The following is a 144,179-nucleotide window of genomic DNA, read 5'->3' as shown; positions in this document are numbered from 1 at the left end:
CCAAGAACAGACAAAAAGGAGGGGGGGGTGAATTATAAAACAAATGTTAGCAAGGAAACTATAGCAACATATCTCAAAGATTATACATTAATACCAGGTGCAATTTATACTGCTTATATTAGGCAAATTATAAGCATAATTGCCCCTATGATTGTTTCAGTAGATGTAGAAAAAGCTTTTTATAAGCTACAACATCCATTCCTGTTAAAAACACTAGAAAACAAAGTAATAAATTAATTTTTCCTGAAAATGATAAGTAATATCTACCTAAAACCAAAAGCCAACATTATTTGCAATGGGATTTTTCCAATAAAGATCATAAAAGCAAGGAGGTAAAGCAAGGATGTCCATTACTATTTTTTGTGGTGCTAGAAATGACATCTATAGCAATAATATAGAAAGAAACTGAGGGAAGAAGCACAAACAAAGAAGAAAATAACCGCTTTTTACAGATGATATGTTGGCTTACTTAGAGAACACTGAAGAGTTTATTAAAAACTAATTGAATCAATATCCTTGGAAAAGTTGCAGGATATAAAATGATGGCTACAAATAACCAGCATTGGTGCACTTTAGAAAAAAAAATCCAGCAGGAACAGATAGAAAGATAAAGTCAATTTAAAGCAACTACAGAAGGGTCACATGATCAACAAGATGGAGGATGATCGACCATAAATAAAAATTTATTATGTACCTATTACGTACCAAACATTGTGCTAAGTGCTGAGGATAGGAAATGAAGCAGAAGACAGTGCTTGCCCTCAGGGAACTTAAAATCTAATGGTGGAGACAATATGTAAACAAATGTATGCAAAGCAAACTATATGCAGGATAAATAGGAAATAGTTAACAGAGAGAAGTTTACTAGAGTTAGTAGGAGTGACATGGGTGAAGGTCCAGCAAAGGTGACTAAGAAAGATACCAGATGGGTAAGAGAATCAAGAGAAATGTCAGGAAATTCCAGGGAGGGGAAAGTATTGAGGAGGTCATTAATACTGTCAAAAGCTGCACTGGGTTCAAGGAGAAAAGACTGTATAATTAAATTGAAACCAATAAGCGTGTATTAAGAACTTATTATGCACAGGGACTAGAAAGCCAAAAAAAAAAAAAAAAGAAAAAGAAGAAAAAGAATAACAGTCTCTATCTTTGTCTCTGTCTTTCTGTCTCTGTCTTTGTCTGATTGTCTGCCTGATTGTCTTTCTGTCTGTGTCTGTGTCTGTCTCTCTGTCTCTGTGTGTGTGCATTTCTCTCTCTCTTTTTTTAAAATTTATTTATTTAACATATTTAGTTTTCAGCATTGATTTTCACAAGAGTTTGAATTACAAATTTTCTCCCCATTTCTACCCTCCCCCCACTCCAAGATGGCATATATTCTGGTTGCCCTGTTCCCCATATTATCTTATGATCCTATTGTAAGATCCCCTCCCAGCTAATTCCCTAACTCCTATTTTCACTGGCATACCTCCAGAAGGCAGCTCACTACTTCCCCTCAGGGTTCTAAGGATAATCCTAAGGGCTGTTTTCTTGTACTGTCACTGAGGAGTCCCCATCTGGTTGTGCTCTCCAAAACTTATCAGTCAGTTGATATAGTTAGCTTTTAGAAAAGGGATATTTACTGAAAAAGTACAAGCGCAACAATTACAAAACATTTTCCCCAAACCAGGGATATATAGCCTTATACTCACAAAATCTCTGAGTAGAGTAGTCTTAAACTTAGAGAAGACATTTGGTTAAAGGGCAAACTCATAGCTCCTGCTTAGTGGAACTCTTTTTCTTGCTTTATAGAGTCCTCAAGAAGGTCCTGTTAGATGTTGCTCTCTGCTCAGCTCTGAGGATTGGTGTCATTGTAGAGTCCTGATGTTGCCTTTCTTTGTATATATAGTTTCTTTTTGGGTATGTGCCCTGGTGGATACTGCTGCCCATGCTGATGAGAACTCCAGATTCTCTGACTTCTCAAAATTCATCACTTGATCAATGAAGAGGGGGCTTAAAGTCCTCACTCCCTTGTTGCTTTCTTGTATAGGCACAAGAGTCTGCATCCTCAATGTGCTCCTGAGCCTAGAGGCTCCCAGAGCTGGATTGCTTCACTGCTAGACTTTGGATTTCCAAACTGACTTGCCTCTTACATAACCTCATAGTGCATGACAGATTCTCTTTAACCAATCAGAAAAAAATTCCCTGTGTGGAGTCATTGGTTTTCTCCTAATGATCAAAGCATGTTATTCCATTCAGATTGATTAAGGATGTGCTTGAACCTGTTTTACATCTTTAATTGATTGATCGATTGAATAAATCCATAACTCTGGGCCTTCTGGGATTACATTAATTAGAGTGGGGATTTGTATCCCTACCCTTACCTTATGATCCCTCTGCTTATTCCTGGCCCCATAGTTTTATTAGGTCTCCTGGAATTCACATCTGAATACTAGTAATAACAACTGACATTTGTATAGAACTTATTCACAAAGTATCTTACAAGTATTACATCATTTTATTCTCACAACAACAGTGGAAGGTCAGTGTTATTATTTCCATTTTTACATATGAGCAGACTGAGACAGATGTGACTTGCCCAGGGTTACACAGCTAGAAAATTTTTGAGGCTAGATTTGAACTCATGTCTTCCAGACTCAAAGTTCAACACTCTCTCTACTGTGCCACTTAGCTGCTTCTGTTTGACTCTTCTCTTGTGCATTTGGCCCTACCTGCCTTCACCACACTGCTGTCTGATTTCCCGAGAATAGATCTGTCTCTCTCTGCCTGTACATTCTTACCCCAGAACAATCTGGAATTCTCTAATTCCATTTTCTTATGACTACCTTGTAAATGACCCATGACTCCTTTTGTTATCCCTATTTCCAGTTTGAGGTTGTAGATATACTTTTCAGCCCAATCCAATCTAATCCAATAAATATTTTTTTTAATTTTTTTAAATTTAGTTTTCAGCATTGATTTTCACAAGAGTTTGAATTACAAATTTTCTCCCCATTTCTACCCTCCCCCCCACTCCAAGATGGCATATATTCTGGCTGCCCTGTTCCCCAGTCAGCTCTCCCCTCTATCACCCCCCTCCCCTCTCATCCCCTTTTCCCTTCCTTTCTTATAGGGCAAGATAAATTTCTACACCCCATTGCCTGTGTATCTTATTTTCTAGTTGCATGCAAAAACTTTTTTTTGTTTTTGAACATCTGTTTTTAAAACTTTGAGTTCCAAATTCTCTCCCCTCTTCCCTTCCCACCTACTCTCCTTAAGAAGTCAAGCAATTCAACATAGGCCACATGGGTATCATTATGTATAACCCTTCCACAATACTCATGTTGTGAAAGACTCACTATATTTTGCTCCTTCCTAACCTATCCCCCTTTATTGAATTTTCTCCCTTGACCCTGTCCCCTTTTGAAAGTGTTTGTTTTTGATTACCTCCACCCCCATCTGCCCTCCCTTTTATCATTCCCCCTTTTTTTATCTTCTTCTTCTTCCTTTTTTCCTGTGCGGTAAGTTACCCAAATGAGTATGTATGATATTTCCTCCTCCGGCCAAATCTGATGACAGCAAGATTCACTCATTCCCCCCTCACCTGCCCTCTCCCCTCCTCCCACATAACTGCTTCCTCTTGCCACCTTTATGCGAGATAATCCACCCTGTTCTATCTCTCCCTATCTCCCTCTCTCAATATATTCCTCTGTCATCCCTTAATTTGATTTTATTTCTTTCAGATATCTTCCCTTCATCTTCAACTCACCCTGTGTCCGTTCTCTCTCTCTTTATACACACACACACACACACACACACACACATACATACACATTCATATATATACATATATATGTATATTCCCTTCAGCTACCCTAATACTGAGGTCTCATGAATCATACACATCATTTTTCCATGTAGGAATGTAAACAAAACAGTTCAACTTTAGTGAGTCCCTTGCAATTTCTTTTTCTTGATTACCTTTTCATGCTTCTCTTGATTCTTGTGTTTGAAAGTCAAATTTTCTATTCAGCTCTGGTCTTTTCACTAAGAAATCTTGAAAGTCCTCTATTTTATTAAAAATCCATATTTTGCCTTGGAGCATGATACTCAGTTTTGCTGGGTAGGCGATTCTTGGTTTTAATCATAGCTCCATTGACCTCTGGAATATCGTATTCCAAGTCCTTCGATCTCTTAATGTAGAAGCTGCTAGATCTTGGGTTATTCTGATCGTGTTTCCACAATACTCAAATTATTTCTTTCTGGCTGCTTACAGTATTTTCTCCTTGATCTGGGAGCTCTGGAATTTGGTGACAATATTCCTTGGACATTTCTTTTTGGGATGTATTGGAGGAGGCAATCGGTGGATTCTTTCAATTTCTATTTTGCCCTTTGGTTCTAGAATATCAGGGCAGTTCTCCTTGATAATTTCTTGAAAGATGATATCTAGGCTCTTTTTTTGATCATGGTTTTCAGGTAGTACAATAATTTTTAAATTATCTCTCCTGGATCTAGTTTCCAGGACAGTGGTTTTTCCAATGAAATATTTCACATTGTCTTCCATTTTTTCATTCCTTTGGTTTTGATTTATAATATCTTGATTTCTCATCAAGTCACTAGCTTCCACTTGCTCCAATCTAATTTTTTTTTCTTTGAATGAAATGCACTTATTTTATGAAAAACTAATGATTGTAATACCTCTAAGGAACTTCTTTTTTTTAAATTAATTTATTTATTTTTAGTTTACCACACATGGTTCTACATAGTTTTGAGTTCCAGATTTTCTCCCTGCCCTCCCCCCTCCCTCCCCAAGACGGCATGGAATCTCATATAACTGTCATGTATAACTTCGCATTGAATTAATTTAAGCACTAGTCAAGTTGTGGAGAAGAATTTTGACCAATGGAATGAATCATGAGAAAGAAGAAACAGAACCAAAAAAAAAACAACCCAAAAACAAAAGAGAAGCAAAAAAAGGCGAGCATGTAGTGCGCCTCGATCTGTATTCAAACTTCACAGTTCTTTCTCTGGATGAAGATAGCATTCTCCATCGGGAGTCCCCTGGAGTTCTCCTTGCCCCTCAGGTTGCTGAGAAGAGCGCAGTATGTCAGGGTTGGTCCTCACAGAATGCATATATCTGTGGCTGTGCACAACGTTCTCCTGGCTCTGCTCCGCTCACTCAGCATTATGTCGTGTATGTTTTTCCAGGTTGTCTCGAAGTCTGCATCATCCCCATTTCTTATGGCAAAATAGTATTCCATCACCTTCATATACCACAGCTGGTTCAGCCATTCCCCAATTGATGGGCATCCCTTTGATTTCCAATTCTTGGCTACCACAAAAAGAGCTGCTATAAATATTTTTGTACATATGGGTCCTTTTCCCGCTTGTGTGATTTCTTTGGGATACAACCCTAGAAGTGGTATTGCTGGGTCAAAGGGTATGAACATTTCTATAGCCCTTTGGGCGTAATTCCAAACTGCTCTCCAAAATGGCTGGATCAGCTCACAACTCCACCAGCAATGCAACAATGTTCCAATTTCCCCACATCCTTTCCAGCATTTATCATTTTCCTGTTTTGTTATTTTAGCCAATCTGACAGGAGAGATGTGGTATCTAAGAGTTGTTTTGATTTGCATTTCTCTAATCAGTAGTGATCCACAGCATTTTTTCATATGCCTATAGATAGCTTTAATTTCTTCCCCTGAAAACTGCTGTTCATATCCTTTGACCATTTCTCAATTGGTGAATGGCTTGTATTCCTATATATTTGGCTCAGTTCCCTGTATATTTTAGAAATGAGGCCTTTATCAGAGATACTAGTTGCAAAGATTTTCTCCCAATTTTCTGCTTCCCTCCTAATTCTTGTTGCATTGGCTTTTTTTTTTGTACAAAAACATTTCAATTTGACATAATCAAAATTATCCATTTTGCATTTTGTAATGCTCTCTATCTCTTGTTGGGTCATGAATTCTTTACTTTTCCACAAATCTGATAAGTAAACTATTCCTTGCTTTCCCAAATTACTTATAGTATCAGCTTTTACTCCAAAATCATGAACCCATTTTGACTTTATTTTGGTATATGGTGTAAGATATTGGTCTATGCCCAGTTTTTGCCCTACCATTTTCCAATTTTCCCAACAGTTTTTGTGAAATAGTGAATTATTAGCCCAGAAGCTGGCCTCTTTGGGTTTATCAAAGAGTAGATTGCTAAACTTATTGATTTCTCCTACTTGTGTACCTATCCTATTCCACTGATCCACACCCCTGTTTCTTAACCAGTACCAGGCAGTTTTGATGACTGCTGCTGTGTAGTACAGTTTAATATCTGGTGTGGCTAGGCCACCTTCTCTAGTGTGTCTTTTCATTAATATCCTAGATACTCTAGACCTCTTGTTTTTCCAAATGAATTTTGTAATTATTTTGTCCAGCTCAGTAAAAAAAAATTTTGGTAGTTTGATTGGTATGGCACTGAATAGATTAATTTAGGTAAAATTGTCATTTTTATTATATTAGCTCGGCCTAACCCTGAGCAACTGATATTTTTCCATTTATTTAGATCTGATTTAATTCGCGTGAAAAGTGTTTCATAGTTATGTTCATATAGGCCCTGGGTTTGTCTTGGCAAATAGATTCCCAAATATTTTATAGTGCCTTCAGTAACTTTGAATGGAATTTCTCTTTCTATCTCTTGGTGTTGGGCTTTGTCAGTAATGTATAGGAATGCTGAGGATTTATGTGGGTTTATTTTATATCCTGCAACTTTGCTAAAGTTGTTTATTATTTCAAGTATTTTTTACTTGATTCTCTAGGATTCTCTAGATAAATCATCATATCATCTGCAAAAAGTGATAATTTAGTTTCTTCTTTTCCTATTCTAACTCCTTCAATTTCTTTTTCTTCTCTTATTGCTACAGCTAATGTTTCTAGTACCAAATTGAATAATAGGGGTGATAATGGACATCCTTGTTTCACCCCTGATCTTATTGGGAATGAATCTAGTTTATCCCCATTACAAATAATGCTTGTCGTTGGTTTTAGGTAGATGCTATTTATAATTTTGAGGAAGGTTCCACTTATTTCTATGCTTTCTAGTGTTTTTAATAGGAATGGGTGTTGTATTTTGTCAAAGGCTTTTTCTGCGTCTATTGAGATGATCGTATGGTTTCTGCTAGTTTTGTTGTTGATATGGTCAATTATGCTAATAGTTTTCCTAATATTGAATCCAATCTAATTTTTAAGGTAGTATTTTTTTCAGTGGTCTTTTGGACCTCCTTTTCCATTTGGCTAATATTGCCTTTCAAGGCATTCTTCTTCTCATTGGCTTTTTGGAGCTCTTTTGCCATTTGAGTTAGTCTAGTTTTTAAGGTGTTGTTTTCTTCAGTACATTTTTCAGTATTTTTTTGGGGTCTCCTTTAGCAAGTCATTGACTTGTTTTTCACGGTTTTCTTGCATCCTTCTCATTTCTCTTCCCAATTTTTCCTCTACTTCTTAAACTTGTTTTCCAAATCCTTTTTGAGCTGTTCCATGGCCTGAGACCAGTTCATGTTTTCCTTGGAGGCTTTTGTTGTAGGCTTTTTGATTTTGTTGACTTCTTCAGGCTGTATGTTTTGGTCTTCTTTGTCACCAAAGAAAGATTCCAAAGTCTGAGACTGAATCTGGGTGCGTTTTCACTGCCTGGCCATATTCTCAACCAACTAACTTGACCCTTGAGTTTTTCAGTGGGGTATGACTGCTTGTAGAGTTAAGAGAACTATGTTCCACGCCTGGGGGGATGCGCCAGCTCTGCCACACCAGCACTCCTCCTTCCCGAAGAACCCCCAACCCGGACTGGAATTAGATCTTCAGCAGGCTCTTCACTCCTGCTCTGATCCACCACTTAATTCCTCCCACCAGGTGGGCCTGGGGCTGGAGGCAACTGCAGCTGTAGCTGCCCCACCTCTGCTGCCCCAGGGCGGTGGCCAAAGTGGGAACTCCTTCCATAGCTTTTCCCACTAACCTTCTCAGCTGTCTTTGGTGTTTGTGGGTTGAGAAGTCTGGTAACTGTCACAGCCCACTGATTCAGGGCGCTAGGGCCCGCTCCGCCAAGCTCATGGTCTGGTTGGTCCGCGCTGCTCTTGCTGGGCTCTGCTCCACTCCGCTCCCAGCTCCCAGCTCCGTGTGGGATAGACCTCATCCAGAGACCATCCAGGCAGTCCTGGGCTGGAGCCATGCTTCCCTCTGCTGTTTTGTGGGTTCTGCAGTTCTAGAATTGGTTCAGAGCCAGTTTTTGTAGGTTTTTGGAGGGACTCGGTGGGGAGCTCACTCTAGTCCCTGCCTTCCAGCCGCCATCTTGGCTCCACCCCCTGCATTTCACTCTGTTAAGCACACATATACACAGAGACACACAGACATATACAGAGAAACCTTGCACCATCAGGGGATAATGAAAGTGAATCTTCATTTACTGGGGCAATAACTTCGGGGATTCTACCCCGTTCATGGCTCCTTTCTAACAGAGGTTGTTTTATTCATTATATTTGTATCCTCAGTACATTGCTTGGCAAGTAGTAGGTGCTTAATAAATCCTCATTGATTGATTGGTATCAAATGTGGTAACCCTCAGAGATATGCAGACTAGAGCATCTAAATAAACAGATCATTTCTGCTCCATGGGAATATTGATGTCGCTAGTTGTCTAGAGCAAGAGGATATCTTAGCTGATTTCAGGTAAGCTAACCTCGAAAACAGGCTGTCTGTCTGTTAGGGTGATTAATGATTTATCCCAGGCAATTAGAGAAGGTTGCAGGGGATTCAGGGGAGGGTATCTCCTTGCAGCAGGAAGTTTATAAGGGGCCAGAAATTTTGCAGCTCCTTTATAAAGATCAGGTAGCTCATAGTTGAAATCTTCGATTATACACAACTAGCGTCAAAAGAAACATTAACACTTTAATATGAGAAGATTGATTATCCCAGAATCCCAGATAATCCTCCCTTGGTAATGTCCAATGGAAATTCACATGAACATACATGTGCTATACAAAGTATCTCTTGACAAAGTGCTTCAGCAACTAAATGTTTCAATGATAAAAGCACATGCATATTCATCGAACACAAGAGATAACCATAAACAGCGCCCCCCAAATCTAGCTAGCCATCAAAATATCAATAGACTCATAAAAAACAATTATAATATAATCAAATCTTCTATGCAAATAGAGAACAAATAGAACAGCACGTAGCTGACATGTTATACTACAAGCATAACACAGTATGGAAACAAATGAGCATCCTAATAATAAAACAGAAACGTAACTCAATCGTGCAGTAATTATCATACGCATCAATAAACATACGCATCAACCTATGAAAGACTTTGTGGGAAACCCTCGTGTTGCCACCTGTCTATATGTGTAACTACTTCTCGTTCACCTGTAACATCCCAAGTTAGTCTGGTCACAGGTCCAGTGAGTCAGCTGCTTTTGTGACCTGCTAACCTCTCTGCCCTATATCTGAGCTGGTTGGTGGTATAGGCTGATCATCCTTATCATCATAGCTATAGGCTTACTTTCCTAAACCTGAACCAGATTGGGTATCAGTATATTCATGACCTGTGAGTTATCTTAGTATTTTAACAGTACCTCTAATAGCAGCTCTAAGTCAAATTTTAGGCAAAAAAGAATTACTTCCAGGGTTTGTTTAAGGCAAGATTGTCAGGTGTATGAAGCCCTGAAAATGTCATGTGCAGTATCCATTTCAGACATTCTTAGTATAACTGGTGTACGATCTCTTTTGGTCAGAGTTCATTTAGGTAAATGTCTTACTTCTTTCCACTTGCTCATTAGAAAGTGGAAGTAACCGTTGTATAGACAATAAGTGATTATGATGAATTGTCTTAATTGGGTCCTCCCTACCCTCTGGAGCTATTTTGTAAACAGAAATGTTCCCTAATATCTCAACAAGTTTGTGAGGGTCAACTTGTGTGTTCCTTAAATGCCAAAGTTTCTTATTAGAATTCTATCTCTCTGTTGCTTTTGAAAATGGACTTGGGCATCACGTATCTGCTGGGAAATTAATTTCTGTTGATCATCATGTTCTTGGTATAGGACAGCGTTAAGCCTTCCAGGCTTGCCTCTGTGTGCAGGACAAAAGGCTTACTTGGATCTGCAAAGGCCAACACCACCTGCAAGTGTCATACTGTTGACTATGTTTTTGAGCACTTGTTCACAGCTGTCTATCAATTTCCAAATAACTTTGTAGGCTTTAAGACAATTTGACACTTCTTTAAAAAAAATTTTAAGTTTTGAACTAGAAAATCATCAACAAACACGAATATTTTCCTATCAACAAGGCTAGAAATTAGGAATTTTATATGAAGTTGTGAATCTATTGCAGATAACTTTTCTTTTAAGATATATTAAATTTAACACAGTAGTATGAACTGAATGTGTATTCCCTTTTGTTTTTTTTTCTGTTTTAAAATATTTCATTGTTACTATTTTCTTTCTTCTTTTCATTTCATTACTATCACTACCACCAACTATTTTTTTATTCTTCCCTCCAATATAACCTCTCTCCTGTAACAAAAGTACACTGAAGTAAAACAAGTTTGCATCTGAAAATGTATATGTACAATTCTGAATCTACACTGTGAGAAACAACCCTTTGAGCCCAAATAGACGCGATAAATTAGACAGACTCAGGATGAGTGAAGCAGTTGGAAGTTTAATATATCCTGCGCGGTGGGTGTGGGACCCAAGATGAGCTCCCCCACACCCTACAGAAAGGTGAATAGGCCTTTTGTACATGTATTCCACAAATCACATTCCTCTAAGAAAATTGCACTTAAATTCTTTTCCCCAAGCTGAAGATGTTTCTGATTTAGTTTCAGTAACAGCTAGGTCCTTCAGTCAATTGTATCAATACCCAAATATTCTCACATCATTTTGAAGCATGTAAGGACCATACTCCATACAGATACACTTTCATTACAATAACTTTAAATGTATCCCAGCCATAGTCCATGGGATAATGATTCAACCTTGTGTTTGTGTCTTTTCTCTTTCTTTTATATAATTGTTCCCATAACATTCAGAAAGAATGTTCTATTCCAGGGATTTTATTCTTTCACACGACTATGACTACCAATTTGAAAGTTGACTTCAATTTTGTTGTATACACTTTATGTAGAAAATCACCATCTCATGTAGGAAGCAAGTTTACCCAAGTTTTGAGACAGGTTGGTTTCTAACTTTGTGCTGCTTGGGTAATGCTCTCAGACTTTCTAGCCCCAGGGGCCCAGGGTCATTACCTGTGGGGCCCTCACTGTAGCTGTTGCCCCTTTCCCCTCCTTTCTTTTGCCAGGTGGGGAAAGGTAAAGCTCTCTCTTCTGAATCTGATCTGGGATAAATAGAAAAACCCCAGGACTGTTTGCATTACACTTGACTAAAGAGGAGGGAGTGGGGGAAGGGAATGATAAGACTCTAAAGACGCTGTTTCAAAATTCCTTATTCAATCTCAAAACTTCCAGAGAATGCTAAGAGGTCTTTACCCATCTCAACTCTTTCACCTCTACTCAAAAATTTAGAAGGGGGAGTTTAATGAGCTTGAAATACCATAGAACTTCCCACTTACCGTGGATCATAAAATTCCTGCTTTCCCTTCTTTTGTGTCTCCTATCCTGTCATCCATCTTCAATCCCCATAAAGCATAACTCCCCAAATATTGGGGTCTCAACCAGAAGCTCAGAAAATTCACAGTAGGTTTCTATATAATTGTCATCAGTATCAAATTACTACAACAAATTAGCTTACAGATAGAAATTTAGTAGGGATTCTAAAAATCATACAAAAGATTTGGCAAAACATTTCTTCATAAAAATATTTTCCTTTCTTAAAAACAGTTTATGATTTATCCTGATATTATTATTCCTAACTACCACAGAATTCCTAAATTGTCTGGTCACAAAACCTCTCGCACATAATTCACAATACTTATAAGAGGAGATTTCACAAAGTCTAATTACAAAGCTTCCTTTCACAAACATACTTTTGTAAATACTTCATTTAAAAAATAATTACAAATAACTTAGTTAACCATCTCACAAATTTCATAAATGATAGCAAAACAATTTTAACTGAAAATTCCTTCTAAGTAAAGACAAAACTTGGAAGTTTGTGATTTCTTAAATTATAATACTTCAAAATATTATAACAATGGTCAGAATGCCCTATTCACCATTTTTCTGTTCCTCAGACAGTACAATTCTTAGTCTAACAACATTTTGGTTATAGGAGAAATTGCTTTTCTAATGACACAGATGACACAATTGTTTACGAAATTACACAATAAAAGAAAATTTAGAAATATAATAATACCACAAACAATTATCATGTATTTAAACTTGAAACCCAAACCAATTAATTGCCAATTTGGTGATCTCAATTTAATCAGATGTGTTTCCAAATTGCTTTAGACAGAAAATCATTCATATTATCACCATTGGCATAAACTTAACATCTAAGAAAACCCACATAAAGTTAACAAATATGAAGCAATTGTAGTTAACTTAAACAGTTTACATTCAAATAGCATTCATTTTATGCCAAGCATTGTGCCAAGCATTCTACAATCATGGGATCCCCACAACGTCACTGGAAAGTAAATCACACCACCATCCCTTTACAGAACAGTAAACTAAGTAAAATAGAACTTTCTTGGGGCCATATTAGTTGATAAATTCCTTAATGACAAATAACAATATATAAACATTCTAATTATATAAATACATATTTTAAAGTCCAATACCCTTGGCCTTTTTAAAAAAGAAATATTATCCACAAATTCATATATTCCCTCAGCATTTCAGTTCCCCATTCATGCTCACATTTTCCTGGGAAAGTTTTGCAAACAGTTTGAAAACGCCTATTAAAATCAGATCAGTTTAAAACGTGCTGGGCCAACACTTTTAACTGCTTCTTTTGGCCCAGGCAAAAAGGAAGCCTAAGGAATTTGAATCAATGCTGACAAGGTATGGTCAGCTTCCCCTCCAGGCAGACACCTCTGGAGCTTGATAATTAATTGAACAGTAATAATCACAAATCATAATAACCAATATAGCCAATACCCATATTTTTGCTCAAGTTTTTATTTTTCTCTCTCCTACTCTTTCAAACTCAGACTGCCTCCACTTTCCTTTACATTCTGTATTTAGAAAAACCCATACTCACCCTAATTTTGTTCTGCTTTTCAGCACTTTTTAGTCTCGTCTCTCTCTCCTGTGCTAGAAATACCTGGGTGATGCTCAAGCCTCCCTCTGGCGGACTTTGATTAAAGCCCCTTGCAGTTTTAAAGGGCGTATGGGACCTTTAGCACCCTGAATATGTGAGCTGCGGCAGTTACCAGACCCCTGGACCCACAAACACCAAAGACTGCAGAGAAGGTTAGTGGGAAAAGCTGCAGGAGTGGAAGGAGTTCGTGGTTCGGCTTCCAGCCCCGGGGGCAGCGGAGGTGGGGCAGCTACAGTTGCTGCTGCTTCTGGCCCCAGGCCCACCTGGTGGGAGGAATTAAGTGGCGGATCAGAGCAGGAGTGCAGAGCCTGCTGAAGATCTAAGCCCAGCCCAGGCTGGGGGTTCTTGGGGAAGGAGTAGTGCGGGTCTGACAGAGCTGGCACCTCCCCCCCAAACGTGGAACATAGAACTCGTTAGTCTACAGGCAGTCATACCCCACTGAAAAACTCAAGGGTCAAGTTAGTTGGTTGGGAATATGGCCAGGCAGCGAAAACGCGCCCAGATTCAGTCTCAGACTTTGGAATCTTTCTTTGGTGACAAAGAAGACCAAAACATACAGCCTAAAGAAGACAACAAAATCATAGAGCCTACAACAAAAGCCTCCAAGAAAAACATGAACTGGCTCCAGGCCATAGAAGAACTCAAAAAGGAGTTGGAAAAGCAAGTTAGAGAAGTAGAGGAAAAATTGGGAAGAGAAATGAGAAGGATGTCAGAAAACCATGAAAAACAAGTCAATGACTTGCTAAAGGAGACCCAAAAAAAATACTGAAAAATACACTGAAGAAAACAACACCTTAAAAAACAGACTAACTCAAATGGCAAAAGAGCTCCAAAAAGCCAATGAGGAGAAGAATGCCTTGAAAGGCAGAATTAGCCAAATGGAAAAGGAGGTCCAAAAGACCACTGAAGAAAATACTACTTTAAAAATTAGATTGGAGCAAGCGGAAGCTAGTGACTTTATGAGACATCAGGATATTATAAAACAGAACCAAAGGAATGAAAAAATGGAAGACAATGTGAAATATCTCCTTGGAAAAACCACTGACCTGGAAAATAGATCCAGGAGAGATAATTTAAAAATTATAGGACTACCTGAAAGCCATGATCAAAAAAAGAGCCTAGATACCATCTTTCAAGAAATTATCAAGGAGAACTGCCCTGATATTCTAGAGCCACAGGGCAAAATAGAAATTGAAAGAATCCATCGATCGCCTCCTCAAATAGATCCCAAAAAGAAATCTCCTAGGAATATTGTCGCCAAATTCCAGAGCTCCCAGATCAAGGAGAAAATACTGCAAGCAGCCAGAAAGAAACAATTTGAGTATTGTGAAAACCCAATCAGAATAACCCAAGATCTGGCAGCTTCTACATTAAGAGATCAAAGGGCTTGGAATGCGATATTCCAGAGGTCAATGGAGCTAGGATTAAAACCTAGAATCACCTACCCAGCAAAACTGAGTATCATGTTCCAAGGCAAAATATGGATTTTCAATAAAATAGAGGACTTTCAAGCTTTCTCAGTGAAAAGACCAAAACTGAATAGAAAATTTGACTTTCAAACACAAGAATCAAGAGAAGCATGAAAAGGTAATCAAGAAACAGAAATTGCAAGGGACTAACTAAAGTTGAACTGTTTTGTTTACATTCCTACATGGAAAGATGATGTGTATGATTCATGAGACCTCAATATTAGGGTAGTTGAAGGGAATATGCATATATATATATATATATGTTTAGATATATATATATAATTGAATGTGTATGTATGTATATATCTATGTGTATATGTATGTACGTGTATGTATGTGTATATATGTGTGTTTATATGTGTGTGTGTATATATATATATATATGTATATATATATATATATATATATATATACATATGTAAAAGAGAGAGAGCAGACACAGGGTGAGTTGAAGATGAAGGGAAGATATCTAAAAGAAATAAAATGAAATTAAGGGATGAGAGAGCAACATACTGAGAGAGGGAGACAGGGAGAGATAGAATGGGGTGGATTATCTCGCATAAAGGTGGCAAGAGGAAGCAGTTCTGTGGGAGGAGGGGAGAGGACAGGTGAGGAGGGAATGAGTTAACCTTGCTCTCATCAGATTTGGCCTGAGGGGGAATACCATACATACTCAGTTGGGTATCTTACCCCACAGGAAAGAAGAGGGAGGAAGATTAAAAAAAATAAAAGTTGGGGGGATGATGGAGGGGAGGGCAGATGGGGGTGGAGGTAATCAAAACAAACACTTTGGAAAGGGGACAGGGTCATGGGAGAAATTCAATAAAGCGGGATAGGTTGGGAAGGAGCAAAATGTAGTTAGTCTTTCACAACATGAGTATTGTGGAAGGGTTATACATAATGATACACGTGTGGCCTAGGTTGAATTGCTTGACTTCTTAGGGAGGGTGGGTGGGAAGGGAAGAGGGGAGAGAATTTGGAACTCAAAGTATTAAAATCAGATGTTCAAAAAAAAAAGTTTTTGCATGCAACTAAAAAATAAGATACACAGGCAATGGGGCATAGAAATTTATCTTGCCCTATAAGAAAGGAAGGGAAAAGGGGATGAGAGGGGAGGGGGGTGATAGAGGGGAGGGCTGACTGGGGATTGGGGCAACCAGAATATATTCCATCTTGGAGTCGGGGGGAGGGTAGAAATGGGTAGAAAATTTGTAATTCAAACTGTTGTGAAAATCAATGCTGAAAACCAAATATGTTAAATGAATAAATTTAAATTAAAAAAAATTAAAAAAAAACTGCACATGCCTTATTTCTTCTTTATTCTGACCTGACACTTCTCCTACCCTCTTCAACTGCCTCTACCCATGATATAATCTAAATAGTAAAGTATTTTTGTCTCTCTTTTTCTGTCCCATCCACCCACTGCTCTGATGCTGCTGCCAGGGAGGGAGGGAAAGGGGGAGACAAAAAGATAGCAAAATTCCAAGAAAAGTCCAACTGCAGCTTTTGCTACTCTTGCTGACTGGCTGCATTTTAAACCTTACACCATAAACATGAAAAATGTTACAAACACACAGAGACAGTGGAGAAGACATAACGTGCCTGAATTTTTCTTTTTATTCATACCCTGGGTAGAGTCTCTGTCTTCCCAATATCTTAACATCCTCCTTAATGGGGTATTCAGAGGAATCTCTGGAGGACTTGAACCTCCTTTCTAAAATACCTGCTTCAGGGGACTCAAACCTCTCTTATTTCCTTTAATTACCATCCCTCTGGACTACTGCTTCTGGGGACTTGAACCCTGCCTCATCTGGTACGGGATCACTTACAAGGCAATACTTAGATCCTGACTTTCTTACCTAGCTCTGTGCACAGATTTGCGTAGAGGCAGCCATTTCAGTTTCACTTTCTTGTATAATCACTGGTTCACTCAATTTCTTGAAATGTCGAACACTTAGACCTCAGCAATTGGAGAGGACAGGCACATTTAAGGAAGCTGCCAAAGCTCGGCGGGGGCTCCAGTTCATTCTCTGGTGGTGGTCAATTCTCAATCCAATGTCATCACTCCAGAGAAGCTGCCAATTGTGAGAAATAACCCCTCATGCTCAAGTAGATTCAGTAAATTAGACAGACTCAGGTTGAGTGAAGCAGTTAGAACTTTAATACATCCCGCAGGGCAGGTGTGGGACCCAAGATAAGCTCCCCCACATCCTACAGAAAGGAGAGTAGGCCTTTTTTACCTGTTCCTGACCATCGGTCCCTTCCAGCTGACTCTGTTTGGTGAGAGTCAGCATAGTTCACAGACTTCCTGGAATACCTTCTACATATTCCCCTTTATATGTTCCCCCTCCCATCTCAGGTGATGAATAGTCACAAAATGGCCCTAATCCCTCCTTAGGAGTGTGTAAGTTAATATTATTAAGCAGGCACAGTGCTACTTTTGTCCTCTGGAGACCCCAGGCTGTTTTCTGATACTCTCTTCCCCTGAGATACCTTCCTTTTATGGCCTGTATTGGGAGTCAAGATGGGCTTTTACCACTTATTCAACCAAGTGCCCTGGAAGAGTTTGGCCTTTGTTTCCTTGATTAAATTAGGAGTCCTTGATGACCTCCTTGCCTCAAGGTAAAGTCTAGTTCACATGGGTTTGAGTGACATGTTTGTGACATCAGAGGCTTTTAGACCACATGGGTTTAAGTCTCATTTTTGTGACAATTTTAGGTCACATGGGTGAGTCACATGTGTGATGCACCTTTGACCCTGAATAAGGTATATAAAGGCAGAGGCAGGCTTTCTCTTTTGTAGCTGTGAGCCACAGCAGGAGTGGTATGTGACTCTAGGCCAGCCGTTGTTATTAACTTCCCGGCTTTGATGTTGATGCTTCTCTGGTAACTGTATATTTTGATTTTGTCAGACAGAAATCTGTCTGTTGATTTGTGTTTATTTGCTCTGTGTGTATTTGTTCTGAAGTTCAGGGTGCTGGCTTTTCCTCCTGAGCTGAGTGAATGATATTTGCATGTTGGATTAAAGTAACATTATTAACCCCTTAACGTTGCTTTCCTTAGTAAAGCAGATCAAAAGAGCCTGGGCTTGTAGCATTCTTGTTGTTGGGCTTATGTTGGTTTTTCACCCCCACAGCAGCTGCTAGCCAAATTGTTGAAACATGGCCCCATCTCCTAATAAGGAAACATAGCTGTTAGCCTAACAGGGCGTGTAGACTGCATTCTTTGTTGAGATAATTTTTTGGAAATACAACTCATCCTATTAACTCTTGTAGCAACTCTTGTAATAATGTACATCATTATTCTGGTCAAAGTTCTTAAGTCTTTCAAAAGTTGTTATCCTTTATAATGTTGTGGTTAAGGTATAAATAGTTCTCTTGGTTTTGCTCACTTCACTGTGCATCAGTTCATACAACTCTTCCCAGGTTTCTCTGAAGCTATCACTTTCATAATAATATTCTATTTCATTCATATGCCATGATTTGTTCAACCATTCCCCAAAAGATCAATCAAGAAATAAATAGGCATTAGGTGCTTAATTTGTACCAGGAACTGTATTAAATACTGAGGATATGTTGGATTTTATCTCTAGAGAAAGGGCTGTTCATATCCTTTGACCATTTTTCAATTGCAGAATAGCTCTAATTCTTACATATTTAAATTAATTCCCAATTTTAAACAGTTAATTGGTTCCATTCTATTGTTGTTGATCATTGTTTGTTTTCTAAGAGGACCAATGACGTAACAGGTGATGTCTTGACTTGTACATGAATTGGATTTAAGTGAGGCAGAGTTGCCAGTTTTCCTAGAGGATTTTGTCAAAAAAAAAGTCATTATCTCAGAAGTTCTGGCTTTATCAAACATTAGGCTACTCTTTTCATTTGCTTCTCTAGACTGTGTACTAATCTGTTGTGCTGATTGACTTTTCTATTTTTTTGAACCATTATCAAATTGTTTTGATGTTTACTGTTTTGTACTATCGTTTGGGGTCTAGTACTGGTAGGCCCTACTTATTTTTTTTTTCAGAATTTTCAAATTTTCTTGACTTTTTTTCCTTTCTGATGAATTTTGTTTTTATTTTTTAAGCTCTACAAAATAATCCTTTGGTAGATTGATTGGTGTGGCACAGAATAAACAAATTAATTTGGGTAGCATTGCCATTTTGGCATGACCCAATCAAGAGCAATGGCTATCTCTCCATTTATTTAGGTCTGTATTTCTGTAAATAAAATTTATAGTTATAGTCATATAGTCTCTGTGTATCTTGATAGCTAGACTCCTATATATTTTATACATTCTGTAATTTGAATGAGCAATTCCGTTTTGTTTTAAGCTTTCATTTTGTGGTTTTAGTTGTTATGCAAACTGTTTTTCTACATCAAGGTAAGCACTTGAGTGCAATATTGAGCACAATATTTGGTAGGTAACTCATACTCAGCATGTCCAGAACAGAAGTGATTATGTTTCTTCTACCCTACCCATCCTCCAACCCACCTTTCTTCTGAACTTCCCTATTAATGTTGAGTGCACTGTCATCCTTCTATTCACCTAGGTTCGTAACCTTGGTATAGACCTTTTCTTAATTTCCCTCACTCCACATTTCCAAATAGTTGTTCTTTTTACTTTCTCAAAATCTTTGGCATCTATCCCCTTCTCTACTTATATAGCCACTGACTCTAGTTTAGGCCCTTACCTCTTCTTTCCTGGATTATTTCAGTAGCCTTCCAGTTGGTCTCCCTGATTTAAACCTCTCCCTAATTCAATCCTTCTCTCAAATAGCTGGCAAAATGATTTTCTTAAAGGGCAGTTCTGACCAAGTCAACTCCTTTTCAGCAATCTCCAGTGGTTCTCTGTTACTTCTAAGAACAAACATAATTATTAGTACAGTAGTACATATGATGGAATCCTAATAAAGCTGCCCCAAACCCCAATATTCTAACTTCCTTATGGGCCCCACTGAACAGCACTCACTGCACCTACCTACCCACTCCCCTGCAACACACTTAATATCCTAACTTCTTTATTATATACTTTACTGCTGACTAGTACAACAGGTGTGTCCATGACCTCATGTTTCTCAAAGAACACTAGATGTGTCCGTGTGATGGGATCCCAGCCACTGTCTCTAGCTAGCCACTGCCCCCAGATCCCTTCTTTATATTTCTCACAAAAACAACAGGTGTGTCCATGCACTCAACCACAACCACATGCATCTAGTCTCAGACAGGACCACAATACTCAGCCAATCAGAAATCAGCACCACCAGGATGGCTGAGCAGGATGTGAACCCCAAAGCAATAGAAAGGACTACCCCTAAGTAGGCACCTGTGCAGTAATAGTAAAGAACTGACCTAGAGTGAACTTATGATGTAGAGAGGCTTATTATAATATCATTATCATATATATACATATCCCCCCAAAAATAGGTTTTTATGTACACACTATGGGTAATCTCACATGCAGTTTCACTGAGGCAGGGACCCCTCCCCTATTACTTAATCCCTTAACAAGCCCCTCCTGCCTTTTTAATATTCATAATTTCTGTTATGTAATTACATATTTACCCTATAAACATCCATCTTGCTTTCTCTGAAGTTGCTGGTTCCTCTTGGAACTTAGCCAGCTCCCTGAGAGATGTCGGTCTCAGTAAATGCCTATACTTGGATTAGAGGTGGTCTGACTCTGAATTCTTTGAGATGGTTCCACCACAACACATCATGAAACCCCAACAATTTTTGGCATCCCTAGGTGGGCAGAGATTAAACCTCAACAGTTTTTGGTGTCCCTGGGTGGGCAGAGCATAAACCTCAACACATATATAATTTATAATTAAGCTAAAATTCTCTCTCTAAGGGGGCATATTCAATGCTTTTTTTCATAAATAAGGGTGTACTGTGTGATTAAAAATGTGTGAAACATTTCCCACTCCCGCCCCCGCCACTGCACTGCTCTTGGTCCCTTAGTTCTCCCCTTAGTCTCCTTAGTTCTGGCCTTTGGCACTGAAATAGAACTTATATGCTTCACATCCTTGCAACTACACCTTAGGGCATCAGGAAGTTGACCCCTGATAGTGATGCATTATTAGTAGCCAGTACCAAAAGGGCCATTCCTATAGGAAGCACAGTCAGAGCCCTGACTTGGGTACCCCATCTCTGCTTTGTGTTGCACATCACAGCTTGGCTTCTCATCTTTAGTATCCCTCTTGGTTTTTGACTTTCCTGAGCTCATGGGCCTTAAACAAGTCTATTGTCATGTGTGGGAGCTGGGAGAACTGGGGCTCTGAAATCCCCTCAGGTACTGAGACTCTTTGAGTACTTGAGACACCCTTTGTGTATGTGGAGTTCATGACAGTGTTTTGGGCTGTGTCCCAACTGGGCCTTGACTGAATCCTCTTGGCTGCCCTGTTCACCCTCCACCTGGGCCTTGCATATGGGCCAGACCAGCAAGACTTGTGCTACCTCCACACTCAGCTTCAAAGAAAACTTTAATTATTTGCTGGGCCCCATGTTGGAGATGCTGAGTGACATCTAACCCCTGGGGTGAAACTACTGTCCCTAGGCTCTAAAGTCCTGTCTGCCCCTTCCCAGCCTATTCCAAGTTCTGTTCCCTGAAATCCAAGAGCTGTCCTAGAAAACCTTCTGCTCTGCTCCTGAACTTGAGGGTTCCACATCTGTTTCAATTTAAGGATCTACTCCTAGAAGCTTGAGGCTGCATCCTTCTGGGTCCTAGACATCCCCCACCCCAAATGCTATCTCTTCTGTATTCTAGGCTATATTTCCTAGATTCCAAACTTCCCTCCCTGTGGAGGTTCTCAGGAATGGTTCTCAGGATATGGTATACAGTTTCCTGGCTTGGGGCCCACACCAAGACTCAAGATTTAGCATACCTTAATCCAGGATTTCACTCCTCTAACTAAGGACCCTTCAATTCAATCTAGAGAAAGGATTGAGACCCTGGGGGAGGCATCAGGCCTGTCCAAACAATAGGCCCTTTTCTGCCTATTTTCCTCTCCAAATGCTAGGCTAAGAGGTTGGTCCTCATCAGTCCCCTACCACTTATCTCCAACCCCATATTCAGAGCCCTCTCATTTTCCTTTATATTTTTTATTTATCTATTAACTAGCTTATTAATTAATTTTTTTTCCAGTGGCTGAGTATGACAGTTTTAATGATATTCCACCCTAGTAGTTTCTCTCCACCCTGCAGTGAAGAGAGATTTTTCACCATAAATTCTCCAGAACCACTGTATGAAGCCCTTTTTTGATGTATTTTATATTCAGTAGAAATGCTTCCATCGTAGCCAATATTAACTCATGGTTTCAAATTTGTTTTATGGTTTTATTTTTTTAAATTTATTTAATATATTTAGTTTTCAGCATTGATTTTCACAAGAGTTTGAATTACAAATTTTCTCCCCATTTCCACCCTCCCGCCCACTCCAAGGTGGCGTGTATTCTGGTTGCCCCGTTCCCCAGTCAGCCCTCCCTTCTGTCACCCTACTCCCCTCAAATCCCCTTTTCCCTTCATTTCTTGTAGGGCAAGATAAATTTCTACACCCCATTGCCTGTGTATCTTATTTCCTAGTTACATGCAAAAACTTTTTTGTTTGTTTGTTTTTGAACATCTGTTTTTAAAACTTTGAGTTCCAAATTCTCTCCCTTCTTCCCTCCCCACCTACCCTCCCTAAGAAGTCAAGCAATTCAGCATAGGCCACATGGGTATCATTATGTAAAACCCTTCCACAATACTCATGTTGTGAAAGACTAACTATATATTGCTCCTTCCTAGCCTATGCCCTTTATTGAATTTTGTCCTTTAACCCTGTCCCATTTCGAAAGGGTTTGTTTTTGATTACCTTCTCCCCCTATCTGCCCTCCCTTCTATGATCCCCCTTTTTATCTTCTTCCTCCTTCTTTTCTGTGGGGTAAGGTACCCAATTGAGTGTGTATGGTATTCCCTCCTCAGGTCAAATCCTATGAGAACAATATTCACTCATTCCCCCTCACCTGCCGCATCTTCCCTTCCTACAGAACTGCTTTTTCTTGCCACTTGTATAAGAGATAATTTACCCCATTCTATCTCTCTCTTTCTCCCTCCCAGTATATTCCTCTCATATCCCTTAATTTGATTTTTTTTTTAGATATCATCCCTTCCTATTCAACTCACCCTGTGCCCTCTGTCTCTCTGTCTCTCTCTCTCTCTTCATATATATATATATATACACATACACACACACACATATATATACATACACATAATACACATACATATATACATGCATACACACACACATATATACATACCCATATACACATATACATATACACACACCTATATACATATACATACGTACATATGCAAATTCCCTTCAGCTACCCTAATACTGAGGTCTCATGAATCATACATGTCATCTTTCCAAAAGGAATGTAAACAAAACAGTTCAACTTGAGTAAGTCCCTTATGATTTCTCTTTCTTGTTTACCTTTTCATGCTTCTTTTGATTCTTGTGTTTGAAAGTCAAATTTTCTGTTTAGCTCTGGTCTTTTCACTGAGAAAGCTTGAAAGTCCTCTATTTTGTTGAAAATCCATATTTTGCCTTGGTGCGTGATACTCAGCTTTGCTGGGTAGATGATTCTTGGTTTTAATCCTAGCTCCATTGAACTCTGGATTATCATATTCCAAGCCCTTTGATCCCTTAAGGTAGAAGCCGCTAGATCTGGGATTATTCTGATTATGATTTCACAATACTCAAATTGTTTCTTTCTGGATGCTTGCAGTATTTTCTCCTTGATCTGGGAACTCTGGAATTTGGCAACAATATTCCTAGGAGTTTTCTTTTTGGGATCTTTTTGAGGAGGTGATCTGTGGATTCTTTCAATTTCTATTTCACCCTCTGGCTCTAGAATATCAGAGCAGCTCTCCTTGATAATTTCTTGAAAGATGATTTCAAGGCTATTTTTTTGATCATGGCTTTCAGGTAGTCCAATAATTTTAAAACTATCTCTCCTGGATCTATTTTTCCAGGTCAGTGGTTTTTCCAATGAAATATTTCACATTGTCTTCCACTTTTTCATTCCTTTGGTTCTGTTTTATACCATCTTGATTTCTCATCAAGTCACTAGCTTCCACTTGCTCCAATCTAATTTTTAAGGTAATATTTTCTTCAGTGGTCTTTTGGACCTCCTTTTCCATTTCCTAATTCTGCCTTTCAAGGCATTCTTCTCCTCATTGGATTTTTGGAGCTCTTTTGCCATTTGAGTTAGTCTATTTTTTAAGTTGTTGTTTCCTTCAGTATTTTTTTGGTTCTCCTTTAGCAAGTCATTGACTTGTTTTTCATGGTTTTCTTGCATCATTTGCATTTCTCTTCCCAATTTTTCCTCTACTTCTCTAACTTGCTTTCCCAAATCCTTTTTGAGCTGTTCCATGGCCTGAGACCAGTTCATGTTTTTCTTGGAGGCTGTTGATGTAGGATCTTTGACTTTGTTGACTTCTTCTGGCTGTATGTTTTGATCTTCTTTGGCAGCAAAGAAAGATTCCAAAGTCTGAGACTGAATCTGAGTTCATTTTCACTGCCTAACCATGTTCCCAGCCAACTTACTTGACCCTTGATTTTTTTTGTCAGGGCATGACCGCTTGAAGAGCAGAGAGCACTCTGTTCCAAGCTTGAGGGGATGCACTGCTGCCCTCAGAGTCATCTCTATACAGCCAGCTCTGCTGCACCAGCACTCCTCCCTCCCCAAGAACCGCCAACCTGAACCTGAGGAAAATCTTAAGCAGGCTCTGCAGTCCTGCTTCAATCTGCCACCTAACTCCTCCCAGCAGGTGGGCCCGGAACCAGCAGCAACCGCAACTGCAGCTCTGTAGCTGCACTTCCCCCGCTGTTCCCAGGGTGGCTGCTGAACTGCAAACACCTTCCACTCTGTTCCCGCAGCTCCCCCCACCAACCTTCTCTGCTGTCCTTGGTGTCTGTGGTCTGAGAAGTCTGGCAACCACCACAGCCCACCAATTCAGGGCGCTAGGGCCTGCTCTGCCCGGCTCCCATTCTGGCTGGTCCTGCTGCCGCCCATGCTGAGCTCTGCTCCCCTCTCTCCCCTCTGCTCCCAGCTCCGTGCACAATAGACCTCACCCAGCAACCATCCAGGCTGTCCCAGGCTGGAGCCCTGCCTCCCTCCACTACCCCGTGGGCTCTGCAGTTCCAAAACCTGCCCAGAGCCATATCTCATAGGTCCTTGGAGGGACCTGGGTGGGAGCCCATGCAAGTCCCTGCTCTCCGGCTGCCATCCTGGCTCCGCCCTGACCTCAAAAGTCACTAATTAATTAATTAATTGAATAATTTTAAATTTCAACATTGATTTCCTCAAGATTTTGAGTTACAAATTTTCTCTCCATTTCTACCCTCCCCCCATTCCAAGATGCCATATATTCTCATTGCCCCATTCCCCAGTCTGTCTTTCCTTCTATCACCCCACACCCCCAATTACCCCCTTTCATCCTTACTTTCTTGTAGGGCAAGATAAATTTCTATACCCCATTGTCTATATATCCATTTCCCAATCGCATGTAAAAACAACTTTTTTAAACATTTGTTTTTAGAACTTTGAGTTCCAAATTCTCTCCCTTCCTCCATCCCCATCCACCCTCCTTGAGAAGGCAAGCAATTCAACATAGGCCACATACATATCATTATGCAAAACACTTCCATTATAGTCATGTTGTGAAAGACTATATTTCCCTCCATCCTGTCCTGTCCCCCTTTATTCAATTTTCTCCTTTGACTCTGTCCCTTTACAAAAGTGCTTGCTTTTGACTACCTCCTCCTCAAATCTGCCCTCCCTTCTATCATCCCTCCCTCTTATCACCTTCCCCCATTTTCCTGTAGGGTAAGATACCCACTTGAGTGTGTATGTTATTTCCTCCTTAAGCCAAATTTGATGAAAACAAGATTCACTCATTCCCTTTTACTTGCCCCCTTTTCCCTTCCAACACAACTGCTTTTTCTTGCCACTTTTATGTGAGATAATTTACCCCATTCTATCTCTCCCTTCCTCCTTCTCCCAATATCTTCCTCTCTCACCACTTAATTTTTTAAAAAATATTTTTAACCTGAAAGTTTGGTTAAAGAAGGCAAACAGAGACAGGTGATAGAAAAACCCATATTGTTTATTCCCTTAAAGCTAGCATAGCAAGCTTACTTGTACATACAAGGAGCCAGAGCATAAGTTCTGACTGTATGAACAAAGGAATGAGAAAGCTTATGTACATTATTTTCAGCAGACTTAGCAAGCCTGTGTTACTTCACTTTTATGATCCTCATGTATGTTTAATCATGATACAAGAAGAGGATTTGGGGTGGCTTGGTGGTGCAGTGAGTAGAGCACCAGCCCTGGAGTCAGGAGGACCTGAGTTCAAATTCAGCCTCAGACACTTGACACAGGTACTAGCTGTGTGACCTTGGGCAAGTCACTTAACCCCAATTGCCCTACTGAAAAAAAGCAAAAAACAAACAAACAAACAAAAAGAGGATTTTCCTTAATGAAATAGGTTGTACATAGAATAAGTCAGGATAGTTGACAAAGTGTCAATTGAAATTACAACCCAGGATCTCTGTGTTTAATTTACCATTAACATTTCATAACATAGTATATGCCCATAAAATATTAAGATAAGAAAAAGTCACATAATTCAAGATAATTCCTCAGGGCTAAAGGTCTCATCCTTAATGGCCATGGACAGAGGAAAGAATGCTCCACCTGGGCTTGTTGACATAAGATAGAGGTATTCTGAATTCACTCAGACAACAAAGAGACTGTTAGGATCAGGCTTTTCTTCTGGTTAATCAGTTCAGACTCTGAGTCTATATTGAGATTACAAAAATGATATAAAATGGTATAAAATGTTCCACAATCTCATCCTTTCATATTCAACTCACCCTGTGCCCTCTGTCTATATATATGCATATTCCCTTCAGCTATCCTAATACTGAGAAAGGTCTCATGAGTTATGAATATCATCTTTCCATGTAGGAATGTGAGCAAAACTGTTCAACTTTAGTAAGTTCCTTATGATTTTTATTTCCTGTATACCTTTTCATGCTTCTCTTGATTCTTGTATTTGAAAGTCAAATTTTCTACTTAGCTCTGGTTTTGTCATCAAGAATACTTGAAAGTCCTCTATTTTATTGAAAAACCCTATTTTGCCCTGGAGCATTATACTCAGTTTTGCTGAGTAGGTGATTCTTGCTTGTAATCCTAGCTCCTTTGACCTCCAGAATATCATATTCCGAGTCCTTCGATCCCTTAATGTGTAAGCTGTTAGATCTTGTACTATCCTGACTGTGTTTCCACAATACTCAAGTTGTTTCATTCTGGCTGCTTGCAGTATTTTCTCCTTGACCTGGGAAGTCTGGAATTTGGTGACAATGTTCCTAGGAGTTTTCTCTTTAGGATCTTTTTCAGGAGGTGATCGGTGGATTCTTTCAATTTCTATTTTACTTTCTGGTTCTAGAATATCAGGGAAGTTTTCCTTTATAATTTCTTATAAGATGTTGTCTAGGCTCTTTTTTGATCATGGCTTTCAGGTAGTCCAATAATTTTTAAATTATCTCTCCTAGATTTATTCTTCAGGTCAGTGGTTTTTCCAATGAGATATTTACATTGTCTTCCATTTTTTCATTCCTTTGGTTCTGTTTTATACTTTCTTAATTTCTCATAAAGTCACTAGCTTCTGCTTCCTCCATTCTATTTTTTAAGGCAGTTTTTTTCAGTGCTCTTTGGACCTCCATTTCCATTTGGCTAATTCTGCCTTTTAAGGCATTCTTCTCCTCATTGTCTTTTTGGAGCGCTTTTGTCATTTTGGTTAGTCTACTTTTTTAAGTCTATTTTCTTCAGTACTTTTGGGGTCATGTTTATCAAATTGTTGACTTGTTTGTCATGGTTTTCTTGCATTGCTCTCATTTCTCTTCCCAATTTTTCCTCTATTTCTCTTATTTGCTTTTGCAAATCTCTTTTGAGCTCTTCCATGGCCTGAGACTAGTTCATGTTTTTCTTGGAGGCTCTTGATGTAGGTTCTGACTTTGTTGACTTCTTCTGGCTGCATGTTTTGATCTTCTTTGTCACCAAAGAAAGATTCTATAGTCTGAGTTCTTTTACAATGCTGGCTCATTTTCCCAGACAATTACTTGACTTTTGAGCTTTTTGTCAGGGTATGACTGCTTTCAGAGTGTAGAGTGCTTTGCTCCCACTTTCAAGGGTTTTGTGCTAATGTTTTCAGACTACTTCTATTCTGAAATGGTATGATTCTCCTTTCCTGGATTGTGCTCTTGTCTGTGAGTGTAGGTACTCCTTTCTGCCATGTAACCCTCAGGCAGACTCCTTCTCTGGAAATCATATTCTGAGCCTTTCAATCCCTTAATGTAGAAGCCACCACAAATCTCTGCAACCCCTGCACTCCTCCTCCCCCAAGGACTACCAACCAGGACCACACCCAGATCCAAGAAGGGCAAAATAAGAGAACCTTGCCTCAGCACCAAAAAGGGACCTCTGTACTCCCACTGTGGTCAGCTGCTTGATTTCTCCTATCCAGCCTGGGACTCTGGAAGCAGCTTCCACTGCTGGTGCTGCTGTTGCTGCTGCTGCACTGCCACAACTGCTGTAGCTGCTGTCATTTCTGCCATCCTGGGAATGTGGCCAGACAACTCACTTCTGTCACCCAGATCCAGAAGTTTTCCCACTGACCTGCTCTGTTGTCTTTGGAGTTTGTGTGGGAAGCCTGGTAACTGCCATAATCCAGTGATTCAGTGCCCTGAGGCCTGCTCCAGCCAGTATACTCTAGCCTGGTCTCCATCCCTTTTACCACTAAACTAAAGGTGATTACAAATCTAAGCTGCTACCAAAAAAAAAATAATGGGCTGTAATATCAATTAAGTTGGGTGTCTTTGATTGAGCCTTACTAGGTGTTAAACCCCAGGCCCCAAACCCCTATCTATTATGTGCTAAGCCTATGTGGGTGTGAATTGGTAACTAAGGTGGGGCTCCAAGTGGGGCCAATGAAGGGAGGTGCTAACTCCAGAGCCAATAGTAAGAGCCTAAGTTCTGGTCGCTCAGATGACGGTTGATGATATCTGAAACTGTATAAAAGAGAGAGAACAGAGTTATTTGCTTAAGTCTCTCACTCCTGGAAGCTCTGGGCAGCTGTTCTAAGAGCCTTTCAGCTGAACTCAGATGTTGATGGTTCTCTTGGTAACTATGAATTGTATTTGGTCTGTTTGTAATGTGTTTGTATTTCCTCTGAATTCAGGGTGCTGACTTTTTCCCCTGAACTTAGTGAATGATATTTGTATGCTGGATTAAAGTAAGATTGTTAACCCCTTAACACTGTTTTCCTTTGTGAAGCAGATCCAAAGAACCTGGGCTTGCAGCATTTGGTGAGCTGGCTGTTGTTGGTTTTACACCACCACAGCAGCTTAGCCAGATTGTTGAAACATGGGGGCAGCTAGGTGACATAGTAAGTAGAGCATAGGCCCTGGAGTCAGGAGGACCTGAGTTCAAATCAGGCCTCAGACCCTTGACACACTTACGAGCTATGTGACCTTGGGCAAGTCACTTAACCCCAATTGCCCTACCTTACCCACTCCAAAAAAAAAATAATAATGAACAGGCAAATGAGAAAGAATCCAACCATAGAGAGTCACTATGGGAATAGAGAAAACAAGGGTTTATATTCAGAGGAAGACAATGAAGCAAAGAAAACCCTCTCTACTGAAAAGAGTAACATCAAACAGAAGAGAATTCTCAAAATAAATTCATAGAAGAACTTTAAAAAGACTTTAAAAATCAAATGAGAGACTGAGGAAAAAGTTTCAAAAAATAAGAACAATCCAAGGAAACAAAAGATCATGAAAAGAAAATCAACTAATTAGAACAGGAGATCCAGAATATTAAGGAAGAAAACATTTCCTTGAAAATCAGAATTGGGCAAGGGGAAGCCAGTGAAGAAGAGGTCAAGAAATAATAAAATAAAATATAAAAAATGAAAAAATAGAAGAGAATATGAAACATCTCATAATAAAAACACCTGATCTGGAGAAGAGTTCAAGAAGAGAAAACATAAGAATAACCAGACTACCTGAAAGCTATGATCAAAAAAGAATATTGATACAATAATACAAGAACATTAAAATTAAACTAACAATTAAAGAAAATTGTTCTGAAGCTTTATAACAAGAAAGGAAAATAGAAAAAAACCCACTAATCACCACCTGAAAGGGATCCTACACTGAAAACCCACAGGAATATTCCAATCAAATTCTGAAACCCTAAGCTCAAGGATCAAACATTATGAACAACAAGAAAAAAACAGAATCATGTCAGACCTAGCAGGGGTGACACCAAAAAAGACCACAGGTGTTGGAACACTATATATCAAAGAACAAAAGAACTGGTGTTCCAGCTGAAAATATCATACCCAGCAAAGCTAAGGACAATCCTGGATGTAAAAACAAGGTCATTTAATGAATTTTCAGTCTTTCAGGATTTCATTAAAAAAACCCCAGAACTTAGTCAAAGATTTGACATACTAGAGCCAAGAGAAATTCTAGATACACACCAAAGACTAATTACAAGGGACTCAATAAGGACAGACTGTTTACCTTTTATGTACGTAAAATGCATGTCTAAGATTGTTATTAGTAATTGTGTAGTTCATAAGAAAGATTGGGGTAAATCTGAGTCTGATAAAATTTCAAAAAGTAAAACCATTTAGGAACACCTAAAAAGAGGAATTATCTTATACAAATGAGGTGTCAGAGGAAGAACTGCCACAGAGGGATTATGATGTGTATATGTGCATGTATGTATCGATATATAAATATATTTGTGCTTAATTGTAGCCTTCTGGGAGGTGGGAAGGATGGGGGGTAAAAAGGACAAAGTAAAAAGTGCACAGCAGAGAACAAAAGACAACTTACAAGGGAACAAAGAAAAGATGAACAGTTTGTAATACAATGCATAGTAATTATTACATAGGCTTTCTTGAAATGGAGATTTATTGCTATATATTTTGAATCCTCTGTCACATTCTGCTCATGTACATGGCAATGCTTTTTTTCTTATTTTGTATTATTTAGTTTTAGTATATAAGTTTGTTTCATTTTTCTTTAAGTTGAAAATAAAATATATACAAAAAAAAGAAATTGGGAATTTACTATGGTGGTATTTTTGGTAGAAAACGTCCCTTCCTGATGTGGAAAAATTAGGTACACTAATGCACTGCTGGTGGGGTTGTGAACTGGCCCAACTATTCTGGAGAATGACTTGGAACTATGCCAAACTACTTCCAACCCACTGTTGACATATATACTCAAGGTAAGTGACATTCTTGGTTCATGGCTACCTTCCTGATGTTATTAGATCACTGGGAACTCTTCTATTTTCATAGAATTTGAAATGCTAACCTCTTTCATTCTTTTCCCCAGCAGCTAAATTAGAACCATTCACTCGATCTAAAGGCTCCCTGTATGAGCTCCTGTATTTTGTGGCAAAAAGCAGCCCTTTAAGTGATTATGTGGTAAATGCACTAGGGAGGTGAATGCTTTGGTAACTAAGATGGGACTTTCTTACTGTTTTAAAATGATTAATTAAGTGTCTTTGATTGAGCCTTACTTGGTGCAAAGCCCCATGCCCAAACCCTAGCTACTAGGTGCTAAGCCAATGTGGGCGTGAAGCCCTCAGGGTCCTAAGGGGAGTTGCTAAGACAGGAGCCAATAGTAGGAGGCTGAGTTCTGGTCACTCAGATGAGGTTTGATGACAGCTAAAGAGTGTATAAAAAGAGAGAACAGAGTTATTTGCTTGGGGCTCTCACTTTTGGAGGTATGTCGATGTGGAGATGCTGGGCAGCTTTAGTTAAAAGCCCTGCAGCTTGTAAACCTGGATGTTGGGACTTTGTTAAACCCTAGTAACTGTGCATTGAGATGTGACTCAGACAAGGTCTCTCTGTTGATGTTTGTAATTTGTGTGTATTGGCTCTGAAGTTCAGGGTGCTGGCTTTTTCCCCTGAACTAAGTGAATGATATTTGTACGTTGGATTGAAATAAGATTGTTAACCCCTTACTGTTACTTTCCTTAGTAAAGCAGATCAAAAGAACCTGTGTTGGCAGCTTTCTGTGTGCTAGTTGTGGGTGGGTCTTACACCCTTACAGCAGCTGCTAGCAGATTGTTCCTACAGTGGAAAAGGAGAAAACTGGCACATGAGACTTACATGTCCCAAAGAGATTTGTAAAAGAATATCTGTACAGCTGACCAAAGCTTCAAGAGGCTTGGAGATGGGACAGGGATGCTGCAGTCTTCCCAGCCTGCATCTAGATGAGGATAATGTAGCAGCCTCAAAGATGGCATCCCACCTTTATATTCTTGAACAGGAAAAGTGCTATCTCTGCCATGTGTTGGAAATGGTCCTTCCTTTTTAGACATTCCAACATGGTGATTGGTGAGGAATAAGCTTCCAGAAATATGCTTTGGGATCTTTGAGTACAATGATTAGTTGGAGGGGTGGGAGTGGTGTTAAAAGATGGGAATAGAATGATTCCAAATTTACTCAATGTTGGCTAATAAAGGGAATGTGGAGGCTCTTAGGTATCATCCCAGGAGGATGTTTAAGCCCAAGTAGACACTTATCTATTAAGGTTATAGTTGGGGAAACAGATGGCAAACTTCTTGACTGGTTTCAAGAAATGAAAGAAAAAGAAATCAATAAGTAATTAAAACTACATAAGTGAACAGGATAGTAACCAATAATCTGAACATTTGTCATTCCAGAAATTTTTGACTAGCCAGTGCTAGGAGAATGATCTTGGGTTATTCTCTCAAGTGAGGATAAAAGGAACATTTATGAAGTTCTATATAGTTTTTCCCCTTAGGAGTCTACATATGAATGACAACAGATTCTATACTGGGCTGGGAATAAACTTCTAGTCACAATGACCCTAAGAAGGCAAGAAAAGTATTAATACATAGCTATATCTAAATGTGTGTGTGTGCACTTATATTTTTTCTTGTAAGGAATATTCTTTATGTTCCCTAGAACAAGAAGCATTTGAAGTAACGACCTGAGGGCTGGTGTTAAAGCCAGGAGGGCCTAGGTTCAGCCTCCACCTCTGACATATACTAGCTGTGACCCTGAAAAGACAACTCACCTATTGATGCTCCAGACAAATGTCTGGTTCTGTCAGTAGCAGAGAAAGCACCAACCTGCATTATTTGGAAGCAGAAAGGAATGAAGACATCACTTTGGAAGGGAGAGGAGGGAAAAGGGAGAGCACCTCAGACTCACTCTTTATCTTTGTTGCCTCCTCTCTCCTTGGCCAGAAGAGGGGTTTGGGAACTTCAGAGGATTAGAGGATATGGATTTTTCAATAGCATATTCTAGCAGTATCCCTAGGACAACTCCTGATAGAGGTATCTGCAAAGGGAGTCCGGACAGACTAGATGTGATGAAGAAAGACGGATTCACAGTTCTCCAAGAAGCCCAGCAGATAAGTTACAACATAACCTGAGGGAAACATTTGCATAATTCCAACACAAAGATTTCTAGGGCTTATATTACCCCTCTTCCACATGCACATGTGCTCTCCAATTTTGAACCTCCTTGCCCTTATTTACCAGTGGGAGACTATTATAGAAACAGGAGGGATGTTTCAACATTCATTTTTTTCCTTTATATTTTTTTGTTTCATATTTTATTATTTGATTTGCAACATTGATTTGCACAAGATTTTGAGTTACAGATTTTCTCCCCATTCCTACCCTCCCCCGACACCAGGATGGCATATATTTTGATTCCCCGTTCCTCAGTCAGCCCTCCCTTCTGTCACCCCACTCCACCCCCCAACCCTTTTCCCCTTACGTTCTTGTAGAGGAGGATAGATTTCTATGCCCCATTCCTTATATATCATATTTCCCAGTTGCATGCATCTCCTTTTAAAACTTTAAATTACACATTCTCTCCCCTCTTTCCTACCCACCCACCCTCCCTAAGAAGGCAAGCAATTCAACATAAGCCACATATGTATCATAATGCAAAACACTTCCACAATAATCATATTGTATCATTATGTAAAGCACTTCCACAACACTCATGTTGTGAAAGGCTAACTGCATTTCCTTCCATCTTATCCCATCTCACTTTATTCAATTTTCTCCCTTGACCCTGTCCCTTTTCAAAAGCATTTGCTTTTGATTACCTCCTCCCCCTATCTGCCCTCCCTTCTGTCATCCCTGTTTTTTATCACCTTCCCCTTACTTTCCTGTGGAGTAAGATACCCAATTAAGTGTGTATGTTCTTCCCTCCTCAAGTCAAATCTGATGAGAGCAAGATTCACTCTTTCCCCCTCACCTGCCCCCTTTTCCCTTCCAACAGAACTGCTTTTACTGGCCACTTTTTGTGAGGTATGATTGCTTGTAGAGTAGGGAGTATTTTGTCCCAAGCTTTAGGGTTCAAGTGCTGCTGTTTTCAGAGCTGCTGTTTTCAGAGCTAGTTCTACTCCACTATCAACCCAGGCTCTGTCCCAGCAGTGCTCTTCCTCCCCCAAGAACTGCCAACCAGGACCACAATCCAGATCCAAGCAGGGCACAGCAAGAGAAACCTCTTCTGTGCCCACAAAGCACTCCTTGCAATCCCACTCTGATACACTGCTAGATTCCTCCCACCCTGTAAGCCAGGGAAGCTGGAGCTCTGGAAGCAGCCTCAGGAGCTTCCTGATGCTGCCATCACCACCACTGTACCACCTCTGCCACCACTAGGAATGGGGTCAGACTGCTCTAAACTCAATCCTGCAGTTTCCCACTAACTTTCTTTTTGGCGTTTGTGGGTTGAGAAGTCTGGTAACTGCCACAGCTCAATGATTCATGGTCTTAAGGCCTATTCTGGCCTGCTGACTCCTGGTCTGGTCTGTCCTGGTGCGCGGCCCATGCTGGGCTCCCAGCACCATGTGATAGACCCTTTGCAGTGACCATCCTGGCTCTCCTGGGCTGGAGACTTGTTTCCCTCTGGTATTTAGTGGGTTCCTCAGCTCTGGAATTTGTTCAGAGCCATTTTTTACAGGTGTTTGGAGGGATTTGGGGGAGAGCTTAAGCAAGTCCCTGCTTTCCAGCTGCCATCTTGGCTCTACCCCCATTATGATACAATTTAAAAAAATTCTTTATCGTTGCAAATAACAAAATTAGAGAAACTGTTATATAATTTGGTGGCAAAACCCAGAGCACTTATCTTGTGCATTTGACAAAGTTTCCAAAACTGTGTTTGTAAATCTAGAGATACTTGGAAAATGCATTTGATGTAACTCTGTTTGCTGTACAACCAATATGAACAAAAGAGGTAAACTGCACGAAAAGTATGAGTTCTGTAAGGATGTAATAAGTCAGCACTGGTGCTCACTGCACAGGAAGTGACATGATCAAATCCACTCTTTAGAAAAATCATCTTGGTAGCAAGTGAAACATGAATTGGAGGGCAAAGAGAATTGAAGCAGGGAGACTCATTAGAAGGTAATCACAGTAGTCCAGGATGGACGTGATAAGAGCCTGAACTAGGGGCGCAATTGTATGACTGAAAGTAAGGGGATATACATTTTGTTGTTGACTGAAGTCCTTTTAGTCATGTCTGACTCTTCATGACCCCAGTTTGGGAGTTTTTTGGCAGAGATACTGGAGTGGTTTGCATTTCTTTCTCCAACTCATTTTGTAGATGAGGAACTGAGGCAAACAGGGTTAAGTGACTTGCCCAGGGTCACACAGCTTGTAATTGTCTGAGGATGGATTACGACTCAGAAAGATGAATCTTCCTGATACCAATCCTGGTGCTTTATCCATTGAGCCATTTAGCTGCCATAGGGGGACATACATATATAAGAAATATTTTGAAGGTAGAAACAACAAGATTTGGCAAGAGACTGGAAATGTGTCATGAATGATGAGTCAATGTGGAGTCAAGAATGCCATTGAAGGTGAGAGCTAGGGGGACTGGGAGGATGGTGGTGTCCTTGACAGCAATGGGAAAGTTTGGGAGGGAAGAGTGCTTCTGAGAAATGATAATAAGATATTAATAATTTTCAGTCTTCTTTCCATTTTCTCATATATGACAATTAAGCTGTACTCCTCAACATGTCATTTCATCATTCCAGGCATGGGGAATAGTCCATATGAAAAGTCTTATAGATAAGAGAAAGAATACCTTCCATAGGGAACAGCACTAAATAGTAAGATACAAGAAGGGGGAGCAATCTGTAATGTCCATGAAATTGGGTTGGGGTCAGATTGTGGAGGGCCTTAAACACCACTGAGCACTTTGTATTTTATCCTAGAGGTAGTTGAAAACTTAAATTTGACAACTCTGTGGAAGATGGATTGGAAAGAGAATAGATGTGATACAAGGAAATCAATTAGGAGAGTAATGAAATAGTCCAGGCAAGAGCTGTGTTAAGGATACAAACAAAGGTGGTAATTATGTTAGTGAAGATGAGGAGACTGACAGTGGAGACATAGTGGAAGTGGAGTTGAAAAGATTGGCAACTGATTGGATATGAGGTGTGAGGAACAGTGAAGAGGCAGATGACTCTGATACAGTTATTTGGACTACATGTGACACTTGGGAAACTGTGTATGGACTCTGCAAAGCAAACTTTCTAGATCAGTTTACTGGCTGCTTTTCTTAAGTTTAAAGAAAAGTAATATGGCACTGTGATAATTATTCTACTTTAAGGAATTGTGATATTGAATGTGTCCACCAGGTGGCAGCCCACTCAAGCCACAGATCCAGGTAGTTGAGTAGTTTAAAATCCCTGCCGACCAGGTGCTGAAATTCAAGTGGGAGATGGTATTAAGTATTGCCTCTCTACTCCCTGTGAAAACATCCCTCTACATTCACAGGACAAAGGCAATCAAGCCATGTAGTCAGCATTATCACCAATGATATTATTGAATACTCAAAGCGACAATAAATACAATTAATGTCAGGAAGCATGGAAAGACACAGATGAACAGACATAAAGTGAAGCGAGCATTGTCAAGAAAACAATATACACAATGACTACAACAAAATTAATGGAAAAACAATAATAACAAAACAATAGAAAATGAATGTTGTGAAATTATAAAGAGCAAGTTTGTTGAATGGAAGAGAAATGAGAAGATACCACCTTCCACTGCTTTGCACAGATGGAAGATGAGAGGGGCAATGGATATGGAACATCGTGTACTTAAAAAAATTATTGAGCAGTTTTGTTTCTTTTTTTCTCTTCATTTTTCTTTTCTTAAAAAAACAAAATCAAAAACTTTTTCATATGGGAGGGCTCCCTAAGAGGAAAGAGAAGAAAGGACAGGTGGAGAAATTTAGGTGATGGGAAACCCAAATTTATAATAAAGATTTATTTTTTAAAAGCCAAACCAACATATCAAAAAAGTCTGACATCATATGTAGTGGTCTTCACCTCTAATCTCCCACCTCTACAAAGAAGCAGGAAGAAGTGCCTTCTCATGTCTTTTTGGGGCCAAGTTTCACCATTATAATTTTGCAATACTCAGTTTTGATCATTTTGCAGTTCTTTCCATCTACATTGTTGTAGCTATCGTGCACTACTCAAATATTTAAATAGATCTGTGATTTCATTGTTGTAGTATTACTGCCATTTATGCAGATCATCCTGTATAATGTTTGTTCCTGTCTTCCTATAAATTCAACATGGGGATCCACCCAATGTGCCAGAGGTGTCCCTCACTTTTTCTTTTTGGATTTCTTTTTTTTTAATTTTTAAAAATTTATTTAATATATTTAGTTTTCAGCATTGATTTCCACAAGATTTTGAATTACAAATTTTCTCCCCATTTCTACCCTCCCACTCACTCCAAGATGGCATATATTCTGATTGCCCCATTCTCCAGTCAGCCCTCCCTTCTGTCACCACACTGCCTCCCATCCTCTTTTCCCTTCCTTTCTTATAGGGCAAGATAGATCTCTATGCCCCATTCCCTATATATCTTGTTTCCTAGTTGCATGCAAAACCCCCCTTTTTTTTTGAACATTTGCTTTTAAAACTTTGAGTTCCAAATTCTCTCCCCACTTCCCTTCCCACCTACCCTCCCTAAGAAGGCAAGCAATTGAACATAGATCACACATGCATCATTATGCAAAACCCTTCCACAATACTCATGTTGTGAAAGATTAACTATATTTTGCTCCCTCCTATCCAGTCCCTCTTTATTCAATTTTCTCCCTTGACCATGTCCCTTTTTTAAAGTGTTTGCTTTTGATTACCTCCTCCCTCATCTGCCCTCCTTTCTATCATCCTCCCTTTTTTTCCCCTTCCTCCTTCTTTCCTGTGGGGTAAGATACCCAATTGAGTGTGTATGGTATTCCCTCTTCAGGTCAAATCCTATGAGAGCAAGATTCACTCATTCCCCTTCACCTGCCCCCTCTTCTCTTACAGCAGAACTACTTTTTCTTGCCACTTTTATGTGAGATAATTTACCCTCTCTATCTCTCCCTTTTTCCCTCTCTCAATATATTCCTCTCTCACCCCTTATATTTATTTCATTTTTTTAAGATATCACCCCTTCATATGTAACTCATCCTGTGCCCTCTGTCTATATTCCCTTTAACTCCCCTAATACTGAGAAAGGTCTCCTGAATTACACACATCATCTTTCCATGTAGGAATGTAAACAAAACAGTTCAACTTTAGTAAGTTCCTTATGATTTTTCTTTCTTGCCTACCTTTTCGTGCTTCTCTTGATTTTTTTGTTTGAAAGTCAAATTTTCTATTCAGCTCTGGTCTTTTCACTGAGAAAGCTTGAAAGTCCTCTGTTTTATTGAAAATCCATGTTTTTCCTTGGACCATTATACTCAGTTTTGCTGGGTAGGTGATTCTTGGTTTTAATCCTAGCTCCTTTCACCTCAGGAATATCATATCCCAAGCCCTTCGATCCCTTAAAGTAGAAACTTCTAGATCTTGTATTACTCTGATTGTGTTTCCACAATATTCAAATTGTTTCTTTCTGACTGTTTGCAGTATTTTCTCATTGACCTGGAAACTGTGGAATTTGGTGAAAATATTCCTAGGAGTTTTCTTTTTGGGATCTTCTTCAGGAGGTGATCGGTGGATTCTTTCAATTTCTATTCTACCCTCTGATTTAAGAAAATCAGTACACTTTTCCTTGATAATTTCTTGAAAGATGGTGTCTGGGCTCTTTTTTTTATCATGGCTTTCAGGTAGTCCAATAATTTTTAAATTATCTCTCCTGGATCTATTCTCTAGGTCATGGTTTTTCCAATGAGATAGTTCACATTGTCTTCCATTTCTTCATTCCTTTGGTTCTGTTTTATAATATTTTGACTTCTCATCAAGTCACTAGCTTCCACTTGCTCCAATCTAATTTTTAAGGTCATCACTCTCATTTCTCTTCCCAGTTTTTCCTCTACTTCTGTTACTTGCTTTCCCAAATGCTTTTTGAGCTTTTCCATGGCCTGAGCCCAATTCAAATCTTTCTTGGAGGCTTTTGTTGTAGGCTCTTTGTCTTTGTTGGCTTCTTCTGGCTGTATGTTTAGATCCTCTTTGTCACCAAAAAGGAATCTAGAGTTTGAATTTGAGTTTGAGTCTGAGTTTGTTTTCACTGCCTGTTCATGTTCCCAGCCAACTACTTGACCCTTAAGCTTTTTGTTAGGATATGACTGCTTGTAGAGTAGAGAGTACTTTGTTCCAAGCACTGCTGTTTTCAGACCTACTTCTACTCCACAATCACCCCAGGCTCTGTCACAGCAGCACTCCTCCTCCCCCACTGCCAACCGAGACTGCAATTGAGATCCAAGCAGGGCACAGCAAGAGAATCTGCCTTTTTGCCCACAAAGCACTCCTTGAATTCCTGCTCTGATCTGCTGCTAGATTCCTCCCACCTTGTGAGCCAGGGACTCGGGAAGCTGCTGATGCTGGCACTCTGGAGGCAGCCTCAGGAGCTTCCTGCTACTGCCACTGCTGCACAACCTCCTCCACCCCTAGAGCTGGCAGCCTGATGGCTCTGCACTTGATCCCACAGTTTCCCCCTAACCTGGTCTTTGGCGTTTGTGGGTTGAGAAGTCTGGTAACTGCCACAGTTCACTGGTTCATGGATCCAAGGCCTGTTCTGGCTGGCTGATTCTGGGTCTGGTCTGTCCCGGAGTGGCTCTTAAATGCACTCTGCTCTCAGCACTGTATGATAGACCCTTCCCGGTGACCATCCAGGCTGTCCTGGGCTGGAGACCTGTTTTCCTCTGGTATTTCACTGGTTCTGCAGCTCTAGAATTTGTTCAGAGCCATTTTTATAGCTGTTTGGAGTGACCTGGTGGGAGCTTAAGCAAGTCCCTGCTTTCCAGCCACCATCTTGGTTCCACTCCCCTGGATTTCTTTTTAAAAATTAATATTCAATTTTTTCCCATTGCATGTAACAACAATATTAACATTAGTTTTTAAAAATTTTGAGTTCCAAATTCTCTCCCTCTTTCCTTCCCCCCTCATTGACAAGGCAAAACATAGTTACATATTAGTCATGTTGTGAAAGAAAATGCACACCTAACCCCAAAAAACACCAAGAAATATAAAGAAAGTTTAAAAACTATGCTTTGATCTGCACTCATTCTCCATAAGTTCTTTTTCTGCAGGGGGATAGCAGTTTACATCATGAGTCATTTGGAATTGTCTTAAATCACTGTATTGCTGAGAATAGCTAAATCATACACAGTTGATCATCATATGATATTACTGATACTGTGTACAATATTCTTCTGATTCTGCTCACTTCAATTTGCATCAGTTTATGTAAGTCTTTCCAGATTTTTCTGAAAGCATGCTGCTCATCATTTCTTATTACACAATACTGTTCCACATTTCCCCATTGATGGGTTCCCCTCAATTTCTAATTTTTTGCCACCACAAAAAAAGTTTCCATAAATATTTTTGTACATATAGATCCTTTTACTTTTTTTTTAAAATCTCTTTGGGATACAGACCTAGTAGTGGTACTGCTGGGTCAAAGAAAATGCACTATTTTAAAGCCTTTTGCGCATAGTTCCAACATGCTCTTCAGAATGGCTGAATAAGTTCACAACTCCACCAACAATATACTAGTGTCCCAATTTTCTCACATTCCCTCCAGCATCTGTCATTTTTGAGAGGTGTGAGGTGATACCTCAGAATTGTTTGAATTTGCATTTCTCTTCTTATTAGTGATTTAGAGAGGCAGAGGATTCTGGGAAAATGGAAGAGCAGATCAGGAAATTCTAAGCTCTCCAGATTTTCCCCCTAAATAAGACAAAATATTGCTTCAGAGCAAACATAGAGCAGTAATAATAAACAAGAATTGGGGCAGAACAGTGGTCCTCACAGGATGAACATAGAAGAATGGAAGAAAAATCCTAAGGAATGCGGTTTGGTGTGTGTGATGTCTGAACACCTCCAGGCTAGTTCTACTGGAACAGCATGCAGTGAACCCTAGGAGTAGCTGGTTTGGGAGGTAGCCTTGGCCCCAGCCACAGGAACTTTCACCTCCTGGACAGTGTGGAGAATCTGGCATCTGAGCAGGGGAAGACTGAGGGGGCTTCTGCTGATAAGGGGACACCAGGCTCAGCTGTAAGTGAAAAGGAACCAGCACATGCCCAGTGAGTGCAGAAGCAATAGGGTGAGAGCTTATAAGAGAGTGGAGTACTTGGCTTCAGTTCCTGGCCAGGAGGGAAAACTGAAGGAGAAGCTGAGGCCAGAGACACCATCCCCTATACCCTAGGATTAGAGGTGATTGCGATAAGTTGCTATAAAAAAAATTGGGGGGAAGCTAAGTGGCACAGTGAATATAACACTGGCCCTGGAGTCAGGAGAACCTGAGTTCAAATGTGACCTCAGACATTTGACACTTACTAGCTGTGTGACCTTGAGCAAGTCACTTAATCCTGATTGCCTTGCCTCCCCCCTCCAAAAAATATATTTTTTTAAATGAGCAGGCAGAGGAGAAAGAACCCAGCCATAGAACATTACTATGGGAATAGAGAAGACGAGGGTTTGTCTTCAGAGGAGGATACTAAAGCAAAAAAAAAAAAGCTTCTCTTACTCCAAAAAGCAATGTCAAATCATCACATTACTAAAAAGAATTCATAGAAGAACTTAAAAAAGATTTTAAAAATCAAATGAGACAGATTGAGGAAATTTTTTTAAAAAACTAACAATCTAAGAAAAACAAGAGGATTATGAAAAGAAAGTTATATGACTGGAAAAGGAGAACCAGAATCTTAAGGAAGAAAAAATTAGAATTGGGCAAGGGGAAGCCAGCAAAGTTATAAAGGACCAAGAAATAATAAAACAACATATAAAGAATGAAAAAATAGGAGAGAATGTGAAACATCTCATAAGAAAAAATAATTGATCTGGAAAACAAATCAAGAGGAAAAAACATAAGAATAATCAGACTACCTGAAAGCTATGATCAAAAAAAGAATCTTGATACAATAATAAAAGAAATAATTAAAGAAAATTGTCCTGAAGTGTTAGAACAAGAGGGGAAAATAAAAATAGAAAAAAATCTACTGATCATCACCTGAAAGAGATCCTTTGAAGGAAACCTGCAGCAATGCCATAGCTAAATTCTGAAACCCCCAGCTCAAGAAACAAGGAAAAAAAACTTCAAATACGTCAGAGCTACAATTAGAATCACACAAGACCTAACAGTGGGGACATAAAAAACCACAGATCTTAGGACACTATAATCGAAGAGCAAAAGAACTGGGGTTGCAGCTAAAAATATTATATCCAGCAAAGTTAAGTATAAGCCTGGATGAAAGTAAATGGATATTCGATGATTTACCAGACTTTTAGGATTTTATTGCAAAAAGACCCAAACTTAATAGAAAAATTGACATACAAGATCCAAGAGAAATATAAGGTAAACATCAAAGACTAATTACAAGGGACTCAATGAGGACGGACTGCTTACTTTTTATATGAGGAAATGTAAACTGTATGTCTAAGATTGATTAGTAATTGGGTAGTTTGAAAGAAAGATCAGATTAGACCTGAGTATGATGTGATTCTAAAAAGTAAAACTGTTGAGGAAAAGCTAAAAAGAGTAGTTATCTTATACAAGTGAGGTGTGAGAGGAAGAACTGGAGCAAAGGAATTAGATGGGAGAAGAAGGTAGGCAGTTCTGGAACTCTACTCTCATCTGGAATGGGTTAAAGAGGGAATTATACACACACATATGTATGTATGTATAAAAGTCTTCTTAATTCAGAAAGAAATAAAAAGCTAAGGGGTAAGGTGTGGGGGAAAGGATTTTTAAAGGGAACCCTATTCACATCTGATCTGGGTTAAAGAGAGAACAATATATACATTTAGAAGGGAACAACAGCTTTCTAAATTTATAAAGAAACAAGAGGGTGAGGGAATAGGATAAAGAGGGGTATAGAAGGGTGTCTAGATTAATGGGAATAGCATAAAGAGGGACAATATATTTGGAAGGCTATAAAAGTCTTCTAAATTCAGATAGAAACAAGAGGGCAAGAGGAAAGGGGGGCGGTGGGAGAGGATAAGGAAGGGATCCTTGGAGAGGGAATAGGTTAAGTAATAAGAGGGCAAGGTAGTGGGTAGAAGTGAAGTAGAGGAGTCAGGAGGGATAGGAAATAAGAGAGACCCATAAATGTAAAATAAAGATAAGGAGTAGAATTTATTAAGGAAAAAAAGCAGGAGTAGCAATCATGGTCTCAAACGTAAAGCTAAAATAGATTTAATCAAAAGAGAAAAATAGAGTATATTATATGTCAGCCATATTAATCAATATTGTTTTAGACTATTTAAAATAACTAGACAGATAAGGTTGGAATATTATTATGGTGTAGTAAATGTTGAATTGGTGGATTTAGAAAAATATGGAAAGAATTGGACTTATGAAGGAAGATGTTATCCACCTTCAGAGAAACAGCACAGACAAGTATAGTAAAGTCTTACATAGATGCATATGAATGTATATGTGTATATATGTGTATGATCATAGATATCTATGTATATGTAAGTGTACATATATATTTGTGCTTATGTGTATATATGTGTGTGTGTGTGTGTGTGTGTGTGTGTGTGTGCGCGCGTACATATCCCTGCTTAATTGTAGCCTTCTTGGGAGATGGGCAGAGAGGAAGGGAGAAGTAAAGAACAAAGTAAAATATGCACAGCAGAGAACAAAAGAAAACATATAAGGAAGTAAAGATGGTCAGCTCTGAACACAATGCGGAATATTTATTATATAGGTTTTCTTGAAATGGTAATTGATTGCTTTATATTTTGAATCCTCTCATGTTCTGTTTGCACAGTGTTTTTCTTTTCTTATTGTATATTTAAGTTTTAGTATTTAAGTTTGTTTCTTTTTTCTTTTCTTATTTTGTGTTAAGTTTAAAATAAAAAAAAATTACCAAAAGATAGTGATTTAGAGCATTTTCTTCATCATTATAAATAGCTTTGATTTCTTCTTCTAAAAACTGTGTGTTCATGTTTTTTGACCATTTATCAATTGAGGAATTACATTATAAATTTGTATTATATTATAACAATATGACATTTGCACATTATAAATTATATTATAAATTTGATTTTGGCCTCTATAAATTTGAGAAAAGAGGCTTTTATCAGAGTAACTTGCTGTAAAATTTTTTTCACAGTTATGATTACTGTTTATTTCCCTCCATCCTTTCCATCTCTCCTTTCAACCTGTCCCCCTTCAAAAGTGTTTTGCTTCTGACCTCCACTTTCACCAATCCACCCTCCTTTCTATCAGCTACTGCTTGCCCCTTCTCTCATCCCCTTACCTTCCTACTTCCCTTTAGAGTAAAATAGATTTATCTACGCAACTGAGTATATGTTATCCCTTTTTTGAGCCAATTGCAATGACAGTAAGGTTCCTGTTGTCCGCTCTCCACTCAGCCACCTTCCCTTCTACTGTAAAAGCTTTTTCTCACCTCTTTTCTGTGAGATAATTTCCTTTGCTTTTTCTTGGTCACTCCATACAATCAGCCTAGGTTTTTTTTTGTCATTCAAATCTATGGTGATGTTCTTTACTCTAAATCTTCTTTGTAATTCCTTAATTTCTGTCTTTCCATTGCCCTCCCCCATGATACCTAGTATAGTAGCTGAGCAGAGAATAAGCCTCCATAGATATTTGTCAATTTTTCTAGGGCTAGGTCTAGATAGCTCTGCTATCTGTGTAACTTGGAGCAAGTCAGTTTGCCTCTTTGAGCCAATGGTTTTTCATCTGTAAAGTGGGGCTAATCATGCTAGCACTTTATACTTCACAGGGTTGTTGTGAAGAAAATGTTTTGTAAACCTTGAAATGTTATGAACATGTTTATTATGGAGTGAAGTTTCTTCTTGGTTTATTCCACTAGGTGGCACTGCTGCGGCATCGAAAGTAAAGGCCGAGTTCGACCAGCAAGTAAAGCCTGTCCTATTTTGTCCTATGCTTTTCTATATTAGGAGGTGATGCTGGCTTTGTAAGAATAATTTTGATGATCCTTTTTACAGTGAATCAGTCTTGAATGCTGGAGGTGGAGGAGTGAAAGAGGGAGAAGGAAATTGTGAAAATTCAAACTTGGGCAGAATAAATAAAGCCAAAGAGGTGATTTAAGGAGCATGTTGGCTCTTTATGCTTTCAGCCAAAACAAGGGAAAGAATTTTTGTCCCAAGAAGCAAAACAAACAAACAAAAAAAAACAGGAAGCAATGTTACTGCTTTTCAGTTGAATTGACAGAAATAAAAGTATTTGGATGATTTTCTTTCCTCCAAAAAAGCAACAGAGTTGAACTCAGCATCTTTAGTTACCCAGTCAAGGACACAGATTTTTTATTTGTTTTCCTTTCCCTGACTCATTTCTATTTAACTCTACAACTCATTTCCCTTTGGATTACTTCAAGAAGCAGTATCCTTGAATTTCCCTTATCAAGCAACATGGATTTAAATGGCCATGTACTTCCATTGTAAGATAATTATTGATGGTGGAGGAGGTAAAATGGAAAGCCCTTCCCCTTAGCTCATATGTGCACACTTTGCTGGAGGAGCAAGCAAATCCTCAAGAATTAACTTCTTCCTCTATAGGTGGTTCTCTTCTTGACTCTTTCCTTAGAACTCACTTAGAATGGGGCCAACCCGTCTTTTGAAGGCCACCATGAGGTGTAGTTGATTCTCGGCTAGTCACTTTCATCTAATGGCCAATACCTTGTAATGTTATTAGAAATAATAATACCTAGCATTTATATAGCACTTTAAGGTTTGAAAAGCCCTTTAAATATATCTCATTTTATCCTCACAACAACCCTAGGAGGTAGGTACTATTATTATCTCCTCGAAGAAGACAGAGTTAAGGGGTAAATGTCTTAAGCTAGATTTTAACTCAGGTCTTCCTGATTCGAGGTCCAGAAGTCTATCCCTTACACAACCTAGCTGGATGTTTACACCCTATTTGGGTAACATTTATACCAGGTTATGAGACTGTTTAGAAAAACTTCTTCATTCGATCAGAAGTTGCCTTGTCTACCTCCCTTATATTTATATTAATTGCATTAGTCATTCAGCACTATATTTTTATGAGCTCTCTAGGGTTTGGCTAAGGTTTATCAGTTTCAGAACTTCATTTTTAAAAATTGGTTCCATCATTCGCTGGTCATGACAGGAGATCATGCTATTAGGGCTTGCCTCCTCATTCCTACCCCACTTGTTGTGCCTGGTTTACATTTTTACAGATGTAGTGACATTGGGGGCTCCTACAAACTATACTCCATTGTTAGTGCCTATCTTTGTATTAAAGACAGGCTTGTAGTGTGGTGCTTTGGGAGCTACCACTAAAAGTCATTAATGGGCAAGGTATTTTACCTTTTGAATAGAACCTGAGAAACAGAACCAGTGGAATCTTTGAACTTGGAGTCAAATCCTTTTGGGATAAAGGAGTACCATGAAGAAGAAGACAGAGCAGCTAAGATACCTCTGCAGTGCTGGAGATAGCAGTAAAGATGATTATTCCTATTCATTTTTCTCCCTTCTTATATACATAAGAACAAGCATGGGCTTTCAATAAAGCTGTCATGATTTTAATAACTGGTGATCAATAATTTGGCATCTCTCATTCCCCTAATATTTTTCACTTTATTAGTCTTCTCTTTCCTGTTGACCCCATGTGAAACCCTTGACTTAGGAAAGGTGAAATGAATGAATGGTGATCTCCTTAATAACCATCAAGGTATATAGAATGTGCTGATCTCCAGGTCATGTAAAAAGGGAAAGAGTTTAGAATCAAAGATCATTAGAGCTGGAAGGGTCCTTGGAGAGGATTAGTTACAACCTTTTTATTTTATAAACGAGGAAAACAGGGCTGGGAGAGGTTTAGTATCTTTCCTGGTCATACAGTTCATTAGTTGTGGGGAGCCAGCGATATCCTGGTTACTGTTTAGGCCTCATTAGACCTCTGCAAAGCAGCCTCTTAGATCTCTGCATGGCAGGATCACTCGAGGATAGGTCTATGCATGGCAAAGTTCATTTTTAGGGTAAGAAGATGTGGCAAAGAAAACCCGCCTTTGTAGCTGATTATCCACATGGGAAAGAACAGAAATGTGACAATACGGTTATCTACATGGGAAAGAACAGAAATGTTTGAATTTGGTTAGCCTGCGGGAGACTGGCGTCTCATTCCCAGGAACAAGAAGATAAAAATATTAACCAATGCTCCATTGTACACTTCTGAGAAGTCAGGATGACTCAGCAATTAATCCGTATAAAATACTGTCAGTAACTCCATTAAAATCAGTCTATAGCCCGACTATACGACTTGCCTAGCCCCATGTTTGTGTCTTTTTGTGTCAATTACTTCATCATATACTCACAGTTAGTGGCAGATTCAAGATGGTGTTCAGAATCCTCATCCATCACTCTTTGTGGCTCAACATATTGCCTGCCTCTACATTTTATGAGACAGTAAGTCAGAGGGCTCCTGGGATTCTAAGATTTTAGAAAATCAAGTCCTCTCTGTTTTGCAATGAGGATAGGAAGAGTCACCAGGAAGCTGAGATAATATTAGTAAAGACCTTAGTACAGTGCCTGGCTCCTAGTAGGTGCTGTATAAATCCTAGCTAATTGTTGTTGCTGCTGTTATTATCCTAACATCTTTTCTCCCTGTGATATAAGCAATTCCATGTGAATACCAGCTTGAAGAGTCTAGCAAGGTAGACATTTCTTTTTCTGTTACCCTCATAGAGTTCCCATGGTAGATAAAATAGAAACAGAGCTTGTCATTCATTGGAGCTCTCCCATCTTTCTGTCCCCTTCTTCTCTCTTTCAGGAACCATCTAACTCTATTTCATATTGCTGCTTTTCTTTTATCCTAGAGAAAAGTGAGGCATTAAATTAGTCAGGGTTTAGGTTTTAGGGATAGTCTTTCTTCCCGAATGCTTGCTATTTGCAAAACACTAGTGGGAATATAAAAATCTGTAAACTATAGCTCTTGCCTTCAAGGGAGAATAAGACATGTTCCATGAGTTCCCTAACTAGGTTTTTTTTTTTTCTTTTAAAATACCAGATCTCAAACTGTATTACAAAATGTAATCATTCAAACGATTTGGTATTAGTTTAAAAGGAGGGAGAGGTCCATCAGTGGAATAGATCAGATAATCAACGTATAGAGGCAACCAAACACACTAGCACAGTGTTCAATAAAACCGAAATAACCTTGTTATTGGGGGAAGGACTCATTATTTGACAAAACATACTGGGAAAACTGTATAGTAGTGAAGTAGAAATTAGGCCAATACCCTGTACCATATATTACAATTAGGTTCAAATGGATACACAACATATATAAAAAACCACATCATAAACAAATTAGAGGAGCAAGGAAATCACCTTTTGGTTCTATGGATAGCGGAAGAATTCAGGATTGTTGAAGGAAAGCTTTGAGGAAGAGATGGGCTATAAACTAGGATTGGAAGGAAGGACAGAAATCACAGAGACAGAGGAGAGAAGGAGGATATTCTAGGCAGTGGGAAAACCATGACCATAGGAGTGGAGGTAGGAAGAAACAATATGTTTTCCAGGGTTAGTGAGAAGAGGGTGAGTCTTCCTGACTCCACTGCACCCCCTTGCTGCTCCACTCTTCTGAACGAGTGCATCAGATTGTGTGTGATTCACCTCAATATTTGCCCAGCTTTTTATTGTTTGCAATTATGTTTCTGTTGTTTCGCTTACTAGACTGTGAACTCCTTGAGGTATGTGACCCTGACCTTATCTCTGCCTCAGAAGGTCTCTTTCTTCCTTGAAATTTCAGCTCAAGTGCCATCTTCTGCATGAAGCCTTTCCTGATTCCCCTCAACTACCAGTGCCTTTCCTCCCAAACTACCTGGTTTTGTGTATGCGTGTATATATACACATATGTATGTATGCATTATACAAATACGTATAAACTTATATGTATTTATATATAAATGTAAATATCTTTATATTTGTGCTGTATTTTTATGTGTATTTCTTGTAAACCCCTTGGGAGGAGGGATTCTTTTATACTTTATACTTGGATCCACAGTGCCTATCACAGTACATAGGACATTTTATAGATATTTATTGATTTTAATTCTGTGTATTTTCCTTCATTAAGTCTTATTGATGTACCTATAGATTTTATTTTTCACCTATTCACTGATCTCTGGAACTAAACCTTAAAAGGGCATGACTAGGGTGGGAAATCTCATGAATACAGTGGAATTATTTTTATTTTTCTCATGCTGCAGTCTTCTCCAAATCAAGTGACTGAAGCAATAAAGATTGCCATAGACATGGGTTATGCCACTTTGACTGTGCCTTTTTTATCACAATGAAAAGGAGGTAGGAGAAGGTATCCAGCAAAAGATCAAGGAGGGCAGTGTGAAACAAGAGGACCTTTTCATCATTTCCAAGGTATGTCTTCTCTGCTGGGAAAATAACCCCTGGATTCACATCTGGTAGAATTGGCAGAAGGGTTTTTTAGAGTTCAGAAGGATATATTGACTGATTGATCATGCTTGTTGCTCAGAGACTTCTTTTCTATAGTGTGTTCCACTGGCCCAACACCATGCAAAGTAACATAACCAAAGACTTAAATACCAAAAGAAATTACAGCAAGACTAATGTAATTGAGGAAAGCTGTCTAGAAAAATTCATGAAAATTGGAAATATCACTTACCAGTGATGGTTATCAACCATATTACTTCTCTAATGTCCTAAGAGTGAAATACCGTGGAGCAAATCCTTACGTGCTATTTACCTTCATTGAAGGCCCCATTCCCAGAACTATAGCTCATGAACTCTCACTGATGTATTTACCTTTCAGAAGTCAATCAGATGACAGTTAGCTCAAGAAAAAGGCACATAATAGAACAGCATGGTAAGAAGACTTGTAATAAGACATTCCTCTTCCCTTCCCTTTGCCCCTCCTCAATCACCCCTCAGGCTCTCCACACCCATTGGGGCAGCTGGGTGAGAAGTAGGCATAGCTGTACCCAACAGTTGGATGAGCAAGGAGTCACAAACCGTAAACTTTTCATTGAGACTGAGGACCTCCAAGCATTACCATCTGCCCTACCACTGTGTCCTGAAGTCTTTTTGGCCTTCCTGTTTGCCTGCAAATTTGCTGTCCCCCTACAGCTGAACTCTGTTACATGTGTTGTCTCCACAATTAGAGATGAGCCCCTTGAGGACAGGGACTGTCCTATTTTTTAGCTTGTATCTCCAGCATTTAGCACAGTGTTTGGCATACCATAAATGCTTTTTCATTCATTGATTCCCCGGAATCCACCCAAATTCCCACCAACAGATCAGTATGAAGGGATCACACTTCAAGAACAAGCATGGATGGGTAACTTACAAGTCCAATGCTGAAAGACCCCTTCTCTTATGATATCCCCACACCAGCCTTCACTGGGTGAGATGGATAGTCTGGGCTTGCTGCTCAGCTGGACTCATTAAGCCTGATTTCTGTAGAGGATATCTCTTCACTAGTTAGGCTATAATCTCTACAGCCTCCAGCTTCTGGCTCAGCTGACATCCTTGGCTAAGGCATCACCAGGTGCTTTCCTACAGAACTAGAACCTTTATCAGAAGACTAGTAGGAAGCTCCCTCAGCGAATTGGCTCTGTGGCCTGCCATCTCCTGAGCCAGCAGGATTCTTGCCGTAGGTGCCAAGCTCTCTCCTTGAACTTCTCTATGCAGAAGGCTGGCATTCAGGAAACAATGTTCTTGAATTCCCCTCTCAGGCATATACCTCCTACAGCCATATGTATGTTGCTGCTGCAAGGTAGAGGTAGAGAAGAGAAATCAAGATGAGGAAGAGAAATTACCACCTCCCCCTACCACCTTGCAGCAAGGGCAGAGCTAACCTAAAGTTCATTGTCTTTTCAAGTCTCTTAGAATGGGACTAGATCATTTATTAGATTTTAATCCAAGTCTCAAGGAGTATGGCTGAGCCTCTCAGCCCATCATTAGAAGTTCCCTTTGCCCTATCAGTTGCCTTCATCCAATGGCCAGTGCTCCATAATCCCATCAGATTGATTAAGGACTCCATTTAGGACTTTGAGTCCATTTCCTATCTTTATGATATCTTTAACCTGGCTAAAAGACAAACACAAAAACCAGTTTGTGTGCCAGAAAATAAAAAACACCCAGCCCTTATCAGAGTGATCCCAGTCAATAAAAGGAGCTCTGGAACATTCTTCACAATGAAATATGGGCTTGCTCAAAGGCTGAGCCCATAATGGAGCAAGAGTCATGGCATTAAACCTGTCAGACAGATGAGTTGGGAATGTGGAAAAAGGTACAGTGGCACCTAGTCCCTCTCCCTGGTACTGGATTGTTCAAGGCTTCCCCTACTTCTACGCCTTAAAAACTACTGATGAAACAGAGCAGGCCAGAGACAAAGGGCCAGTAATCAAGGAGCTGTTTAATTAAGTAGTTTCATTATGAGGAACAGATTTGCAAATCAGGGTCTCTGCTGATCAGAATTCCACCTTTCTGTAGTGAAGGCAAAGATTATACACATTAGTCACAAGTGGGAAGGGAGAGGGGAAGGTGGATTACAAACAATTGTTTCCAGGGCCTGAGGTGTGTCCCATAACAAGCACAAGAGTCCACAGTCCAGGTGTTCTGTAGTCCTGTGGGAACACTATTGTTTCAGGTCCTTGGGGGTCATTATTTGGTGGGTCACAGGACCACAATTCTGTGAAGGTTACAGGTTCTACACTCTTTGATTTGCTTCACTTAAGGTAAATAGACACAAAAATGCAGTGACTGTGAGAGCATTATCAAGGGTTTGAGTGATTATTTCAAGCTGCATTATAAGATTCTGACTCACAAACCAGAAGAGACAATTCTGGGAAATCTAAACTATTAGTATATTCAATACACATATCATATCAAATAATAAAAAAATCATAATTCCTTTTGTAGCCCTAAGATGAAGGAGGACTGGGAAAGGATTCCTTTTTTTTTAAATAAAACAAGAATTTATTAAAAACCAATTGCACATAAGACATAGAGCTAGATCCGGAAAATAAAAAGACCAAACTTAGAAATGTCAAAATGAATGAATGGTGATCTCCTTAATAACCATCAAGGTATATAGAATATGCTGATCTCAAGGTCATGTAATAAGGGAAAGAGTTTAGAATCAAAGATCTTTATAGCTGGAAGGGTCCTTGGAGAGGATTAGTTACAACCTTTTTATTTTATAAACGAGGGAAACAGGGTTGGGAGAGGTTTAGTATCTTTCCTGGTCATACAATTCATTAGTCGTGGGGAGCCAGCGATATCCTGGTTACTGTTTAGGCCTCATTAGACCTCTGCAAAGCAGCCTCTTAGATCTCTGCATGGCAGGATCACTCGAGGATAGGTCTATGCATGGCAAAGTTCATTTTTAGGGTAAGAAGATGTGGCAAAGAAAACCTGCCTTTGAAGCTGATTATCCACATGGGAAAGAACAGAAATGTGACAATACGGTTATCTACATGGGAAAGAACAGAAATGTTTGAATTTGGTTAGCTTGCAGGAGACTGGCGTCTCATTCCCAGGAACAAGGAGATAAAAATATTAACCAATGCTCCATTGTACTCTTCTGAGAAGTCAGGATGACTCAGCAATTAGTCCGTATAAAATGCTGTCAGCAATTCCATTAAAATCACTCTATAGCCCGACTATACGACTTGCCTAGCCCCATGTTTGTGTCTTTTTGTGTCAATTACTTCATCATATACTCACAGTTAGTGGCAGATTCAAGATGGTGTTCAGAATCCTCATCCATCACTCTTTGTGGCTCAACATATTGCCTGCCTCTACATTTTATGAGACAGTAAGTCAGAGAGCTCCTGGGATTCTAAGATTTTAGAAAATCAAGTCCTCTCTGTTTTACAATGAGGATAGGAAGAGTCACCAGGAAGCTGAGATAATATTAGTAAAGACCTTAGTACAGTGCCTGGCTCCTAGTAGGTGCTGTATAAATCCTAGCTAATTGTTGTTGCTGCTGTTATTATCCTAACATCTTTTCTCCCTGTGATATAAGCAATTCCATGTGAATACCAGCTTGAAGAGTCTAGCAAGGTAGACATTTCTTTTTCTGTTACCCTCATGGAGTTCCCATGGTAGATAAAACAGAAACAGAGCTTGTCATTCATTGGAGCTCTCCCATCTTTCTGTCCCCTTCTTCTCTCTTTCAGGAACCATCTAACTCTCTTTCAAATTGCTGCTTTTCTTTTATCCTAGAGAAAAGTGAGGCGTTAAATTAGTCAGGGTTTAGGTTTTAGGGATAGTCTTTCTTCCCGAATGCTTGCTATTTGCAAAACACCAGTGGGAATATAAAAATCTGTAAAATATAGCTCTTGCCTTCAAGGGAGAATAAGACATGTTCCATGAGTTCCCTAACTAGGTTTTTTTTTTCTTTTAAAATACCAGATCTCAAACTGTATTACAAAATGTAATCATTCAAATGATTTGGTATTAGTTTAAAAGGAGGGAGAGGTCCATCAGTGGAATAGATCAGATAATCAACGTATAGAGGCAACCAAACACACTAGCACAGTGTTCGATAAAACCAAAATAACCTTGTTATTGGTGGAAGGACTCATTATTTGACAAAACATACTGGGAAAACTGTATAGTAGTGAAGTAGAAATTAGGCCAATACCCTATACCATATATTACAATTAGGTTGAAATGGATACACAACATATATAAAAAACCACATCATAAACAAATTAGAGGAGCAAGGAAATCACCTTTTGGTTCTATGGATAGCGGAAGAATTCAGGATTGTTGAAGGAAAGCTTTGAGGAAGAGATGGGCTATAAACTAGGATTGGAAGGAAGGACAGAAATCACAGAGACAGAGGAGAGAAGGAGGATATTCTAGGCAGTGGGAAAACCATGAGCATAGGAGTGGAGGTAGGAAGAAACAATATGTTTTCCAGGGATAGTGAGAAGAGGGTGAGTCTTCCTGACTCCACTGCACCACCTTGCTGCTCCGCTCTTCTGAATGAGTGCATCAGATTGTGTGTGATTCACCTCAATATTTGCACTGCTATTTATTGTTTGTAACTATGTTTCTGTTGTTTCACTTACTAGACTGTGAACTCCTTGAGGTATGTGACCCTGACCTTATCTCTGCCTCAGAAGGTCTCTTTCTTCCTTGAAATTTCAGCTCAAGTGCCATCTTCTGCATGAAGCCTTTCCTGATTCCCCTCAACTACCAGTGCCTTTCCTCCCAAACTACCTGGTTTTGTGTATGCGTGTATAGATACATATATGTATGTATGCATTATACAAATACATATAAACTTCTATGTATTTATATATAAATGTAAATATCTTTATATTTGTGCTGTAAGTATTTTTATGTGTATTTCTTGTAAACCCCTTGGGAGGAGGGATTCTTTTATACTTTATACTTGAATCCACAGTGCCTATCACAGTACATAGGACATTTTATAGATATTTGTTGATTTTAATTCTGTGTATTTTCCTTCATTAAGTCTTATTGATGTACCTATAGATTTAATTTTTCACCTATTCACTGATCTCTAGAACTAAAGCTAAAAGGGCATGACTAGGGTGGGAAATCTCATGAATACACTGCAGTTATTTTTATTTTTCTCATGCTGCAGTCTTCTCCAAATCAAGTGACTGAAGCAATAAAGGTTGCCATAGACGTGGGTTACCACCACTTTGACTGCGCCTCTTTTTCTTATTTTTTTTAGTATTTTTTATTTTTTTCTCTCTTTTTTTATTTAATATATTTAGTTTTCAGCATTGATTTTCACAAGAGTTTGAATTATGAATTTTCTCCCAATTTCTACCCTCCCCTCCACTTCAAGATGGCGTATATTCTGGTTGCCCTGTTCCCCAGTCAGTCCTCCCTTCTGTCACCCCACTCCCCTCCCATCCCCTTTTCCCTTCCTTTCCTGTAGGGCAACATAGATTTCTATACCCCATTGCCTGTGTATCTTATTTTCTAGTTGCATGCAAAAACTTTTTTTTTGTTTTTGAACATCTGTTTTTAAAACTTTGAGTGCCAAATTCTCTCCTCTCTTCCCTTCCCACCCCCCTCTCCTTAAGAAGTCAAGCAATTCAACATAGGCCACATGCGTATCATTATGTATAACCCTTCCACAATACTCATGTTGTGAAAGACTCACTATATTTTGCTCCTTCCTAACCTATCCCCCTTTATCCAGTTTTCTCCCTTGACCCTGCCCTCTTTTGAAAGTCTTTGTTTTTGATTACCTTTACCCCCATCTGCCCTCCCTTCTATCATGCCACCTTTTTTTACCTTCTTCCTCCTTTTTTCCTGTGGGGTAAGATACCCAATTGAGTATGTATGGTATTCCTTCCTCAGGTCAAATCTGTTGAGAGCAAGATTCACTCATTCCCCCTCACCTGCCTTCTCTTCACTTCCTACAGAACTGCTTTTTCTTGCTACTTTTATGTGAGATAATTTACCCCATTTTATCTCTCCCTATCTCAATATATTCTTCTCTCATCCCTTAATTTGATTTTGTTTCTTTTTGATATCTTCCCTTCATCTTCAACTCACCCTGTGCCCGCTTTCTCTCTCTCTCTCTCTCTCTCTCTCTCTCTCTCTCTCTCTCTCTATATATATATATATATATATATATATGCATACATATATACATACACACTCACACACATATATATATATATGTAAATGCATATTCCATTCAGGTACCCCAATACTGAGGTCTCATGAATAATACCCATCATCTTTCCATGTAGGAATGTAAATGTAAACAAAACAGTTCAACTTTAGTAAGCCCCTTGCAATTTCTTTTTCTTGTTCTTTTTTCTTGATTACCTTTTCATGCTTCTTTTGATTCTTATGTTTGAAAGTCAAATTTTCTATTCAGCTCTGGTCTTTTCACTGAGAAAGCTTGAAAGTCCTCTATTATATTGAAAATCCATATTTTGCCTTGGAGCATGATACTCAGTTTTTCTGGGTAGGTGATTCTTGGTTTTAATCCTAGCTCCATTGACTTCCAGAATATTGTATTCCAAGCCCTTCGATCTCCTAATGTAGAAGCTGCTAGACCTTGGATTATTCTCATTATGTTTCCACAATACTCAAATTGTTTCTTTCTGGCTGCTTGCAGTATTTTCTCCTTGATCTGGCAGCTCTGGAATTTGGTGACAACATTCCTAGGAGATTTCTTTTTGGCATCTATTTGAGGAGGCAATCGATGGATTCTTTCAATTTCTACTTTGCCCTGTGGCTCTAGAATATCAGGGCAGTTCTCCTTGATAATTTCTTGAAAGATAATATCTAGGCTCTTTTTTTCATCATGGCTTTCAGGTAGTCCAATAATTTTTAAATTATCTCTCCTGGATCTATTTTCCAGGTCAGTGGTTTTTCCAATGGGATTTTTCACATTGTCTTCCAGTTTTTCATTCCTTTGGTTCTGTTTTAGAATATCTTGATTTCTCATAAAGTCACTTGCTTCTACTTGCTCCAACCTAATTTTTAAGGTAGTATTTTCTTCAGTGGTCTTTTGGACCTCCTTTTCCATTTGGCTATTTCTGCCTTTCAAGGCATTCTTCTCCTTATTGGCTTTTTGGAGCTCTTTTGCCATTTGTGTTAGTCTATTTTTTAAGGTGTTGCTTTCTTCAGTATATTTTTCACTATTTTTGGGGGTCTCCTTTAGTAAGTCATTGACTTGTTTTTCATGGCTTTCTCACATCCTTCTCATTTCTCTTCCTAATTTTTCCTCTACTTCTCTAACTTGCTTTTCCAAATCCTTTTTTGAGCTCTTCCATGGCCTGAGACCAGTTCGTGTTTTTCTTTGAGGCTTTTGTTGTAAGCTCTTTGACTTTGTTAACTTCTTCTGGCTGTATGTTTTGGTCTTCTTTGTCACCAAAGAAAGATTCCAAAGTCTGAGACTGCATCTGGGTGCATTTTCGCTGCCTGGCCATATTCCCAGCCAACTAACTTGACCCTTGAGTTTTTCAGCGGGGTATGTGTGTTGGTAACCAAAAATAGGCTCCTTAGCACTTAGTCAACAAGTGCCCTTGAAAAATTTGGCTTTTTCTCCTGAACTAACTGAATGCTGTTTGTAAGTTGGATTGGAGTAAGCTTGTTGGCCCCTTCACCTTGCTTCTCTTGCTTAAGCTGATGGAAAGAACCTGTGCTTTCCTGGTCAACCCCTTCACCTTGCTTAAGCAGATGGAAAGAACCTGTGCTTTCCCCAGCATACCTTATACCCCCACAGAAGCCGGATGGTTAAAAACAGCTTCTGTTGGAGCCAGAGGCTGCTACAGCTGCAGCCACAGTCGAAGCTGAAGCAGGAGCTGCCGGTAGCAGAGCTGACCTACGGGAGGAAGCTGAACAAGGACTTGAGGCCAGTGGGTAATCTTTTCACCATAGAGGGGGAAGCATGATTTTGTTTTACACCATCATGCTTCTCTGTGGCCTCCTGATTACTCTTTGAGGCAGACTTATTGGGCCCGGAAGCTTTTGATCAATATATCAAAATGGGGATGCTGGTTCATGGGTTGGTTATTGTGGAGCCTAAATATATGCTTTAATTTTTCTGCCTCTTATCTTGAGAATTTCTTACATCCGGCGGTTCCAAACCTTTCAGACATATATATGATCCTCTTTGAAATTATAAACTCTGCCCTCCTAATGCATTTGGCGATGAGGATGGGATTGCTAGGTATAAGATCTCTATTTAGAAGCAGAAAAACTTCAGAGGAAGAGATGAATATCCCAGGGTGGGAGGATCCATTTTATTCCTCCCTAGGAAAAGAATTGGCTAAAAAATCTTGACCCTGTGAAAACTGAGAACCAAGGCTACAGAGAGGAGATCCTAGGGATTTGGAAAGGTGTTTATAAGAGGTTGGGATTCAGTCACGGGCATCAGTATCTAGGCAAAGCTGGATAGTGTTATCACCCTACTGGCTAGTATATGAAAGATTGAGATTAAGTGAAAGAGATGGGGGCACTCCTACCCCACGGCAAGAAGGGGAATCTCAGATAGCAGGAGAACAAACTGACTCAAATGATAACTTTTCTATTAATGTAGCTAGGAGCAACAGGGGACCAAATAAGCCAAGAGTGCATTCCAACCCAGCCCAGGCTGAGCGTGAGTGCCTGCTTTGTCCTTGCCATGGTGGCAGGGGAAGTGAGTGGGGGGAAAATGAGACAACATTAGGGGCTCAGGCACAAAACACTACTAGGGTTCAGGATGTCCCTTGCATAGAGAATGGGAGATGGTTAAATGATCAGACAAGGGCTCGACCCATACAAAGGAGGAAGACAGAAACCCGAGGTGATGACTCAGTTACAAGGGAAATTCAGGAAGATTTCTCACCACAAGAGGTCACAGATATTTTGAGTAGATTCAGCCAAAGAGTAGGAGAACCATTAATATCTTGGATGGTAAGACTCAGTGATCAAGGTGCCGGTGGAATATTAGTAGATAAGAGGGACTGTATGAGATTCATAGGTATCAGCCATGATCCTCTAGTTCAACAACCTTTTAGAGAACATTGTCAGGCAGGAGATGGTGATGGCAGGACTACTCTGTTGGCGTTAGCTGCTGCGGGATGCAATAAGAGATATGCTACTGAATCTAAGTGGCCCACTGAGCACAGACCCTGGTATTCACTTAGAGATTGTATCATGAGACTAAAGGAGGAGGTAATGAAGACTGCTATCATGATAGGAACTGCAGACAAATAATACAATGATCCCATGGGAGTCCCTCATAGGAATTTAATAATTAGGACAGCTCCCCCTGCTTATAAACAACTAATTTTGAATTTGTTACTTGGGGAATTAGGGAGCCGTCTTACAACGGTGATAAATAAGATTTTACAGTTACATGACTTAGGAGACTGGGGAAGGGATAGATCTCTTCAAGAGAGAAGGGTGAATAACCAGCAAACTTGGCGCCAAAATAGAGTAACAAGAAAAGAAATGTTTACTGCTCAATTGAGAGCAGGGGTAGGTTTTGAAATGATAGATGGCATTCCAACCAATGAATTGTACAGAATGTACCGAGATAAAGGACTTGATAAGAGAAGAAATAGGGAAATAAGAACTGCTCCTGCAAACCCACAAGCCACTCAGAGGGATGGTGACCTTGTGTGATTAACGGATGAAAACTTGTACATCTGGGGAAAGGCTGGGAGGACAATCCTAGTCTCTACCTAGTATGGGATCCTCTTAGTTTAGTTTTCCCATTATGTTTCCTTGTACATCTGGGGAAAGGCTGAGAGGACAATCTTAGTCTCTATCTAGTGTGGGATCCTCTTGGCTTCCTCATTACGTTCCTTTTGAAAAGAAACATTTCCTACCTGAGTTTGGCTCTGATATTGGATCTTTGCATAACTGAAATCTCAACCAAACTGGAGATGATTTTATTTGAAGGACAATAACCCATACTTGCCTACTCTTTTTGTTCTTTATTTTGGCTAACCTTGTTGCTAGTTCTGTCTCCTTTAGGCTTAAGCACCCTGTACTTTCCGGTGACTGCCTAAGCACATAGCATTCTAGGAATTCCTGCCAGCTCGTTAAAGAACTGACCTCTGGAATTGGAGTTTTTGGGGCAGGGACACCTCTACATCCAATTTCATAAAGAAGAAGCTATGGAAAATGAGACTTTCACCCCTTACCCCAAGATTTTGAGCCCCAATTGTTCGGGGCGGGGGGAAGGAATGATGACAGTGTTCTGTGTACTTATTTTGTGTTTTCCTTGCTATGTTGTTTTATTGTTATGATATTATTGATCCTATGTAATGGATACAAGGATCTAGGGGTGGACATTTGAATTATTAATAATTATTTTGGGGATGATCGATTGAAGAGATTATCTTGCTGGGACCTAGGGGTGGATCACATTTGAATCATAAACCAATATTTGGGAATGTCACTGAATGATATGTTTTGCTTTTTTATGAATGATATGTTTTCGTTTCCTTTGTAATTGGATCACAATGTATGTTCTAAGATACATGGGTAATTATGTATCCTAGAACAAGGGGTGGAGTGTGTTGGTAACCAAAAATGGGCTCCTTAGCACTTAGTCAACAAGTGCCCTTGAATATTTTGGCTTTTTCCCCTGAACTAACTAAATGCTGTTTGTATGTTGGATTGGAGTAAGCTTGTCAGCCCCTTCACCCGTGCTTTCCCCGGTGTACCTTACACCCCCGCAGAAGCCAGATGGTTAAAAACAGCTTCCGTTGGAGCCAGAGGCTGCTACAGGTACAGCCACAGCTGAAGCTGAAGCAGGAGCTGCCGGTAGCAGAGCTGACCTACGGGAGGAAGCTGAACAAGGACTTGAGGCCAGTGGGTAATATTTTACTGTAGAGGGGAAGCATGTATATGATTTTACTTTACACCATCATGCTTCTCTGTGGCCTCCTGGTTACTCTTGTGAGGCAGACTTAGTGGGCTTGGAAGCTTTTGATCAATATATCAAAATAGGGATGCTGGTTCATGGGTTGGTTACTGTGGTGCCTAAATATATGCTTTGATTCTTCTGCCTCTTATCTTGAGAATTTCTTATATCCGGCAGTTCCGAACCTTTCAGACATATATATGATCCTCTTTGAAATTATAAACTCTGCCCTCCTAATTCAGTATGACCGCTTGTAGAGTTAAGACAACTATGTTCCAAGCTTGGGGCAAAGCGCCAGCTCTGCCACACCAGTACTCCTCGTTTCCCAAGAACCCCCAACCCGGACTGGACTTAGATCTTCAGCAGGCTCTTCACTCTTGCTTTGATCTGCAACTTAAGTCCTCCCACCAGGTGGGCCTGGGGCCAGAAGCAACTGCAGCTGTAATTCTGTAGCTGCCCCACCTCCACTGCCCCCAGGGTGGTAGCCAAACCTCGAACTCCTTCCACTCCTGCAGCTTTTCCCACTAACCTCCTCTATTGTCTTTGGTGTTTGTGAATTGAGAAGTCTGGTAACTGCTGCAGCTCAATGATTCAGGGCACCAGGGCATGCCCCACCTAGCTCCTGGTCTGGTCGGTCTGCGGCCATCCACGCTGGGCTCCGCTCCGCTCCACTCCCCTCCACTCCCAGCTCTGTTCAGGATAGACCTCACTCAGGGACCATCCAGGCTGTCCTTGACTGGAGCCCTGCTTCCCTCTGCTATTTTCTGGCTTCTGCAGTTCTAGAATTGGTTCAGTTCCATTTTTTATAGGTTTTTGGAGGGACTCGGTGGGGAACTCATGCTAGTCCTTGCTTTCCAGCCGCCATCTTGGCTCCACCCCCTGTGCCTTTTTTTTTATCACAATGAAAAGGAGGTAGGAGAAGGTATCCAGCAAAAGATTAAGGAGAGCAGTGTGAAACAAGAGGACCTTTTCATCATTTCCAAGGTATGTCTTCTCTGCTGGGAAAATAACCCCTGGATTCACATCTGGTAGAATTGGCAGAAGGGTTTTTTAGAGTCCAGAAGGGTATATTGACTGATTGATCATGCTTGTTGCTCAGAGACTTCTTTTCTATAGTGTGTTCCACTGGCCCAACACCATGCAAAGTAACATAACCAAAGACTTAAATACTAAAAGAAATTATAGCAAGACTAATGTAATTGAGGAAAGCTGTGTAGAAAAATTCATGAAAATTGGAAATATCACTTACCAGTGATGGTTATCAACCATATTACTTCTCTAATGTCCTAAGAGTGAAATACTGTGGAGCAAATTCTTACGTGCTATTTACCTTCATTGAAGGCCCCATTCCCAAAACTATAGCTCGTGAACTCTTACTGATGTATTTACCTTTCAGAAGTCAATCAGATGACAGTTAGCTCAAGAAAAAGGCACATAATAGAACAGCATGGTAAGAAGACTTGTAATAAGACATTCCTCTTCCCTTCCCTTTGCCCCTCCCCAAGCACCCCTCAGGCTCTCCATACCCATTGGGGCAGCTGGGTGAGAAGTAGGCATGGCTGTACCCAACAGCTGGATGAGCAAGGAGTCACACACTGTAAACTTTTCATTGAGACTGAGGACCTCCAAGCATTACCATCTGCCCTACCACTGTGTCCTGAAGTCTTCTTGGCCTTCTGTTTACATGCAAATTTGCCATCCCCCTGCAGCTGAACCCTGTTACATGTGTTGTCTCCACAATTAGAGATGAGCCCCTTGAGGACAGGGACTGTCCTATTTTTTAGCTTGTATCTCCAGCATTTAGCACAGTGTTTGGCATACGATAAATGCTTTTTCATTCATTCATTCCCCCGAATACACCCAAATTTCCACCAACAGTTCAATATGAAGGGATCACACTTAAAGAACAAGCATAGATGGGTAACTTACAAGTCCAAGGTTGAAAGACCCCTGATGGCCTTTTATGATATCCCCACACTATTCTTCACTGGGTGAGATGGATAGTCTGGGCTTGCTGCTCAGCTGGACTCATTAAGCCTGATTTCTGTAGAGGATATCCCTTCACTAGTTAGGCTATAATCTCTACAGCCTCCAGCTTCTGGCTCAGCTGACATCCTTGGCTAAGGCATCACCAGGTGCTTTCCTACAGAACTAGAACCTTTACCAGAGGACTAGTAGGAAGCTCCCTCAGTGAATTGGCTCTGTGGCCTGGTATTTCCTGAGCCAGCAGGATTCTTGCTGTAAGTGCCAAGCTGTCTCCTTGAACTTCTCTATGCAGAAGACTGGGGTTCAGGAAACAATGTTCTTGAATTCCCCCCTCAGGCATATACTTCCTACAGCCATATGTATGTTGCTGCTGCAAGGTAGAGGTAGGGAAGAGGAATGGAGATGAGGAAGAGAAATTACCACCTCCCCCTACCACCTAACAGCAAGGGCAGAGCTAACCTAAAGTTCATTGTCTTTTCAAGTCTCTTAGAATGGGACTAGATTGTATATTTGATTTTAATCCAAGTCTCAAGGAGTATGGCTGCGCCCCTCAGCCTATCATTAAAAGTTCCCTTTGCCTTATCAGTTGCCTTCATCCAATGGCCAGTGCTCCACAATCCCATCAGATTGATTAAGGATTCCATTTAGGACTTTGAGTCCATTTCCTATCTTCATCCCTTTAACCTGGCTAAAAGACAAACACAAAATCCAGTTTGTGTGCCAGAAAATAAAAAAAAAAAAAACACAGGCCTTACCAGAATGATCCCAGTCAAGAAAAGGAGCTCTGGAACATTCCTCACAATGAAACGTGGGCTTGCTCAAAGGCCGAGACCATAATGGAGCAAGAGTCATGGCATTAAACCTGCCAGACAGATGAGTTGGGAATGCGGAAAAAGGTACAGTGGCACCTAGTCCCTTCTCCCTAGTACCGTTCAAGGCTTCCCCCACTTCCACTCCTTAAAAACTGCTGATGAAACAGAGCAGGCCAGAGACAAAGTGCCAGTAATCAAGGAGCTGTTTAATTAAGTAATTTCACTATGAGGAACAGATTTGCAAATCAGGGTCTCTGCTGATCAGAATTCCACCTTTCTGTAGTGAAGGCAAAGATTATACACATCAGTCACAAGTGGGAAGGGAGAGGGGAAGGTGGATTACAAACAATTGTTTCCAGGGCCTGAGGGGTGTCCCATAACAAGCACAAGAGTCCACAATATAGATGTTCTGTAGTCCTGTGGGAACACTATTGTTTCAGGTCCTTGGGGATCATTACTTGGTGGGTCACAGGTCCAGAATTCTGTGACAGTTACAGGTTCTATGGTCTTTGATTTGCTTCACTTCAGGTAAATAGGCATAAGAATGCAGTGACTGTGAGAGCATTATCAAGGGTTTGAGTAATCATTTCAAGCTGCATTATAAGATTCTGACTCACAAACCAGAAGAGACAATTCTGAGAAATGTAAATTATTAGTATATTCATTACACATACCATATCAAATAATAAAAAAAAAATCATAATCCTTTCATAGTCCTAAGATGAAGGAGGACTGGGAATGGATTCTTTTTTTAAAAAAAATAAAACAAACATTTATTAAACACCAGTCGCACATAAGACATAGGGCTAGATCTGGAGAATACAAAGACCAAACAAAAAAGTAATCCCTATATCCCATTAGAGGGATGAAACAATTATACACATAAATAAATACAACATAATTTGAGGAAGGAAGGAGCTCCAGTAGCTAAGGGAATCAGGAAAGGCTTCTCAAATGAAATGGTACATAAGCTAAGCCTGAAAGAAAGCTAGGGATTCCAAGGGAAACAAGTAAGGAAGGAATAATACATCCCAAGATGCCAAAGCATGGAGGCAAGAGATTGAATGCCATTACACACACACACACACACACACACACACACATATATATATATGTATATATGTGTATATGTATATATGTGTATATGTATATATATAACACCTATACACACACAAACATATATGGAACACATATATGTGTGTGTGTGTATGTGTGTGTGTATATATGTATATATATTATATATATGGAGGACCTATGTATATGGTACACACACACACACACACACACATATATATATATATATACACACATACATATGGAAAACCAAATATGTTGATTTGCTTGTAAATAAAAAGGATGAAGGATAGTAAAATGAAAGAAGTATGGAAAAGAAAGCTGGTATCAGATTATGAGAAGATTTAAATTCCACACTGAGGAAATTTATGTTTTATTCTGTAGGCAATATGGAGAACCTGAAGATACTTGAAAAAGAAAATAACATGGTCAGTGTTGTGCTTTGGGAAGATTATTTTGGCAGTTTTGTGGAGTATGAATTAGAGAGTAATGTGTCTGGAAGAGGAGAAAATTATTAAGGGATGATTATCATAGTCTAGTTGAGAGGTGATGAGGGCCTGAACCAGAGTATTGTCCACCATGTGAGTGGAGAGGTGAGAATAGAGGCAAGAGATGTTGTAAAGGTAGAGTAGATGTGGGAAAGGATTCTTGCAGAAGGTGTGACTTTATCTCCTCTGTTTGGTATTGAAAGCTCTTTACAACCTATTCTCAACCCACCTTCCAATCTTTTACACATTAACTCCCTTTTATGTACTCTGTGATTAGCCAGATTGACCTTCCTACTTTCCCTGAGTTCAAATCTGGCCTCAGACACTTAGTAGCTATGTGTCCCCTGGGCAAGTCACTTAACCCTGTTTGCCTCAGTTTCCTCACCTGTAAAATGAGCTAGAGAAGGAAATGGCAAACCACCCCTGTGGTTTATATGGCAAGAAAACCCCAAATGGGGTCATGAAGAGTTGGACAACATCAACTACAGCACTGTCCCCATCCATGCCACTCCATTTTGCATCTTCTTGCTTTTTAACTGGCTATTCCTCATGTGTGGTGTGTACTCCTTCCTCATCTTAGACTCTTGGAAACCCTAGTTTCCTTTAAGACTCAGCTCAAGAGCTATCTTGTACTTGAAGTCTTTCCTGATTCCCTCAGCCGCTAGGGCCTCCTGCCCTAAACTGACTGGCACTTATTTCATACACACAGACACACACACACACACACACACACACACACACAAGCATACGTTATATATCCTCATATATATCTATACATGGATGCATGTGTATATATAAATACGCATATATATATATGTATACATATTGCATATATCTATATATTGACTTCCTCCAATAGAATCCAAGTTCCTTGTGGATATAAACTGTTTCATTCTTTTCTTTGAATTTAGCCCCTAATAGTGGGTGGTACACAGTAGATACTTAATAAATGTTTGTTTGACTGACTGAATCACTATGCTGAGCAAGTTAAATTAGAGATGTACCTCAATCAGCCTTGTTGTATGTGCCCATTTTAAAAACTCTCTTATATGTATAGGTTACTATAGGTCATACTTACCTCTTTTGTCCCTTTGCCTTTGACATTACTATGTTGGATTTTGAGGATTAATTTTATCTTTCTCCCCTGTTTGCTTATTAACTTGCATTAATCTCTTTGGATTATGGACCTTGTTGTCTCAGAGAACCTATATCACCTTTGACTAGGAGAGCCCATATTCTGATAATTCTTAGCAGGGTTGTATAATGGTGATATTTTTATTATCCGTTTTATAGCTCTGGAATACCTTCCATGAGAAGGACCTTGTGAAACATGCTTGCCAAAATAGCCTGAAGGATCTACAGGTGGACTGTTTGGATCCTTACCTGATGCGTTGGCATATGGGTTTTAAGGTACAGTGTGCTAACTAAGTTCATCATTCAGACTTAGTCCCTTTCCTACCCCTAAGCACAGGGGTGGGTGGTACTCAGGTTTGCAAGCTTGGAGTATATTCAGAGGAGGCAGTGAAATCTTGTCTTTTGTTAGTGTTCTCCTCCTCCTTAAATTACCTTCTGTTTCCTTATTTGTTTCAATTCCCTTATAAAAGTAAGATCTTTGATTTCATGACTTATTTTGTCTTTATATCCCCAGCACCTAGAATACAGTCTTGCACATAGTAGATACTACATACATATATGTTGAATTGAACTAAGTTGAGTGGGAATACCTGAGGTTTATTCTCTATTTGGTCACCAATTAGCTGTGTGCCCTCAGACAAATCTTTTAATCTCTCTGTTTCTTAGTTTCCTCATGTGACAAAGGGCCAGGTTTAGACCAGATGATCTCAAGATCTCTTCCCCCACTAACATTCTGTAATTCTCATCCTCTAAGATACTCATTCCTATCAAAAGCCTTTCTAAAGCTTAGATTCTTCTCAGAGCTTATATGGTTAGAAACCACTAATAGGCAGTAGACATGCCGTCCCTCCTGGGAATAGCTACTGGTGCTACAGCCAATTTCTCTGACTTCTTATTTACTTTCCCTGCTTTGTTTCTTTTCTGGTATCTCGTCTAGAGCTTTGAAGCATGTCCTGAGGTTGTTGGGGCAGAATCTCAGCTAGCTGCTATCAGAAATAATAGCCTAATGCGAATCAGAAAGTCCTTATCAGTCCCTGAATGCTGAACAGCTTGAAGTCTTACAAATTTAATCAAAAGGACTTGTAATAGAAAAGGAAGAATAAAACCATTTACATAACTATGCCATATTCTGTGCCAAGCACAGAAATTAGCTACAATTCAGGAAGAAGAGCAATAGAGACTCCCAGAAATTCACAGGCAGCAAAAGCCAAGAAGTGAGTCAGCAATAAAACCTGTGACCTCCAACATTCATATAGAAAATTATGCTGCCACTTATGCCTCACCAAACCCAGTTTTGTTTTACTTCCATCCTCCTCCTCCTCTGCTCCTACTTGCTGCTGAAGGAAGGTCTGAAGGAAGTAACACAACACAACTGAGCTGATTGGGTCATTACAAATTTATATTATCTGAGTTTAACGTCTTTACCTCAGTTCCTCATCTATGAAGTGAGCTAAGAAGGAAATGTCAAAACCACTCCAATATCTTTGCCAAGAAAACTCCAAACAGGCTCAAGAAGAGTCAGATATGACTGCAAACCTTCAATATGTGACAATCTTTTCACTCCTCCATAAATTATTCTTATTCCTACTTCCCACTGAGGTTATTCCAGACCTTTTCTTCTCTCCTCTAACTAGTTACCTTTCCCCCTTCCCCCATGATCTCAGTTGAGGACCTTGCCTCATACCCTTTGACGTCATCTCCTGCTCTTTCTTCCTTTACTCCAGTCTCATAAGTTGAGATGACCTTTCTCCTCAACAAAGCCATCTGCTCTACAGGTGCCTTTGATTCCAAACTTGCCCTCCCTCTTGTCTTCTCAGCATATTTCCTTCTCCATCATTCCCTGTCTCTCTTATCTTTAATCTCTCCCTACTTACTGGTTGCTCCTTGCTCCTTGCTCCCTGCAAACATGTCCAGGTCTCACCATCTTTAAAAAACCTTGATTAGACCCTACCTTCACCTCTAACTTTTCCTGATACTCTACTCCCCTTCACAACCAAGCTATCTCTTTGTTGAGTTTTTCATGACACAGGATTCTCCTTGTTTGCTTTCTATCTTTCTGACCACTTGTTCTCAGTCTCCTTTGCTGCATCATCATCTATATTGTATCCTCTAACTGTGAGTTACACCAAGGCTCTGTATTGGGCCCTCATTTTTTCTCTCTGTACTCTTCTCACTTGTTGACCTCATCGGCCTGTTGTATTGGCTCATAGAACAACTAGAAAAAATGTGTGGTAGCTGCAGAAAGAAACATTTTGGACTGATATAAGGAAAAACTTCCTAGCAATTGGAAAAATGCAAAAGAGGAACGCTTGCCTCAGGAGATAAAGTGTTTTCCATTCATTGGAGGTCAAATTTCAACCATAAACAAATTGAGAGACTTTTGAACAAGCCTGATTTACGATACAAGCCAACAAATAACCAGGTGAGTTTGTAAAAGAGTTAGAAAATTTGCCAAAAGATGAAAATGTCTTTTTAGTTTTAATCCTCCACCAGAATTAACCTCCTCTGATTGCCCATGATATTGTGGGTTATGCTAACAGGCACATAGACAAGAGCCTGTTTGCAAGGTTAGCTTACCTGAAGTCAGCTGGCACTTCCTTTTGGTATATACATCCTGTGACATCATATTCCCATGCAATAGAAATACTCTGGTTGCTTGGTTGTGAGCTGCAGTTCATTTTCTATGAGACCACCACTTTGCATGCTGCCCCATGGTATAGTGCTTGAAGGAGGCTGCATACAATTCTGTCCCTGCTGAAATTGCTGTTCATCTCTTCATACGCTATTATGCTAGGCTTGGCCATGAGTATTAATAAACCTAGTGGTTATTAATCCTAGTGTTGCTACATGCCATCCTCCCAAATTCTGCCCTAAATTTATGTGACATATGTGGAGGATGAGGGAAAATGAGAGTCGAGGGTGATACTGAAGTTGTTAACTTGGGTGACTAGATGAATGGAAAAGTTCAGAAGAGGGATGACTTTAGGAGGGAGTTTTGTTTTAGATACCTTTTGTTTTGAGATACCTCTGGGATATTCCATTGAGAAGTTCAATATATAGGAGTAGATGTAGGATTGTAGTTCAGGAGAGAGACTAGGGTTGAAAAAATAGATCTACATAGTATCTACATAGAAATAATAATTGGTAAAGTTACCATGAGAAAAAATTAAGGAAATATAAAAAGAACAGGACCTGGGGTGAGTGGGTGGAGGCACAATTAGTGAATGCACAATTAGATGAAAATCCAGCAGAAGAGACTGAGAAGGCAAGAACTAGGTGAGAGCAGGATCTCGAAGACTTTGAGTAGAAAAAGGAATCCAGGAGAAAAACATGATCCACAGTGGCAAAGATTGCAGAGGTGTCAAGAAGGATGAGGACTGAGAAGACACCACTGGATTTGATAAGTAAGAGATCATTGATAACTTGGGAGAGAGCAGTTTCAGTTGAATGATATGGTCAGAAGCCAGACTAAAGACTGCAGAGTAGGAGTGAAACAGCATGGAAGCATTGATTGTCACTGGCTTTTTCAGGCAGTTTTGTTGAGAAAAGATAAGCTATAGGGCAGTAGTAAACAGGCATGGTAAGATCCAAAGAAGTATTTTTTTTAAATGAATAGGGAGGCGTTAGGGAAGGAACCAGTAGATCGGGAAAGACTGATGATTGGAGAGGGGAAGAGTGTGGGAGTAATCTGGAGAAGATAGGAGGGGATGGAATAAAGGATATATGCAGAGGCGTTGGTCATGATCTTCCTTAGACAAGATTAAACTAGTCCAGAGACTAGTCAAATCATTAGAGACTAGAGTGGTAAGAGGGATGGGGAATCAATTAAAGAAGAGGAATGGGATGGTCTTGCCGCAATGAGATCCCAGTAGAGATGAACAAGCACAAATTTTAGCGTACTCAATCTATACAATTGATTTCCTTCAGTGTCTTTCAGTAGCATGTGAGAAAAAATGAAGAAGGTAGAAGATGAGAGTATACAAAGTGGGAATTCCATAAGACATGATAGGAAATAGGACAAGGGGACAAGAGATTCAAGAGTAACTGCTTCAACAAGTAGTCAAGATTGGGAAGGAGAGAGAGTGTAGCTAGAGCAAGAATGGTGGCTTGCAATGGTACTGAGGGATAGAAGGATTAAAGATTATGGTGAGAATCATAATTTTAGAGAATCATAAGTTTTAGAAATAAGGCGTAGGGAAGATAGAGAAAAGATTATGACGTGATGAAGGAAATTCAGAGTTCTTTAACATGGAAGTGGGAGACTCGGTATGACCATACCTGTGTGTGTGTAGTTGAGGTACAGTGGAGGAGTAGGTCATGGCAGTTGAGTAGATTGAGGACCTGGAAAGTTAGAGTATTTAAAGGAACATCAATATTTTCTTGAAGTTCCCTGGAATGAAGCCGGGAATTGAGGTAGCAAGGAAGACTGTGAGTGAGGCAAAGAACTGATTGAGAAAGGAGGAAGATTGTCCTGGTTGCTGGCAGATACCAGTCAGAATTGTTCATAAATTTGAGTTGCCCAAACGTCAAAGTAGTGGTTGCTGAGGGAGGGTTATAGAGGGAGAGTGGAAGTGGCTATGGGGAACAAGGACTATTCTGACTCCTTCTACCATGACCACGATGGAGTTTGAAGTAAAGCACAACCAAGTACTGGAAAGAGTGGCCAGAGATGCATTTTTATCAGGAAGGAGCCAGATCTCAGTGATTGCCATAAAACAGAAGTAGAAAGGAAGTGATATGAGATGAGAAGTTTGTTAATTCTGTAACAGGCATTTTGGATTCTACAATGGAAGGGGATAGTGGATCTGGAGTGGGACTTTGTAGGGGGCAGGATTATGATGAATAGGAAAGAGGGAGAGGATAGCTAGAGTTGGGAAGGATTTGTTTTTTGGTAGGCAGGGGTTCAGTATCAGCCATTTGGGAATGAGTCCAGGCAGAGTAAACCTTGCCAAGAGAACCCCAAATGGGGTCATAAAGAGTCAGACATGATTGAAACCAACTGAACAACAACCAGGCAGAGAAATAGTGAGGTATGCTGATGAAGGCAGGTGGTAAGAAGACTCAGTGTTGATCCTCTAAGGTTGTGGCACAGTTCTCAACTGTCAGACCTGCTGTTGCTCTGTCCACGCAGGTGTCTGGAAGCCCACTTTGAGGTAGTCATAAGAAGGAAATATTGCGTTTTCAGCCAGGAAGTATAGTTTGTAGTACTCTTGGTGTTGCTGTGGCCCTCAATTTGTAAGAAAGCTAGTAAGAAGATGGCAGGTCATACGTTCTACTTGGAAGTTTATCTGAGGAGGCAGGAAATGGTTTGTCCTGCCTAGTCTAATGACACTAAAAGCAGAGCAGGGCCTTTGGGCAAGTCTGAAAACCTAATTAGGAGGTAGGAGATGGTTTGTGCTGGTCCCACGTTTTTAGGCTCCGGGGAGCAGGGCCTGACTGGTTACATCTTTGGGTAGGTCCAGGATCCTACCTAACTTAGCCATCATCAAAAGATAAAAATAGGCAATGGCTAGAGAAAGCTTTAGAAAGAAAGGCAAACGAATATACTGTTAGTAGAGTTGTAAATTAGTCCAACCTTTCTGCAAAGCAATTTGGAATTATGCTAAAAATAAAAAAGAAGTGGTGAAAATATCCACATACTTTGACTCAGAGATCCCACCACTAGGCTCCTATATCAAGGAGATCAATGGTAGAATGGGTCCAATATATGTGAAAGTATTCACAGTAGCACTTTTTGTATTAGCAAAGAAGTAGAGAACAAGGCAGATGAACATTAATAGGGGGAAAGGATGAGCAAATCTGATGCAGAATTAAATATGTGATTAAGGGTGTGAAATAACTGTATTTTCTACCTGATGCTGTTAATGTTTTGGTTAGTTATTTTGAACCACTTTTTCCCCCCAGTTTTTATTGGAAACCCTTTGCCAAGATTAAATAATGTGAAAAACAAAAGGCATGAATAAAAGTAAGATATAATACTTTAAAATAATCAGACGCACCCAAGAATATTTTCCTTGTGACTTCTCTTTTGATATAACTTGTGAATCTGATTCTAGATAGAGAGCTACCCATTCCTCACTCAGGAGAAGCTGATCAACTATTGCCATTCAAAACATATCTCTGTGACAGCCTATCGCCCTCTTGGGGGCACAACGCAAGTCTGCTTTCTCAGTTCATTTCTGCCGTCAGGGAGGTTTCAATCTGTCAAGGGTAATAACATGTAAACACATGAGAAAATGCAAATTATATATGAAGTAATTTCCCCAGGGCTGGAGCACTAGAAATTGGGGTGATCAGGAGTGGCCTTGTGTAGCAGGTGACACACGAACTGAGTTTTGAATGGAAATAGGGATTACGCAGAGTGGAGGTGAACAGTACCAACCAGATTTGGAGGATAATCTGTATGAAAGCAAAAAGGTAGGAGATGGGATATCGTGTATATTGGACAAGTAGGCCAGTGTGTTGAGAATGTACAGTGTGTGGAGTACGGTAATGAACAGGCAGCTTAGAAAGGTAGGTGCCAGAGACCACTGAAGCTTTTTGTGTGGGAGAGTGACAATGGTGGGCCCTTGTTTTAATAAAACTGACTTGGCAGCCATTTGGATAGATTGGAGAGGGGAGCATGTGGAAGAAGGGAGACGTATGGAAAGGTCTCCTGTTGCAGGAGTCCAGAGGAATGGTGATGGGGAAAGAGAAGGGCTGGGTATTCAGTCTTCCGTTTAACTTTCTTGTGTCCCCTCTCTCTAGTGATGTCGTCAATGAACCCATTCTTAAGAAGATTGCTGAAAAATACAACAAATCTGAAGCTCAGGTACAGCGATGGAAAGTTCTCCTAAACTTGCAGGATGATATTCAACAAACTTAACAAACGTTTGTTGAGTGTCTTCCATGTAAATGACACTCTACTGGACTCTGTGGGAGAGTCAAATATAAATAAGACCCAGTCCCTCCCTGCTAGCAGGGATATTAAAGTATGTTAGAAGAAATAAGACATATACATGTGTTGGAGGTATAGCTCTAATATCAGCAGTTAATTAGTTCAGGTTCCATTGGGATGAAATAAATCACTCAGGAGTTATTGAACATTTAGGAAAGGAAGGTCTTTGTCCTAAAACAGTGAGAATATGCAACAAGTATACAGTGATACTTAGTTGTTTTCCTTATTGGAAATGTGTATGATTGGCAGGTCATAGAGTGACTTGTGTGGTCTTGGACACCCACCATGTCTGAAAGGCTTGGACTTTATGTGACTGGGATTTTCTATGCCTGTATTTGATCAGGAAGCTGGGGGCAATCAGATCCTGGGGCAGGTTTGTCCTGGGCCTGCCCAATGTTGACTGAGGGAAGAGGGGTGGGGAATAAGGAAACTACATTAAAGAAGGTAAAACTAGTTAAGCCATGTGGGTAGCTGTTTTCTTTTAGGGAAGACCTTCCCATCTTGTAAATGGAAAGAAATTGCATTAGAGAAATGCTGGCCCCATTACATTCTACCCATTAGTTGGTAGGTCTTAAGGATCTTCTAGCAGATGTTCTATCATTTAAATGCTTATTTTTTGCTAGACAGTCCTCCTAGCATAGTCATTACTAAGGGAAAAAGGGAAAAAACAAAAGAGAACAGAAATGTGAAGGAGAATAAAAGCCAGAAATCCCCCTTCTGGAAGACTGTATCTCAAGCCTCAGGCTGGTCCATGTAGTGAATGACAGCAAGTTTTTACAGTCATGGACCATTCAAGGTGCTAAGAGCCCAAGGAGAGCGTCTGTTTGTATTGGTAATTAAGGTGGGACTTTTTTACTGTTTTCTCTTTTGGAGCACTGTAGCAATCAATTGCCTTTGATGAATCTGGTCTTTGTTTCTTTGATTAAATCAGCAGTCTTTGATGACTTGCTTGTCAAGGGAAAGCCTAGTTCACATAGGTTTGAGTCTCACGGATGTGATGCCTGAAGAATTGTCACATGGTTTTGAGTTGCATGATTGTGATGCCCTTTGACCCTGAACAGGGTATTTAAACTCGTAGGTTAGCACTTGTTTGGGGCTCTCACTCACTGGAAGAGTGTTGTGTGATTTGACCAGATGAGACTCTGAGTAGCTGATGGAGCCCCCTGGCTTTGAAAACCCAGATGTTGGTGCCTCGCTCTCTGGTGACTATGTAATTCCTTGGTCAGACAGCTAGAGGCCTATCTGTTGATAACTGTGTGTGTCTGCTCTGTTTATATTGTCTCTGTTTGTAATTTCTGTTTGTATTTGCTCTGAAGTTCAGAGTTCTGGCTTTCCCCCTGAACTAATTGAATGATATACATCCTGAAGTTCAGGGTGCTGGCCTTCTCCCCTGAACGAAGTGAATGATATATGTATGTTTGATTAAATTGAAACCCCTTAAAGTTGCTTTCCTTAGAAAAGCAGAGGAAAGAACCTTTGCTAGTAGCCTTCCTATGTTCTGGTGGTGTTGGTCTTTTGCCCCCACAGCAACTGCTAGCAACATTGTTGTTACAGCATTATAGACAGGCTACTTTAGGTATTTCTGGGTTATTATCATGGATCCCAATTGAAAGAGACATACTTGCAGATGAATCAGTAAATGGGAGCCATCAGGATGCCCAGGTGGGGAATGTGTGTTTTCTTAAAACCTAGAATCCAATAGATCTCTGGCCTTCCTTCTTAGATCATGGGGAAGGCAGGGAAATAACTTATTCTGAATAGTTTCTGGAATCTTCTGGGTTTTCCTAATCATTTCCTTATCCTTATTCCCCTGGAACTTGATTGAGTGGACCCTGGATTTTCTTAAGGTTGATTCTTACCCTTGTCCCTCATATATAGGCTACCATCTGATCTAAGGCCTCATCTGACCAAGTTGACATTATGATAATAATGTAGTGGTGTACATTAGTGTACCACCACAGGAAGGGAGTCTTCTTTCAGGTCTCTGTCAAGCATAATGTGAATAATAATGTCAAGGAGAGTTCAGGTAGCCCTTGAGGAGGACAACAAAGGTACATCAGACTCCTTCCTAGGTGAAAACAAGTGGTTCCTGACTAATCTCAGCCACTGGAATAGAGAAAAAAGCATTGGCAAGTTTGACAGCCCCATACCATTCACTCTTCTATAGCCATGACAAAATCGGGAATAGCTGTAGAGACAGGCATGATGACTTTGTTCTGCTCCCTGTTTTCCACTCCAAGTTGCCAGGTGCCATTTGCCCTCCTCAAAGGTAACACAGGATCATTGTAAAGGGAAGTGGTATAATGAGAGAAGAAATGTCTTTCACCCTTCTGGGGACCTGGTATTTTATCACATTAAACACTCCAAAATAGAATGCAGGTAACCCTGAAGGTTTCCATTTGGCCCTACACTAGATATTGCCAAAAGAGTGCACAGATACTGAGTCCATAATACTCCTTTCTTCCATAGATTGCCCTCTTTACCCTGCCCCAAATGATCCAAATGGGGCTACTTGTGCTGAATCTTGAAGAGTAACTTGAATTTACAATAGTTGCCTTCCAGGTGTAGGAAATGATGTGAATAAAAGCACAAAGGAGGGAAAGCCTGAGATGTTTTCGTGTGATGGTAACTAGTCTAATTTGACTAGAGAATGAAGTATGTGGAAGATGGTAAGTAGTGGAGGTGAAGTTAGAGAGGCAGTTTGGAGCCAACTCATAGAGAGCCTGAAACACTCTTTGGCCCTGAGCCTGAAACCAGCCTTAAGAGGGAAACATACAATTCCCTTGCCCCATAGTCGGTTGTCCTAGGTTCCTTCCACACACTAGAAGTTCCTGCTGCTAGATATTAACTTGTCCAAAAGACTCCTCCACAGAATAAGGAAGACTTGACTGTACAATGATGATGATGATGATGATCCACATAAATGTTCTACAATTTGCAAAATCTATAGTGTTGCCAGTTCCATGAATACTTCCTTGTTTAATCCATTCCCTAAAAACTGGAATAAGAACAGAGGAATTTGTAATATTCCCCAGTAAACTAATCCCTATAGTATTTAATAACTAAACCCCTACACTGTTTACTAGAAACAGGAGTGTATTGGAAAACAGAATTTATCATTAAAATTCCGTTTGTTCTACTGTCATAATTACTAGAGTGCTGAGGCTCACTGACCTTCCCTGTGTGACATGATGGCAGAATATGGTTGATCAATTTCAGACTTGGGTGATGACATAATTAAAAACTACCTATTACTCTGATTATTAGGGGAGTTGGGAGGTATTAAAGTAAGCACTATTATACTCTTTGTTAGGACAAAACTATAATTAGCTGACTCTACACAATTTCCACATATGGGTCTCTTCCACAGGTTTTGATTCGATTTCAGATACAGAGAAATATGGCCGTAATCCCCAAGTCTGTCACACCAAGTCAAATAAAAGAGAACTTCCAGTTTAGTATTGCTGGCTGGTAGGTGACTGTGCCAACAATTCACCAGTCATCAGGTCAAAAGGTGTGAAGGGAGTTGTACTTTTGTAATCTCCTTCAGCATTAGGGAACTATTATTAACATTTAAATAAAAATTATTAACATTTTTTGTTCTTATATAGCCTGTATTTTTCAGTATTTCCATCCCACTTTCCACCAAAGAGTTATCTCATAACAAAAATTTATAAAAGAGAAAACAGTTTAGCAGAGGCAATGTATAGAAAAAGTCTGATATCTGCAGTGTTCTATATCTTTAACCCCTACTTCTGCAAAGAAAAGAGGAAACTATCTTGTCATGACTCTTCTTTGGGACCAAGTGTGGTCAGTATAATTTTGTTTACCTTCAGGTATTCTTGTTTTTCCATTTATACCCTGTATAGGTTATCTCCCCAGTCAATGAGCATCTACTGTGTTTCCAGTTTATTGCTATTACAAAAAGTGCCGCTATACCTATTTTGGCATATATAAAGCCTTTCTTTCTGTGACTGACTCCTTTGAGAGGCGGTGGTATATGCATAGCAATGGGAATTGATGGCAACTATCTGGTTTTTTTTTTTTAAATCATTCCAAATTGCTTTACAGAAGGGTTGGACCAATTTGTAGCCCTAAATACTATGCATTAGTATAACCCTTTTACCGCCACCCGCACAACATCGATTCTTCCAATTTTTTGTCATCTGTGCCAGTTTGCTAGCTGTGCGGGTGAAACCTCAGAGTTTTCATTTTGCTTATTATTCATGATTTGGATTGTTCTTTCATATCATAGTTTGCAATTCTTCTCTTTGGAAATATTCTTTCCCCATTTACACAGCAGGCATTGGCTTTTGTCTTTGGTTATCTACGTGTCTTGGATATGAAATCCTTATCAGAAATAGTTGCAAAGTTTTTTCCTAGTCACTCCCTTCTTAACTTAATTATCTTAATTTTGTTAATCTAAAAACTATTGAATTTCATGGAATAAAAATTATCTGTGATCTCCTGTACCCCTGGTTGGGGAGCCTGGGATCTGCTTATTTGACTTAATAAAGAAATGAATATTGAAGAATTGCCCAAAGAGGTTGAGTAATTTGGCCTGAGTCACTTGTCTAGTAGTGTCTGAGGCAGCACTTGCATGTCTTCTTCACTCCAAACTGGTACTTTACCTGCCATATGCCATGCTGCCTCTTAGCCTTTTTGTAAGCTTTTTGTACTGTAAAAACTTTTTAAAGAGCTTTCTAGTGGTGAAATTATTAATGTTTATATTTAACTATTGGAAACATACCCCACATAAGATTTTATCATCACAGAAGTAGTTTCACAAAACAATCGGTAATAAATTATAACGATGCTCCACTGCACATTTCTGAGCTCCAGATTTTCTTCCCCTCCCTCCCGTCTGCCCTTCCCCACAAGACAGCATGGAATCCAATGTATCTTCTACATATACCTTCACATTAAACTTATTTCCATGATAGTCAAGTTGTAAAGAAGAATTATGATCAATGGAATGAATCATGAGAAAAAAGAAACAAAACCCAAGTATTCTTTTAAAGAACTAGAAAAAATAACAATGAAATTCATCTAGAGCAGGGGTTTGTAACCTTTGTTGGCATCACGAACCCCTTTGGTAATACCTGTGGACCTCTTCTCAAAATAATGTTTTTAAATGAATAAAATAGAATACATAGGATTACAAAAGAAATCAATTATATTCAAGTAAATATACAATTTTTCCCATCCAAGTTCATAGACTCATTGAAAACTAAGGACATCTTGGGGTCCATGTATTGAGGTTTAGACCTCCTAATCTAAAGTAACAAAGGTCAAGAATCTCAAAAGGGGAGGAAGGAAAGGGGCCTAGCAGTAGCCCATCTCAAACTGTAGGAACAATTTCAAACTAATAGCCATATGGGAAATGCTCCAAATCACTAATAATTAGAGAACTGCAAATTAAAGTATCTTTGAAATTCCATCTATTGAAATTCTACATATTAGAATAACAAAGATAACAAAAAAAGAAAATAAATGTTGAAGGGGATGCCTTAGCAGGCTTGAGCCTGAATCTCAAAATTACAAGCATATGCCTATAATTGGTTATATAATTAAGCATACCACCCAAGGGGCAGCTAGGTGGTCCAGTGGATAGAGTCATTTCACTGCCATTTCACCTCTATCTCAACTCTCTGGACAACTCCATCAAGGCCCTATCTCCTGGCAAACCAGGACTTGGGCTGGAGCTCTGCCAGTAAACCACTGCAGTATCTTTCCCAAGAAAACCCCAAATGGGGTCACAGAGAGTTAGATATGAATAAAATCACTCAACACCACCACAGGACCCAAACCAATATCATAGGAATATGCATATTCCAATGCATAATATGCATAATCTCAACACAACATTATTTGTGGAATTTTAGTAGCCATTGAACAGCAGACTTTTAAGAAAATACCATTTGTGATATAAATTCTGTAAATCAACCCAATAGAGGAAAGTGCTCATCACAAACTAAATCAATGTAAAAGAAAACAAATTAGAAACTAGATTTTAAAAAATCAGTGGATGTGTTTAAAAAATATGCACCAAACATTATAAAAAGAAAGAAAAATTTCCAAAAGTATTAAGAAATGCTGAGCTGAATTCAGCTCAAAACTCAAAGCATCAAAGGTAAAGGAAAAAATAATTTTCAGTGATAACATTACTATGACTAGAAAAATAGATAAACCCATTTAAAAGCATACATAACAGAAAAAAAATTAATTCCTTTTTACTGAGGAGATCTTGGCAAGCAAGCCAGACGGAACTATCAGCACACGTGCTTGGAGAACTCTTTATGCTACCAAGGCAGTTTCACTTTCCTCTGGGGGCATTGCTTCCTTTCAAACTCAGTGTATGTATTGCCTTCCAGGACAAAGGGACAAAAACACTGCACATATCAGTTCACCTACTTCTCTTTCCTCTCCCTTGCCCCTTCCCATCACTCCTCCCTCTTCGTGATCTCTTCCTCTCCACCCTCTTCTTCCCCCTGCTGTGTTTCTCCCCTTCCTCCTCCGTCCTCCCACTCAGACCCCACCATCCTTTAGCAATAACTACCAAAAAAGGGATGATAATCAAATTTAAGTCAAACAGAGACACTATTTACGCTAACATTTCAGTGCATCTACATTTCTAGGGAAGCTGTAAGGAGGTGATTCGTGACTTGCTGTTCCCTCCACCCCAAGCCACTCCCTCTGAGCTTAGTTGGGCAATAGAGTATAAATATAAATAGCCAATGCTCCAGTTAATTAGTCTTTGCCACGGTGTGGGAGTTTTCTGACTGCGCAGAACTGACCTGACCTGTGAGGTGAAAAGAAATGGCTCTTTCCAGATCTCACAGGGTGACAATGAACGATGGGAATACCATCCCGGTGCTGGGATTTGGTACTTACGCACCGAGAAGTGTAAGTTTAGAGGGTTGTGGGTGAGGGTGAGTAGTAGAAGGGTAGACGAAGTGTGTTATCCTAATTCCCTTCCCATACCACCCAGTATGGCGCTAGAGACTTTGGGGTAGAAATACACAATAGCGTATCAAATGAAGGATAGTGAATTTCTGTATAAACTTGGCACTGTGGTAAATGGATCACATCTCGAACTTCTTTACCACCTGCTTGCGAGTTCTTCCAAGCCTGGGAAAAGAAAGCTAATGTGAGATCAGCTCTGAGATGGGAGGGAGGAAGGTTTTTCACTAAGCCCCAGAGCTTGAAAAAGTACTTAGAAGTGTATGAGGGGAGGAGATGAGCATCTTGTGGCGGACAGTGTCTGCTATATCTGCCTTTTCCATCTTCGAGACCATAAGAGATGGTATTTAAATGGATGAGCAGAGAGATGTGGGGTTGTGTATTATTATGCGTGCTCGATCCTGGAGCCAGAGTGCTGAGAGAAAAACAGAGGTCCTGCCCCTGCCTTCTGCTTAGTCGTGTTTGAAAAGAAAAATTCTATTAAAGAATATTTGCCAGATTTAATATCATTTTTAATGATTTTAATTATATGTATACATTAGATAAGTCATATAAAATATAATTATTACATAAAATTGATTTAATTATATTAATTTTTAATATCATATTTTACCTGTGGTTGTCTTAGTCCTTAATGTTGCCGGGTATTCCTTTGATTGAGGCTTGAAGAGGAAATGGAACTACGCTGGGGAGAGGGCCCTTACTCAGGGCAAGGCAAGGAGCTCTTTTTGCTTTGAGGCCATAAGCACAAGACATTTCCTAATTCCACTTCTAGTCACAAAATTACTGTGAACAGTGCACCATCTTTGAAGTAAATATGTACCATAGGCAAGGACATTTATTATAAGAGGAAACGGTTGTACTCTATAGACATAGAGTACTTATTGAGCCCGTGCACCCGTGTGGATGTTGGAAGATGGATGGATGGATTCCCCTGACTCCCTGGGGGTGAGAAGAAGGGAGTCTGCTTTATTTCAAATTCAGGTGCAAGAAATGCAGGGCCAGCCTGAGGGCACCTGAATATTGGCATAGTCTGAGCATTGGGACAGAAAAGAGTGCACAGCAAGCAAAGCTGTACTTAGGGAATATTCGTGCTGCTGTGTGAATATAACAGCTAGTAAAAGGGAAAGATAGGTAATAGTGGGGGGAGGGAGGTGCATTTTGCTTAACATGTGAGCACAGATGGGAGCCAGCCAAGAGGTTTTCTCCAGCCCCCTCCCTCTCTGCTTGCACATAGTGGTCTCCAGAAAGCAGGCAGTTTATTTCTTCCTTCATTCAGGGTGGCAGAGCTCTCGAAGTAGTTTGGGGTTTGTGGGGAAATAGCCCAGCTGAGGAGAGACCAACAGTCACAGCTCTGAACCCATTCCCTCCCTAGGTGTCACTGTCTCACTGCCAGACGTGCTTTGCCTGCCTCTTCCCTTTTCTGGGGTGAAACGAGGACTTTTGGAAAAGGGGGAGCAGGATGGGTAAGGGAGTTGTTACTGTTGTAGGGTGCAGCTGTGCACACAAAATTTTATGATTGGTTGAGGTTACATAGGATGAAGGTCTGGATGTGTTGATTGAGTAGCTGGGGAAGAGTACAAGCCCTAGCAGGGCTACCCTAACAAGAAGAAAGAACATGGTATTTGGGGACCTTCAAGCTAGGAAGAACAAAATAGAGTCACTTTAATACTTTCTGGTCTGTTAGGTAAGACACTGCCCTTAATTTCGCAAAAGCCACAACCTAAAAGAAAAATAAGATTCAAACTCAGAAAACTATAAATATATGTCATATGATAATTGCATTAGAGAGTTATACCACAAAGAATTATGAGAAGTTTGAAGTAGAGACTAGTGCGGAGAGGGTGAGATGGAATAAGGGAAGGCTTTCTGGAGAAAATGATATTTAAATTGAGCTTTGTAGTATGGTTTATTTTTAATATTTTTTCTAATGGCCCTTTTTAATAATATAACTTCATTGCATTATAAGTAAAGTAAATATGTATTACATACATATATAATATTTATCATTTTCTGCATCTGTTCTTGATCTTAAGTCATGATCCATTTTTGCAAAGGAGTCATGCTGAGAAATAGAATACTCATTTCTATTTCCTTTTAATAATCATTAAAAGTCTATCGTATCTAATTTATCTAAGATTCTATTCATGTTAATTTTTCATTTTTTTGTTTTATTTAGATAGGGCTAAAGGGGTAAGTTGAAGTCCCTCATTATTATAGTTTTATGGTTTGATTCTCATTGTAATTCATTTAGTTTTTCCCTTGTTTTTAATAGTTATTCCATTGATTACATGTATATTAAGTATGAAACCAATTATTGTGTTACTTTTCAGTAAAATGTAGTTTTCTCTATATCTCTTTTAAATTAAGTATTTTTGCTATTGACTTGACTAAAATCATAATTGTTACCCTGGCTATTTTGTGTTCAGCTGAATCATAATAGATTTTGTCCCAACCCCTTATTTTAACTCTTTGTTGAGTCTGTTTCAAGGATGATTCTTGTAAACAATATATTGTTGGATTTTTGTTTTTCAAATCCATTCCAACTTCTATCTTATGGATGCATTCATCCCATTCACATTCACTTTATTTTCTCATTTTGACATTTCTTTTGACCCTGTTTTAAGAATTTTTCAGTTTTTTCCTTTTAGGTGATTCTAAAATTTTAATTTAAATGTGTCATGGATAGCAGAAGTCAAGTTAATTTTCTTTTTTTTTTCCAATCCATGATTGGTAGTGATTCTCTTAAGTTTATGTTGTTTCAGTTTTTTCCCCTAATAAATGAAAACTCTTCTCCCAAAGTTTTTATCATTAAAAGCTTTTCTCCTCCTTTAGGTCTTACTTTCTTTGCATTGTGAATTAATATTGCTCAGTTTTCTGGCATAGTACTCTGCTGTCTTGCAGTAGCCTGGAACTCAATATACTTAAAACAAAACATTCTATTAAACTATGGGCTGTGGGAGGAGGAAAGGCATGGGATGTAGCAGCAGATCCTAAAACTGAAATCTAAAGACAAAACTCCAAGTCAGGGGTGGGGAACCTGGGGCCTCCAGGCCACATATGGCTTCCTAGATTCTTGGGTGTGACCTTTTGACTTAGTCCAATTTTAAACAACAAATTCTTTTATTAAGGGGATTTGTTCTGGGAAGTTTGGATTCAGTCAAAGGCCTTACTTGAGGACCTCGAGTGCCACATGTCGCCTTGAGACTGCAGGTTCCCCACGCCTGGTCTCAGCCAAAGAATTCAGCTGACCTGGGCAGATGTGTATCTGGGAAAATGTCTAATTCTCTCTATTGCTCAATAGTCCCATACTTCTTAAAATAGCCAAGTGGAAAAATAAGCATCAGGATCTAAAGAAAATGAATGACTAAATGCAGCTGTTCATGCAAGAACATGAGTAATACTTGACCAAGAAAAAGACAAGCAAGAGAGAAAGTGGAGCTGGAGAGATAGAGGAGAGGTATTAGAAACACACCTGGCACAGAGATTTAGGTGTCAAGGATAATTTATTATTGAGGAATCCAAAGGAGTTGGGCTATGTTACTGGCCAGGAGCAGGCTTTGCTCTTCTTTAGGAAGAGGAAGCAATGAATACAAAAGTGAGAGCAGGTCTATAGTGTTAGACTGATGCTGCATCAGCCCAGTACTTCCTTTCAGAGAATGGATTGGTCTGCTCCCTTCTGGGTTATACTCATCCTGGTACACCTTCTTGTATGCTCCCCCTTGATATGTATTAGCATGTACCCCCTCCTTCTTCATAGGTCCCATGTTCAAAATGACTGAGAAGTCCTCCCTGAGGGTGTGTAAAGTAATATTCAACTAGCCAATAAAGCATGCTAGTAGCCATTTGACCCAGTTCTCTCTTCAACCCTGACTGTTTTCTGGCTGATTTAAACTAGCTTTATTCTGATTGTCTGGGTCCACCTGCCTTAGTTAATTTTTACTCTCTTGACCACTCAAGGCTGACAATTAATTATTGTGTGGAAACTTAACTTTTGTTCATCTCTCACAGTGGGAAGGAGAAACAATAATTAAAGGACCATGTTTAGGGAAGGAGGTCCAGTGGGCTAAGGTGTCTTTATCCAGGTTGAAATTCTCTCCCTTTGAATTCCTAGGTTCCCAAAAGTGAACATGAGGTGGCCACAAAGTTGGCTATTGAAGTGGGCTTCCGCCATATTGATGGGGCTTTCCTATATCAAAATGAAAAAGAAGTTGGGCAGGCAATCCAAGCAAAGATTGCAGATGGGACAGTGACCAGAGAGGACATATTCTACACGGGAAAGGTATATAAAAAAATGATTGAGTTTTGTGGGATTTTTTTTCATGGTTAAAAAATGTGATGAAACATAAACATTATCCTAAGTGGAACAAAAAAGAGTCCTCCCAACCAAGGCAATCTACAAAACAAAAGTGAATTACGCTGCATAAGAGAAAAGATGAAGGCTAGCTAGTGTTGATCAGAAATAATGGAATTTAACTCTCAGTCATTTAATTTTAAAGGTAGAGTGGCCACTCAGTTAATAAGCAACTACTTGTACAGGGATATTCATTAAAGAAGAGACACAGTCTTTGTTCTTCAGAAGCGTACATTTAAACCAGTTTTAAGCTAGTATAAAATAGCTGGAAATTTAATTTTCCCAAATAGATAATTAAGAAATCACTTCAGGAACAACGAGAAAAATGAGCACCTCCAGGACAAAGTATTAAGGTGGTGTAGTGACCATATTTTCTGAATGAGCAGCTGTGAGATTATTCCTTATTATGACATACCCAATGTAATTTTTTGGTATTCAGTGGACTTAATATTTTGAACTGACAGTTTCATAACAGTGGTAGCAGTTTAAATTTAGTCTTGAAGACTAAAGTTTAAGTTATTCCTACTTTCAGTCAGGATGTAAGTTCCTTGACTAAACTGTGAGAAGACTGTATGGGATGATCACTTAGCAGATTTTATTTTTAACTAACGGATCAAAAGTGGAGTTAATGTGAAGGAAAATAATATTCTTATTTTGGAATTTAGTGTTTGACAGACTTGTATTTTTTTTTAAATTAGAAATAAATTGTCTACCAGGAAGTTAAATTCCATATTTAGTGCAAAGTATACAAATCAGAAATATGTAGTCAATTATTGGTCATTCTTTAAAAGCAGCTTATCATTGGGAAAACATAGAACAATGCCTTAAAGACAAGAGAAAATTAGGCTGGAATTTCTTTTTAAGGAAGTTTACATGAGCTTAACTGCTTCTGAACAGCAGCAATATGCATTTCAATTTGGTAGAAATTCAGTGGCATACTATTATGTAATTAAAAAGTCTCATGGACTTAATTTAAAGGTTTTCTCATAGTCTTGTCTCGCTATCCATATTTAACTGGATTTAGACAAGAAAAGGATTAAAATACACTTTAACAATTTTTTTCTACCTCATTCTTATTCTTTTCCTTTGGTCCCCAATGGTGGCTGATTTCTAGCACTTCGACCTTGAAACTTAAAGAAGATGTTAGTCATTACATTAAGTTGTTGGGGACAGCAAACCCCTTGTTCCAATTAAATCAATTTTATTAAAGGTTTCTAAAATGAAAAAGAGAGAAAATTAAATCATAAGCGACTAAAGTAACAGCAATGTTGCTTACCATATCCTAAAACCTCCTCCCAAGCTACAGGCATAGAAAATTGCAAGTCTGGCCTGTTGTCTGTTGTGTGCTACTAAATCACCTTTGTGTTCAATCTTAGGAAACAATGTAGTTTCACTATTAGGCACTTACCCAACAGATAAGGTGAAGGTGAAGCTGTCATATCTCAGTGACTACTTCCCTATCATTTCTTTTGACATTTGATTCTGTAGCTACAGCTTCCTTGCACAGATGGAAGAAAATCTTGATAGGTTACATGTATATTCATGTTTCATGTATATTCAAAATTCTGACATTAACTTAAGTTGGGAGGATACCTCATTGTTCATTAGGTCAGGTAGGTTTTGCCCAGGGAAAGCACCCCACTCCATGACTATTTCTTCTTCTTCTTGCATTTCTAGCTCTAGGCTTGTCTAGTACTTCTTTTAAAACCCCCTGATTCAGAGATGTGTCCATTCTGGGTGTACATTCACTAGTTCTAACCCTAACCCTCCTTCAACAGGCAGTTCAGGGCACTCACTTTAGTGGGTAAATTTCGCTAATTCCCAAAGAGGTCCCTTTCGCTGTTTACAAAGCATGTGACATCTCTTTTGAGCCTCAGAAGAACTCTTGAAGGTTGATAGAATTTATTTTATTATCCCTCATGTTACAAACAAAGAGGCACAGAAAGAATAAGTGACAAGGACAAACTGCAGCTACTTCACAATTTTCCTGTAAATTGGCCACTGTGGGAACTCAGTCTGCTGTCCTGTTATTGCCACAATTTTCTGTCCTGCTTGGAATTGCTTTGATAAAGAACATACACTGTTACTTTGAATATTCCTTTATTCCCTTTAGCTTTGGAATACATGCCACCGCCCAGAATTGGTCAGGCCTGCCCTGGAAGAGACCTTGAAGAACCTCCAGCTTGATTACCTTGACCTTTATATTATCCATTCTCCTATTTCTCTTAAAGTAAGTGCTAGAACCCCCTCTAGGTGTACAAAGACTTTTTGACCACATTTCTCTCTTTTCCACCTTAGTATTTTTCAGCCCTCCTATAAGAAGTGAAAGAATGTTTTGTCTCTATTCAGGTTTTACCTAGAGGACTGCAGATAAATGTTGATAGGATTAGGTGTCAGAGTCCTAATATTTAAAGTAGATGTCTGCAAGTAAACATTTCCAAGGGTATCCTGATTTAGCCTCAAGAGATGAGGCTGGTCATGGTGGTGAATGCCTATGGTCTCCCTGTTGGGGAATCCTCTTGACTTCTTGGGAGAGGCATATAGTCCTAGCAGGCTCCAATGACTGCGTGTCAAAGATAGGAGGAAAAACTTACAGATTTATTAGAGTGCTAAGCAATCTGCTCTTGCTGACAGCAAATTCATATTTCTTTGATTTAGTATAGATTTTGTTTTTGTGACCTTCAGGATGCTTAGAGTACATAGCCACTTAGCAGCATTGTGTAGCAACTTAGGAGAGAAAAAAAGGCATTTCACAGAAAAGGCCTGGGATATCAGTCAAAGGAGAAAAAAGGAGTATTTGGAATACAAGTGGTAGGATTTACTGTCAGAATAAAAAAAGATGTTCAACAGCATGCAGTTAGGGGCAGAGAACAAAGTTTTACAATTAGTCTTTGACAATTGTGAACGCAGTCCTTTTAGAACAAACTTCAGTATGTCTTATCTAAGGACAGGAAGAAACTACAACAGTGAGATAAGTCCATCCTGAAGCTCATACTCTCATTGCATAGAGGTCATGGACCTTCTAATGTTAGACCACCAGGAGGTTTGGAGATCTGTACATTTTTAGTCCATCAAGATGTCACATAATATTTGTGTTGCCTATTTTTTCTCCACACCTGCTCCTGGGGAGGCTAAGGCTAGTGGATTGCTTGAGTTAGAGATTTGTGTAGTGTGTCCATCATTTCCACCAAGGCCGGCACAGATCTGGTGAGCCCCCCAGGTTGCCTCAGGAAGAGCAAACCTGCCTAGGTTAGAAACAAAGTAAGATTGTCTAATTAGTTTATGGTGTAGTCTTTTACATGTAGGCCACATACACATTTGGAGTTTATGTTTTCCATAAGTTATAAGGTGTTGATCTAAATCTAATTTCTTCCATACTACTATCCAATTTTTGTTAAGTAGTGAGTACCTATTCCAGTAACTGGGGTCTTCTTTTTGTTGAATAGTAGGGTATTAGATATATTTCCACCAGTGTGTTGTATACTTAAACTGTTACACTGTTAAATCTCTCTGTCTTTCTACTTTGATTTACAGTAAATTTTTAAATTATTATTTTGGGTGTTTGATGTTCTCATCTCTAGATTTAGGTTCTAAAATGGGTCTTTTTTCCAGGGCCAGTCAAGGGCTCTTGCTGGGCTTTCGGGTAATGTGGTTTGCTCTGCTTGGTCTTGGCCCAGGTTCCTTGTGTTCTTGCACTGACCTTCATCTCCTAGAATTTGGCTCCCCATGTTCTCTGAGTTTCAGACAGCTGTGTTTTCAAGGCCATCTATGGCATCTCGGAACAGAGTATTCAGATCCCCTTGGCTTTGGCCTTGGCTGTTTTGACCTAAGCTCAGTGGCAGGTCAGTAGTTCTTCTATCTGTTCCTCCCCAGAGTTTTCAAGGTCTATACCCTAGGGCATTCTCAGGCAAGTCCTCCATTCTTGCAGAATCTAGACCCAGAGTATTACAGACCACAGATGCCACATCTGTCTGGGCAGCTTTGCTTGGGAGGAGAGAAGAGAGTGTTTTTCTTGTCTCTGGGCTGCTTGATGATTTTTTGTACAGTTCTGGGGTGGAAGATTTCACATACTATCGTTTCTCCTTAATTTCTTGATCATTTATTCAGTGTGATATGAAGTTCAGTTCTGCTAGAGTAGGTACGTGGGAACTGGACTGACTGCTTCTATTACTGGAGGCTTTCTCTTTTAAATATTTTATTTATTTCTTTATTTAATTTTTAGTTCACAACATTCAGTTCCACAGGGTTTTGAGCTCCAAATTTTATTCCCCTCCCTCCCCTCATCCCTCCCTTCAAGATGGCATTTAATCTGATACATGTTCTACATATATCTTTGCATTAAACATACTTACACAATGGTCAAGTCATAAAGAAGAACCATGATCAATGGAGTGAGTCATGAGAAAGAAGAAACAAAACCAAAAAAAAGATATAGAAAAAAAGTGAGAGCACATAGTTTCCTTCAGTCCTCATTCACACTCCATAGTTCTTTCTCTGGATATAGATAGCTCTTTCCATCATGAGACCTTTGGGGCTGTCTTTGAACCTTGTATTGCTGAGAAGAGCCAAGTCTATCAAAGTTAGTCATCACAGAATCAATATGTCTGTGGTTGTGTATAATGTTCTCCTGATTCTGCTCCTCTCACTCAGCATCATATCATGTAGTTCTCTCCAGGTTATTATGAATTCCATATCTTCCCCATTTCTTATAGCACAATAATATTCCATTACATTCATATACCACAACTTGTTTAGCCATTCCCCAATTGATGGGCATCCCCTTGATTTCCAATTCTTTGCTACCACAAAAAGAGCTGCTATAAATATTTTGGTACATACGGGTCCCTTTTCCCTTTGTATGATCTCTTTAGGATACAGCCCTACAAGTGGTATTGCTGGGTCAAAGGGTATGTACATTTTTATAGCCATTTGGGCATAGCTCCCAATTGCTCTCCAGAATGGCTGGATCTGTTCTCATCTCTACCAACAGTGTAACAGTGTTCCACTTTTCCCACATCTTCTCCAGCATTTATCATTTTCCTGTTTTGTCATGTTAGCCAATCTGACAGGAGAGATACGGTAGCTAAGAGTTGTTTCAATTTTCATTCTCTGATCAATAGGGATTTAGAGCATTTTTTCATATGCCTATAGATATCTTTAATTTCTTCCTCTACAAACTGCCTGTTCCTATCCTTTGATCATTTCTCAATTGGGGAATGACTTGTATTTCTATAACTTTGACTCAGTTCCCTGTATATTTTAGATATGAGGCCTATATCAGAGACACTAGTTGTAAAGATTTTCTCCCAATTTGCTGCTTACCGGCTAATCTTTGTTGCATTGGCTTTGATTATACTAAACTTTTCAATTAAACATAATCAAAATTACCCATTTTGCATTTTGTAATGCTCTCTATCTCTTGTTGGGTCATGAATTCTTCCCTTTCACATAAATCTGACAGGTAAACTATTCTTTGCTCTCCCAAATCAGTTATAGTATCAGCCTTTATTCCTAAATCATGAACCCATTTTGACCTTATTTTGGTATGTGGTGTAAGATATTGGTCTATGCCCAGTTTATGCCATACCATCTTCCAACTTTCCTAGCAGTTTTTGTGAAATAGTGAGTTCTCAGCCCAGAAACTGGATTCTATGGGTTTATCAAAGATTAGATTGCTTTAGTCATTGACTACAGGCTGTCTTCTTTTAATAGTCTTTGAAATGCAAGGGATAGGAGCAGTTAGGTGGCACAGCAGCAGCCCTGGAGTAGGGAGGACCTGAATTCATATTTGAACCTGATTACACATCTAGCCTCACATACTTACTAGATGTGTGACCTTAGGCACTGAACCCCAATTGCCTCCAAAACAGAATGCAAGGGAGGAAAGAAATTTGTGAAATGTCAACAAGTCCAAGTATCCTAAGAGTCTGGGTGATGGTCAAGTGCTTACATATTAAAAGGGGAACCCCTCTTTGTCTATTGGTTAGTGAGGGGGAAAGAGAAGCTGTGACTATGGGTGTTTAAAGGACATACCGTATGGAAAGAGAGGGCTGGGGAAGAAGGGATACATGGATCATTTATGTGGGGAAAGTGAAGTATAAGAACAAGGGATAAAGTGAACAAGAGACTTGAACGCACTAAGGAGGGACAAGAGGGAAGTCAGAGAGGGAAGAGGGGAGAATTTCTTCAAGCACAACAAGCTACAACTATGGAAGGCTGATTAACCAGCAAATAAATAAAAGTGAATTGAAGATTTAGGAATTTGAATCTGGGCCACGGGCAACAAAACAGGAATCACTAAAACTATCCAGCAGTGAATTGTTTCCTCTTGGTCAACCCAGAGCCTAGCTCTGGGCCTTGCACACCATAGGTGCTTCACAAATGCTTTAGGAGTGAGTGAGTGAATGGATATACATGACTATAGCTGTATAAAACATTCTAGACTATTCCGGTTAAAGGACACATCTTGTTGTTTTTTTTTTTTTTAAGTATCAGTAGACTGCCAAGTTAAAAAGTGTCACATGCACATACAGAACCATGTGATTAAATTAGGCAGTTCTGCTTGTTTCAGGAAACATGCTTCTTTATTAGATTAATTCAATATTTGTTGAGAAATGTTTTGTGTCACAAATTATCAAAAAAGTTTTAAATACATAATAAAATGAACGGGTTTGATTAGATGATCTCTAAGATTTTTTCCTGGTCCACATCTCTGATCCTCCTGACTTGTATTGTAATTATCTATGGACTTGATTTCTACTAGTAGATAAGCTCCTACAAGACAAGAACTATGTCACCATTTCATGTTTTATTTGTGGGGTCTGGCACAGTGCCTTATGCAATGCACACAGCAGGTTGAATTGAATAGAATCACTCATTTGTTTGAATGTCTCGAAAAGACAAATTTCTCTTCTCTAATCACAGCCTGGCAAAGACCTGACGCCAATGGACGAAAATCAAAAAGTTATTGGTGACTCTGTGGATTTGCGTGATACTTGGGAGGTAGGTGACTTATGGAAGCAGACACCAAAAAACATGCTGTGGCTTTGAGGTAAAGTTAGCCCTGCCTGGATGTGATTGTGACTGGAGAGGGAGATCCTCAGGTAGTTGGAAGTGAATTTTATCAAATGAAGAGATGCAACGCAGCTTGTCAAATGGAATGTGTGCAGAGCTAGAAACCTAGACTTCTAATTTTAGCTCTGACCCTGATTTGTGGATGTTGAGTGAGTCATCTCAGGTATCATTTGAAGAATGAGGGAAGCTAGACTAAAAGATAGTGAAGTCTCTTGATTTACTCTATCATTCTATATTAATATAAAAGGTATAAGTGTGGATTAAATGAGGATAGACAGGCTAATCAGAAAATCCAAGGAATTATGTACTTTAAATATTGTTGAAGGAGCCTCTGTTGGTGACAATGGGATCTTGGGCACCCTGAGGTGAGTTATAGAATGGGGAGGACAAGAGGAGAGTTACACTGCCAGGATTTTTCTGAACTCCAAGAAATTTAAACATCTTGTCAGATTCAGATCAAGTGGAAAGAAAGCAGGACAAATTGAATGGAAGTGGCAGGGGTGAAAGTAACTGGTATGCTAAGAAATATTGAAAAGTAAAGACAAGAAAAAGTAGATAGAAAGTGGGGTTTTTTCTGGTGGTTGTTACTCTTTTTCTTTCTTGGCAGTGTAGATTTTGTCACCCATTTCACAGAATGAAAGACTAATTTGATATTTCTGAGTATTTGGCTCTGGCTCCTATGATTATAAATTCCATTTACTGAAATAATTACTTAACTTTCAGATTTTCATACTTTGATTGAAAAGGCATATGGGAATCAGTGTCACATATATAAAGTTCAGTTAATATTTTTTTCTCTTAAAACTAGAAATATGCCTGATGAAGAGCTGTCCTCTATACCAGCATAGTAAAAAAGTTAGAAGACCTGAACTCAAATCATAGTTTGGTTACTTACTACCTGTATGGTGTTCCACAATAGCTTGTCTACACTCTGGTTTCCTCGATCAAAAAGGGAAAAAATGAGAAGGTTGAACTAAATTGTATCTAAAGCCCCTTCCAAGTTTTAATTCTGTGACATGCCTTCTCCTGAGTTTCTTTTTTCAAATTAAAGGAGAGCAAGTGAAAAGACCAAGGCTAGGTGATGAATGGGGGAAGGATTCTACTTGACATGTCCTCCAAGGTTCCATAGGGGTTCACAATCTCTCTCTATTCAGGCCATGGAAAAATGTAAGGATGCAGGACTTGTGAAGTCCATTGGAGTGTCCAACTTCAACCGCAGGCAATTGGAGATGATCCTGAATAAAACTGGGCTTAAATATAAACCTGTCTGCAACCAGGTAAAACAATTCTTTTTCTAGTGCAGTTTCTTTCCTATCCTTCCCCTCCCTGACAAATGAATGGAAGAACCTTAGCTCCCTGCAATTATCTTCATCAGGGTCCTAGATCTCATTTTTTGTTCTTCAAACTTATTCTTTCTACAAACATTTTCTTAGTTTTTAATAAATAAAACTTATTTCTTTGGTCCTTTAAACCATAAAATTTTTCAAACATACAAGGTTTTATCCTATGTAATCCATAAGGTCATTTGAGTCTATTTTTACTAAACAGTTGATTTTCTATTTACAATTACTCAGATAATTAATACCTGAAAGCTCTGTTTCTTCATTTAAATGTTTTTATTAAACCAAAGTTCTTCTAGTAATTCTTTCAGACATTAACCTATTCATCAATGGCAGTAGCTGAATCTTATATCTTTTATTAATTGATTTTAGACTTCTCTTTAATTCAAAAATACTTTTTCTGCCCCTTTTAGCACTAATGGCTCTATGTGAAAAGGGCCTTAAATAGACATATATTATACTAATGTTCTGTGATTTGGGGTGTAGCTAGGTAATTCTCAATTCCTTTAATTATTAAAATACTTACTATTGTTCTTTTTGGCCTCATGCATCTGATTTTTATTAGCTAAAATCTCAGTATTTATTGTGCTGCAGGTGGAATGCCATCCTTACCTGAACCAGAGCAAATTGTTGGAGTTCTGCAAGTCAAAGGATATCATATTGGTAGCATACAGTGCTTTGGGATCCCACAGAGAGCCTCCAATGTGAGAAAGGGGGACTGTATTGGATTTCTTACTCACTAATGAAGTTGACTACCCAAATTTGTGTATACTTACAAATTATGCAACACTGAGCAATGGAAACAGCATTGATTATAGGATTATAATTAGCTGAATTTGACTCCCATTTGACTTCTGGCACTTTGTTAGTTGCATGATCTTGAAGAAATAATTTAACCTTTCTAAGCCTTATTTTGTTATATGTAAAGACAAGATGATAACTTTTGCCCTGCCCATCTCATGGTATTATTACAAGGTTCAAATGAGATGTCTATGGAAATGCTTTGAAACATGTAAAAAGCTAAAGGATGATAACTATCTACATGGCATTGAACTCTGCCCCATTTCACTGACCACAGATTTCAAAATGTTTGTTTTCCCTTGCAGGGTAGATCCACAGTCTCCCATTGTCTTAGAAGACCCAGTCCTGGGAGCCATTGCCAAGAAGCACAATCGGAGCCCAGCCCAGGTTGCTCTCCGATACCAAATTCAGCGAGGGGTGGTAGTCTTGGCAAAGAGCTTCACTGAAAAGCGCATAAAGGAGAACTTTCAGGTAAAGAAGCATGGGCAGAATTGGTTTAAGCAGATGCACAAACACTGGTTTTAATGAATGGAATATTGGAGAAAATGATGAAAAATAAAGAAGACTGAAAGCTGGTCATTAGGAAGGTGATTCCTGAAGAGTCTAGTGGACCTCACTGATTCAGTTTGGTGGAAAGAAGTGTGAATTTACCCACATTCTCTGCTATTTTCAAAAGATCTCCAAGAAAATACTTGTTCACTTCATTTTTCTGAGGAGATAGTATGTATGATGTTTATGTAATATGCACTTTGTAATGACTGCTTTGTATTTATTCACATTATATCATACACATATATAATATAAAAAGAATAAATAAGTAGCAGTTAAATACATAGTAGTTTGGGAGGCAGAGCATTAGAAATTCAGGACATCACGGAGGACTTCATATAGAAGCTAGTACTTGAGTTATACCAAAGGAAGAAAGGGATTCTGTGAGGTAGAGTTTAAGAGAGAATGCATTTCAGGCATAGGGGATAGGCAATGCAAAGGAAAGAAGACAAGAGGTGCAGTGCTGTGTGTGAGGAACCAAGAGAAAGATAGGTTGGGACCAGTTTGTGGAGGAGTTTATATTTTATCCCCAAGACAACAAGGATTTTATTGAATAAGGGAATGACACAGTGAGATCTGACCTTAAGGTTAATGACTTTGTCTGCAGTGAGGAAAATGGACTAAACTGGGGAGTGACTTGAAAGAGAATGATCAATAATGCAGGTGAGAAGCGATGGTGGTAGCCATCTGACCAAACAGAAGTGATGGGATGTAAGAAATGTTGACGCAGAAACATTGAGATTTGGCAACTAACTATATTTGTGGAGTGAAATAAAGTGAGGATTTGAGGATAACACCAAGATCATGAACCTGTAAGACTAGGAAACTTGTGGTTCTTTTTACAGAAATTGAGAAGTTTGGAATCAGTGTTGCTTTGGGGGAAATGATAATGACTTCTGTTTTGCACATATTAAATTTGAGATGTCTCAGACATTTAGTTTGAAATATCTTCTTGGGAGATCTGATAAAAACAAACTCTGTCTCTCTTTCCCACTCCTCCTATCATTCTCCTCACCTCTCTGGCTGCCTGAGAGGGCAGACATTAAATCCAAAACTTCTTTGTACTTTAAAATTGTTTACTTTTCTGTTTTAATCGGCTGAAGCACAATGGATTCTGCTCCAGCCCCTTCCCTTTACTCTGTGTGAGTGTGTGAGTGTGTGTGTGTGTGTGTGTCTGTGTGTGTGTGTGGGGGGGTGTATGTGTGTATTTGTGTGTCTCCTTCAAATGTATTTCCTGTAAACAACATATTGTAGGACTCTGGATTTTAATCCACTCTGCTGTCTGCTTCCTTTTTATGGTGAGAGCCACCCATTCACATTTACAGTTGTGATTACTGTGTTTTACTTTCATCCTATTTTTCTCCTGTTCATCCTTCTCATTCTTTTCATATTGTCCCTCCTCACCGGTGTTTTGCTTCTGACCACCATTTTCCTCAATCTGTTCTCTATCTTCTGCCTTCTACCAGTCCCCATCCTTCTCTCATTCTCCTCCACTTCTACTTCTAAATATGGTAAAACAGATTTCTATATCCAACTGAGTGTGTATGTTATTCCCTCTGTAATCCTCTTTCATGCAAGATAATTTACCCCATTCTACCTCTCTTCCCTCTTCTCCCTTGTTTCCATGCCTTATGTTTGTTTTTTTAAATGATATCTCATAAAAATCAACTTATTCCTGAACCCTCTCTCTATATATTCCCTTCTAACTGTACTAATAGTAATACAGGTCTTAAAAATTACAAGCATCACCTTCCCATGTAGGGATGTAAACAGTTTAACTTTATTGAATCCCTTATGTTTTTTTATTACATCCTCTTTGCCTTTTTATGCTTCTCTTCAGTCTTATAGATGAAAGTCACATTCTTCTGTTCAGCAATGGTCTTTTTATCAGGAATGCTTGAAAGTCTTCTATTTCATTAAATATCCCTGTTTCCCCTTGAGGGTAATATATTCAGTTTTGCTAGGTAGGTGATTCTTGGTTGTGATCCTACGTCCTTTGCCTTCTGGAATATCATATTCCCAGCCCTATAATCCTTTAATGTAGGAGCTGCTTGAAGTATTGAGTTTGACATTAATATTCCCGGTAGCTTTCTTTTGGAAATCTCTTTCCAATGGCGATTGGTGGATTCTTTAAATTTCTATTTTACCTTCTGGTTCTAGGATATTAGGGCAGTTTTCCTTGATACTTTCTTGAAAGTTGATGTCCACGATGTCTCTCTCTCTCTCTCTCTCTTTTTTTTTCTATCATAATTTCAATTGTTTTCAATTATCTCCCTTGGATCTAATTTCCAGGTCAGTTGTTTTTCCAACACCAGAACAGAGTTACAGTAGTCTAAGTGGAGAGTGTGACTGATTCAGTCAATCGAGTTGCCTATTGTGTTCTGAGGTGCTATAAGCAGATAGTACTTATTATAATGTCCTCTCTTTCTTGGCAGGTGTTTGACTTCCAATTGACTCCAGAAGACATGAAAGTCATTGATGGCCTTAACAAAAACCTTCGTTACCTGACCCCTAAGATGTGAGTTTTTGCCTTTAGCATCTTACTTTCTATCTTAGAGGTCTGTGACTGCAGGGACATGGGGGAGCACTTTAAGGGAAGGAGTCCTTTTTGAAGTCCTTCACAGAGAAGTTATAAAATTACAAAGTATAATGTTTTACAATGGTCATCAAATCTCCTCTCCTTTTTCTCTGAAGTAGCACTCTGGTCCTCTCCTGTGCACTTATTCTGGGTGAGGTGTTGTGTAGTCAGAGCTAATATAATAAAAGTGACAATTCTACCTAAATTAATTTACTTATTCACTGCCATACTAATCAAACTATCAAAAAATTATTTTATTTTGCTAGAAAACATAACAGAATTCCTCTGGAAGAACAAAAGATCAAGAATATAAAGGGAATTAATGAAAAGACATGCAAGGGAAGGTGGCTTAGCTGTACCAGATATAAAACTCTATCATAAAGCAGCAACCATCAAAAGTATTTGGTACTGGCTAAGAAATAGAGTGGTAGGTCAGTGGAATAGGTTAGGTACAGAAGACATAGTAGTCAATGACTATAGTAACCTACTGTTTGGTAAACCCAAAGATTCCAGATTTTGGGATAGGAACTCACTATTTGACAAAAACTGCTTGGAAAACTAGAAAATAGTATGGAGAAACTAGGCATAGACCAACTCTTACACTGTATACTGAAGTAAGGTCAACATGGGTGCATGATTTAGACACAAAGAGTGATACCATAAGGAAATTAGGACAGCAAAGAATAGTATACCTGTCAGATCTATGGAGAAGGGAAGAATTTACGGCCAAACAAGAGATACTGAACATTATGAAGTGCAAAATTGATCACTTTGGTTACATTAAAAAGTGGTTTTTTTTCAGAAAGCCAATGCAGCTAAGTTTAGAAAGGAGGCAGAAAGCTGGGAAATAATTTTTGCAGCCAGTTTCTCTGATAAAGGCCTCATTTCTGAAATATATAGAGAACTGATTCAAATTGATAAGAATACAAGCCATTCCCTGAGTGATAAATGGTCAAAGGACATGAACAGGCAGTTTTTAGATGAAGAAATTAAAGCTATCTATAATCACATAAAATGCTCTAAATCAGGGCTTCTTAAACTTGGCGTTGGGACCCATGGTTTAAGAAGCATTCCTCTAAATCACTGTTGATTAGTGAAATGCCGATTAAAACAACTCTGAGGTACCATGTCACAACTATGAGAAAAAAGGAAAATATAAGTGGTGGAGAAAATGTGGGAAAATTAGAATTGCATTCATTGTTGGTAGAGTCGTGAATTGATCAAACCATCCTGGAGAGCAATTTGGAACTATGTCCAAAGGGTGGTAAAACTGTGCATACCTTTTGATTCAGCAATACCATTACTAGATCTGCATCCCAAAAAGATCATCAATAAGGGAAAAAAATCTCTGTGTATGAAAATACTTATGGTGCCTTCCTTCTTTCAATTATTTTCTGAATAACATTATTTGTTTGCATATGGCCACCAACATTAGATTGTGTGCTCTTCAAGAACAGAGATTGTCTTTTGCTTTTCTTTGCATCTTTGTTGCTTAGCACAGTGCCTCACATATGGTAGGTATAGTCAATGGTTATTGACTGACTAACTTGCTGCATAGTGGAATATTTACTATGCTATTGATTGCCCTTGGAATATCTCCTCCTTCTGATGCTATACAAACAATCAGAATTTAATGGAGTTCATACTAGAGCCTGGCCACAGTGCACCGCAATACTTTTCTTACTCTAAATTTCCTCCATGCTTTGGGAGCAAAGCCCATTTTATTAATTGATGTGGATAAAGGTGCGCCATGGTGTAGGGATTTAGGGTGATGATTATCATGGGAAAATCACTGAATTTCAAGTCTTACATTTTAGCTTCGATTCCTCTTTTTGCCACTTCCTACCAGTTTGACTCAAGGTCAAGCTTCTCCTCTGTTGGCTTCAGTTTCCTAAATCAGAGCCCTCCAAATACCCCTTTTTATATGGCCCTTCTTAAGGATTACAGTAGACATTTACATAGTGATTCATGGTTGCAATGTCCTTTGTACCCACAGTCTCAAGCAAACCTTGCAAAAACCCTGTAAAACAAGTAGTCCAAAAAACATTATTCTCCATTTTAAAGATGAGGAAATTGAGCTTCTGACACATCAGGATATTTTGCCCATAGTCATACAACCAGTAATTGAGAGAGCCAGAATTTGGATCCAACTTTTCTGGTTCCGGAGCTAGGATCTATTATGTTACTGATTTACTTATGTACTGACTGAGTCATGTTTCACCCTTTGTGATCCCATTTGGGGTTTTCTTGGCAAAGATACTGGAGTGATTTGCCATTTCTTTCTCTGGCTGTATTATACCACCCATTTATTTGCCTTGTGTCTCAGAAATGCCTTATTGTTTAAGGAAACTGAACAAAGACTGCTTGAACCCAAGGCAAGATGTATCTACAGCTAAGTCCTCACTCACTGTTTAGATGCATGGGCCAAAGAAAACAAACCACTAGAAAGACTGCATTTCTTAATCTGGATATTTGAGGTTTTGGGGGGAGGTAGTTTGTTGGGGTTGGTGTGTTGGAGAGATTTCTTTAATGCGTAAGACTTGTACATGTATGTTTCTCCCTTTTTAGTTTACAGGAACATCCCAACTATCCTTTTAATGATGAATATTAATGAAGTTCTGACTCAGAAGATTTGTGGTCCTGAGGCATTGCAATTCTCTCAAAGGAATAGCTGACATTCTGTTGATGTTTATGGAAATTAAATCCAATGTTATGGTTAAGCCATGTACCATAGCTAATCCTACACCAAAGCATAGGTTTAAAATAATTGTTCTGTCATAAGCCCTGCCTTTCCTGCCCCGAATAAGACAGACACAATGGTACACATTTATGTAGCATTTCAAAGTTTAACAGGTACTTTTCATGCAGTAGTGCAAGTATTATCCACTTTTTTCCAAGAAAGGTAACCTTAACTGTGAGAGGTTATATCAGAGCTAGTATCTAGTTCACAATCTTCCTCTTTTTTTCAGATCTCACCTTTATTCTAAGTACTTCAACACATATGTTGATATCCCCTCCAGCATCCTAACTACTCCATTCCTGAATTTCCCCAACTCTCATGGACAATTTCTTTACTTCACCATCTATATAGTAGTGTAGATCTCTGTCCTAGGAATGGCAGTGCCCTTCAGTTCTCTGCGATTGAATCCCAGCTACTTTCACATCCAGCATGAATGCAGTAATTTGTGTAACTCTGGGGTGGAGAAGAAAGCCAATCCCATAAATACACACACACATACACATGCACGCACACACACATGATCAGAAATCAATCATTAGAAATTAAGAAAACAATCATATTCTGTGATTAAGCACAAATAATGAATAGGTTATAGTTCATATGAAACCTGGAAGAACACCAGCCCCTGTAAGCCCTGAGGCTGAAAAATATCCATATCTGAGGTAACCCATAAGGCAAAAATAAATCTTTGAATCTGGGATCTGTGTGTAGTAAAGAAGATATAACTTTAATAGTGGTTATTCCAGGTGCACTTTAATGATTTTAATAATTAATGGCTAAACAATCTATCAAATAAAAATCTATCATATTAAATCTACCAAATAAAAAGCATTCTTTAATGTAGAGCCTATATCAATTGCATACCAGCTTGGGGAAGGGGCAGGGGAGGGAAGTGGAGAAAAATTAAAATTTATGAAAGTGAATGTTGAAAACTAAAAATAAATAAATAAATTTATTTAAAAATTATTTTCAGAAAAACGTTCTTTATAAAATAAACTTGTAAGTCTAACAATAATATAACCAGTATTTTGGATTTTTAAACTTATTTTTAGTTAAATATCATCAATTTGGTCTAGTGAATTTATGAATCTTCTTGAATAAAAAACCACTTCATCTCCTATGAATTTGGCATTTTACACCGAAGAGTGGTATAGACTAATTACACTTTTAATTCTTATTCATGCAGTTTCTAAGTATATCACCTTAATGCCAAATACCAATTGTTTCTTTCATTAAGGTATAATCCACCTATAGAGGGTGAAACATTAAATGGATCACATTATAATTTAGTTTCGATGTACAATCACAATTGTCAATTTCCCAAAGACTAATACTTGCTAGCATCTCAAATTTTAGAGGCCATTGTTTTAAATTAAGTCCATTCCAAGGATTTACAGTGGAAGTTTCACATTCTCATCTTCTTCTTAAAATATTTCAGCATTTATAAAAATCTTTAAACTCTAATTGGGAAATTTATGGTAAAGATATTATATTTCAGTTACAAATTTATTCTCTAATTTGTTTATAATGCCATAAATTTCTACAAACCAAGAAAAATATTTTCTTTCTTTGCTTGTCTAACATCTCTGTAACCCCCATGTGACTATTGAAATGAGAGAGAAAGTATCTTGAAGTTGTTTTTTTCTTTTTAAGTTCTTAAAACCTTATTTAGAGCTAAAAGTCTGAAGTGGGAGTGTATCTGCAGTTATTGAGAAGGAGAATTTAGCATCAGATTATAGAAAACTAGGAGAACTGTTTCAAGTATGAAACTTCATTCATCTTCCCCACCCACCATTCTAAACTCCCTTTCTGCATTTTTTTTTTCAGCAGACTTGATTGCTCAGCTGTGTTTTCCCCTTAGAAATCTTCCAATGTAACAGAATCTACAGATAACACTAGGTATGACATAGCACATTTCCCTGAGAACCTCCTAGGGTAGGAGCAAAAGGGTTTTCCTGCTATTGGGGTACTAGTGTTTGGCCCATAAAAACCCAACAGTTAATCTGACTTATACACATTGGAGCTTCCCTCACTAACCTGGGGATATCCTAAGTGAATAGGTGTAGGACTGATATTAGGTGAGCTGTATATCAATGTCACTTAGTCAAATAAGTGACATTAGGACATGGAAAGACAAACACAAATATCTGATAAAAGATTGCCTCTGGGTAGGTCATGTGATTCAACTGGTGGCCTTTGCATTTGAGTCCTGCATCACAATGTCATACTCACCAGGATATCAGGGTGGCTGCCACCAGACACAGGTATCCAGTTTATTTTTAATGGCCACAGGAGGGTTGAGGGGAACACAGGGAGAGAAAAAAAAAGAGAGACAGAGAGACAAAGATTAAGACAGAGTGTTAATGGCCAAATTTAGCAGATGGCAGCATTGCCTCCAGAGTTCTTAGGTAATCACTCTTAGAGGACTACTCATTTCCTAGTAAGGGTGGCTAGGCTTGTTGTAAACGTACTCTGTAAACCTATTCTGAGTCAGGGTGTCACACAGCCCCCTACATTATATAGAGTTCAAACAAGGGAACAAATATTGCATTCCACTGGATAGTTAAGGTACCTCACTTGGTTCTCACCATACAGATTGATCCCATCTAGGTCAGTCTTGCCCTACTTTGGGCTTCTCAAATTGACCATCAGAGATCTCACTTCTCACACTAAAACTTTTTAAGTTTATTAAGTCATCTGGCAGGGGGGAGAGCTGAAAAAAAAGGTTGTCTGTTCCCCCAAGTCTCTTCAGTATGTTACAGTATTATATAAGATTCAAAAAAGAACAAGGAAACAACAGTTGATTGGTCAGCACAGAGGCAGTTTCCACATAAGACACATGGGTTTATTGAGATGTATAAAAGGAGAAAATCCTCATACCAATCTGTGGATCTGCCTCCACTGGAAGGTTTCTAGTCAGTGTAATCTGAAGTCCTGAGTTAAGCATAATTTGTTCTCTAAGGAACAGGTTTGGTCTCTCAGTCACACAGGGCTAAGTCCAAACAATGCAATAAAGATTTCCCATACCATCATGTGTCTTCCTTAGGTGCCAATCTCATTTCTATTCAGTTTGGTTACTCAGTTTATCATCCAGTCCAAGGACATCCTGGTGGATGAAACACTCCCAGGGGAGCCAATATTCTCTTGATTGAGAAATTCTGCAACATACCCTACTTACAACACACATCTGAGTCCACTATCTCAGTTTTTTCCTCTCAGACCTAGATAAATATAAGCAAAAATGAAACAAATGAGAAGTTAAAGACTTGAATAGAATCTTAGAGATGTTAGATTTCATGGACCTCTGGAGATTGCTGAATGCAAATAAAAAGGAGTATAGATATAATTTCATTGTATATGGTGCCTTCACATGTTGATCATGTATTAGGGCATTAAAACTTCACAAACAAATGTAGAAAAACAAACACATCTTTAATGAATCTGATGCAATATAAATATTTAAGAAGGGGAAATGAAAAAAAATCATTTAATTGTGGACTAAATATCTTGTCTTAAAGAATGGGTGGATGGAAGAACAAATCTTAGAAAAAAATCATTAATTTCACTGAGGCAGCAAGGTGGCACAGTGGACAGAATATAAGCCTGGAGTCAGAATGACCTGAGTTCCAATCTGGTCTCAGACACTTACTAGCTGTGTAACCCTGGGTAAGTTATTTAACTTATATTTGCCTTAGTTTCCTCATCTATAAACTGGAGATAACAGTACCTACCTGGATGGGTTGCTGGATGGATCAAAGGAGATATTTGTAAAGCATATATCTTAGTCCCCAGCACATAAAAGGTAGTATATAAATGCTTATTTCTCCTTCCCTTCCCTTCATTAAAGATAATTACAATTAGATAATATACCAAAATTTGGGGATGTAACCAAGGCAGTCCTCATGGAAAAATGTCTCTATATACAATTTCATCAATGAAAGGAGAAAAGAGCAGATTAAAACAAAATTGGAAAATCATTAAGTTAAACATCTCCAATCAGACACCAAAATAGAAATCCAGAAAATCAAAGAAGGGACTAACAAAACTGAGAGCAAAAAAGAAATTTAAGACTAGGAACTGGTTTTTTTTAGATTGTCAAAAGACCAATAAAATATATAAAATGTTAACTAACTCAATTTTTAAAAAGAAAGAAAATCAAATTACAATATCAAAAATGAAAAAGATTATTTCACAATTTATGAAGAAATAGTTAAAAATATTTTGCTGTTACATGCAAATTAAAATTGCAATCTAAAAGAAAGATAATTATTTACAAAAATATAAAATTCCTAGATTAAGAGACCAAGAAATAGAGGACTTAAATAACCCAATCCTAAAAAAACTATGAATTGAAACCAAAGTATAAAATGAACTCCCAAATAAAAAAAAAACCTCAGGACTTTACGGATTTCTGTGTGAATTACATCAATACATTCCAATATTATGTTGTTTGAAAAAACAACAGGAAAAGGAGTCCTCCCAATTCCTTCTTCGAAAATATGATCTTAATATCTAAACCAAGAACAGAGAAAAAGGAGGGGGGGGGTGAATTATAAAACAAATGTTAGCAAGGAAACTATAGCAACATATCTCAAAGATTATACATTATTACCAGGTACAGTTTATACTGGTTATATTATGCAAATTATAAGCATAATTGACCCCATGATTGTTTCAGTAGATGTAGAAAAAGCTTTTTATAAGGTACAACATCCATTCCTGTTAAAAATGCTAGAAAACAAAGTAATAAATGAATTTTTCCTGAAAATGATAAGTAATATCTACCTAAAAGCAAAAGCCAACATTATCTGCAATGGGGTTTTTCCAATAAAGATCATAAAAGCAAGGAGGTAAAGCAAGGATGTCCATTACTATTGGGTGTGGTGCTACAAATGCCATCTATAGCAATAATATAAAAAGAAACTGAGGGAAGAAGCACAAACAAAGAAGAAAATAACCACTTTTTACAGATGACATGTTGGCTAACTTAGAGAACAATGAAGAGTTTATTAAAAATTAATTGAATCAATATCCTCGGAAAAGTTGCAGGATATAAAATGATGGCTACATAAATAACTAGCATTTGTGTAATTTACAAAAAAAAATCCAGCAGAAACAGATAGAAAGATAAAGTCAATTTAAAGCAACTACAGAAGGGTCACACGATCAACAGGATGGAGGATGATCAATCATAAATAAAAATTTATTATGTACCTACTACATAACAAACATTGTGCTAAGTGCTGAGGATACAAAATGAAGCAGAAGACAGTCCTTGCCCTCAGGGAACTTACAATCTAATGGTGGAGACAATATGTAAACAAATGTATGCAAAGCAAACAAATGCAGGATAAATAGGAAATAGTTAACAGAGAGAAGTTTACTAGAGTTAGTAGGAGTGACATGGGTGAAGATTCAGCAAAGGTGACTAAGAAGAATACCAGATGGGTACGAGAATCAAGAGAAATGTCAGGAAATTCCAGGGAGGGGAACGTATTGAGGAGGTCATTAATACTGTGAAAGGCTGCACGGGGTTCAAGGAGAAAAGACTGTAAAATTAAATTCAAACCAATAAGCATATATTAAGAGCTTATTATGCACAGGGACTAGAAAACCAAATAAAAAAAAAAGAAGAAAAAGAATAACAGTCTCTATCTTTGCCTCTGCTTTTCTGACTCTGTCTTTGTCTGATTGTCTGCCTGATTGTCTGTCTGTCTGTCTCTGTGTCCGTCTCTCTGTCTGTGTGTGTGTGTGCATTTCTCTCTTTCAAGCACGCATATACACACAGACACACAGACACACAGACATACACAGAGAAACCTTGCACCATCAGGGGATAATGAAAGTGTATCTTCATTTACTGGGGCAATAAGTTTGGGAATTCTACCCCATTCATGGCTCCTTTTTAATAGAGGTTGTTTTACTCATTATATTTGTATCCTCAGTACATTCCTTGGCAAGTATTAGGTGCTTAATAAATCCTCATTGATTGATTGATATCAAATGTGGTAACTCTCAGAGATATTCAGACTAGAGCTTACATCTAAATAAACAGATCATTTCTGCTCCATGGGAATATTGATGTCACTAGTTGTCTAGAGCAAGAGGATATCTTAGCTGATTTCAGGTAAGCTAACCTCGAAAATAGGCTGTCTGTCTGTTAGGGTGATTAATGATTTATCCCAGGCAATTAGAGAAGGTTGCAGGGGATTCAGGGGAGGGTTTCCCCTTGCAGCAGGAAGTTTATAAGGGGCCAGAAATTTTGCAGCCCCTTTATAAAGATCAGCTAGCTCATAGTTGAAATCCTCAATTGTACACAACTAGCATCAGAAGAAACATCAACACTTTAATATGAGAAGATTAATTATCCCACAATCCCAGATAATCTTCCCTTGGTAATGTTCAATGCAAATGCCCATGAACATACATGTGCTATACAAAGTAACTCTTGACAAAGTGCTTCAGCAACTAAATGTTTCAATGATAAAGGCACATGCATATTCATCGAACACAAGAGATAACCACAAACAGCACCCCCCAAATCTAGGTAGCCATCAAAATATCAATAGACCCATAAAAGAACAATTATAATATAATCAAATCTTCTATGCAAATAGAGAGTAAATAGAAACTCACATAGCTGACATGTTATACTACAAGCATAACACAGTACGGAAACAAATGAGCATCATAATAATAAAACGGAAACATAACTCAATCGTGCAGTAATTATCATATGCATCAATAAACATATGCATCAACCTGTAAAAGACTTTGTGGGAAACCCTCGTATTGCCACCTGTCTATATTTGTAACTGCTTCTCGTTCACCTGTAACATCCCAAGTTAGTCTGGTCACGGGTCCAATGAGTCTGCTGCTTTTGTGACCTGCTAATCTCTGTGCCCTACATCTGAGCTGGTTGGTGGTATAGGCTGATCATCCTTATCATCATAGGTATAGGCTTACTTTCCCACACCTGAACCAGATTGGGTATCAGTATATTCATGACCTGTGAGTTTTCTTAGTATTTTAACAGTACCTCTAATAGCACCTCTAAGTCAAATTTTAGGCAAAAAAGAATTACTTCCAGGGTTTGTTTAAGTCAAGATTGTCAGGTGTATGAAGCCCTGAAAATGTCATGTGCAGTATCCATTTCAGAGATTCTTAGTATAACTGGTGTACAATCTCTTTTGGTCAGAGTTCATTTAGGTAAATGTCTTACTTCTTTCCACTTGCTCATTAGAAAGTGGAAGTAACCCTTGTATAGACAATAAGTGATTATGATGAATTGTCTTAATTGGGTCCTCCCTACCCTCTGGAGCTATTTTGTAAACGGAAATGTTCCCTAATACCTCAACCACTTTGTGAGGGTCAACTTGTGCGTTCCTTAAATGCCAACGTTTCTTATTAGAATTCTATCTCTCTGTTTCTTTTGAAAATGGATTTGGGCATCATGTATCTGCTGGAAAATTGGTTTCTGTTGATCATCATGTTCTTGGTATAGAACAGCTTTAAGCCTTCCAGGCTGGCCTCTGTGTGCAGGACAAAAGGCTTTCTTGGATCTGCAAAGGCCAGCACCACCTGCAAGTGTGATACCGTTGACTATGTTTTCGAACACTTGTTCACAGCTGTCTATCAATTTCCAAATGACTTTATAGGCTTTAAGACAATTTGACACTTCTTTAAAAAAAGTTTTAAGTTATGAACTAGAAAATCATCAACAAACACAAATATTTTCCTATCAAAACAAGGCTAGAAAATAGGAATTTTATATGAAGTTGTGACTCTATTACAGATAACTTTTAAGATATATTAAATTTAACGCAGTAGTACGAACTGATTGTGTGTTCCCTTTTGTTTTTTTCTGTTTTAAAATGTTTCATTGTTACTATTTTCCTTCTTCCTTTTATTTCATTACTATCACTACCACCAACTATTTTTTTATTACATCCTCCAAAGAAACCTCTCTCTTATAACAAAAGTACAGTGAAGTAAAACAAGTTTGCGTCTGAAAATGTGTATGTATAATTCTGAATCTACACTGTGAGAAATAACCCCTTGAGCCCAAATAGATTCAGTAAATTAGATAGACTCAGGTTGAGTGAAGCAGTTGGAATTTTAATACATCCCGCAGGGCAGGTGTGGGACCCAAGATAAACTCCCCTACATCCTACAGAAGGGAGAGTAGGCCTTTTATAACTATTCCTGACCATCAGTTCCTCCCAGCTGACTGTTTGGTGAGAGTCAGCATAGTTCACAGACTTCCTGGAATGCCTTCTACATGTTTCCCTTTATATGTTCGCCTTCCTATCTCAGGTGATACATATTCACAAAATCCCTCCTTAGGGGTGTGTAAGTTAATATTATTAAGCAGGCACAATACAGATGGCCCTTAACCTTTGTCCTACTTTTGTTCTCTGGAGATCCCAGGTTGTTTTCTGATACTCCCTTCCCCTGAGATACCTTCCTTTTATGGCCTGTATTGGGAATCAAGATGGGCTCTTAACACTTATTCAACCAAGTGCCCTTGAAGAGTTTGGCCTTTGTTTCCTTGATTGAATTAGAAGTCCTTGATGACCTCCTTGCCTCAAGGGAAAGCCTAGTTTACATGGGTTTGAGTCACTTGTTTGTGACATCAGAGGCTTTTAGACCACATGGGTTTAAGTCTCATTTTTGTGACGATTTTAGGTCACGTGGGTGAGTTGCATGTGTGACTCACCTTTGACCCTGAACAAGATATATAAAGGCAGAGGTTGGCTTTCTCTTTTGGAGCTGTGAGCCACAGCAGGAGTGGTGTGTGACTCTAGTCCAGCTGTTGTTATTAACTTCCCAGCTTTGATGTTGATGCTTCTCTGGTAACTGTATATTGTGATTTTGTCAGACAGAAATCTGTCTGTTGATTCATGTTTTTTGCTCTGTGTGTATTTGCTCTGAGGCTCGGGGTGCTGGCTTTTCCTCCTGAGCTGAGTGAATGATATTTGCATGTTGGATTAAAGTAAGATTATTAACCCCTTAACGTTGCTTTCCTTAGTAAAGCAGATCAAAAGAGCCTGGGCTTGCAGCATTCTTGTTGTTGGGCTTGTGTTGGTTTTTCACCCCCACAGCAGCTGCTAGCCAAATTGTTGAAACATGGCCCCATCTCCTATAATGGAAACATAGCTGTTAGCCTAACAGGGCTTGTAGATTGCATTCCTTGTTGAGATAATTTTTGTGGAAATAGAACTCATCCTATTAACTCTTGTAGCAACTCTTGTAATAATGTACATCTTTATTCTGGTCAAAGTTCTTAAGTCTTTAAATAGTTGTTATCCTTTACAATGTTGTGGTTAAGGTATAAATAGTTCTTCTGGTTTTGCTCACTTCACTGTGCATCAGTTCATACAACTCTTTCCAGGTTTCTCTGAAGTTATCACTTTCATAATAATATTCTATTTCATTCATATGCCATGATTTGTTCAACCATTCCCCAAAAGATCAATCAATAAATAAATAGGCATCAGGTGCTTAATTTGTACCAGGAACTATATAAAATACTGAGGATGTGTTGGATTTTATCTCTAGATAAAGGGCTATTCATATCCTTTGACCATTTTTCAATTGCAGAATGGCTCTAATTCTTACATATTTAAATTAATTCCCAATTTTAAACAGTTAATTGGTTCCTTTCTATTGTTGTTGATCATTGTTTGTTTTCTAAGAGGACCAATGACATAACAGGTGATGTCTTCACTTGTACATGAATTGGATTTAAGTGAGGCAGAGTTGCCAGTTTTCCTAGAGGATTTTGTCAAAAAAAAAGTCATTATCTCAGAAGTTCTGGCTTTATCAAACATTAGGCTAGTATTTTCATTTGCTTCTGCAGACTGTGTAATAATCTGTTGTGCTGACTGACTTTTCTATTTTTTTTGAACCATTATCAAATTGTTTTGATGTTTACTATTTTGTTCTACAGTTTGGGATCTAGTACTGGTAGGCACTATTCATTTTTTTTCAGAATTTTCAAAATTTCTTGACTTTTTTCCTTTCTTATTAATTTTGTTTTTATTTTTTAAGCTCTACAAAATAAACCTTTGGTAGATTGATTGGTGTGGTACAGAATAAACAAATTAATTTGGGTAGCATTACCATTTTTATTCTATTGGCATGACCTAATCAAGAGCAATGGCTATCTCTCCATTTATTTAGGTCTGTATTTCTGTAAAGAAAATTTATAGTTATAGTCATATAGTCTCTGTGTATCTGGATAGCTAGACTCCTATATATTTTATACATTCTGTAATTTGTATGAGCAATTCCATTTTGTTTTAAGCTTTTGTTTTGTGATTTAGTTGTTATGCAAACTGTTTTTCTACATCAAGGTAAGCAGTTTGGCAATCATGTGTACGTCCCCCAAATTTGGTAAACAACAACTAATTGCACTCTTGTATCTCCTAAATTTGTTAAACAACCACAAATGATGTGTGTATCCTCCAAACTAGCTAAACAACATTTGTGCATGTGCATGATTACATGTGTGTTTATACATGTATATGTGTCCCATGTCAGCTAAATAGCTCTAATATTTGACAATATCATTAGCTTTGATTGATGATTTTCTTTCATAATAAGCTTAGGTAACCATTCATCAATCAGAAGTCTGAGATCTTTTGCAAAAATCCTTAGCCACAACCACAAAAACCCAATGGAGACCCCAGCCATTAGTCTGCTCCTGGGTTGTGACTAGGACAGATAAGCTTCTTTTGCCATGTTTGGAAATTTGAGCATCCTATGTTTGCTCAAGCATAGGGATGATTGATTGAGACTTGCCAGAATGCCACCTTGAAGTTGGTTTTTCTTGGTTTTGGTTTTGTTTTTTTCGAGTGGGGAAGGCAAGTTGGGGTTAAATGACTTAGCCAAGGTCACACAGCTAGTAAGGGTCACATGTCTGAGGCTGGATTTGAACTCAGGTCCTCCTGACTCCAGGGCCAGTGTTCTCTTCACTGTGCCACTTAGCTGTTCCACTCATGGCTTCTGGCTGGGCAGAGAAGAAACCTTGTCATAAGGACCAATCTTACATTTAGTGAGACCTTTATTAAGTAGGTTCATGGTGTGTTCCTAGAAGAGTTGATGCTTCTATTGTTGAATAGATAATTGCATGCTCTAGATCAATAAACTTTGGTAGCACACACTGGTAAGTGTCTTATTAGTGTACTCTCAGCCCTACTTAGCTTGCAGAATGGTAAATTGGTTTTAGTGTGCCCCGTTCATTAACCTCTAACTGCCGTGTACCCCCAAGATTCTGTCCTGTACCCTTCTCTCTTCCCACTGTATGCTTTCTTTATTTGATGATTTCATAAGTTCCCATGGACTTTATTATCTTTATACATATTACCCCTAGAACCTAATGCAGTCCTAGTCTCTATTGTGAGTTCCAGTCCAGCATCATCATCTGCCTACTGGACATTTCAACCAATATTTGGTAGGCATCACATACTCAGCATGTCCAGGACAGAAGTGATTATGTTTCTTCTACCCTCCCCATCGTCCAACCTAGCTTTCTTCTGAATTTCCCTATCTATGTCGAGGGCACTGTCGTCCTTCTATTCACCTAGGTTCATAACCTTGGTATAGACCTTTACTCACTTTCCCTCACTCCACATTTCCAAATAGTTGGCCTTTCTACTTTCCCAAAATCTTTGGCATCTATCCCCTTCTCTACTTATATAGCCACCGACCCTACTTTAGGCTCTTACCTCTTCTTTCCTGGATTATTTCGGTAGCCTTCCAGTTGGTCTCCGTGATTTAAACCTTTCCCTAATTCAATCCTTCTTTCAAATAGCTGGCAAAATGATTTTCTTAACGAGCAGTTCTGACCAAGTCAACTCCTTTTCAGCAATCTCCAGTGGTTCTCTGTTACTTCTAAGAACAAACATAATTATTAATACAGTAGTACATATGATGGAATCCTAATAAAGCTGTCCCAAACCCCAATATTCTGACTTCCTTATGGGCCTCACTGAACAGTACCCACTGCACCTATCTAGCCACTCCCCCCCAACACACTTAATATCCTAACTTCTTCATTTTATGCCTTACTGCTCACTAGTACAACAGGTGTGTCCATGAACTCATATTTCTCACAGAACAGCAGATGTGTCCGTGTGATGGGATCCCAGCCACCATCTCTAGCTAGCCACTGCCCCCAGATCCATTCTTTATATTTCTCACAAAAACCACAGGTGTGTCCATGCACTCAACCACAACCACATTCATCTAGTCTCAGACAGGACCGCAATAGTCAGCCAATCAGAAATCAGCACCACCAGGATGCCTGAGCAGGATGTGGACCCCAAAACAATAGAAAGGACTATCCCTAAGCAGGCACCTGCGCAGTAATAGTAAAGAACTGACCTAGAGTGAACTTATGATGTAGAGAGGCTTATCATAATATCATTACCATATACACATATCCCCCCAAATAGCTTTTTCTGTACACATTGTGGGTAATCTCACATGCAGTTTCACTGAGGCAGGGACCCCTCCCCTATTACTTAATCCCTTAACAAGCCCCTCCTGCCTTTTAATATTCATAATTTCTGTTATGTAATTGCATATTTACCCTATAAAAATCCATCTTGCTTTCTCTGAAGTTGCTGGTTCCTCTTGGAACTTAGCCAGCTCCCTGAGAGATGTCAGTCTCAGTAAATGCCTATACTTGGATTAGAGGTGGTCTGACTCTGAATTCGTTGAGATGGTTCCACCACAAAACATCATGAAACCCCAACAGTTTTTGGCATCCCTGGGTGGGCAGAGATTAAACCTCAACAGTCTTTGGTGTCCCTGGGTGGGCAGAGCCTAAACCTTAACACATATATAATTTATAATTAAGCTAAAATTCTCTAAGGGGGCATATTCGATTCTTTTTTCATAAATAAGGGTGTACTGTGTGATTAAAAATGTGTGAAAGATTTCCCACCCCCGCCTCCCGCCGCTGCACTGCTCTTGGTCCCTTAGTTCTCCCCTTAGTCTCCTTAGTTCTGGCCTTTGGCACTGGAATAGAACTTATATACTTCACATCCTTGCAACTACACCTTAGGGCACCAGGAAGTTGACCCCTGATAGTGATGCATTATTAGGAGCCAGTACCAGAAGGGCCATTCCTATAGGAAGCACAGTCAGAACCCTGACTTGGGTACCCCATCTCTGCTTTGTGCTGCACATCACAGCTTGGCTTCTCATCTTTAGTATCTGTAAACAAATTGGCCTTTGTTTTCTTTGAATGACTCAGCTTACCTCATTGAGCCTCTGGATGCTGTGGCTTGCTCTTCCGGGGCAGGAAACCCAGAGAGCATGTCAGGAAGCAGAATACTTCTTGTGTGATGAGTCATGGGGCTGGCTGAGGGGAGGTGTTAACGTCTACGCTAGGGGGAGGGACCAAGTCAAGAACCAATCGGCCTTGGTCATTCAGGCGGTGCTTGATGATGTCAAAAACTCTATAAGAGGGGAGAGGACAGCTTGAAGTTCTCTCTTTCCTCTTCCGGTTGGTGTGGGGAGCAGCAGCAAGCAAGCATGACTCTGGGCCAGCCCTTGCTCTTGGGCCGAGCCCAGATGTTGGTAACTATGAATTGTATTGGGTCTGTCTGTTGATATTTGTATCTTGTTTGTATTTTGGTTTTGAGGTTCGGGGTGCTGGTTTGTTTTTCCCCCGAACTAAATGAATGTTTTGAACCTCAGGGTGCTGGTTTTTTCCCCTGAAGTAAGTCAATGAATCTGTATTTGGTCTGTCTCTTGATGATTCTCTGTATGCTCCCCTGAACTAACTGAATGCTAACTGAATGCTGGTGTTTTCCCCTTAACTAAATGATTGTTGTCTGTATGCTAACTGAATGCTGGATTAAAGTAAGCTGATCAACCCCTTCACCGAGCTTTCCTTGTTTAAGCAGATAAAAAGAACCTGTGCTTTCCTGGCAGCTTCCTGGGTCCCGGCAGCCCCCTGGGTGCTGGCTGTGGGGGAGGGATCTTACACCCCCACCGAAGCTGCTAGCTGGGTTGTTAAAATAGTATCCCTCTTGGTTTTTGACTTTCCTGAGCTCATGGGCCTTAAACAAGTCTATTGTCATGTGTGGGAGCTGGGAGAACTGGGGCTCTGAAATCCCCTCAGGTACTGAGACTCTTTGAGTACTTGAGACACCCTTTGTGTATGTGGAGTTCATGACAGTGTTTTGGGCTGTGTCCCAACTGGGCCTTGACTGAATCCTCTTGGCTGCCCTGTTCACCCTCCACCTGGGCCTTGCATATGGGCCAGACAAGCAAGACTTGTGCTACCTCCACGCTCAGCTTCAAAGAAAACTTTAATTATTTGCTGGGCCCCATGTTGGAGATGCTGAGTGACATCTAATCCCTGGGGTGAAACTACTGTCCCTAGGCTCTAAAGTCCTGTCTGCCCCTTCCCAGCCTATTCCAAGAAATCCAAGAGCTGTCCTAGAAAACCTTCTTCTCTGCTCCTGAACTTGAGGGTTCCACATCTGTTTCAATTTAAGGATCTACCCCTAGAAGCATGAGGCTGCATCCTTCTGGGTCCTAGACACCCCCCACCCCAAATGCTATCTCTTCTGTATTCTAGGCTGTATTTCCTAGATTCCAAACTTCCCTCCCTGCGGAGGTTCTCAGGAATGGTTCTCAGGATATGGTATACAGTTTCCTGGCTTGGGGCCCACACCAAGACTCAAGATTTAGCATACCTTAATCCAGGATTTCACTCCTCTAACTAAGGACCCTTCAATTCAATCTAGAGAAAGGATTGAGACCCTGGGGGAGGCATCAGGCCTGTCCAAACAATAGGCCCTTTTCTGCCTATTTTCCTCTCCAAATGCTAGGCTACAAGGTTGGCCCTCATCAGTCTCCTACCACTTATCCCCAACCCCATATTCAGAGCCCTCTCATTTTTCTTTATATTTTTATTTATCTACTAACTAGCTTATTAATTAATTTTTTTCCAGTGACTGAGTATGACAGTTTGAATAATATTCCACCCTAGTACTTTCTCTCCCCCCTGCAGTGAAGAGAGATTTTTCACCATAAATTCTCCAGAACCACTGCATGAAGCCCTTTTTAGATGTGTTTTATATTTAGTAGAAATGCTTCCATCGTAGCCAGTATTAACTCATGATTTCAAATTTTTCTTATGGTTTTTTTAAATTTATTTAATATATTTAGTTTTCAGCATTGATTTTCACAAGAGTTTGAATTAAAAATTTTCTCCTCATTTCTACCCTCCCGCCCACTCCAAGGTGGCATATATACTGGTTGCCCCATTCCCCAGTCAGCCCTCCCTTCTGTCACCCCACTCCCCTCCCATCCCCTTTTCCCTTCATTTCTTGTAGGGCAAGATAAATTTCTACACCCCATTGCCTGTGTATCTTGTTTCCTAGTTGCATGCAAAAACTTTTTTGTTTGTTTGTTTTTGAACATCTGGTTTTAAAACTTCGAGTTCCAAATTCTCTCCCTTCTTCCCTACCCACCTTCGCTACCTAAGATGGCAAGCAATACAGCATAGGCCACATGTGTATCATTATGTAAAACCCTTCCACAATACTCATGTTGTGAAAGACTAACTATATATTGCTCCTTCCTAGCCTATCCCCCTTATTGAATTTTCTCCCTTGACCCTGTCCCATTTTGAAAGGGTTTCTTTTTGATTACATCCTCCCCCTATCTGCCCTCCCTTCTATCATCCCCCATTTTTTATCTTCTTCCTCCTTTTCTGTGGGGTAAGATACCCAATTGAGTGTGTATGGTATTCCCTCCTCAGGTCAAATCCGATGAGAGCAAGATTCACTCATTCCCCCTCACCTGCCCCCTCTTCTCTTCCAACAGAACTGCTTTTTCTTGCCACTTTTATGAGAGATAATTTACCCCCTTCTATCTCTCCCTTTCTCCCTCTCTCAGTATATTCCTCTCATATCCCTTAATTTGATTTTATTTTTTTAGATATCATCCCTTCATGTTCAACTGACCCTGTGCCATCTATCTATCTATCTATCTATCTATCTACATATATACACATACACACATGTATATACATACACATAATACACATACATATATACATGTATACACACACATATATATATATACATACCCGTATACATATATATATATATACACACACCTATATACATATACATACATACACATGCATATTCCCTTCAGCTACCCTAATACTGAGGTCTCATGAATCATACACATCATCTTTTCAAATAGGAATGTAAACAAAACAGTTCAACTTTACTAAGTCCCTTATGATTTCTCTTTCTTGTTTACCTTTTCATGCTTCTCTTGATTCTTGTGTGTGAAAGTCAAATTTTCTGTTTACTCTGGTCTTTTCACTGAGAAAGCTTGTGAGTCCTCTGTTTTGTTGACAATCCATATTTTGCCTTGGTACATGATACTCAGTTTTTCTGGGTAGGTGATTCTTGGTTTTAATCCTAGCTCCATTGACCTCTGGAATATCATATTCCAAGCCCTTCGATCCCTTAAGGTAGAAGCTGCTAGATCCTGTGTTATTCTGGTTGTGTTTCCACAGTACTCAAATTGTTTCTTTCTGAATGCTTGCAGTATTTTCTCCTTGATCTGGGAGCTCTGGAATTTGGCTACAATATTCCTAGGAGTTTTCTTTTTGGGATCTTTTTGAGGATGTGATCTGTGGATTCTTTCAATTTCTATTTTACCCTCTGGCTCTCAAATATCAGGGCAGTTCTCCTTGATAATTTCTTGAAAGGTGATATCTAGGCTCTTTTTTTTATCATGGCTTTCAGGTGGTCCAATAATTTTTAAATTATCTCTCCTGGATCTATTTTCCAGGTCAGTGGTTTTTTGAATGAGACATTTCACATTGTCTTCCAGTTTTTCATTCCTTTGGTTCTCTTTTATACCATCTTGATTTCTAATCAAGTCCCTAGCTTCCACTTGCTCCAATCTAATTTTTAAGGTAGTATTTTCTTCAGAGGTCTTTTGGACCTCCTTTTCCATTTGGCTAATTCTGCCTTTCAAGGCATTCTTCTTCTCATTGGCTTTTTGGAGCCCTTTTGCTTTTTGTGTTAGTCTATTTTTTTGTCTTTTCCCAAGGATATTTTCTTCTTTTTTCTTTTTTTAATTTAATATATTTAGTTTTCAACATTGATTTTCACAAGAGTTTGAATTACAAAATTTCTCCCCATTTCTACCCTCCCCCCCACTCCAAGATGGCATATATTCTGGTTGCCCCATTCCCCAGTCAGCCCTCCCTTCTGTCATCCCACTCCCCTCCCATCCCCTTTTTCTTTCCTTTCTTGTAGGGCAAGATAAATTTCTACGCCCCATTGCCTGTGTATCTTATTTTCTAGTTGCATGCAAAATTTTTTTTTTTGTTTTTGAACATCTGTTTTTAAAACTTTGAGTTCCAAATTCTCTCCCCTCTTCCCTTCCCACCCACCCTCCCTAAGAAGTCAAGCAATTCAACATAGGCCACATGTGTATCATTATGTATAACCCTTCCACAATACTCATGTTGTGAAAGACTCACTATATTTTGCTCCTTCCTAACCTATCCCCCTTATTTGAATTTTCTCCCTTAACCCTGTCCCTTTTCAAAAGTGTTTTTGATTACCTCCTCCCCCTATGTGCCCTCCCTTCTATCATCCCCCCCTTTTTTTGATCTTCTTCCTCCTTTTTTCCTGTGGGGTAAGATACCCAATTGAGTGTGTATGGTATTCCCTCCTCAGGTCTAATCTGATGAGAGCAAGATTCACTCATTCCCTCTCACCTGACTTCTCTTCTTTTCCTACAGAACTGCATTTTCTTGCCACTTTTTTGCGAGATAATTTACCCCATTCTATCTCTCCCTTTCTCCCTCTCTCAATATATTCCTCTCTCATCCCTTAATATATATATATACATATATATATACATACATACACCCTCAAATATACATATATATACATAAACATATACAGATATGTGTATATATATATATATATATGTATATATATATATATATGCATATTCCCTTCAGCTACCCTAATACTGAGGTCTCATGAATCATACTTGTCATCTTTCCATGTAGGAATGTCAACAAAACAGTTCAACTTTAGTAAGTCCCTTGCAATTTCTTTTTCTCGTTCTTTTTCTTGATTACCTTTTCATAATTCTCTTGATTCTTGTGTTTGAAAGTCAAATTTTCTATTCAACTCTGGTCTTTTCACTGAGAAAGCTTGAAAGTCCTCTATTTTATTGAAAATCCATATTTTGCCTTGGAGCATGATACTCAGTTTTGCTGGGTGGGTGATTCTTGGTTTTAATCCTAGCTCCATTGACCTCCAGAATATCGTATTCCAAGCCCTTCGATGTCTTAATGTAGAAGCTGCCAGATCTTGGGTATTCTGATTGTGTTTCCACAATATTCAAATTGTTTCTTTCTGGCTGCTTGCAATATTTTCTCCTTGATCTGGGAGCTCCGGAATTTGGTGACAATATTCCTAGGAGATTACTTTTTGGGATCTATTTGAGGAGGCAATCTGTGGATTCTTTCAATTTCTATTTTGCCTTGTGACTCTAGGATATCAGGGCAAATCCCCTTGATAATTTCTTGAAAGATGATATTTAGGCTCTTTTTTTGATCATGGCTTTCAGGTAGTTCAATAATTTTAAAATTATCTCTCCTGGATCTATTCTCTAGGTCAGTGATTTTTTCCAATGAGATATTTCACATTGTCTTCCATTTTTTTCATTCCTTTGGTTCTTTTTTATAATACCTTGGTATCTCATAAAGTCACTACCTTCCACTTGCTCCAATCTAATTTTTAAGGTAGTGTTTTCTTCAGTGGCCTTTTGGACCTACTTTCCCACTTGGCTAATTCTGCCTTTGTAGGCATTCTTCTCCTCATTGGCTTTTTGGAGCTCTTTTGCCATTTTGGGTTAGTCTATTCTTTAAGGATTATTTTCTTCAGTATTTTCCTGGTTCTCCTTTATCAATTCGTTGACTTATTTTTCATGGTTCTCTTGCATCACTCTCATTTTGCTTCCCAATTTTTCCTCTACTTCTGTTACTTGCTTTTCCAAATGCTTTTTGAGCTTTTCCATGGCCTGAGCCCAATTCAAATCTTTCTTGGAGGCTTTTGTTGTAGGCTCTTTGTCTTTGTTGCCTTTTTTTGGCTGTATGTTTAGAGCTTGTTTGTCATGAAAAAGGAATCTAGAGTTTGAGTCTGAGTCTGAGTTTCAGTCTGAGTTCGTTTTCACTGCCTGTTCATGTTCCCAGCCAACTACTTGACCCTTAAACTTTTTGTTAGGATATGACTGCTTGTAGGGTAGAGAGTACTTTTCCCCAAGCTTTAGGGTTCAAGCACTGCTGTTTTCACATGATGGTGCTACTCCACCATCACCCCAGGCTCTGTCACAGCAGTGCTCCTTCTCTCCCAGAACCGTCAACCAAGACTATAATTCAGATCCAAGCAGGGCACAGCAAGAGAATCTGCCTTTGTGCCCACAAAGCACTCCTTGAATTCCTGCTCTGATCTGCTGCTAGATTCCTCCCACCTTGTGAGCCAGGGACTTGGGAAGCTGCTGATGCTGGTACTCTGGAGGCAGCCTCAGGAGCTTCCTGCTACTGCCACTGCTGCATGACCTCCTCCACCCCTAGAGCTGGCGGCCTGACCGCTCTGAACCTGATCCCACAGTTTCCCCCTAACCTGGTCTTTGGCGTTTGTGGGTTGAGAAGTCTGGTAACTGCCACAGTTCACTGGTTCATGGCCCCAAGGCCTGTTCCGGCTGGCTGATTCTGGGTCTGGTCTGTCCCAGAGTGGCCCCTAAATGCACTCTGCTCTCAGCACTGTATGATAGACCCTTCCCGGTGACCATCCAGGCTGTCCTGGGCTGGAGACCTGTTTCCCTCTGGTGTTTCATTGGTTCTGCAGCTCTAGAATTTGTTCAGAGCAATTTTTATAGGTGTTTGGAGGGGCCTGGTGGGAGCTTAAGCAAGTCCCTGCTTTCTAACCATCATCTTGGCTATGCCCCTCTGGATTTCTTTTTAAAAATTGATAGTCAATTTTTCCCACTGCATGTAACAGTAATATTAACACTAGTTTTTAAAAATTTTGAATTCCAAATTCTCTCCCTCTTTCCTTCTCCCCTCATTGAGAAGGCAAAACAGTTACATATTAGTCATGTTGTGACAGAAAATGCACACCTTGCCCCAAAAAACACCAAGAAAAATAAAGAAAGTTTAAAAACTATGCTTTGATCTGCACTCATTCTCCATCAGTTCTTTTTCTGCAGGGGGATAACAGTTTACATCATGAGTCATTTGGAATTGTCTTAAATCACTGTATTGCTGACAATAGCTAAATCATTCAGTTGGTCTTCATACGATATTACTGATACTGTGTACAATATTCTCCTGATTCTACTCACTTCAATTTGCATCAGTTTATGTAAATCTTTCCAGATTTTTCTGAAAGCATGCTGCTCATCATTTCTTATTGCACAATACTGTTCCACATTTCCCAATTTATGGATATCCCCTCAATTTCTAATTTTTTGCCACCACAAAAAGAGCTTCCATGTCACCACAAAAAGAACTTCTTTTTGTACATGTAGATCCTTTTATTGTTTTTTTTTAATCTCTTTGGGATACAGACCTAGTAGTGGTATTGCTGGGTCAAAGACAATGCACTATTTTAAACCACTTTGGGCATAGTTCCAACATGCTCTTCAGAATGGTTGAATAAGTTCACAACTCCACCAACGGTATATTAGTGTCCCAATTTTCTCACATTCCCTCCAGCATTTGTCATTTTTGATAGTTGTGAGGCGATACCTCAGAATTGTTTTAATTTGCATTTCTCTAATCATTAATGATTTACAGAGGCAGAGGATTCTGGGAAAATGGAAGAGTAGATCAGGAAATTCAAAGCTCTCCAGATTTCCCCCCTAAATAAGAAAAATATTGCCTCGGGGCAAACATAGAGTAGTAATAATAAACAAGAATTGGGGCAGAACAGTGGTCCTCCTTGGATGACCAGAGAAGAATGGAAGAAAAATCCTAAGGATTGAGGTTTGGTGTGTGTGATGTCTGAACATCTCCAGGCTAGTTCTACTGAAACAGCATGCTGTGAACCCTGGGACTAGCTGGGTTGGGAGGTAGCCTCAGCTGCAGCCACAGGAACTTTCACCTCCTGGACAGTGTGGGGAATCTGGCATCTGAGCAGGGGAAGATTGAGGGAACTTCTGCTGATAAGGGGACACCAGGCTCAGCTGTAGGTGAAAAGGAACTGGCACATGCCCAGTGAGTGCAGAAGCAATGGGGTGAGAGCTTATAGGAGGGTGGAGTACTTGGCTTCAGTTCCTGACCAGGAGGGAAAACTGAAGGAGGAGCTGAGGCCAGAGGCTATAAAAAAATTTAGCGGCAGCTAGGTAGCACAGTGAATATAACACTGGCCCTGGAGTTAGGAGGACCTGAGTTCAAATGTGACCTCAGACATTTGACACTTACTAGCTGTGTGACCTTGAGCAAGTCACTTAACCCTGATTGCCTTGCCTCCCCCCTCCAAAAAATATATATTTTTAAATGAGTAGGCAGAAAAGAACAAACCCAACCATAGAACATTACTATGGGAATAGAGAACACAAGGGTTTGTCTTCAGAGGAGGATACTAAAGCAAAAAAAAAGCCTTTCCTACTCCAAAAAGCAATGTCAAATCATCACATGACTAAAAAGAATTCATAGAAGAACTTAAAAAAGACTTTAAAAATCAAATGAGAGAGGTTGAGGAAATTTTTTTTAAAAAAAATAACAATCTAAGAAAAACAAGAAGATTATGAAAAGAAAGTTATCCAACTGGAAAAGGAGAACCAGAATCTTAAGGAAGAAAATGACTCCTTGAAAATTAGAATTGGGCAAGGGGAAGGCAGCAAAGTTATAAAGGACCAAAAAATAACAAAACAAAATATAAAGAATGAAAAAATAGGAGAGAATATGAAACATCTCACAAGAAAAAATAATTGATCTGGAGAACAAATCAAGAGGAAAAAACATAAGAATAATCAGACTACCTGAAAGCTATGATCAAAAAAAGAATCTTGATAGAAAAATAAAAGAAATAATTAAATAAAATTGTTCTGAAGCACTAGAAGAAGAGGGGGGAAAAATTGAAAAACAAATTCACTGATCATCATCTGAAAGAGATCCTTTGAAGGAAACCTGCAGGACTGCCATAGCTAAATTCTGAAACCCCCACCTCAAGAAACAAGAAAAAAAAAAAAACTTCAAATATGTCAGAGCCACAATTAGAATCACAAAAGATCTAGCAGAGGTGACATAAAAAACCACAGATCTTAGGACACTATATATCGAAGAGCAATAGGACTGGGGTTGCAGCTGAAAATATCATACCTAGCAAAGTTAAGTATATTCCTGAATGAAAGTAAATGGATATTCAATGAATTAACAGGCTTTTAGGATTTTATTGCAGAAAGACCCAAACTTAATAGAAAAATTGACATACAAGATCCAAGAGAAATATAAAGTAAACATCAAAGACTAATTACAAAGGACTCGATGAGGACAGACTGTTTACTTTTTGTATGAGGAAATGTAAACTGTATGTCTAAGATTGATTGGTAATTGGGTAGTTTGAAAGATCAGGTTAGACTTGAGTATGATGTGATTCTAAAAAGTAAAACTGCTGAGGAAAAGCTAAAAAGAGTAGTTATCTTATGCAAGAGAGGTGTGAGAGGAACAACTGGAGCAGAGGAATTAGATGGGAGAAGAAGGTAGGCAGTTCTGGAACTCTACTCTCATCTGGAATGGGTTAAAAAGGGAATTACACACACACATATATATGGATGTATGTATAAAAGTCTGCTTAATTCAGAAAGAAATAAAAGGCTAAGGGGTAAGGCGGGGGAAAGGATTTTTAAAGGGAACCCTACTCACATCTGATCTGGGTTAAAGAGAGAACAATATATACATTTAGAAGGGAACAACAGTTTTCTACATTTCTAAAGAAATAAGAGCGTGAGGGCATAGGATAAAGAGGAGTATAGAAGGGTGTCTAGATTAATGGGAATAGCACAAAGAGGGACTATATTTGGAAGGCTATAAAAGTCTTCTAAATTCAGATAGAAACAAAAGGGCAAGAGGAAAGGGGGGGTGGGAGAGGATAAGGAAGGGATCCTTGGAGAGGGGATAAGTTAAGTAATAAGAGGGCAAGGTAGTGGGTAGAAGTGAAGTAGAGTAGTCAGGAGGGATAAGAAATAAGAGAGACCCATAAATGTAAAGTAAAGATAAGGAGTAGAATTTATTAAGGAAAAAAAGTAGGAGTAGTAATCATGATCTCAAAGTTAAAGCTAAAATAGATTCAATCAAAAGAGAAAAGTAGAGTACATTATATGTCAGCCATATTAATTAATATTGTTTTAGACTAAAATAACTAGACAGATAAGGTTGGAATATTATTATGGTGTAGGAAATGTTGAATTGGTGGATTTAGAAAAATATGGAAAGAATTGGACTTAGGAAGGAAGATGTTATTCACCTTCAGAGAGACAGAGCACAAACAAGTGTAGTACAGTTTTACATAGATGCATATGAATGTATATGTGTATATATGTGTATGATTATATATATCTATGTATATGTAAGTGTACATATATGTTTGTGTGTATATGTGTATGTATGTGTGTGTGTGTGTGTGTGTGTGTGCGCGTGTGTACGTATCCCTGCTTAATTGTAGCCTTCTTGGGAGATGGGCAGAGAGGAAGGGAGAAATAAAGAACAAAGCAAAATATGCACAGCAGAGAACAAAATAAAACATATAAGGAAGTAAAGAAAAGATGGACAGCTCTGAACACAATGTGGAATATTTATTATATAGGTTTTCTTGAAATGGTAATTGATTGCTTTATATTTTGAATCTTCTGGTGTTCTGTTTGCACAGTGTTTTTCATTTCTTATTTTGTATTTAAATTTTAGTATTTAAGTTTGTTTCTTTTTTCTTTTCTTATTTTGTGTTAAGTTTAAAATTAAAAATCGTACCAAAAAAATATTGATTTAGAGCATTTTCTTCGTGATTATAAATAGCTTTCATTTCTTCATCTAAAAACTGCATGTCCATGTTCTTTGACCATTTATCAATTGAGGAATTACATTATAAATTTTTATTATAATATATTATAACAATATAAATCTGTACATTATAAATTATGTTATAAATTTGACTTTGGGCTCTACAAATTTGAGAAATGAGGCCTTTATCAGAGTAACTTGCTGTAAAATTTTTTTCACAGTTATGATTACTGTTTATTTCCCTCCATCCTATTTTCCTCTTCTTTATCCTTTTCTATCTCCCTCCTTTTACCCTGTCCCCCTTCAAAAGTGTTTTGCTTCTGACCTCCACTTTCACCAATCCACCCTCCTTTCTATCAGCTACTCCTTGCCCCTTCTCTCATCCCCTTCCCCTCCTACTTCCCTGTAGGGTAAAATAGATTTCTGTATACAACTGAATATAAGTTATTTCTTCTTTGAGCCAATTCCAATGACAGTAAGGTTCCTGTTGTCCTCTCTCCATCCTGCCACCTTGCCCTCTACTGTGAAAGCTTTTTCTCACCTCTTTTCTGTGAGATAATTTCCTTTACTTTTTCTTGGTCTCTCCGTACAATCAGCCTAGGTTTTTTTTTGTCATTGAAATTTATGATGATGTTCTTTACTCCAAATCATCTTTGTAATTCCTTGATTTCTGTCTTTCCATTGCTTCTCCCCCATGGTACCTAGTACAGTAGCTGGGCAGAGAATGAGCCTCCATAGATATTTGTCAATTTTTCTGGGGCTAGGTCTAGATAGCTCTGCTATCTGTGTAACTTGGAGCAAGTCAGTTTGCCTCTTTGAGCCCATGGTTTTTCATCTGTAAAGTGGGGCACATCATACTAGCACTTTATACTTCACAGGGTTGTTGTAAAGAAAATATTTTGTAAACCTTGAAGTGTTATGGACATGTTTGTTACAGAGTGGTTTCTTCTTGGTTTATTCCACTAGGTGGCACTGCTGTGGCATCGAAAGTAAAGGCTGATTTCGACCAGCAAGTAATGCCTGTCTTATTTTGTCTTATGCTTTTCCAAATTAGGAAGTGACACTGGCTTTGTAAGAATAATTTTGATGATCCTTTTCACAGTAAATCAGTCTTGAATGCTGGGGGTGGAGGAGGGAAGGAGGGAGAAGGAAATTGTGAAAATTTAAACTTGGGCAGAATAAATAAACACAAAGAGGTGATTTAAGGAGCATGTTGGCTCTTTATGCTTTCAGCCAAAACAAGGTAAAGAATTTTTGTCCCAAGAAGCAAAACAAACAAACAAACAAACAAAAACAGGAAGCAACATTACTACTTTTCAGTTGAATTGACAGAAATAAAAGTATTTGGATAATTTTCTTTCCTCCAAAAAAGGAACAGAGTTGAACTCAGCTCCTTTAGTTACCCAGTCTAGCACATAGATTTTAAATTCCTTTTCCTTTCCCTGACTCATTTCTATTCAACTCTACAACTCATTTCCTCTTGGATTACTTCAAGAAGCAGTATCCTTGAATTTCCCTTATCAAGCAACATGGATTTAAATGGCCATGTACTTCTATTGTAAGACAACTGTTGATGGTGGAGGAGGTAAAATGGAAAGCCCTTCCCCTTAGCTCATATGCGTACACTTTGCTGGAGGAGCAAGCAAATCCTCAAGAATTAACTTCTTCCTCTATAGGTGGTTCTCTTCTTGACTCTTTCCTTAGAACTCACTTAGAATGGGGCCAACCTGTCTTTTAAAGGCCACCATGAGGAGTAGTTGATTCTCAGCTAGTCACTTTCATCTAATGGCCAATATCCTGTAATGTTATTAGAAATAATAATACCTAGCATTTATATAGCACTTTAAGGTTTGAAAAGCCCTTTACATATATCTCATTTTATCCTCACAACAACCCTAGGAGGTAGGTACTATTATTATCTCCCTGAAGCAGACAGAGTTAAGTGGTAAGTGTCTGAAGCTGGATTTTAACTCAGGTCTTCCTGCTCTGAGGTCCAGAAGTCTATCCCTTACACAACCTAGCTGGATGTTTATACCCTATTTGGGTAACATTTATACCAGGTTATGAGATTTTTTAGAAAAACTTCATTTGATCAGAAGTTGCCCTGATCTACCTCCCTTATATTTTTATATTAATTGCATTAGTCATTCAGCCCTATGTTTTCATGAGCTCTCTGGGATTTGGCTAAGGTTTATCAGTTTCAGAACTTCATTTTTAAAAATTGGTTCCATCATTCACTGGTCATGACAGGAGATCATGTTGTTAGGGCTTGCCTCATTCCTACCCTCTCCTTATATCTTGCTTATGTTTTACAGATGTAGTGACTTTTTGGGGCCTCTACAAACTATACTCAGTGGTTAGTGCCTATCTTTGTATTAAGGACAGGCTTGTAGTGTGGTGCTTTGGGAGCTATCACTAAAGGTCATTAATGGGCAAGGTATTTTACCTTTTGAATAGAACCTAAGAAACAGAACCAGTGGAATCTTTGAACTTGGAGCCAACTTAGGAATGTCAAAATGAATGAATGGTGATCTCCTTAATAACCATCAAGGTATATAGAATATGCTGATCTCAAGGTCATGTAATAAGGGAAAGAGTTTAGAATCAAAGATCCTTATAGCTGGAAGGGTCTTTGGAGAGGATTAGTTACAACCTTTTTATTTTATAAACGAGGAAAACAGGGCTGGGAGAGGTTTAGTATCTTTCCTGGTCATACAGTTCATTAGTCGTGGGGAGCCAGCTATATCCTGGTTACTGTTTAGGCCTCATTAGACCTCTGCAAAGCAGCCTCTTAGATCTCTGCATGGCAGGATCACTCAAAGATAGGTCTATGCACGGCAAAGTTCATTTTTAGGGTAAGAAGATGTGGCAAAGAAAACCTACCTTTGCAGCTGATTATCCACATAAGAAAGAACAGAAATGTGACAATATGGTTATCTACATGGGAAAGAACAGAAATGTTTGAATTTGGTTAGCTTGCAGGAGACTGGCATCTCATTCCCAGGAACAAGGAGATAAAAATATTAACCAATGCTCCATTGTACTCTTCTGAGAAGTCAGGATGACTCAGCAATTAGTCCGTATAAAATGCTGTCAGCAATTCCATTAAAATCACTCTATAGCCCAACTATGCGACTTACCTAGCCCCGTGTGTGTCTTTTTGTGTCAATTACTTCATCATATACTCACAGTTAGTGGCAGATTCAAGATGGTGTTCAGAATCCTCATCCATCACTCTTTGTGGCTCAACATATTGCCTGCCTCTACATTTTATGAGACAGTAAGTCAGAGAGCTCCTGGGATTCTAAGATTTTAGAAAATCAAGTCCTCTCTGTTTTACAATGAGGATAGGAAGAGTCACCAGGAAGCTGAGATAATATTAGTAAAGAACTTAGTACAGTGCCTGCCTCCTAGTAGGTGCTGTATAAATCCTAGCTAATTGTTGTTGCTGCTGTTATTATCCTAACATCTTTTCTCCCTGTGATATAAGCAATTCCATGTGAATACCGGCTTGAAGAGTCTAGCACGGTAGACATTTCTTTTTCTGTTACCCTCATAGAGTTCCCATGGTAGATAAAACAGAAACAGAGCTTGTCATTCATTGGAGCTCTCCCATCTTTCTGTCCCCTTCTTCTCTCTTTCAGGAACCATCTAACTCTCTTTCATATTGCTGCTTTTCTTTTATCCTAGAGAAAAGTGAGGCATTAAATTAGTCAGGGTTTAGGTTATAGGGATAGTCTTTCTTCCCGAATGCTTGCTATTTGCAAAACACTAGTGGGAATATAAAAATCTGTAAAATATAGCTCTTGCCTTCAAGGGAGGATAAGACATGTTCCATGAGTTCCCTAACTAGGTTTTTTTTTTTCTTTTAAAATACCAGATCTCAAACTGTATTACAAAATGTAATCATTCCAATGATTTGGTATTAGTTTAAAAGGAGGGAGAGGTCCATCAGTGGAATAGATCAGATAATCAACGTATAGAGGCAACCAAACACACTAGCACAGTGTTCGATAAAACCGAAATAACCTTGTTATTGGGGGAAGGACTCATTATTTGACAAAACATACTGGGAAAACTGTATAGTAGTGAAGTAGAAATTAGGCCAATACCCTGTACCATATATTACAATTAGGTTCAAATGGATACACAACATATATAAAAAACCACATCATAAACAAATTAGAGGAGCAAGGAAATCACCTTTTGGTTCTATGCATAGCGGAAGAATTCAGGATTGTTGAAGGAAAGCTTTGAGGAAGAGATGGGCTATAAACTAGGATTGGAAGGAAGGACAGAAATCACAGAGACAGAGGAGAGAAGGAGGATATTCTAGGCAGTGGGAAAACCATGAGCATAGGAGTGGAGGTAGAAAGAAACAATATGTTTTCCAGGGATAGTGAGAAGAGGGTGAGTCTTCCTGACTCCACTGCACCTCCTTGCTGCTCCACTCTTCTGAACGAGTGCATCAGATTGTGTGTGATTCACCTCAATATTTGCACTGCTATTTATTGTTTGTAATTATGTTTCTGTTGTTTCACTTACTAGACTGTGAACTCCTTGAGGTATGTGACCCTGACCTTATCTCTGCCTCAGAAGGTCTCTTTCTTCCTTGAAATTGCAGCTCAAGTGCCATCTTCTGCATGAAGCCTTTCCTGATTCCCCTCAACTACCAGTGCCTTTCCTCCCAAACTACCTGGTTTTGTGTATGCATGTATATATATATATATATATATATATATATATATATATATATATATATATATATATATATATATATATGTATGCATTATACAAATACGTATAAACTTATATGTATTCATATATAAATGTAAATATCTTTATATTTGTGCTGTAAGTATTTTTATGTGTATTTCTTGTAAACCCCTTGGGAGGAGGGATTCTTTTGTACTTTATACTTGGATCCACAGTGCCTATCACAGTACATAGCACATTTAATAGATATTTGTTGATTTTAATTCTTTGTATTTTCCTTCATTAAGTCTTATTGATGTACCTATAGATTTAATTTTTCACCTATTCACTGATCTCTAGAACTAAAGCTTAAACGGGCATGACTAGGGTGGGAAATCTCATGAATACAGTGGAATTATTTTTATTTTTCTCATGCTGTAGTCTTCTCCAAATCAAGTGACTGAAGCAATAAAGGTTGCCATAGACATGGGTTATGCCACTTTGACTGCACCTTTTTTTATCACAATGAAAAGGAGGTAGGAGAAGGTATCCAGCAAAAGATTAAGGAGGGCACTTTGAAACGGGAGGACCTTTTCATTGTTTCCAAGGTATGTCTTCTCTGCTGGGAAAATAACCCCTGGATTCACATCTGGTAGAATTGGCAGAAGGGTTTTTTAGAGTCCAGAAGGATATATTGACTGATTGATCATGCTTGTTGCTCAGAGACTTCTTTTCTGTAGTGTGTTCCACTGGCCCAACACCATGCAAAGTAACATAACCAAAGACTTAAATACCAAAAGAAATTACAGCAAGACTAATGTAATTGAGGAAAGCTGTCTAGAAAACTTCATGAAAATTGGAAATATCACTTACCAGTGATGGTTATCAACCATATTATTTCTCTAATGTCCCAAGAGTGAAATACCGTGGAGCAAATCCTTACGTGCTATTTACCTTCATTGAAGGCCCCGTTCCCAGAACTATAGCTCATGAACTCTCACTCATGTATTTACCTCTCAGAAGTCAATCAGACGACAGTTAGCTCAAGAAAAAGGCACATAATAGAACAGCATGGTAAGAAGACTTATAATAAGACATTCCTCTTCCCTTCCCTTTGCCCCTCCTCAATCACCCCTCAGGCTCTCCACACCCATTGGGGCAGCTGGGTGAGAAGTAGGCATAGCTGTACCCAACAGTTGAATGAGCAAGGAGTCACAAACTGTAAACTTTTCATTGAGACTGAGGACCTCCAGGCATTACCATCTGCCCTACCACTGTGTCCTGAAGTCTTTTTGGCCTTCCTGTTTGCCTGCAAATTTGCTGTCCCCCTGCAGCTGAACTCTGTTACATGTGTTGTCTCCACAATTAGAGATGAGCCCCTTGAGGACAGGGACTGTCCTATTTTTTAGCTTGTTTCTCCAGCATTTAGCACAGTGTTTGGCATACGATAAATGCTTTTTCATTCATTCGTTCCCCCGAATCCACCCAAATTCCCACCAACAGATCAGTATGAAGGGATAACACTTAAAGAACAAGCATGGATGGGTAACTTACAAGTCCAATGCTGAAAGATCCCTTCTCTTATGATATCCCCACACTAGCCTTCACTGGGTGAGATGGATAGTCTGGGCTTGTTGCTCAGCTGGACTCATTCAGCCTGATTTCTGTAGAGGATATCCCTTCACTAGTTAGGCTATAATCTCTACAGCCTCCAGCTTCTGGCTCAGCTGACATCCTTGGCTAAGGCATCACCAGGTGCTTTCCTACAGAACTAGAACCTTTACCAGAGGACTAGTAGGAAGCTCCCTCAGCAAATTGGCTCTGTTGCCTGGTATTTCCTGAGCCAGCAGGATTCTTGCTGTAGGTGCCAAGCTCTCTCCTTGAACTTCTCTATGCAGAAGGCTGGGGTTCAGGAAACAATGTTCTTGAATTCCCCTCTCAGGCATATACCTCCTACAGCCATATGTATGTTGCTGCTGCAAGGTAGAGGTAGAGAAGAGAAATCAAGATGAGGAAGAGAAATTACCACCTCCCCCTACCACCTTGCAGCAAGGGCACAGCTAACCTAAAGTTCATTGTCTTTTCAAGTCTCTTAGAATGGGACTAGATCATTTATTTGATTTTAATCCAAGTCTCAAGGAGTATGGCTGAGCCTCTCAGCCCATCATTAGAAGTTCCCTTTGCCCTATCAGTTGCCTCCATCCAATGGCCAGTGCTCCATGATCCCATCAGATTGATTAAGGACTCCATTTAGGACTTTGAGTCCATTTCCTATCTTTATGATGGCTTTAACCTGGCTAAAAGACAAACACAAAAACCAGTTTGTGTGCCAGAATATAAAAAACACCCAGCCCTTATCGGAGTGATCCCAGTCAATAAAAGGAGCTCTGGAACATTCTTCATAATGAAATATGGGCTTGCTCAAAGGCTGAGCCCATAATGAAGCAAGAGTCATGGCATTAAACCTGCCAGACAGATGAGTTGGGAATGTGGAAAAAGGTACAGTGGCACCTAGTCCCTTCTCCCTGGTACCGGATTGTTCAAGGCTTCCCCTACTTCCACTCCTTAAAAACTACTGATGAAACAGAGCAGGCCAGAGACAAACGGCCAGTAATCAAGGAGCTGTTTAATTAAGTAATTTCATTATGAGGAACAGATTTGCAAATCAGGGTCTCTGCTGATCAGAATTCCACCTTTCTGTAGTGAAGGCAAAGATTATACACATTAGTCACAAGTGGGAAGGGAGAGGGGAAGGTGGATTACAAACAATTGTTTCCAGGGCCTGAGGTGTGTCCCATAACAAGCAGAAGAGTCCACAATATAGGTGTTCTGTAGTCCTGTGGGAACAGTATTGTTTCAGGTCCTTGGGGGTCATTACTTGGTGGGTCACAGGACCAGAATTCTGTGACGGTTACAGGTTCTACAGTCTTTGATTTGCTTCACTTAAGGTAAATAGACACAAAACTGCAGTGACTGTGAGAGCATTATCAAGGGGTTTGAGTGATTATTTCAAGCTGCGTTATAAGCTTCTGACTCACAGACCAGAAGAGACAATTCTGAGAAATCTAAATTATTAGTTTATTCAATACACATATCATATCAAATAATAAAAAAATCATAATTCCTTTTGTAGTCCTAAGATGAAGGAGGACTGGGAAAGGATTCCTTTTTTTTTAAATAAAACAAGAATTTATTAAACACCAATTGCACATAAGACATAGAGCTAGATCCGGAAAATAAAAAGACCAAACTTAGGAATGTCAAAATGAATGAATGGTGATCTCCTTAATAACCATCAAGGTATATAGAATATGCTGATCTCAAGGTCATGTAATAAGGGAAAGAGTTTAGAATCAAAGATCTTTATAGCTGGAAGGGTCCTTGGAGAGGATTAGTTACAACCTTTTTATTTTATAAACGAGGAAAACAGGGCTGGGAGAGGTTTAGTATCTTTCCTGGTCATACAGTTCATTAGTCGTGGGGAGCCAGCTATATCCTGGTTACTGTTTAGGCCTCATTAGACCTCTGCAAAGCAGCCTCTTAGATCTCTGCATGGCAGGATCACTCAAGGATAGGTCTATGCACGGCAAAGTTCATTTTTAGGGTAAGAAGATGTGGCAAAGAAAACCTGCCTTTGCAGCTGATTATCCACATAGGAAAGAACAGAAATGTGACAATGTGGTTATCTACATGGGAAAGAACAGAAATGTTTGAATTTGGTTAGCTTGCAGGAGACTGGCATCTCATTCCCAGGAACAAGGAGATAAAAATATTAACCAATGCTCCATTGTACTCTTCTGAGAAGTCAGGATGACTCAGCAATTAGTCCGTATAAAATGCTGTCAGCAATTCCATTAAAATCACTCTATAGCCTGACTATACGACTTGCCTAGCCCCATGTTTGTGTCTTTTTGTGTCAATTACTTCATCATATACTCACAGTTAGTGGCAGATTCAAGATGGTGTTCAGAATCCTCATCCATCACTCTTTGTGGCTCAACATATTGCTTGCCTCTACATTTTATGAGACAGTAAGTCAGAGGGCTCCTGGGATTCTAAGATTTTAGAAAATCAAGTCCTCTCTGTTTTACAATGAGGATAGGAAGAGTCACCAGGAAGCTGAGATAATATTAGTAAAGACCTTAGTACAGTGCCTGCCTCCTAGTAGGTGCTGTATAAATCCTAGCTAATTGTTGTTGCTGCTGTTATTATCCTAACATCTTTTCTCCCTGTGATATAAGCAATTCCATGTGAATACCGGCTTGAAGAGTCTAGCACGGTAGACATTTCTTTTTCTGTTACCCTCATAGAGTTCCCATGGTAGATAAAACAGAAACAGAGCTTGTCATTCATTGGAGCTCTCCCATCTTTCTGTCCCCTTCTTCTCTCTTTCAGGAACCATCTAACTCTCTTTCATATTGCTGCTTTTCTTTTATCCTAGAGAAAAGTGAGGCATTAAATTAGTCAGGGTTTAGGTTATAGGGATAGTCTTTCTTCCCGAATGCTTGCTATTTGCAAAACACTAGTGGGAATATAAAAATCTGTAAAATATAGCTCTTGCCTTCAAGGGAGAATAAGACATGTTCCATGAGTTCCCTAACTAGGTTTTTTTTTTTTTCTTTTAAAATACCAGATCTCAAACTGTATTACAAAATGTAATCATTCCAATGATTTGGTATTAGTTTAAAAGGAGGGAGAGGTCCATCAGTGGAATAGATCAGATAATCAACGTAAAGAGGCAACCAAACACACTAGCACAGTGTTCGATAAAACCGAAATAACCTTGTTATTGGGGGAAGGACTCATTATTTGACAAAACATACTGGGAAAACTGTATAGTAGTGAAGTAGAAATTAGGCCAATACCCTGTACCATATATTACAATTAGGTTCAAATGGATATACAACATATATAAAAAACCACATCATAAACAAATTAGAGGAGCAAAGAAATCACCTTTTGGTTCTATGGATAGCAGAAGAATTCAGGATTGTTGAAGGAAAGCTTTGAGGAAGAGATGGGCTATAAACTAGGATTGGAAGGAAGGACAGAAATCACAGAGACAGAGGAGAGAAGGAGGATATTCTAGGCAGTGGGAAAACCATGAGCATAGGAGTGGAGGTAGGAAGAAACAATATGTTTTCCAGGGATAGTGAGAAGAGGGTGAGTCTTCCTGACTCCACTGCACCTCCTTGCTGCTCCACTCTTCTGAACGAGTGCATCAGATTGTGTGTGATTCACCTCAATATTTGCACTGCTATTTATTGTTTGTAATTATGTTTCTGTTGTTTCATTTACTAGACTGTGAACTCCTTGAGGTATGTGACCCTGACCTTATCTCTGCCTCAGAAGGTCTCTTTCTTCCTTGAAATTGCAGCTCAAGTGCCATCTTCTGCATGAAGCCTTTCCTGATTCCCCTCAACTACCAGTGCCTTTCCTCCCAAACTACCTGGTTTTGTGTATGCATGTATGTATGTATATATATATATATATATATATATATATATATATATATATATATATATATATATATAGTATGTATGTATGTATGCATTATACAAATACGTATAAACTTATATGTATTTATATATTAATGTAAATATCTTTATATTTGTGCTGTAAGTATTTTTATGTGTATTTATTGTAAACCCCTTGGGAGGAGGGATTCTTTTATACTTTATACTTGGATCCACAGTGCCTATCACAGTACATAGGACATTTTATAGATATTTGTTGATTTTAATTCTGTGTATTTTCCTTCATTAAGTCCTATTGATGTACCTATAGATTTAATTTTTCACCTATTCACTGATCTCTAGAACTAAAGCTAAAAGGGCATGACTAGGGTGGGAAATCTCATGAATACAGTGGAATTATTTTTATTTTTCTCATGCTGCAGTCTTCCCCAAATGAAGTGACTGAAGCAATAAAGGTTGCGATAGACGTGGGTTACCACCACTTTGACTGCGCCTTTTTTTCTTTTTTTTTTAGCGTTTTTTATTTTTTTCTCTCTTTTTTAATTTAATATATTTAGTTTTCAGCATTGATTTTCACAAGAGTTTGAATTGTGAATTTTCTCCCAATTTCTACCCTCCCCTCCACTCCAAGATGGCGTATATTCTGGTTGCCCTGTTCCCCAGTCAGTCCTCCCTTCTGTCACCCCACTCCCCTCCCATCCCCTTTTCCCTTCCTTTCCTGTAGGGCAACATAGATTTCTACGCCCCATTGCCTGTGTATCTTATTTTCTAGTTGCATGCAAAAACTTTTTTTTTGTTTTTGAACATCTGTTTTTAAAACTTTGAGTACCAAATTCTCTCCTGTCTTCCCTTCCCACCCCCCTCTCCTTAAGAAGTCAAGCAATTCAACATAGGTCACATGTGTATCATTATGTATAACCCTTCCACAATACTCATGTTGTGAAAGACTCACTATATTTTGCTCCTTCCTAACCTATCCCCCTTTATCCAATTTTCTCCCTTGACCCTGTCCCCTTTTGAAAGTCTTTGTTTTTGATTACCTCTACCCCCATCTGCCCTCCCTTCTATCATCCCACCTTTTTTTACCTTCTTCCTCCTTTTTTCCTGTGGGGTAAGATACCCAATTGAGTATGTACGGTATTCCTTCCTCAGGTCAAATCTGATGAGAGCAAGATTCACTCATTCCCCCTCACCTGCCTTCTCTTCTCTTCCTACAGAACTGCTTTTTCTTGCTACTTTTATGTGAGATAATTTACCCCGTTCTATCTCTCCCTATCTCAATATATTCTTCTCTCATCTCTTAATTTGATTTTGTTTCTTTTTGATATCTTTCCTTCATCTTCAACTCACCCTGTGCCTGCTCTCTCTCCCTCCCTCTCTCCCTCCCTCTCTCTCTCTCTCTCTCTCTCTCTCCATATATATATATATATATATATATATATATATATATATATATATATATATAAGTATATGCATATTCCCTTCAGGTACCCCAATACTGAGGTCTCATGAATCATACCCATCATCTTTCCATGTAGGAATGTAAAGAAAACAGTTCGACTTTAGTAAGCCCCTTGCAATTTCTTTTTCTTGTTCTTTTTCTTGATTACCTTTTCATGCTTCTTTTGATTCTTATGTTTGAAAGTCAAATTTTCTATTCAGCTCTGGTCTTTTCACTGAGAAAGCTTGAAAGTCCTCTATTATATTGAAAATCCATATTTTGCCTTGGAGCATGATACTCAGTTTTGCTGGGTAGGTGATTCTTGGTTTTAATCCTAGCTCCATTGACCTCCGGAATATTATATTCCAAGCCCTTCGATCTCCTAATGTAGAAGTTGCTAGACCTTGGATTATTCTGATTACGTTTCCACAATACTCAAATTGTTTCTTTCTGGCTGCTTGAAGTATTTTCTCCTTGATCTGGCAGCTCTGGAATTTGGTGACAACATTCCTAGGAGATTTCTTTTTGGGATCTATTTGAGAAGGCAATCGATGGATTCTTTCAATTTCTACTTTGCCCTGTGGCTCTAGGATATCAGGGCAGTTCTCCTTGATAATTTCTTGAAAGATAATATCTAGGCTCTTTTTTTGATCATGGCTTTCAGGTAGTCCAATAAGTTTTAAATTATCTCTCTTGGATCTATTTTCTAGGTCAGTGGTTTTTCCAATGGGATTTTTCACATTGTCTTCCAGTTTTTCATTCCTTTGATTCTGTTTTAGAATATCTTGATTTCTCATAAAGTCACTTGCTTCTACTTGCTCCAACCTAATTTTTAAGGTAGTATTTTCTTCAGTGGTCTTTTGGACCTCCTTTTCCATTTGGCTAATTCTGCCTTTCAAGGCATTCTTCTCCTTATTGGCTTTTTGGAGCTCTTTTGCCATTTGTGTTAGTCTATTTTTTAAGGTGTTGTTTTCTTCAGTATATTTTTCAGTATTTTTTTGGGTCTCCTTTAGTAAGTCATTGACTTGTTTTTCATGGCTTTCTCACATCCTTCTCATTTCTCTTCCTAATTTTTCCTCTACTTCTCTAACTTGCTTTTCCAAATCCTTTTTGAGCTCTTCCATGGCCTGAGACCAGTTCATGTTTTTCTTGGAGGCTTTTGTTGTAGGCTCTTTGACTTTGTTAACTTCTTCTGGCTGTATGTTTTGGTCTTCTTTGTCACCAAAGAAAGATTCCAAAGTCTGAGACTGCATCTGGGTGCGTTTTCGCTGCCTGGCCATATTCCCAGCCAACTAACTTGACCCTTGAGTTTTTGAGCGGGGTATGTGTGTTGGTAACCAAAAATAGGCTCCTTAACACTTAGTCAACAAGTGCCCTTGAAAAATTTGGCTTTTTCTCCTGAACTAACTGAATGCTGTTTGTATGTTGGATTGGAGTAAGCTTGTCGGCCCCTTCACCTTGCTTCCCTTGCTTAAGCTGATCGAAAGAACCTGTGTTTTCCTGGTCAACCGCTTCACTTTGCTTAAGCAGATCGAAAGAATGTGTACTTTCCTGGTCAACCCCTTCACCTTGCTTAAGCAGATGGAAAGAACCTGTGCTTTCCCCAGCATACCTTATACCCCCACAGAAGCCAGGTGGTTAAAAACAGCTTCTGTTGGAGCCAGAGGCTGCTACAGCTGCAGCCACAGCCGAAGCTGAAGCAGGAGCTGCCGGTAGCAGAGCTGACCTACGGGAGGAAGCTGAACAAGGACTTGAGGCCAGTGGGTAATCTTTTTACCATAGAAGGGGAAGCATGATTTTGTTTTACACCATCATGCTTCTCTGTGGCCTCCTGGTGACTCTTGTGAGGCAGACTTATTGGGCCTGGAAGCTTTTGATCAATATATCAAAATGGGGATGCTGGTTCATGGGTTGGTTATTGTGGAGCCTAAATATATGCTTTAATTCTTCTGCCTCTTATCTTGAGAATTTCTTACATCCGGCGGTTCCGAACCTTTCAGACATATATATGATCCTCTTTGAAATTATAAACTCTGCCCTCCTAATACATTTGGCAATGAGGATGGGATCGCTAGGTATAAGATCTCTATTTAGAAGCAGAAAAACTTCAGAGGAAGAGATGAATATCCCAGGGTGGGAGGATCCATTTTATTCCTCCCTAGGAAAAGAATTGGCTAAAAAATCTTGACCCTGTGAAAACTGGGAACCAAGGCTACAGAGAGGAGATTCTAGGGATTTGGAAAGGTGTTTATAAGAGGTTGGGATTCAGTCAGGGGCATCACTATCTAGGCAAAGCTGGATAGTGTTATCACCCTACTGGCTAGTATATGAAAGATTGAGATTAAGTGAAAGAGATGGGGGCACTCCTACACCATGGCAAGAAGGGGAATCTCAGATAACAGGAGAACAAACTGACTCAAATGATAACTTTTCTATTAATGTAGCTAGGAGCAACAGGAGACCAAATAAGCCAAGAGTGCATTCCAACCCAGCCCAGACTGAGCGTGACTGCCTGCTTTGTCCTTGCCATGGTGGCAGGGGAAGTGAGTGGGGGGAAAATGAGACAACATTAGGGGCTCAGGCACAAAACACTACTAGGGTTCAGGACGTCCCTTGCATAGAGAATGGGAGATGGTTAAATGATCAGACAAGGGCTCGACCCATACAAAGGAGGAAGACAGAAACCCAAGGTGATGACTCAGTTACAAGGGAAATTCAGGAAGATTTCTCACCACAAGAGGTCACAGATATTTTGAGTAGATTCAGCCAAAGAGTAGGAGAACCATTAATATCTTGGATGGTAAGACTCAGTGATCAAGGCGCCGGTGGAATATTAGTAGATAAGAGGGACTGTATGAGATTCATAGGTATCAGCCATGATCCTCTAGTTCAACAAGCTTTTAGAGAACATTGTCAGCCAGGAGATGGTGATGGCAGGACTACTCTGTTGGCATTAGCTGCTGCGGGATGCAATAAGAGATATGCTACTGAATCTAAGTGGCCCACTGAGCACAGACCCTGGTATTCACTTAGAGATTGTATCATGAGACTAAAGGAGGAGGTAATGAAGACTGCTATCATGATAGGAACTGCAGACAAATAATACAATGATCCCATGGGAGTCTCTCATAGGAATTTAATAATTAGGACAGCTTATAAACAACCAATTTTGAATTTGTTACTTGGGGAAGTAGGGAGCCATCTTACAACGGTGATAAATAAGATTTTACAGTTACATGACTTAGGAGACTGGGGAAGGGATAGATCTCTTCAAGAGAGAAGGGTAAATAGATCTCTTCAAGAGAGAAGGGTGAATAACCAGCAAACTTGGCGCCAAAATAGAGTAACAAGAAAAGAAATGTTTACTGCTCTATTGAGAGCAGGGGTAGGTTTTGAAATGATAGATGGCATTCCAACCAATGAATTGTACAGAATGTACCGAGATAAAGGACTTGATAAGAGAAGAAATAGGGAAATAAGAACTGCTCCTGCAAACCCACAAGCCACTCAGAGGGATGGTGACCTTGTGTGATTAACGGATGAAAACTTGTACATCTGGGGAAAGGCTGGGAGGACAATCCTAGTCTCTACGTAGGATGGGATCCTCTTAGTTTAGTTTTCCCATTGTGTTTCCTTGTACATCTGGGGAAAGGCTGAGAGGACAATCTTAGTCTCTATCTAGTGTGGGATCCTCTTGGCTTCCTCATTACGTTCCTTTTGAAAAGAAACATTTCCCACCTGAGTTTGGCTCTGATATTGGATCTTTGCATAACTGAAATCTCAACCAAACTGGAGATGATTTTATTTGAAGGACAATAGCCCATATTTGCCTACTCTTTTTGTTCTTTGTTTTGGCTAACCTTGTTGCTAGTTCTGTCTCCTTTAGGCTTAAGCACCCTGTACTTTCTGGTGACTGCCTAAGCACATAGCATTCTTGGAATTCCTGCCAGCTCCTTAAAGAACTGACCTCTGGAATTGGACTTTTTGGGGCAGGGACACCTCTACATCCAATTTCAGCAAGAAGAAGCTATGGAAAATGAGACCTTCACCCCTTACCCCAAGATTTTGAGCCCCAATCGTTCGGGGGGGAGGGAGGGAATGATGATAGTGTTCTGTGTACTTATTTTGTGTTTTCCTTGCTATGTTGTTGTGTTGTTATGATATTATTTATCCTATGTAATGGATACAAGGATGTAGGGGTGGACATTTGAATTATTAATAATTATTTTGGAGATGATTGATTGAAGAGATTATCTTGCTAGGACCTAGGGGTGGATCACATTTGAATCGTAAACCAATATTTCGGAATGTCACTGAATGATATGTTTTGCTTTATTATGAATGATATGTTTTAGTTTCCTTTGTAATTGGATCACAATGTATGTTCTAAGATACATGGGTAATTATGTATCCTAGAACAAGGGGTGGAGTGTGTAGGTAACCAAAAATGGGCTCCTTAGCACTTAGTTAACAAGTGCCCTTGAATAGTTTGGCTTTTTCCCCTGAACTAACTGAATGCTGTTTGTATGTTGGATTGGAGTAAGCTTGTCAGCCCCTTCACCTTGCTTCCCTTCCTTAAGCTGATCGAAAGAACCTGTGCTTTCCCCGGTGTACCTTACACCCCCGCAGAAGCCGGATGGTTAAAAACAGCTTCCGTTGGAGCCAGAGGCTGCTACAGCTACAGCCACAGCTGAAGCTGAAGCAGGAGCTGCCGGTAGCAGAGCTGACCTACGGGAGGAAGCTGAACAAGGACTTGAGGCCAGTGGGTAATCTTTTTACCGTAGAGGGGAAGCATGTATATGATTTTGCTTTACACCATCATGCTTCTCTGTGGCCTCCTGGTGACTCTTGTGAGGCAGACTTATTGGGCCTGGAAGCTTTTGATCAATATATCAAAATGGGGATGCTGGTTCATGGGTTGGTTACTGTGGCGCCTAAATATATGCTTTGATTCTTCTGCCTCTTATCTTCAGAATTTCTTACATCCGGCAGTTCCAAACCTTTCACACATATATATAATCCTCTTTGAAATTATAAACTCTGCCCTCCTAATTCAGTATGACCGCTTGTAGAGTTAAGACAACTATGTTCCAAGCTTGGGGCAAAGCGCCAGCTCTGCCACACCAGTACTCCTCGTTTCCCAAGAACCCCCAACCCGGACTGGACTTAGATCTTCAGCAGGCTCTTCACTCTTGCTTTGATCTGCAATTTAAGTCCTCCCACCAGGTGGGCCTGGGGCCAGAAGCAACTGCAGCTGTAATTCTGTAGCTGCCCCACCTCCACTGCCCCCAGGGCGGTAGCCAAACCTCCAAGTCTTTCCACTCCTGCAGCTTTTCCCAATAACCTCCTCTATTGTCTTTGGTGTTTGTGAATTGAGAAGTCTGGTAACTGCTGCAGCTCAATGATTCAGGGCACCAGGGCATGCCCCACCCAGCTCCTGGTCTGGTTGGTCTGCGGCCATCCACGCTGGGCTCCACTCCGCTCCACTCCCCTCCGCTCCCAGCTCTGTGCAGGATAGACCTCACTCAGGGACAATCCAGGCTGTCCTGGACTGGAGCCCTGCTTCCCTCTGCTATTTTCTGGCTTCTGCAGTCCTAGAATTGGTTCAGTTCCATTTTTTATAGGTTTTTGGAGGGACTCGGCGGGGAACTCATGCTAGTCCTTGCTTTCCAGCCGCCATCTTGGCTCTACCCCCTGTGCCTTTTTTTTATCACAATGAAAAGGAGGTAGGAGAAGGTATCCAGCAAAAGATTAAGGAGGGCACTGTGAAACAAGAGGCCCTTTTCATCATTTCCAAGGTATGTCTTCTCTGCTGGGAAAATAACCCCTGGATTCACATCTGGTAGAATTGGCAGAAGGGTTTTTTAGAGTCCAGAAGGATATATTGACTGATTGATCATGCTTGTTGCTCAGAGACTTCTTTTCTATAGTGTGTTCCACTGGCCCAACACCATGCAAAGTAACATAACCAAAGACTTAAATACTAAAAGAAATTATAGCAAGACTAATGTAATTGAGGAAAGCTGTCTAGAAATATTCATGAAAATTGGAAATATCACTTACCAGTGATGGTTATCAACCATATTACTTCTCTAATGTCCTAAGAGTGAAATACTGCGGAGCAAATTCTTACGTGCTATTTACCTTCATTGAAGGCCCCATTCCCAAAACTATAGCTCGTGAACTCTTACTGATGTAGTTACCTTTCAGAAGTCAATCAGATGACAGTTAGCTCAATAAAAAGGCACATAACAGAACAGCATGGTAAGAAGACTTGTAATAAGACACTCCTCTTCCCTTCCCTTTGCCCCTCCCCAATCACCCCTCAGGCTCTCCACACCCATTGGGGCAGCTGGGTGAGAAGTAGGCATGGCTGTACCCAACAGCTGGATGAGCAAGGAGTCACAAACTGTAAACTTTTCATTGAGACTGAGGACCTCCAAGCATTACCATCTGCCCTACCACTGTGTCCTGAAGTCTTCTTGGCCTTCCTGTTTGCCTGCAAATTTGCCATCCCCCTGCAGCTGAACCCTGTTACATGTGTTGTCTCCACAATTAGAGATGAGCCCCTTGAGGACAAGGACTGTCCTATTTTTTAGCTTGTATCTCCATCATTTAGCACAGTGTTTGACATATGATAAATGCTTTTTCATTCATTCATTCCCCCGAATCCACCCAAATTCCCACCAACAGTTCAGTATGAAGGGATCACACTTAAAGAACAAGCATGGATGGGTAACTTACAAGTCCAAGGTTGAAAGACCTCTGATGTCCTCTTATGATATCCCCACACTAGTCTTCACTGGGTGAGATGGATAGTATGGGGGATATCCCTTCACTAGTTAGGCTATAATCTCTACAGCCTCCAGCTTCTGGCTCAGCTGACATCCTTGGCTAAGGCATTACCAGGTGCTTTCCTACAGAACTAGAACCTTTACCAAAGGACTAGTAGGAAGCTCCCTCAGTGAATTGGCTCTGTGGCCTGGTATTTCCTGAGCCAGCAGGATTCTTGCTGTAGGTGCCAAGCTCTCTCCTTGAACTTCTCTATGCAGAAGACTGGGGTTCACGAAACAATGTTCTTGAATTCCCCTCTCAGGCATATACCTCCTATAGCCATATGTATGTTCCTGCTGCAAGGTAGAGGTAGGGAAGAGAAATGGAGATGAGGAAGAGAAATTACCACCTCCCCCTATCACCTTGCAGCAAGGGCACAGCTAACCTAAAGTTCATTGTCTTTTCAAGTCTCTTAGAATGAGACTAGATCATTTATTTGATTTTAATCCAAGTCTCAAGGAGTATGGCTGAGCCTCTCAGCCCATCATTAGAAGTTCCCTTTGTCCTATCAGTTGCCTTCATCCAATGGCCAGTGCTCCATAATCCCATCAGATTGATTAAGGATTCCATTTAGGACTTTGAGTCCATTTCCTAGCTTCATCCCTTTAACCTGGCTAAAAGACAAACACAAAATCCAGTTTGTGTGCCAGAAAATAAAAAAAGAAAAACACAGGCCTTACCAGAATGATCCCAGTCAAGAAAAGGAGCTCTGGAACATTCCTCACTATGAAAGGTGGGATTGCTCAAAGGCCGAGACCATAATGGAGCAAGAGTCATGGCATTAAACCTGCCAGACAGATGAGTTGGGAATGTGGAAAAAGGTACAGTGGCACCTAGTCCCTTCTCCCTGGTACCGGATTGTTCAAGGCTTCCCCTACTTCTACTCCTTAAAAACTACTGATGAAACAGAGCAGGCCAGAGACAAAGGGCCAGTAATCAAGGAGCTGTTTAATTAAGTAATTTCATTATGAGGAACAGATTTGCAAATCAGGGTCTCTGCTGATCAGAATTCCACCTTTCTGTAGTGAAGGCAAAGATTATACACATTAGTCACAAGTGGGAAGGGAGAGGGGAAGGTGGATTACAAACAATTGTTTCCAGGGCCTGAGGTGTGTCCCATAACAAGCACAAGAGTCCACAATATAGGTGTTCTGTAGTCCTGTGGAAACAGTATTGTTTTAGGTCCTTGGGGATCATTACTTGGTGGGTCACAGGACCAGAATTCTGTGACAGTTACAGGTTCTATAGTCTTTGATTTGCTTCACTTAAGGTAAATAGGCATAAGAATGCAGTGTCTGTGAGAGCATTATCAAGGGTTTGAGTAATCATTTCAAGCTGCAGTATAAGCTTCTGACTCACAAACCAGAAGAGACAATTCTGAGAAATCTAAATTATTAGTATATTCATTACACATACCATATCAAATAATAAAAAAAAATCATAATCCTTTCATAGTCCTAAGATGAAGGAGGACTGGGAATGGATTCTTTTTTTAAAAAAAATAAAACAAACATTTATTAAACACCAGTCACACATAAGACATAGGGCTAGATCTGGAGAATACAAAGACCAAACAAAAAAGTAATCCCTATATCCCAGTAGAGGGATGCAACAATTATACACATAAATAAATACAACATAATTTGAGGAAGGAAGGAGCTCCAGTAGCTAAGGGAATCAGGAAAGGCTTCTCAAATGAAATGGTACATAAGTTAAGCCTGAAAAAAAGCTAGGGATTCCAAGAGAAAGAAGTAAGGAAGGAATAATACATCCCAAGATGCCAAAGCATGGAGGCAAGAGATTGAATGCCATTACATATATATATATATATATATATATATATATATATATATACATACATATATATATATGTATATATATATATGTATATATATAACACCTATACACACACACAAACATATATGGAACACATACATATGTGTGTGTGTGTGTGTGTGTGTGTGTATATATTATATATATGGAAGACCTATATATATGGAACACACACACACACACATACATATATATATATATATATACATACACATGGAACACCAAATATGTTAATTTTCTTGTAAATAAAAAGGATGAAGGATAGTAAAATGAAAGAAGTATGGAAAAGAAAGCTGGGATCAGATTGTGAGAAGATTTAAATTG

At 39.2% G+C, this 144,179-nt stretch overlaps 2 protein-coding genes and 1 pseudogene across 2 annotated transcripts; all 3 read left to right on the top strand.

Moving 5' to 3' along the window:
* The first annotated feature begins 64,927 nt into the window (after nt 1-64,927).
* LOC118851182 (1,5-anhydro-D-fructose reductase-like) lies at nt 64,928-76,572 on the top strand. The gene is made up of 6 exons (XM_036760698.1): nt 64,928-64,966; nt 66,320-66,436; nt 68,442-68,582; nt 72,217-72,314; nt 72,908-72,971; nt 76,468-76,572. The coding sequence occupies exons 1-6, from the start codon at nt 64,928-64,930 to the stop codon at nt 76,570-76,572; spliced, it is 564 nt and encodes a 187-aa protein (XP_036616593.1).
* A 3,267-nt stretch (nt 76,573-79,839) lies between these two features.
* Nucleotides 79,840-100,339, top strand: LOC118851424 (prostaglandin-E(2) 9-reductase-like). The gene is made up of 9 exons (XM_036760871.1): nt 79,840-80,003; nt 84,175-84,342; nt 86,528-86,644; nt 91,339-91,416; nt 92,643-92,765; nt 93,423-93,532; nt 93,935-94,100; nt 96,614-96,696; nt 99,325-100,339. The coding sequence occupies exons 1-9, from the start codon at nt 79,917-79,919 to the stop codon at nt 99,365-99,367; spliced, it is 975 nt and encodes a 324-aa protein (XP_036616766.1). The 5' UTR covers nt 79,840-79,916; the 3' UTR covers nt 99,368-100,339.
* Nucleotides 100,340-109,872: 9,533 nt separating this feature from the next.
* On the top strand, nt 109,873-113,866 carry LOC118851181 (annotated as a pseudogene).
* The last annotated feature ends 30,313 nt before the right edge of the window (nt 113,867-144,179 follow it).

Source organism: Trichosurus vulpecula, chromosome 5 (genome assembly GCF_011100635.1).
Source record: "Trichosurus vulpecula isolate mTriVul1 chromosome 5, mTriVul1.pri, whole genome shotgun sequence".
NCBI lineage: Eukaryota > Metazoa > Chordata > Mammalia > Diprotodontia > Phalangeridae > Trichosurus > Trichosurus vulpecula.
The sequence above is the reverse complement of the archived record's forward strand: the minus strand, read 5'-3'. Positions and strand labels throughout refer to the sequence as shown.

Coding starts and splice junctions, on each gene's coding strand:
- LOC118851182 (XM_036760698.1), top strand. CDS start 64,928: ATGGAGAACCTGAAGATACTTGAAAAAGAAAATAACATG. Junction 64,967..66,319: donor TTGAAAAAGAAAATAACATG/GTCAGTGTTGTG, acceptor TCCGTTTTATAG/CTCTGGAATACCTTCCATGA. Junction 72,972..76,467: donor ACAACAAATCTGAAGCTCAG/GTACAGCGATGG, acceptor TCTCTTCCACAG/GTTTTGATTCGATTTCAGAT.
- LOC118851424 (XM_036760871.1), top strand. CDS start 79,917: ATGGCTCTTTCCAGATCTCACAGGGTGACAATGAACGATGGGAATACC. Junction 86,645..91,338: donor ATTCTCCTATTTCTCTTAAA/GTAAGTGCTAGA, acceptor CTCTAATCACAG/CCTGGCAAAGACCTGACGCC. Junction 94,101..96,613: donor GCATAAAGGAGAACTTTCAG/GTAAAGAAGCAT, acceptor CTTTCTTGGCAG/GTGTTTGACTTCCAATTGAC.